The 138,976-nt window shown below is 41.5% G+C and overlaps 1 protein-coding gene across 1 annotated transcript; it reads right to left on the bottom strand.

The window, feature by feature from the left end:
* Window positions 1-40,784: 40,784 nt before the first annotated feature.
* On the bottom strand, window positions 40,785-111,590 carry LOC126235473 (dehydrogenase/reductase SDR family member 11-like). Its single transcript, XM_049944194.1, has 8 exons — window positions 111,459-111,590; window positions 104,195-104,200; window positions 98,830-98,967; window positions 77,129-77,153; window positions 76,510-76,639; window positions 66,417-66,546; window positions 55,210-55,362; window positions 40,785-40,829 (listed from the first exon to the last, which is right to left on the bottom strand). Exons 1-8 carry the CDS (start codon window positions 111,588-111,590, stop codon window positions 40,785-40,787), a joined length of 759 nt encoding a protein of 252 aa, XP_049800151.1.
* Between the last annotated feature and the right edge of the window lie 27,386 nt (window positions 111,591-138,976).

Genomic DNA, 138,976 nt, shown 5'->3' with positions numbered 1-138,976 from the left:
GTCGAATGTACTATTCCATACCTTCCTCAACACGTCTAGGTGTTTTGTTCGTTTGGCGATGGCTTTGAAAACCTGTATTTCAGTCTCTAACCTTATGTGTCTCCGATTCCCAGCCAGTGTTCAAGCCTTATTAGCCAAACCAAAAGCGTATCTGCAACAACTTAAATACATTCACACATTGCAAAAGTCACCGAAATAAACTGCATGTGAGCTCCACACAACATTCACGACTGTAACTCAAGCTCAGGAATGTACAGATCTAAACCTTTACCAGTGGATCAGATACAGCAGCTCTATGACTCTTTGTATTTGAAGCTCAGCACAGCTCGCCAGCGGCTATACGCTGTTCGCTACCTGCTTACCGTCAGCGAAGCTTCCGAAAATACAGCGCCGAAGGTCGAGACGTTACAGAAAATTCCTAGAAGCCGGAAATAGTAATATCCCAGAAACTTCGACTCGTTATAACGAGGTGTTGGTAAAATTACTTCATTTTTAAAATGAGAGATAATTAACACGGCAAAGCAGGAAATAGCCGAGACCGTATGAAATCATCTCTGTAGTCTGGTTTATCACTGCATCGGTATTAGTTGTATATGGCTTTGATCATACACTACCATTCGTGACATTAACAATTGCACAACACTGGATCGCCTAGTAAACCGTCTGTGTGTAGCGCCACGGCCGGCTAGTGTGGCCGAGCGTTTCTAGGCGCTTCAGTCTGGAACCGCGCGACCGCTACGGTCGCAGGTTAGAATCCTGCCTCGGGCATGGATGTGTGTGTTGTCCTTAGGTTAGTTAGGTTTAAGTAGTTCTAAGTTCTAGGGGACTGATGACCTCAGAAGTTAAGTCCCATAGGGCTCAGAGCCATTTGAACCATTTTTTGTAGCGCCACGTGCAGAAAAAATTGTAAACTCCATCCACACGCTCACCCTCATTCGAATTCGGGAAGTGCAGCGGCTGTTAGAGCATAGCAGTGTCCTACTGCTAATCGGTACCCGTCTGACATTAAACTTTAAACAACCCACAAACTCAGTTCATCACTCTGATATTACAGTTTAAAGAATTGAATCCCCCACACACCAGCTACCTTGAGTTACAAAATAAAGATCTCACATCTCCTAATTTAAAAATGACAGAAAAATTCACAACATCGACGTTTTGTATGGTTAAAAAGGAGACAAATTCCAAATCTTTGCCCTGTAATGTCAGAGAGATGGGAAGCCCACTGATTATTACATAGCAGCATTTGAGGGAAACCTCACTGGATACATTCATGCAGCCTGTATGGTTGTCAAACACAAGTGACCATCGTGTGTAGTGGAGGAAAAGGAACAGGGGAGGTAGTTGTTGTGTTGGCAGAAGAGCCAACGCCGTGTTACTAATGGAGGCCGGAATGCACGCGTTTTAGCTCACGCAGGCTGGCGTGAGGAGGGAAGAACTATACTGACGTGAGGTCTGGAACATTACAAGGAATTAGAATTCAGAAAGCGGACGTAATTAGTTTGATACTTAACTTTAATCCATTAATGATGATCGTTGCTCTTGACGGTACATGATTCACAACATTATCTGTTCAGAATAGTAACTGAATATGACGCCTTGCTAGGTCGTAGCAAATGACTTAGCTGAAGTCTCGGCAAATGAGAGCGTATGTAGACAGTGAACCACCGCTAGCAAAGTCGGCTGTACAACTGGGGGGAGTGCTAGGGAGTCTTTCTAGACTAGATCTGCCGCGAGGCGGCGCTCGGTCTGCAATCACTGATAGCGGCGACACGCGGGTCCGACGTATACTAACGGACCGCGGCCGATTTAAAGGCTACCACCTAGCAAGTGTGATGTCTGGCGGTGACACCACAGTATTCACTTGGGTCTTTATTCAAACACTGCAGCCCCCACGCCGTGCAGCACTGTGACCGATGATCGCGGACACAGGCCGCACCAACACAGCCACACTGGCAGTGCCGCGTCACGCCGTAGGCCTTGGATAGTTCCACCGCACACGCCGTACTCGTAACCGATCCGTTAGACGCTCCAGCGCCCATTTTGTCTCCTGTAACCAGCTGCTTTCACCTACCCAGTATGAGTCTGAAGTGGCCGGCGCCAGGTCATTTCGGAATGGAGGAAGATGTTTGCCCGTCCACTATTTTTCAATACATTCTGGATACCTCAACATGTTCTCTTCATTATTTCGCACTTAAGAACTGTATGGAGTCCTACTGTGCTTCACGACCATTAAGAGCCACAGGCTACGACTATGACTGAGGTTAGTCCTTTGTGCACCCGCCTGTTCCCATATTCAGAAACGAACAGTACATTCACATTCTATTTATCTTTTATGTGGAGGAGCATTCAGTACATTCCAATAGAGTAGACCACGAAGCAGGCACTTAAACAGAGGCTTCTGTAAGGTCATAAACACGCCTCAATTTAGAAATTTCACAGTAGCTTACGACGTCGAAGAACATCCAAAATGACGAGACAAGAGCCAAAAGAAGAATAAGCTCCTCTCCAGGTGTAGTCTTATGCTTTTTACAACGTATAATGTCATAACAATACTGTATTTCGGCTGAAGACAACGAATGTGGTACCGAAGTCAACTGAATTAATAGCCACTGTTAAAAACAATGTACTGCTTGCTAGAAACTCCTCAATCCAGTCACAAACCCGACATGATATTCCTTATGTTGCTCATGTGGTGAGATCTCGGAGCTGTGTTGAACAACAGCCAGAAGTCGGGCTGTTGTTCTTGACTCAATCATCGAAGAGTGTTTTAAGAGATATCTGCCATAGATTGGGTCTCTCCATAGCAGTCCATATTATAGCGCAGGTTCGACGCTCTTGACAGAGAACACCAACACCTAATGCACAAGGGCTCCTAATCGTTCTCCCATTGTTCCATTTGTCAGTGGAAAAGGAAAGGAAACGACTAACAGTGATGTAAGATATACTCCACAATGTGTTGTATGATGGTTTGCAGAACCTACATAAGCGTTTTTTTTAAGGTTCATAGCTTGAGAGATATGCTCCTAACACGGCGTCTACGATTGTGTTCGATATCTGTCATGCACTCTAAAGTTTATTGTACTACGTTACATTCGCAGTGCGCTGTAATGTACCTTGTTACATCTTTCAGCAGGGCATGTATCTGTAGTACAAGAGCAGGAATCATGCTGCGTTGGATTGAGGCTGTATATACAATATGTGATCAAAAGTATCCGGGCACCCCCAAAAACATAGGTTTTTCATATTAGGTGCATTGTGCTGCCTCCTACTACTAGGTAGTCCATATCGGCGTCCTCATTTATCATTAGACATCGTGAGAGAGCAGAATGGGGCGCTCCGCGGAACTCACGGACTTCTAACGTGGTCAGGTGATTGGGTGTCATTCGTGTCATACGTCTGTACGCGAGATTTCCACACTCCTAAACGTCCCTAGGTCCGCTGTTTCCTATATGATAGTGAAGTGGAAACGTGAAGGGACACGTACAGCACAAACGCGTACACGCTGACCTCGTCTGTTGACTTACAGAGACCGCCGATAGTTGAAGAGAGTCGCAATGTGTAATAGGCAGACATCTATCCAGACCATCACACAGGAATTCAGAACAGTGACCTTCTTGCTTCCCACTGTTGAAGAGCAATTCGGCAATGACGATTGCTTCTTTCAACACGATCGAGCACTTGTTCATAATGTGGAGGAGTGGTCACACGACAGTAACATCCCTGTAATGGAATGGCCTCCACAGAGTCCTGACCAGAATCCTATCGAACACCTCTGTGGTGTTTTGGAACGCCGACTTCGTGCCAGGCCTCACCAACCGACATCGGTACCTCTCCTCAGTGCAGCACTCGCCAAGAAACCTTCCAGCACCTGATTGAACGTATGCCTGCGAGAGTGGAAGCTTTCATCAAGGCTAAGGATTGGCTAACATCACATTAAATTCCAGCATTACTGATGGAGGGCGCCACGAAATTGTCAGTCATTTGTAGCCAGGTGTCCGGATACTTTTGATCACATAGTGTACTTCACTGCGATGGTAGTATAATGCGTACAGCCGTGACATTTCTATCACCTGCTACGTTAACTGTGTGATATTTGGTGAAGTTTCAGTTACATGGAGATGAACTGAATGAGATGCCGTACTGTGAAAGACCATATCAAACTTTTAACAGCGATTCTAAGTCAGTGTCAGGAACTGGTGAGACTCTGACGGCAGAATGAACACATTTCTCTAACCATGTGCTCGACAGTTATTATGAGAAAGAAATTGAGGTAAGCTAGCATCCTCTTCCGTTCGTGATGTTACTACAACATCGGTAGGATACTGTTAAGGTCAAACCACAAACGTTTTTCTCCTGTATATGTCTATATCTGTCAGGGAATTCGCTTTCATTTCAGTGGTCACTGAGATGCTTATTCAAATGGTTCAAATGGCCCTGAGCACTATTGAACTTAACATCTGAGATTATTAGTCCCTTAAAACTTAGAACTACTTAAACCTAACTAACCTAAGGACATCACAACATCCATGCCCGAGGCAGGATTCGAACCTGCGACAGTAGTGGTCGCGCGGTTCCAGACTGAAGCGCCTAGAACCGCTCGGCCACACCGGCCGGCAGATGCTTATTCACAATAGCAGTTTTTATAAGAGGAACTGGCAATGCCCTGTAACACAAGGATAAGATGATAGCGTACCACTTTCGCATTAATGTTTTGTAAAAAGGAAGTTCACACGTCTCTGAATTGTTTCGCTGCCTTCCGTTCGTCCTACTGTATCGTTAGAAACTAACGCTGTATTTATATCATAGATGATGGTGAAACTATCATACTTGACGTCACATTTTCCGAAAACTGTCATTGTACAAATATAGTGGCAAATCATTAAATTACTGTCGTCCTTTCAAATTTTTCATTGGTTATAGGTACTGAGAACGAACAGTGTGTGTGTTTTTTTTAATGTAACAAACTGTGCAGTGGTGGCAAATTATTGCAGCCACAACGTCTAGAACATTTTTAACGTCGAATGCAAGTATTCGTATATTGAATTACATTCCAAGTCTACTGTCAAGTAGCTCCGTCCACGTTGCGAGGAAAAACGTCAGATATCTGTACAGCACTCACAAATGGGTGTACAGTTAACGCCAATGCTCGTCAAATATATATATGAAACATTCAGTTTCAGAGTTGTAGCGGTTTTGAGCCTGTGATAAGAGTGTGTGTACTTAACGTGATAATTTAATGGATAGTACTACCACATGCCAGAATTACACTTACAAATTTCCACATGTTCTGCGAGTCGAAGTTATAGGAAAAATGTACTGTAAGGTATTAAGTATGAAATCCGTGAACACTGTGTATAGTGTCATTCTTGGGGCTGCCAGAGAAGGTGTACCAGCAATACGTAAATATAGCGTGCTCGAGAGATTTAGTAGCGCTAAATGTGCGAAATTATGTGAAATATATCATGAAAACCTGTAACAGAGTTGAGTTAGCCTTTGGATCATACAGTGTAGGAGAAGGGGATTTGCGACTCAGATTTCTTGTAAACATTAACAAGCTATTGTATCACTAGCACCAGTATATTCGAAAATATGTGTGGAACTCTCAGTTACCTAACTGTTGTGATTTTGAGTCTGAAGCAGAAATTTTTATCGTGATACTTCAGTGGATAGTACCGCCACAAGATAGAACTACACATCTATAACAAATTGCTTAAGAGTTAACGTCTGAGAAAGAAACTGTAATGACCTAGTGTTATGTTCTGTTCTTGTCAAGACATTGGTGCAGGCGTCTGTTTAAGTTCAGTTGTCAGACGTTGCTGTGCTGCACACGTCTATTTCTGTGAAAGCACTCGCTTTCATTGCGTTGCTTTTATACCTGGTGGAATAACAACATTTAACGATAGTTCATTTGGTTTATAGTGACTAACTTGAATCGTTGTTTGACTTCGTAAAGTATAAGACAAATGGATGGAGGACTTAGATGTGCTGGAAATGACATGTCGTGTGAAGGAGAAATGGTACATAGGAACGTAGAACAATTAGTTGTAGAATGCATGACAGATATCGAACGTAATCACAGATGCAGTGTTACGCCACGTCGTACGTAAGCGACCGACAGCACGCGACAGCTCCAGAAGACGAAATACCACTGCAGGTATGGGTACGGAAGTGTCTTGCGTGGGCGACGTCCATGGCGCTGCCTGTCCTCTGCTACTACTACCGGCGTTTGAACTCAAACCTGTTTGAATCTTGTCGCTGCAGCATGCGCAACAGTGAAAGCACGCGTCTTCTCGGCAAAGGAAGGGAGCGAGAGCGCCGGCAGTTATGACATGCTTATTGTCCGTTTTGAAGAAAACTATTCAGTGAAAAAATTAGATTCTTCCGCATCTTATAGCCTGATATTTCTGCTCGATAAAGGTCTGAATTTATTTTCGCTATTCGTCATAGTTCCTGTGCTGTACGATACTGAGGACATATCTACACGAAATTTTTAACAGATTGCTGAGGTAAAATCACATTGCCTAGACTTTCCGTATAGTTCATTTTCAACCATACATAATTGTGTATGAAACGTAACAAATGCATCTAAATCGTGTTTAAGTTGAGAACGGAATGACATATATTTTCATTCTTGAGATATTGGTTGTAATATGCGCGGACGGGTCGCTGGCGGCGGGTCCGAATCCTATCCTGCGCTTCGGCAATCAAGTGGTCGTAAAAATCGTCGTATCTGTCAAACGATTCAAGATATCGAAACGACGTTTTTTGGAAATGGTGGCACGTAAAATGGACTATCTTATCGTATAATTAACTCTTGATACGTTTTTGTCAAACGTGTGAGCAGAGCGGAAACAAGACTCCCTATAAATTACACCATGAGGTTTGTCTGAGGTTTCATAGCCAAACAATGAGAGAGAAACATGGGGCATCAAAGTGACCAGAGTGAGGTGTAGTTTGGCATGAAAATATTTTTATGCTTGAAAGTAATCAGGGTAATAAAAGAAAACTTAATTACAGAGTTAAGGAAAAATTGAAATATTTCACTAAAATCATCTGCAAAGCTATGTAAATGAAGTGTCAAAAAATTCAACTGTTCTAGACCTAGCTATTTTAAACATAAAAAGATACATTGGTGCGGTATTCAAATGTCAAAAAGGCTTCCTTAGAATCAAGTAACGAAGTTACGATTTTCGAGACTAGAAGACTTTACGAAGGAAAAAGAGGTGTCAGTGAGATCATGCTTTCTGAATAAAATTTGAAAATAAAAAATTAAAGAAATCGGTCAAATATTTTGTGAAACGGTTTGTGTAAAAGAAAGAAATAGATCAGAGAAACATTCTACGTGCCTTTGACTGATGCTCGAAATCATGAACAGAAAATGAGGTGCATCAAATGTTTCTGTAACATTTTTTATTTCATACGTTTAGACAAATCATTTCACAAAAAGATTGACGAACTTTTCAAAAATTTTTATGCAGTAATTTTACAGATTAGTTATATTAACAGGGATTAGCACTGACTGCTGATGAATTACGTTCCCAACACCAAATATCAGTAAAATTTCATGGTTGTTCATAGCATTTCATTAGAAATTTAATGTGTGTGATATACTGGGATGCGTGTGTATACATTTAAAGATCAAATACGTTGCCAAGACCTTAAAAGTATTCTTAGCGATGAAGTGTGAACAGCGTACATAAACATAGTATACAGAATTGTAGATGAGTCAGTTAAAATATAAGAAGCAGCCAGGACCGAACCCAGTCCCTTGCATTACCTCCAATTTTAAAGAGGGAGTGCTATCGTTGCACAAAACTAGTTCTCGGAGGATACGCTCATTCTTTTGTATTTAAGATAGCCATCTTCCGCACTTATCGGCTGTCAAAAGTGCTTGATCATGTAAAAAACATTCGTCTTTAATTTATTGATGACATAGTCGAATGCTCTTCTGCTCATTCATGGGTATTCGAAGAATTTGTCTGCTAGTCTTCGTAGCTGATGATCTAAATTATGAATTTCTCCATGAAGTTGCCCTTCCCCCCCTCTCCGTTTTTAAGTTTCGTGCAAAGCATTCCTTTTCGTTTCATTTTCCTGAGGAAAGCTAATTTTGTAGCTTTACTCTCCAGCTACAGCATTTTACAGTTTAGGGGCGCCGTTTTATGGAAGCAGCTGGTCGGTTCTTTTGCCATTTTGTAGCGCGACATGGTCGCTCCCACGCAGAGCACCCGAACTTTTCGCCCGATGCTGCTGCTTGCTGTTAGAGTGTCGCGTATCCAGACGTCGCTAATTGTCGGTCGCTTCCGACAAGACACGGCCTAATTAGTGTGTCTGCCAGGATACAAAACTTAAAAAAGCGATTATGCAGGCTCTGCAAGCCATCATACAACACATTGTGGAGTAAATCTTACATCACAGTCAGTTATTTCCCTTCCTATTCCACCCACATATGTAGCAACGGGAGAAAGATCAAGTGTCCTTGTGTATTAGGTGTTGATGTTCTCAGGCAAGTTACTTTAAAGCATACTAGTGCGTTGAACTAGCGCTGGAATATTGATCACTATGGATAGTGACCGGGCAAAATATCTCACGAAATAAACTTCAAACGAAAAAACTACAAAGAACGAAACTCGTCTAGCTTGAGGGGGAAACCTGATGGCGCTATGGTTGCCCTGCTAGATGGCTCGGCAATAGGTCAATCGGATATCAACCGCGGTTTTTTTAAATAGGAACCCCCATTTTTATTGCATATTCGTGTAGTACGTAAAGAAATATGAATGTTTTAGTTGGACCACTTTTTTCGCTTTGTGATATATCGCGCTGTAATAGTCACAAACGTATAAGTACGTGGTATCACGTAACATTCCGCCAGTGCGGACGGTATTTGCTTCGTGATGCACTACCCGCGTTAAAATGGACCGCTTACTAATTGCGGAAAAGGTCGATATCGTGTTGATGTATGGCTATTGTGATCAAAATGCCCAACGGGAGTGTGCTATGTACGTTGCTCGGTATCCTAGACGACATCATCCAAGTGTCCGGACCGTTCGCCGGATAGTTAAGTTATTGAAGGCAACAGGAAGTGTTCAGGCATATGTGAAACGTCAACCAGGACCTGCGTCAAAGATGCCCAAGTAGGTGTTTTAGCTGCTGTCGCGGCTAATCCGCACATCAGTAGCAGACAAATTGCGCGAGAATAGGGAATTTCAAAAACGTCGGCCTTGGGAATGTTACATCAACATCGATGCACCCGTACCATATTTCTGTGCACCAAAAGTTGCATGGCGACGACTTTGAACGTCGTGTACAATTCTGCCACTGGGCAAAAGAGAAATTACGCGACGATGACATATTCTTTGCACGCCTTCTATTTAGCGACGAAACGTCATTCACCAACAGCGGTAACGTAAACCGGCATAATATGCACTATAGGACAACGGAAAATCCACGATGGCTGCGAGAAGTGGAACATCAGCGACCTTGGCGGGTTAATGTATGGTGCGGCATTATGGGAGGAAGGATAATTGGCCCCCATTTTATCGATGGCAATCTAAATAGTGCAATGTATGCTGAATTCCTACGTAATGTTCTACCGATGTTACTACAAGATGTTTCACTGCATGAGAGAATGGCGATGTACGTCCAACAAGATGGATGCCTGGCACATAGGTCGAGTGCGGTTGAAGTGGTACTGAATAGCATATTTCATGACAGGTGGATTGGTAGTCGAACCACCATACAATGGCCCGCACGTTCACCGGATCTGACGTCCCCGGATTTCTTTCTGTGGGGAAATTTGAAGGATATTTGCTATCGTGATCCACCGACAACGCCTGACAACATGCGTCAGCGCATTGTCAATCCATGTGCGAACATTACGGAAGGCGAACTACTCGCTGTTGAGAGGAATGTCGTTACACCTATTGCCAAATGCATTGAGGTTGACGGACATCATTTTGAGCATTTATTCCATTAATGTGGTATTTACAGGTAATCACGCTGTAACAGCACGCGTTCTCAGAAATGATAGGTTTTCAAAGGTATGTGTATCATATTCGAACAACCGAAATAAAATGTTCAAACGTACCTACGTTCTGTATTTTAATTTAAAAAGCTACCTGTTACACAACTGTTCGTCTAAAATTGTCAGCCAGATGTTTGTGACTATTACAGTGCCATCTATCACAAAGCGAAAAAAGTGGTCCAACTAAAACATTCATATTTCTTTACGTACTACACGAATATATAATAAAAAATGGGGGTTCCTATTTAAAAAAACGCAGTTGATACCCGCTTGAGCTATGGCAGCGCCATCTAGCGGGCCAACCATAGCGCTGTCTGCTTTCCCCCTTCAAGCTGGGGAAGTTTCGTTCTTTTCAGTTTTCTCTCTGACGCTTATTTCGTGAGATATTTGGCCCGGTCACGATCAATGGACCACCCTGTATAATGCAGATACCCTCTAGAAACATTCTTCGATGATGACGTCAAGTGTGTGTTGGAACATAAAGTTCGTCTTCCCGGCTTCTGGTGATCCGTACAGCTCCGAGATGTAACCACAGGAGCAAAATAAGAAATATTATGTCGTATTTATGACTGGATCGAAGAATTCCTAGCAAGCAGCACTTCGTCCTTAACAGAGGGTATCAGTTCAATAGACTTCGGTATCATATATTGTTCGCTGTGAAAAGGAAAAGACTACACCTGGAAAGGTGTTTATTCTTCTGTTGGCTCCTGTCTCAGTGATCTGGAAGTTCTTCAACATACGAGGTGCATTCAAGTTCTAAGGCCGATTTTTTTTATAATTAACTACTCACCCGAAATCGATGAAACTGGCGTTACTTCTCGACGTAATCGCCCTGCAGCCGTACACATTTTTCACAACGGTGACGCCATGATTCCATGGCAGCGGCGAAGGCTTCTTTAGGAGTCTGTTTTGACCACTGGAAAATCGCTGAGGCAATAGCAGCACGGCTGGTGAATGTGCGGCCACGGAGAGTGTCTTCCATTGTTGGAAAAAATCCAAAAGTCACTAGGAGCCAGGTCAGGTGAGTAGGGAGCATGAGGAATCACTTCAAAGTTGTTATCGCGAAGAAACTGTTGCGTAACGTTAGCTCGATGTGCGGGTGCGTTGTCTTGGTGAAACAGCACACGCACAGACTTCCCGGACGTTTTTGTTGCAGTGCAGGAAGGAATTTGTTCTTCAAAACATTTTCCTAGGATGCAACTGTTACCGTAGTGCCCTTTGGAACGCAATGGTTAAGGATTACGCCCTCGCTGTCCCAGAACATGGATACCATAATTTTTTCAGCACTGGCGGTTACCCGAAATTTTTTTGGTGGCGGTGAATCTGTGTGCTTCCATTGAGCTGACTGGCGCTTTGTTTCTGGATTAGAAAATGGCATCCACGTCTCATCCATTGTCACAACCGACGAAAAGAAAGTCCCATTAATGCTGTCGTTGCGCGTCAACATTGCTTGGCAACATGCCACACGGGCAGCCATGTGGTCGTCCGTCAGCATTCGTGACACCCACCTGGATGACACTTTTCGCATTTTCAGGTCGTCATGCAGGATTGTGTGCACAGAACCCACAGAAATGCCAACTCTGGAGGCGATCTGTTCAACAGTCATTCGGCGATCCCCCAAAACAATTCTCTCCACTTTCTCGATCATGTCGTCAGACCGGCTTGTGCGAGCCCGAGGTTGTTTCGGTTTGTTGTCACATGATGTTCTGCCTTCATTAAACTGTCGCACCCACGAACGCACTTTCGACACATCCATAACTCCATCACCACATGTCTCCTTCAAGTGTCGATGAATTTCAATTGGTTTCACACCACGCTAATTCAGAAAACGAATGATTTCACGCTGTCCAAGTAAGGAAAACGTCGCCATTTTAAGTATTTAAAACAGTTCTCATTCTCGCTGCTGGCGGTAAAATTCCATCTGCCGTACGGTGCTGCCATGTGTGGGACGTATTGACAATGAACGCGGCCTCATTTTAAAACAATGCGCATGTTTCTATCTCTTTACAATCCGGATAAAAAAAATCGGAGGCCTTAGAACTTGAATGCACCTCCTACTGTGAAACTTCAAAATCGATGCATTTTTAAGACATTACGAAATCCTCTGTTTGATTGCCTCCTAAGTGACGCACTCTATTGGAGTGTACTGCAGGGCCCAACATGTAAGAAATAAATACGACGAGACGCTACTGTTACTTGTGAATACGGAAAGAGACGAGAGCACAAAGAACTAAAGGCAGTCACAATCGTAGCGTGTGGCTCTTAATGGCCGTGAAGCACAAGAGAACGTCGAACAGTTCTTAAGTAAGAAATAATGATTAAGACTGTGTTGATGTATGCAGCCCGTATCGAACAGTAGGAGTCGGGCAAATAGCGGCGCGCACTCCGAAATATTGTGGCACCGGCCAGTAGAGACTCAAACAAGGCAGGCGAAAGCAGCTGGTTGCACCAGACCAAACGGCCCGCTGGAGCGCCTAGTAGGTCAGTTGCGAGTACGGGGTGTGTAGTGTAACTGTAAAAGACTTGCGGCAAGAGGCGTGACGCGGCAATGGCAATGTGGCTGTGGCAGCAGTGTTGTTGCGGCCAGAGTCCGCGATCATGCGGCACGATGCTGCACGGTGTGGGGGCTGCCGGATTTGAATAAAGACGCAAGTTAATACCTCCTCTCTATTACACAGGACGGTGGCATGTGGCTGACAACCATACGGGCTGCATGAGTGAGTTATACATAGTTCTGACATCCAGTAGGGTTCTCCTCAAGTGCTGCTGTGTAACAATCAGTGGGCTTCCTATCTGTTTGAACTTACGGGACGAAGACTTTGAATTTCTCTCCTTTTTAACCTTAGGAGAAGAGAATTTTGTGAATTTCTCCGTCATTTTAATCTTAGGAGATCTGAGATCTTGATTTTGTAACTTACGAGAGCTGATCTGTGGGGTGTTAAATTGTTTAAACCGTAATATGAGAGTGATGAACCGGGGTTGTTGGTTGTTTACATCTACATCTACATCCATGCTCCGCAAGCCACCTGTTGGTGTGTGGCGGAGGGTACCTTGAGTACCTCTATCGGTTCTCCATTCTATTCCAGTCTCGTATTGTTCGTGGAAAGAACGATTGTCGGTATGCCTCTGTGTGGGCTCTAATTTCTCTGATTTTATCCTCATGGTCTCTTCGCCAGATATTCGTAGGAGGGAGCAATATACTGCTTGACTCTTCGGTGAAGGTATGTTCTCGAAACTTCAACAAAAGCCCGTACCGAGCTACTGAGCGTCTCTCCTGCAGAGTCTTCCACTGGAGTTTATCTATCATCTCCGTAACGCTTTCGCGATTACTAAATGAAAGTTTAGTGTCAGACGGATACTGTTTAAGCATAGGCCACTGGTATGCTCGAACAGGCTAGCATTTTCCGTAATCCAATTTGGCTGAGCGGGACGGTGGAATTTACGATTTTTTCCGTACGTGACCCTACACACAACGGTTTCCTAGGCATTCCTGGGTTGTAGAACTGTTAATGTCCAAATCAGATTTGCTTTTGTAAGCTGCGAATAGTGAATATGTAGCATGGTCAAATCCATATACAATGATTACCGATATGATGATAAACCAGGCTACAGAGATAATTTTTTAATACGGTACCGGCTATTTTCTGTACGTACCGTGTTAATGATCCCTCATTACAACAATGCAGTAATTTTACCAACACCTTGTTACAACGAGATGAAGTCTCGGGGATCTTACTATTTTCAGCTTCTAATATTTTACTATAAGGGTACGTGTTGTTTCTTAAACCTCTCGACCTTCGGCGTTGTATCTTCGGAAGCTTCGCTACATAGTGAGCTGGCGGTAAGCAGGTAGCGAACAGAGTACATCCATGGGTGAGCTGTGCTGAGCTTCAAATAATCGTAGCGCAAATGTGCCTGAACCTTATCTAGGTCTGTACATTCATGAGCTTTAGTTGCGGCTATGAATGAAGTGTAAGGGTCACATGCATTTTTGCAAATACGGTTTAGTATTTGCTACTAAGGTTTCGACAATCGCTGGGTCTTGGAAACAGATAAGACTAGAGAGAAGAAAGTAAGTGTTCACAGACATCGATAACGGAACGAAAGTTGTAGACGCGGCGAGGAAGTTTGGACTTGCACAATCAACGTTAGCTATGTCTGCTGGAAAATGAAAAGAAATTATAGATTTTAGGTGAAATATTTTAACGTGTCAAGAAAAAGATTGAAGGCGAATGCTGCTGCCGATGTGGACAGTGCTTCACGTGGTGGTTTAATGAGGTGCATGCAGAGAACATACAAATTAGTGGCCCGTTGATACGTCGAAGAGACTTAGATTTCATTAAGTTGCATGTCGATTCTAATTCTAGGGCAGGTAACGCATCGTTCCAAACATCTCAGGTGAGACATGAGACCACATTTAAAATGATGTCGTGAATAAGAATCGGCACCAGTATGTGATTCCAGAAATTTGGTAATACAAAGGCATGTGCAAACATGTGGAACAATACAGTAAAGGAAAAATGTACAATGCAGATGAGACGGGGTTGTTTTACCAGCTGATACCATAGCATGAAATGACTCTTAGAGAACCATAGTGTAAAAGAAGAATCTCATCTGAAGTACGCCTAACGGTTCTTCTCTGCAGCAACGCGTCACGGACACGTAAGTTGATACCACTGGCGATCGGACGGTCAACAGACATCTGATCTTAAAAAACGTATGAAGCGCAACAGGTATGTGTACATACATTTTAATTTCCCTTCCTTCAGTTTATAAGTTGATACAGTACCGGCAGCTGTACTGTTATGCGTGTGGATGCGGATTACAAACAATACAGTACTCTACGAGACAAATTTTATATTTTTCCGTTATTGTAAACGTGATTTATCTTATTGCAGTCAACTGCAAGGCAAATCGAGAAACATGGATGACCACTGCTTTCTTTAGTGACTGGCTACTTTCGCCTGATAACGAGATGAGAGGAAAAATAAGAAAATTGCATTTCTGGTGGATAATATAGTACGCATATCAAAATGACAGCTTTTAAGAATGTAGAAACATGCTACATTCCCTCCCCTCTCCCCCCCCCCCCTCCACCTGTAGTTCGATCCTTGAGACACCAGACATGGGGATGGTTAAGATCTTCAAAATGAAATAACGTTCATTTATAGTTCAAGGCGTGATCGCAGACATTGTAAGAAAAGTGTACACCCCTAAAAGAATTAAAAATAAATACAAAAATAAATAATGAACATAATTTTGCAATATGAAGATGTTGGTGAGATTGTTGCGGTGGATGAAAAACTGCAGGATGATGTTCTCAGAGATCTTGAGACGTATTCAGCAGTAACTGGTAAAACTACGGGTCTATCAGTAGTTGAATACGTGACATGGATGATGAGGCGTTGGTGTTTGAAGCACTCAGTGATGAATCTATCATCGAAGAGGTAAACGGTAATTGCCCTGTTGACGAGTCTGAAAATGACAGTGATGTGGTAAGTGAGAATCCTTATCCTGTGATGGGGCCAACACGTCCATGGGAAAGTATTTAGCAAGTATCATTTTCAACCCTTAGTGTTTCAGCGGGCAGATGATTGCCTTAGAGGAAATAAAGACAATATTTTAAGAGAATTTTTAAGAAAAAGAACCTCAGGGTGTAAGTTAATTCTTCAGAACACAAAAGTAAGATACTGTACCGATAAATGGAGTGAACAGATTGTATTTCATTATGTTTTTTTTTCATGTAACTCTTGAGGCTTTCCTGGCGATCTAATGACATCTTGGGTTGTCGGGTGTTCTGCCGGATATCACCGTCGTACTTGCACGATATTTCGGTCACCTAGCTCGTGACCTTCATCAGGTGCGACCTGATCAGGTTATTTCTCATCAGAATATTGTTACAGTTACTGTACATAACGACTCTTAAATTACAGTACTGTAGTAGTCTTTATTAACAATACTTCATAAAAACAAGAACCCTGTTATAACAGTATCTTTTTTATGGTCTCATTAATACTGTTCTATCGAAGTTTGACTGAATACGATTTCCTGGATTCATTAGGTTTGAAGACTGTTCAACGACGTTATGCAATAGAGGAAGTACATCAGTTTGAAAATATTATTTTAGTCTTTGCATTCGTTCTACAGTTGTCTGTTGCTGATACTGTTGAATATTTGCGCTAAAACTACGTTGATAACACGTTTCTGCGGTATATAATTGACTGAAATATACTCATTATTCGTTACAGATGCCTTACTGTTGTGTGTCGTTCTGTAAGAATGACAATGGAGAAAATAGTGCCACGGGTTACCACGGATTACTAATTGATAATGACGTAAGAAACACGTGGTTACGAGTGATTTCTCGACAAAATTTCGCACCAAATACACTATCAATTTAATCTGTCGTTTGTACCGAGGCAGACTATAAATCTGGTCCGACAAGAAATAATCTGAAAACAGGTAGCATTCCGAACTAAATTATCCTCTCCATTAAAAACCAGTAGCAGCGGTATCTAGGCGACAAACTGAAAATAATCTAGTGTGTTTTAAATACCTTCATGTATCAGTACAGACACGGACAAAACAGCAATTTCAGTACAGAAAAATTAGGATACTGAACCATCAACACTTCACAGTGATGGGGAAAACGACAAACTACTACTAAAAGAAGATATTATTGCACTTGGCCGTTATCGAAAACGCGTGGTGGTGTTACAGTACACAAGTGCAACATTGACTGAGGAAAACGCATCGCATGGTTAGTGGTATCAGGCCAGCTGTGTACACACTATCAACTCTCATAACGCGGTGACTGACAATGAGCCGACCGAAGCGTCGTGATCAAAATGTACAGTAACAATGTGGTTGGCTAATACACCTAGATGCTTATATTGTCGACATACTACATGCAACGCGCGAAATACATGTCAGAATGTTTATAGTAATTGTTGACTAAAGTTCCTACCGGTATTAAAATGATCTAATACTTCGTTGTCGCCTGTAATTAGCCGAGCGGTCTGAGGCGCTGCAGTCATGGACTGTGCGGCTGGTCCCGGCGAAGACTCGAGTCCTCCCTCGGGCATGGGTGTGTCTGTGTGTGTGTTTGTGTGTGTGTGTGTGTGTGTGTGTGTGTGTGTGTTTGTCCTTAGGGTAATTTAGGTTAAGTAGCGTGTAAGCTTATGGACTGATGACCTTAGCAGATGAGTCCCATAGGAATTCACACACACACACACACACACACACACACACACACACTTCGTCCTTATAAAGGTAAGATTTACATTTTCCCTAAATAAATCGCTTTTCAAATTGTAAATTTTTTTCCCAATACGTATTTTACTGTCAATCTTTCATCAGTGATCTACGTCGGAGGATATGTCGTAATCGAAGAACTAAAGAAAATGTTCCGTTCAACTTGCCAACTCATTATTTCAACATTTCGCATTAACATTCATTAATATATTGTCCCGTGACATCACAGGAAGTAGGGAGTGTTATCTGCCAGTGGACTTCGTGGATTTGTTAAATACAGTATCGGATTTTGTGGGAAGCGCTCTTTCGCACTTATAAGCCTATGGTGTAAGGAAGCTGTTGGAATTGTGTGTTGTGTAAGGAGTAAAAAAAGCGTCATGTTCTTGTTCGAACGGTGGGGAAAACCATCCAACACTTATTAGTGATCTTACGTGTAAATATTTCTTACCAGTTGTGCTTAAGCAGTCACCTGCCTCTGCTTCAAAAGCTTAAGAAAAACCGAGGTTTTTCATGTGCAAACTGCTGAATCGGAAGGTGCTGCGTTTTTAACATCTTAGAATCATCACTCAGTAGCATTTTGAGACAGCCGGGACTCAGCACTTTGCGGCAATAGGCTGAACTACACATCCTGAGGAGCTCCAGTAACAATTGTCAAGGCTGGTAAAGCATACTAGGGGCAGTATGGAAATCTTCCCTTAGAAAAAAGTGACCAGTCATGTTACTTCAATTTGTCCTATCTTCTGCATTCTGACGTCACAGAGATTGCTCCAATATCCCAGAGGGTTCTACACTTGGGACAAAAGACCTTCGTCCACAGTGACATCAGCGGAAAATCCAGTGGCTATCTTGTAGTCTATATTTAATACAAGTGACCTACGTCCACCAATATGACAATGTACCAGTTTGGATTTTTGTATTTCCTGCCAATTTATACTTGGACAACAGCACTGCTTCCAACGTGACGTGACAGGATTGGAGGAAAACATCCACATTTTTTTAAATTTCCTCCTAATTTTGTAGCCTTTCTATAAAAATTCATCTGTAAATGAAAATACTGAATATTCTTATTTCGAAAATTTTCTCCTGGTGTAACGTGTGAGTTAGACATCGCATTCAACTGCTGAGCAACACTGACAGTTGGTTAGCCCTGCGTTGCACGTTTAATCAATATTGTGAAGCAAAACTTTAAACTTAGTGGAATACTGAATTTGAAATAATGAAAACTAATCTAATGAAATACCAAAATTAGCTAAATGTGTATTCAGCGCAAACTATTTAACTGAAACTCAATACTGAACTGCATTATGAAAGCTACTGAAACGAGGTGAAATTTGTGACTCTAAATGTCCACAAAATGATACCCTACTCAGAAGAAAATTAACTTTTTGAAATTACTTATGCAGTGCGATGTAAATTATCGTGTTGCTTAGCTCAGCATCTGATAATTCTGACCATAAACTGTTTCCTCATAAGAACGTGAAGTGAAATCTTCCCGGAAAGAAAAGTAGCTTACCTCTTGCTCAGCAAGCTATTTTACGTATGACGTACTGTTATTCTGGAAATCAAATTGAAATCAGCAGATGGAAGAACAAAGGAACTACTCACCACAAAATTTGTTTTTGCTTGTGAGAAACAATCTATGGCGTCATGTACGGTAAGATGTAATGAACACACTACACAATATTCTAATGAATTTTATCCATAGTGGATGCTGTCGAACTCCGTGACTGTTCCTTTATAGGGTGTAGGAAAATATCCGCTACCAGTCACAATAAAAGGTTATTTATTTGTCACACGACCGGTTTCGGGCTTGCGCCCATCCTCAGGTGTTTATACATTCATTTACATGTTTACACTGTTGGAGATCACTGTATAAATACTAAAATATTATATGCTGGTGACTACACAGATACAAGTGGGACAATTGTAAGTGGTAAGGCAGCATTTGACGAAAATATATCTGTACTTACATAAAGATGAAGCACCATTATTACAGGTATGCTGTGGTGACAGTTTTGCCACTTAGTTACACGCTTATTGTCATTTTCACGTCCATATTTCAGTTTTACCAAGTATAGCTTCACGGTTCACTATTATGATGTGCTCTCGTGAAATACACTGTGTTTCAATACAAACATGTGGGCTGTGCTCAAAGAACTTAGATGTAGTAAACGTAAAGATGTTGCTCATACAGAAACTAGTAGGTTATGGTCAGAGAACTTAGCCATAGGAAGTGCAAGAGTGTGGCTTAATGCCAAAACAGTGTGAGTGACAACGTAGGTTTACCACTTTGACACGCTGTACGAATTAAAGCAGCTGTCGCTGACAACGTCCACAGTCAGTGTCTGCAAACACTGCCCACTAGCGCAATTTACAAAAAGAGTGTCACTGTTGTGTAATGTAACTTCATATCATTTAGTTTTACACAACAGATTTCCTTCAAGGCAACTTGTTAGTAGAGGGTAATTTTAATATCAAATTTACATGCAAATTTGTTAATTATATTGATCGATTAACTACCAAACGCACCTCTACCCCCAGATATCACCATCGGTTTTCCGCGGCCAGCATATGGGTCTCAACGCCCTCCCCCCTTCCCCCTCTGCCATCATCACTATTGGTGGCAATTTCGAATTTCGAATTTTGACAGGAAATTTAAAAACCCGTTGGAATTTCTTTGACCCAGGGCTGTGCTGACGTCCACCCTACCCCTCACTCGGGGAATGGCCAGAAATTCAAAATGTCGGTACCTTCTGTGGGACTCGAACCCTGGTCCTGCTGGGTGGAAAGCCCAAGTGCACCCCCCAGCACAGGGGAACTGTCTAGATGCAGGTGAGGAATGGCAGGTTGGTGTACTTTATTTACTTTATGCGGAAAACTGAAGTAAATATCGGTCCTAATTACATAATTTATCATAAAGATTGGGACTAATTACGCATCTATATATATAGTACTACACAAGGAGCGCCTAAAATCAAAATACAGATCAATAATTGATAATGTCATATAACTGGTGTTACCGTACTAGGGAAAAAATTCACAATACCACTCAAAAGTAGTGGCTGACATATTCAGATTCCACATATGATGACCCCTTTACCTACATAGTGGCAGGAAAAAGGCTGGAGTGGAAGGCACTTTCTTTATTTTTGGTGAGTAATGTGCTCAACTGAGGAGATGTTGAACAGAGAGGAGTTTAGTAAGTGTATTACCTGCACGCATACCGCTGAGGACTGTCTATCACTGTTTGACGTTGGATTTCGCTACAGACGCCTCACGCTGCATTGCTCGACAGTCACCCTTCAGCCTTGGTGCTCGAAATTCAGGAAGGCTAATATACGCTACCAAAACTGATGGAAAATGCTTCAGTGCTCTATTTGTTGTGAATAAAGCAGCACTCGTAAACATTCAGTCATATTGCAACACATGTGCTTTGAATTGAGAGGACTAGGAATGGTTTATGAAAGCAATCCGCGACACTCGGACAGACACAGAAATATAGAAAATAGACCATATGCACTGAATTTGTAGAATATGTGGTTGCATGCGACTGGGTTCATTAAAGTACAGTGCTATACTATACTGTCCGACTAATACACTGTTCTGTCTCATACATAAGAAAAATACTCGCGAAGGACTGTCTCCCTTCATTCAACAAGCATCTAGCACACAAGGTATCGGAACTGGGATGACATGTGCCATCATCGCGGACCTTTAAGAATATAAAAGAGGTGTGATAGGGACAGGTCGATGCTTTGTCGTTATTACTGGAGAATCTAGACAAATTTGTTACACAATGTTAGTAATATATCTTGCATGGAAAATGTTACACTGTTTAGTAGGACGAATTTAAATGTGCTTACCTGCCCTCAGAACCGTTTTGCGACGAGTACTCCGCTATTTGCACAGCTGTAGCATTGTCGAAAATAAAATACAGGTGACTGAAATCGAGACTTCGTGATTGGAAATATGCAAGCAGAGTCTCGAAGTGTATGTGCGTGGGGGTGTCAGCGGCGGACGGTGGCGGTTCGAATGCATAACTTGCTAACTGTTCGTCTAAAAGTAATGCTGCCGGGGAGACGAAATCTGAACATAGAGAGCAGGAAACTCCTATGGTCCAGGATGCTAAGTGTGATGGACACAATGTCAACGAACGAATAACTTATTGCTAAGTTAAAAAAACTGAAATCTACAGTTTGTAGGGGTCCTGACAGGGTTGTGGGAACGTATGAGAGCTGGAAGGTATAAATATAAACAAAAGTCGCGAAGCTCATCTGATAAGAAATTGACCAGATACTTCTGAGAAAAACATTAGGGCAACAACAAAAATCAACTCTGTACAGATGTCAAGCTCCTGTTGCAGATAGAGTGGAAGTCAACTGAACATGTAGGACCGTTTCCAGCCTTTGAGTTTCCATCAAGTGAATCCCTACATGAGCCTGCAGACAAACTGATGTGTCTCAGCAGAACGTGGAATTGTTCCAAACTTCTAGCTTCCATTGTATGAACCTCATCTAGATACGAAGCAAGCTTTTCTATACTTTCCATGATCGTCCTATCCAAAACGCATGCATGTATATCATCGGGAAGAGGAGAATTCTTCGGATTTTTTAGAATAAGACCCGCAAATATCCTCGTATTAAACCAAACAACGCATGGGTATGTCAGCAATGTGACCATATACGTATAAAAAACTATCGAAAAAAATATGAAAAACGAGATAAAATCGGTAAAAACCAAGGAAAACCTTATCTAATTATGACAAACTGATGGGATAGGGGAAATACGTAAAAATGTGCAAAACTGCAGAAACCTTACAAAATTACGTAAATTGGCTGTATACTTAACACCAGAGAAAAAATACCCTGAAATGGGGGAATTGATTTGGATTATGGGTACGCGATACATCAAGGCCGATAAAAGTTTAAAAATTGTGCTCTGTTTGCATTCAGCGTTAATCTTCCCCCTCCTGTAAACTACGTAGGTTCTCGTAACACATACTTCAAGAAAGGCAATATAAGCATTACACAGAAGCGCTATATTAAAGCAGGCGAAATATATGCGTCCCAATCTGGGACAGCAAGATGGCGTAATATTCTGGATCAGAAACAAAGTACGAATGTTTGGTTTTTCTGTGTATAAAAGCAGCCGCATACCATCCAACGAACGTGAGTACACGAATAGCTAAGTAACAGCTCAATACATACCAAATACCTGCTTTCCACAACGCTACCACAGCCCCAAGTTCGCTAAGTAAAAAGGCAGCAACAGAAAAAAGAGCACAGAAAATACGTCGCAGACAGCGCCAATAACTGCTTAAAATATGCTGTATCATACAATTAAATAAGGTAGTATGAATGTATCAATAGAAAACTATATTTCAAAAGACGAATAGCAAAAATGTAATAATGTTTTACTGTGTTCGTATAACCATGCTATTTTCTGCATGTTTTAGGTTAAAAAAAACACTGATGATGGTGATATTTGTCGCCGAAACTAGTTTGGAATAACAAAGAAATAAAAGAATAACAAGGTGTTTTGCATCAAGGCGGACTCAATTTCTGATATTACTGTTAATCTGGGACAGTATTCTCACACGTGCAGTCGAATATAGATATTATACAAATTACGGTTGACTCTCTCAAGCTATGTTATTCCATAAATATTAAGGAGATGAATCAGTATGTTTAATAGACTTAAACGATTACCTAGCGTGTTCTGCAGGAGAGTGGACTGATGCTTCATATACCTGTCTTAATAGTGTGAGGAGGATACACTCTAGAGATGTGGTATTAGGACGAAATTGATACATTGTACATGAGAAAAACTACATAACATCGGAGCATGACTTCTGTGTGGAAGAGGAAGGCTACCAAGGCCATAGTGATGTTACATCTCCTTTGGCTACTGATCGTGGTGTTACCTCCCTCGTAAGCAGTCGCTGTTTCTTGGTGTGGATCTTTGTGCAACAGGACGTGAGTAGTAACTCAATGTATCAACTATCGAAAATATTCATGTAGTTTCTCCTGGCTCTATTTCCTAGTGAGGCATGGCCGCATTCGTCAAAATCACTACCAGTACTAGTAAACACGGCTGTCATGGAAAATGTGATTGACAATATGTTTCCGGCATGAAAAGACGTATAAAATCCTTCTGTTTCCTAAGAGACACAACAGCAGTTTCCCGTCTTCGTTCTACTTCGTTTTCAAGCAGTTCGGGCGGCGGGTGTTCACCGGCAATACCTTCGTAGTGAAGAACAGCTCTGTCAGTTCCTAGGACACCAAAATAGTGTAGAAGGAAGTAGTTTTGTGATCTTCAAGTTTTCGCTTGAGTGTTTAGGGTAGAAACCTTGCAGCACGGTTGTATGTCAGATGTTGGATATGTATGTCCTGCGTTAGTGTGTTAAGAGCGTTGCATTCTACACGACGAATACTTTGGAAACCATATGGCTTTAACAATATAGCGTTTTTAGTTGCACAACCGTGTACCCTTTGGAGTGTGTATGTTTATGCTCTATGATCATTTTTCTATAGCGTTTTTAGTTGCACAACCGTGTACCCTTTGGAGTGTGTGTGTTTATGCTCTATGATCATTTTTCTATAGCGTTTTTAGTTGCACAACCGTGTACCCTTTGGAGTGTGTGTGTTTATGCTCTATGATCATTTTTCTGTTGCCGATACCTTCTTGGTACTGACTTCACACAGTGAAATAGTATTATAGAATTGATAGCACGGTTCATTTACGTAAAATGTTTCAAACTCCATGTGTTTGGAGCTCCACCATGCATAAACCAAACGTTTTTTCTTAACCGCTTGTTATATCGCCACCAAACTTTCATATTGTAATATCACAATTAAATATGACCAATTTTATTAGTGAAATAACTGTCGACACTGTCCGATGTATGCAGGAATCTAAGAGGCTACAATCTTGCACAAAGATATGAAAAATACTATCATCTCTGATTTCTATATAATATTGGTTGTTACCTAGAATGTTAATTATTCTGACTATTGTTCTTTGGACTACTGTTCTTGTTAATATTATCTTCAAACTACTACAGCTCTATAGATATATTTTTCTGTATCAGAAGACATAAAATAGCTTATCTAGGCTGATTAATAGGTGAGACAGGAAACTGATTACTCTTATACGGTTACATTCTTATAAATATTTAGAGAGTTCACGATATCTACGTTGACGTGCGTTTGGAGAGACGCTGGAAACATGGTGAACCACGCAATTCCTTGCAGATTCAATAACTCGCAGTTCAATAGCGTGAACTCTGCTTTACCAACATTTCGTAATTCAACATATTACACAAACAACTAATTAGTTAACAGTACGTCACTTGAAAGCCAACAGTACAAACCAAAATCTCGTCCAAATAATATTTCAACTCAACATAAAACAATATAAAACTCCTCAACAAATAAACTAGTATAATAGTGGTCGCCAACAGACAGGACACGACGTGATTTTTCATAGAAACACGATCATTATAACTAATTAATTTTACAAATATTGTTTATACTGCTGTTATAAGGAACTAATATTGTATAGCTTTCTCATGTATGATTGCTCTAGTGCTATTGACGGAGATTCGTACTTAACAGAAGCAAAGAATTGTAACACCGCTCCATTACGCAGCAGTCTACTAAAAACAGGTGTACATTTACATGTCTATGCCTGCTGACTTTTCTACTGGTTTTGTATTGAAGAAATAGGGGTAGGCAGGCACTTTCCATATTGAAGAGTAGACTTAGTTAATACCAAAGTTTATTTGTGTTACCTACCTGTGCGACATTATCGCTAAGTAAGCGATGTTGTATTCCTTCTGGCATGCTGTTGCCTAACAGCCAAACACGTTATTGCAGCATAGTATTGTGGACGAACCAACTGCCATTAATTTAAGCAATATAAACTGTTTCACACACTCTGTGTAAGATATTAATAATTCTATGGTCAGAACAAGGCAGCAAGCTAAAATGGCAGAACAGAACGAACAAAATGTCCTGTAGGCGAATGTGCAAGAGGTTGCTGATCCTAGCACGTTTCTGTTAGAGAGTAATGAAGAAATGTCAGCAAAATTAGAAACAGGATTGAGGACAGAATTGTAGAACAGTCAAACAGCGCTACAAATAGAAATGCAGAATAGTCAAATAGCTGCAGCGGCACCACCGTTTAGGATAGGGAAAGTTAGTTTTGTGCGATATTCTGAGCACAAGTTACAGCCATGTGCAGGCCGCATTGCAGTATGTTACGCTGACCAGCAGTTTCGAGGTTGAATGGAGGCCACAGGGCTATCGAATTGCTGAGAAGAGTACACGCAGCGGTTCGCATGGCTCAAGCTATGGGCAGAAGGGGCTCACTGGCGCAACCAGGGCGTGGTGCGTACGTGATTCGAAGTGACATGTTAGTGAAACAGAGGTGTGCAGCCGAGTATAAATATGTGTTGTTTTCTAATGAGATTGATTGAAGTGTGGCAGCTCTCCTGGATGGAGGCGTGTGTCACACTGCCGAGCTACACGCAGCAACAGATGGGGCGACAGCATCCCAGTCCGTGGTGGGTCGTTGGTTCGACCCTCTGAGGCATACGCAGGGTCTGCAGCTTGACAGCGGTGGGTCACTCTTCGGCTCGCTACCACGGGCAGTCGTCTCAGCTCCCAACATTCGCTGGAGACTCTCGAGACGAGGGCCACAGATTCGGAAGCCGGATCGCTGGCTGTCGTTGCCGCCGCGTTCCCAGCTACACTAGCTGAGGAAGAAGCAGCAGTGGGGCCAGCCTACGGCTCCCAGCAGAGCGGCGCAGAGACAACAAGGACAGTGGTCGCTGAGTCGGCTGCTGGCACAGCCATCCTGATGTAAGCGAAACTCTGCAGCTAGCGAACAAGGCCGGCACGACATGGCGCTGCATTGCACAGGCAGCTGAGGTGCTACCTCAGCAATGCGGGGCTTGTGACACAGGCTGAAGTGAACAGAGCAGTGTTGTGGAGACAAATAAATCATTTGGAAAGTTATCGTTGAGTTTTAATACGGCACCTCCTGGCACCCATCCACTACATTATTGTCAATATGCCAGATTTGGCGTCCAATACCACAACACAACGCTAAGAACTGCATTGCACAATAGTCATACAACGTTAAGATCTGAATTTCAAACGCAATTCAAAACAGTCAGGCTGAAATAAAAACCGAATTGCAGGCCACTAAAACTGCACTGCAGAATCACGTAGTATAGTCGCATACTGTATTTAACAGTACTACTCGACAGATTCCTAATGCACAAACGTGTTAAGCCAATGAATTTGGTCACTTCTGAGATCAAGATAAGCATTTGCCAGGCGCATGTAATTCTTTAAAATTGAAATTTGGAATATTAGGTAACAGGCCAAGATGAGCTGTCACAAGCAGTAGATAATGTGACTTTGAGTCAGTGTGACTTCATAAAAGCACAACTCACTCAATAAATGGAACAGTTTACAGACTTTTTCCAGCAATGGTTTGGTGATCAAGACACACAGCTGACTAATATTGTTGAACCAAAGGTAAAAGACGTCATATCAGACAGAGATTTAGCCTATCAGGTATATGTGATCCAAGGCTTTCCCGGCATATGTGTTGTCTCCAGGGCTCTTGGGTGTTCAGTTCGACGCGATCGTTAAGTATCACGATATTTCAGCGAATAACCTTACCGCCATCGTCAGGTAGCTCCATCACAAGCATCTGATGATGGAAGAAAGATTATTCGCCGAAATATCGTGGGACTTTATAACATTCCTGTATGCTACCGCTATACCATAACCTTAAAGTAGGAGTCAGTTTGCCAAACAGAATTATTTTGTTATAGCAATTATGGTATAAAGCAACAGAGCAGTGTTACCCTCTGAGAGGAATTTTGTTGTGTTGACCGTGTTATTCCTAATGGGAGTGGCTTCTCGGAAGTGAAAGTCAGAATTACGTAAATAATTAAACAGTGACAAACAAAATATTGCCTATCTGCACCGTTTAATTGATAAAGAAAACGGTCGCCAGCATAACTAGGCATGAGAATGATTAACATTCTCGTTCAAGAAAATAGTTATTAGTAACTCTAATGGGTAAACACAACCTATACTTGACCACAAGCGAGTGCAATTAACTCTGACACATACATATGTTTACGGTAAGGTGGAAACTAACAGTTGGAGTAGCACAAACTACTTGCAACATTATAACAGGTACAGAAAAACACTATCACTTTCAGGGCTTACACAAACTGAGTGGCCTTTATACTGTTAATATGCACACAAGAGATACAAACACTTGGTAATCATGAACATATAATGTTTCACAACTGCAGCTTTGTCACTTTTACTACAGCGAAACACAATACTGACTAAATTGCAAGAAACTGACTCACCTTTTAGAATTTACTACAGACAACAACGTGATCATTTGCTTTATAAGCCTCAGTCTTAATAACTTTTAATTTTGAAGTTAGCAACAACACATTAATAAGCAGTTTTACTAGGAAAATTATTTCAGCAAGCATCATTAACTTTAACTCACTTTCTTGCCACATTAACTTTAACTTTCTCTTTACTATGTTCAAAGGCATCAATTAGCAAAACTCTAGACTTTAATTTCTTTCAGTAGGGACACTCGGTAATTACTTTAGTTCAAACGGAAAGGTTCCTGAGAGGTGTTATGATAAGGAGAAAAATCAAGGTAGGTACATAAATTCAGATATGAATTACCTTATATTTCAGCACAATAACACATCCATTAAGCTGATCCTTCACTGTACATCATTATAGTATTACCTTACAGTGATTGCGCAACGTGGTGGCAACTGCATGTTGGTAGGTGGATTCGCAGACTGAATTGCTGGACTCTGTCATTTCTTGGTGGCGATGATAGATACAAATTCCAGGATAGTTCCAGCTATTTATCCATCCATCCGAGGCATTGGAAAGTAACAGGAAAAGCCTCTCTCAGAACTAGCACCATATGCACCTTTTACATGGCAGTGCACAGACTCGTAGCTCGTCTCCGACTGCTGGCTCGTCCCTGACTCGTAGCTCGCCTCCGACTCGTTGCTCGTCCCCGACTGACTCTCAGTTCCACCTTTCCTACCTAGGCCAACCACAATTTGCGCGCGCTACACAGTTCCGTTCCCGAGGGGAACCACACTACCTCTTATACACAAAATTACTAAGATTCCTAAGTGAGGATCAGCAGTTTACATAACAGTAAACAAACGCATTGAACAACACAGAAAAATTATTCACACAAAATTGCAATTATATACATTAAGTTTTGTTCCCTCCAAATGGGACAAAGCATTTAAATGACAGATATGCTACACAGCATACAATCAAATCATGACATCAAAGTTTTAACAAAGAAAGGAGTATACAGTTTTGTGTTACCCATTCAAACAAACACATTTACAGAAGCATGGCAATGTAACATTAAATGAAACAAAAGCAAAATAAATCAGCACAGCATTAGAGCTATGGTGTTACACATGCCCCATGTTTCGTTGAAGTTTCCTGTCAAGGAAACTTCAAGGAAACATCCATAACACCTAGGTGGTGTTGGCTGCAAAAAAAATTATTCCATCCAACTTCAGTTGGGAGAAAAAAAAGCACATTACAAACATACAGTATATACACTAAGAAATTGCATACATTTCTTCCAAAAGATTTTCAAAAATGAGACATTTACACTAATTTTCATTTTCACACTGGTTTAAGGAAACTAATTTTGCATCGTTACACAAGATACCTTTAAGCATGTTCATTCCATACACACACAGTTCAAATAAAAGACAAAGCAGTACACAAAATAAGCTTCATATTAGTAGAACAGGTATAGTCTTCAAATAAAATAAAAAATTTAAACACAAATAGAATAGCACAGAACATTCTAACTCAGCAAAACAGAAATGTGTCTTTCAATGTTTTTTAAAGAATGTAACTTTCAGAGACACACAAGAATACTCATGATCACAGTACATTAGGCAAGTTTCAGCAATTAATGAAATATTGAAAAATTCAGTTTGCATCCACATATGTACTAATATTTACACAAAATAGCTATGAGATCTTTTTCCAACTGACTCTTTAAATACAAAAGTAACTTTTCAAGGTTTTCTCAAAACAATTAACTTTAAAGCTGCTCTTCATTAATAGCAGTCCAAAATGTATGTTGCACATAAACACATTAACCTATTCAGACCCTATCTTTAATCATCACTGCTGTATTTTTAAAACAGACAGTCCAAAACTTTAAGTTATTCCAAAAAACCTAGCATCAAAACATCTACATCCATTTGAATGAGAATGCATATATATTTTTAATAACTTTTCACTGACTCCATTAAGAATAGTCAGTTCATAAGACACTGATCAAAAACCTAACTTACTTCACTGCTTGCCTCAGCACTAGCAGTCCATGTTACACATTCTGCCCATTATTGGTTTGGCAGTCTTTATCTATAAACATTTAGGCACAAAAACACAATTTAGATTAAAAAACACTAAAGAAAACATATTTTTAAATTGACACACTGCCCCATCCTCTAGGTTTGGCAGTTCATGACCACTTATCAGCTCCTTGCCCCACAATGGCAAGTCCTTTGGCTACTGCTCACATAATATATTTGGTAGCCCTCAATTTCAGAACCACAGCATTTTTTTCTTTTATCTTGTTTTTCTTCCCAACAACATATTTTTGAGCAATATATTGTCATCATCTCCAAGTTTTTTTTTCATCATTATGTCATATTTTTTGTACAATTTGCTTTAATGGTAAAAAACATATAACCTGCAACTTTGAAACAGCAATTAGACACTAGTACCATTAAATCTTTCTTTACATCATGACAAAATCAGACAATATACACACCAATAGCCGAGTAAATTTTAAATAACATTTTTGGTATAATGACAATATTCAGGAGTTACTTGAGGGTCCCAGATTTGTGGTTTATCTCCCCATTTTCTTACTCAGTAATATTTCTTTTAAAGTCAATATCAAGTTTAACTACACATTTAAGTCATCACATATAAGATCATGAAAATAATTTTATATCTTATTGCAAGTTATTTCTGCCTACCTTTTGTGGTACTAGACACATGCCTCCTTCTCACATCTATTTCATATACATTAGTCGGTTTCATCTCCTCAGTTTTTTACACACACAGTTTTTTCAATATCATAATTATCCCTATTTTCAGAAAAAAAAAACCATTTACATTCAGTCATATTATAGTATTCATTTCCCTTGTTTTCAGTATTCTTACCTTTTCTCATCCATATTTCTCTTTCCAATTACTTTTCCATTACCTTTTTCCTTTACAATACCCACTATGCTTCCATTATTCTTGGTCATTTTCTAGTGTACCCAATTTAATTATTCATTTACTTGTTCACAAACAATACACAGTATATTACCTTATTTTTTACACTATTCAGTTCACTTTGATAGAGAAGAAGGAAAGATGGTAGTAAAAGTTCTGAATGATGAAGAGGAAGGTTGGCAGTACGAAAATAAATGGAAGTAGTGCTGGCAACGACTCGGGTCCCTGGTGCTCGTCAGGCACCTGACAATGCAAAGAGTGCATTGTCCCCTGAGGGTTGAACAACCCTCATCTGAGGACATGAATCTTTAAATAAACCACATACTGCAAACATAAGCCCTTTCTGATTTTAAGCATATTAGAATTAAATTATTATCTTGCGGAGTTCTTTGCACTTTCATAAAGTAACCATAATCATCATTATTCACAAAGTTATCAGGTTTGCTACACTACATGCCCCTATCCTCATAATTAGGCTGGCAACAATAAGTATTCAATCGAAAATAAACAGTTCCTAAGCAAAGTCAAACAGTACACTACAATAAATAAACAACCTCCCCCAAGGTCTCAGGATCAACAAAACAGTAATTCACTTTCAGGTAACACTGAGATACAGTAATAATAAAGTCATGCATTATATTAACAGAGTATATACATACATTCTGCCCCCAGTCTCTTTATTAACAAGGCAGTCTTTTACGGTTCATAAACAGTGACTTAAATCTGGTGGCTTTTTAGGCCTCCTATTTTCTACATTTTTCACTATGCTATTCAGATCTTGCCAACGTTTTGTTTCATCTGGTGGCTTTTTAGGTCTTGGGCTTTCAAAGTCTTTAGCAAGGTACAACATCTCTTGTTCTGCTATTATTTTATCAGGAGGCTCTTTTTGCACCTGTAATTCACACTCTTTCAAAACATTTGTTAAGTCTTGCCCCAGTATAGTATCATCTGGAGGTTCCTGCAAATTATGCACCTATGTTACATTACTGAATAATTCATTCGGTTTTGGCCCAGTTCTACTTTCTGTATCTTGCTTTGGAAAAATGTCACTAATTTTCTCATACCCTCTTTCAGTAAAAGTACATTCACTTTCGTTTACACCTGAAAATTCATCTTCACTGGAATCATCACTACTCTCTTCCTCACCATCAGATTCACTTAAGTACTCGACTTTTGAACAATAGGGAAAGTTAGTATATTCATTCTTATCTGTATTCATATACCCTTCATCACCTGAACTATCATTGATCTCATTTTCGTCATCAGATTCTAGCAGGAAAGCAACTTTTAAACAGTGGAGCAGATTATCGCTAGATGTTTCAGTCACTTCGTTTTTCGACTCATTTCCTACACAATACACATCATTTGGACACGTATACACTTCAGTAGTAGCACTTTGGACAATTTCAAAGTTAGTTTCATACATAGTATACTCGTCACATACATTGATAACCTTTGTTTCACTGATTCCATTACTATCAGTTTCAGATAATCGTGCGAAATCCCTACCAGACCCTTCTGCATCAGAGCCACAAAACACCTTTCCATCAACAATAATTTCACATGCACTGTTTATAATGTCATGTTTACTGACGTCCTCCTTTACATCCCTTTCACCTATTATTAGCTGTGCACTCGTCTTTTGCGTGGCATATTTCATCATAACCTCTCCCACATCTACGTCTTTGACCTCATACACATCATCAACAGTACAAATATCCTCCTTTTAACTCGCATTTTCTGGCTCACTTTCATTATTTAATAATACCTTTTCACACGATTCTGACCTTGAAAGATCATCATTGAATGACATATCAATTTTTTCGATAATGCTATTGCATTGCATTTCGATTTGTTTACTTTGTGCTGCCAATAGTGTAGATATATCATCGTAGTGCGCTGCAAACTGTTGCCCCACTGCTGCAATTTGTGTTGTAATTTGTTCAGACAACATCCTAAACAAATCAATCACATCTAGTGTCTTTTCACTTTCGGTTTCTACTGTATTTTCGTGTTCACGTCCGATGTCCCTTGCTGTTTCCGGTGATTCGAACATATCCCTCGATTCGTTAGCATAGTCATTGTCTTTAGCAACATCGTCTGTTTCATCCTGTTTAGTGTGTGCAATGTTCGTAGCTTGGATAGGTTTGTTTACGTCTGCCTGTACTCGCACGTCGCGCGTCGTGCCATCTATTGTTGTGCTGCCTGAACTACTCTCGATTGCATTCTGCTCTCGCGTGTCTAGATTTATTTCTAGTTCCCTGTCCATTTTAGTTATTGTTAAGTACTGATACCTTTAATTTTCAATTTAAACTGAACTTTCACTATCCGTTCTGTCAACTAATGTACAGGTTCATGCCGCTGGACGTTTTATGTTCACTCTATGTTTGTAAAATGCTAACTACTTATAATTTTTTCCCGCTTGTAGGTGCAAATTGAACAAATAGTCCTGCCACGGTCGCCACGTATAACACTACAACAGCGTATTTACGTAGCTTATACTATGAAATACCAAATTTGGTTTATTACGTAGTATGCCCCAACAGAACAAGTAGTGCTGTCACGGTCGCCACGTATAACATTCCTGTCTGCTACCACTATACCATAACCTTAAAGTAGGAGTCAATTTGCCAAACAGAATTATTTTGTTATAGCAATTATGGTATAAAGCAACAGAGCAGTGTTACCCTCTGAGAGGAATTTTGTTGTGTTGACCGTGTTATTCCTAATGGGAGTGGCTTCTCGGAAGTGAAAGTCAGAATTACGTAAATAATTAAACAGTGACAAACAAAATATTGCCTATCTGCACTGTTTAATTGATAAAGAAAACGGTCGCCAGCATAACTAGGCATGAGAATGATTAACATTCTCGTTCAAGAAAATAGTTATTAGTAACTCTAATGGGTAAACACAACCTATACTTGACCACAAGCGAGTGCAATTAACTCTGACACATACATATGTTTACGGTAAGGTGGAAACTAACAGTTGGAGTAGCACAAACTACTTGCAACATTATAACAGGTACAGAAAAACACTATCACTTTCAGGGCTTACACAAACTGAGTGGCCTTTATACTGTTAATATGCACACAAGAGATACAAACACTTGGTAATCATGAACATATAATGTTTCACAACTGCAGCTTTGTCACTTTTACTACAGCGAAACACAATACTGACTAAATTGCAAGAAACTGACTCACCTTTTAGAATTTACTGCAGACAACAACGTGATCATTTGCTTTATAAGCCTCAGTCTTAATAACTTTTAATTTTGAAGTTAGCAACAACACATTAATAAGCAGTTTTACTAGGAAAATTATTTCAGCAAGCATCATTAACTTTAACTCACTTTCTTGCCACATTAACTTTAACTTTCTCTTTACTATGTTCAAAGGCATCAATTAGCAAAACTCTAGACTTTAATTTCTTTCAGTAGGGACACTCGGTAATTACTTTAGTTCGAACGGAAAGGTTCCTGAGAGGTGTTATGATAAGGAGAAAAATCAAGGTAGGTACATAAATTCAGATATGAATTACCTTATATTTCAGCACAATAACACATCCATTAAGCTGATCCTTCACTGTACATCATTATAGTATTACCTTACAGTGATTGCGCAACGTGGTGGCAACTGCATGTTGGTAGGTGGATTCGCAGACTGAATTGCTGGACTCTGTCATTTCTTGGTGGCGATGATAGATACAAATTCCAGGATAGTTCCAGCTATTTATCCATCCATCCGAGGCATTGGAAAGTAACAGGAAAAGCCTCTCTCAGAACTAGCACCATATGCATCTTTTACATGGCAGTGCACAGACTCGTAGCTCGTCTCCGACTGCTGGCTCGTCCCCGACTCGTAGCTCGCCTCCGACTCGTTGCTCGTCCCCGACTGACTCTCAGTTCCACCTTTCCTACCTAGGCCAACCACAATTTGCGCGCGCTACACAGTTCCCTTCCTGAGGGGAACCACACTACCTCTTATACACAAAATTACTAAGATTCCTAAGTGAGGATCAGCAGTTTACATAACAGCAAACAAATGCATTGAACAACACAGAACATTTGCACATATTAACATGTCTACAAAAAATTATTCACACAAAATTGCAATTATATACATTAAGTTTTGTTCCCTCCAAATGGGACAAAGCATTTAAATAACAGATATGCTACACAGCATACAATCAAATCATGACATCAAAGTTTTAACAAAGAAAGGAGTATACAGTTTTGTGTTACCCATTCAAACAAACACATTTACAGAAGCACGGCAATGTAACATTAAATGAAACAAAAGCAAAATAAATCAGCACAGCATTAGAGCTATGGAGTTACAACTTCAACTATCGCACCCGGCTGGACATCCGAGAGTCCTGGAATGACTCAGGAATTTGCTAGAAATTTTCAAGAAGTTTTCAAGCAGGCCGGAGATGTAGGCAAGCAAGTAAATGATTTATGCATCATGTTTGCCAGGATAATTATTCAACTGGCTTGAGCAATGACTCTGTGAACGAAAGATCTAGTTCACACGTACCGCAGCAAGTTCTTAGATCCAAAGAACAGTTCCATACACAAACGTTACCACTGGTTGCTGCTGATTACCACATACTGACTGACTGATACCACTTGTTGGAGAAGGAGAGTGCCTTGGCGAAACACTGGATATCATATACTTGTCGCTTTGCAACATGGGTTTAGATGTGGAGGTGATTACCTTCAGATAGGTGTTTGGAGAAGTTCCTCATTGTTGCTGATCCATCCTATTTCAATATAGTGCGCGTTCCTCCACATTTTTTAACCAGTAAGATAACAGCACTTCTGTTTTTTATTTCTACACTCCTATGCATGTTGTAAACAGCACCTTCAAGGGATGGTCAACAACAGAACAGTGATCATGTACAAGACTTCACAATGAGGAAACAATGCTCTTGGTCGCTTCAAAATGGAACACCGAGACCTCTGCTACCATGTCACAGTGGAAGATGAGATAAAATGTATAGGTCATCACCAGACAGCTATTTAGAAATCCTCCACAATTCCGCAAACTCTTCCAGTGTCCACATGTTGCGATGTCTTCCACATTTTTGTCAATAAGACTCGTCACCGCTATGTTTTAGTTCAGCCATCCTGTGTGTTATGAGAGCAGCATAGTTTTCACCATGCTATGTCCAGCTTTCTATGAGAGCCAGTGGACTCAAACGTGTTAATGTCATTTTAGCATTGGACACATGCTGTGCAGTCATGGCTGGAAAACAAAATGTATATTTGTATACAAAGCTTTAGTCACACACTACTTATATGTGCTACAGCTGAAAATCAATGTATCAAGTGCTTATGAAAAAATAACACAGGGACCCTCTCTTGTGACTGATAGTCTGTGGGATATGGTCTTTGTTCCGTACAGGCAACAAAACTATATACACATTTATGTGCAGGCGCCTTCGGTCACTGGTCACCTGCTGTTATGGACTAGTACATGTATATGTAATATGCTAGATGTCAACACACAGACAATATTTTTTTACCGATATATTGATATATTGGCAGAGCGAGATGCGGTAAAACCTTACAGGGTGATAGTAGGTGGTTCTATTACAAGGAGTGGTATGACTGGTTAGAGTTTGAATGCATATAGGTCGCATTTTTTTTACCTGCTCTGAATGTTACAAAATAAGGATGAGGAGTGCTCCTTAATGTAATAAATGAAGTATAGATGCTGATCTGTATCTGTATCTGTACTTCATACCTCTAAAATGAATGTAATACGCTTGAACTTGACAATTTGTAATTTAAACACTCGGAATGCTCACAAACTACATCGATTTCGCTCACAAAACTAACAGAAATCGACTGTGTAAATTCTTGCGTAATCATGGCTTTTTATTGTTACCTTCAACGGTTTTGTGTTTCAAAATATATGTTACTGCCGGCCTGTGTTATTTCGTACTTCATAACATCTGATTTTAAAGTACACACAACATGAATTATACCTCATTGTAGAACCCAGTAGTGATGGTGTTTTTTCGACATGTGAGTGCATTTGCTGCAATTCCGAATGTTGAATTGGTGGGTGACAGTGGCTTTACAAAGGTCGCTACAGGCTACAATGTCAGATGACAGCACGTATATGGAATCTGATTTCGATGTGTCAGTGGAATGTTGTAGGTTTCTCTAATAGGTGATAGGTGGTTCTGTTACAAGGCATGTTCTCACGATTCGTTTCCTCATTTCGTAAACGCCAGCATGAAACACCTTTGCACTGGTAAACAAGACCTGCTGTAGTAAACAAACCAGCAATATCCTCTTTAATTACATATTCTTGTTTCTGAACAAAAAATGATTGTGACATTTGAGTAGATAGCGTGAAGGACTCTATTCTGTAATGTTATTTCACATGTCTCAAATGCTTGCAATACACATGTGCATCACAGTTTACTTACTGAGACTGATTTGCAGCCCACGGATGCTCCCAAATCATGTACTGTGAAGTTCAAATTCTGGATTTTCCTTCACTCCAATGAAAATTTTCGATTTTACACAAGGTGGACATGTAGAGGAGATGTGAGGTAAGTAAAATCACATATCAGATGTATCACTATAGAGCTTCGATCTGTGCAGTTTGATCATTTGTAACTGGAGACAGTGCTATAGTCTTTTCTTCACTTCATCAGATATCACAAAATAATGGGTGGCAGGGAGAGAGATTGAATTGTATCCTGCATTAGAATGTAGGAGAATGACTATAATGATAGTTGAGTCATCATAAATGAATGTAAAGCCATCATGCATGACAGTTTATAATTTGGATGAAAGCTCTCAAACTACATCGATTTTACTCATTAAACTAAAAGAAAAGGGAAGGCACCATTTCCGTGGAAAGAATACTGTTTTTTATGGTCATCGCTATTGTGTCTTTTAATAAATGCTTCCTTATAAGAGCTAAATACAACTCTTGCAATGAAGTGTTTCCTCTCCCATAACAGCGATTGCTTGTGGTGGCAGCTGTAGTGAACTAGAATGTCAAACAGTGGTAGACACAGTCCTCAGCTGTACGTTTACAGGTAATACACTTATTAAACTCCTCTCTGTCCAATATCAACATCTCGTCAGTCGAACACATTTCACCTCCAATATAAAGATAGTGCCTTCCACCCCAGCCTTTTTCCCGCCACCTTGTACACGAAGGGATTATCCTATGCAGAGTTCTAGTACGTCTGCCGCTAGTTGCAAGTGGTATTGCGAATTTTTTCCCAAGTAGGAAACACTGACATTGTCAACTTTTGATCTGTATTGCTATTTTGGGCACTCCATGTGTAGCACTCTGGATATAGATGTGTAATTAGGCCCTATATACACGATTAATTATGTAATTAGGACCGATATTTACTTCAATATCCCACCCAAAACAAATAAAGTACACTAACCTAATCTTCATCTCCTGCAAGTGGTTAGTTTTCCTGTGCTACATGCGCATTCAGGCTCTCTGCAGTGCCACCATTACCCCACTACTCATGTTTCCAGTCAAAAACTAGCTTAGTTGTAAGGAATTATATTTAATGATTGGACTGTATCTAAAACGCCCTCATGTTGGACTAGACTAATTTTATATCCATAGCTAGTAATAACTTCATATGAAATACATTATATTTATGTATATGTTTGGTTTTTATGTACTTTCTGCAGTGCATGGAAGTCGTTCAAGAGTTATAGATAATTAGGGGAACAGCGTGGATAAGTATCCAAATCATAACTGGTTTGCACTGTAATGATCTTGGTTAGGAAATATAAAGAAAGTCTTGAGAGTTTTTCTGTATGAAGCTTACAACATGGCTGTTAAGTGGGACAGTCAATGTGTGTTACGTGATTTGTAACTAGGTTCAAGAGCTGCATTGAGGCAACTCGCTGCAGATATTGCTTTAGGAAAAGCACAGATCTGTTTGTAGAGTGGGTCATTTAAAAGCGGAGGTGTTTCCCCCGATAAGGTCGACAAGCTGAAGAACTATATTTTCGGCCATGCTACTCCTGTTTTGAGGAATAAAAACTTTAAATGAATGTTAAGAGTGTGTAAATTGTTTATTCGTCAACTGACCTCTTAAAAAGCTTCTAATACATATTTGTCAATACATTAATTATTTCTTAATGTTTTACTTATATTCGACAAAATGTTTCTGTCGAGTACACAGGACAATTTATACAACTATAGATTTGTTAGACATCACCAAATTACATTTCGTTTGAACGTGAACTACAACGTGAAAGGAGAAGTGGGAAACATTGTAAGTGCCTAATAACTCATTTTTCAGGAGGATAAAAAAAAGAATCACTTTTTTGTACATAACTTATTTCTATTCTTTCTCTCTCTTTTTGTTAGAAGGAAATAACAAAATTAAGTTCATTATAAAGTCCCTCGGTGCTGACTTCTGTTGCTTCAGTTATTGCGATCTTTCACAAGCAAACTCCCTGTGCTGTTGAGGAAGAAATGGCAACTTAGTCAGCCGCAACTGATAAACTTGGCTGGTCTTCCACGTAAAGTACGGCATGGAATGGATCTGCCATGGTCTTTCTTACTTTGAAATCAATGACATTTTTCTATTCTTCTATGTCAGAGTAAGAATTTTTAATATTGTTTCAGATTTATGAGTATGAAACACCTCGATGAGAGTGCATTTGGACATCCTACCGCCTGCACTGACAACAAAGTTTCAGCAACGTCATTATATTTAAAGAAGTCAGTTGCGTGCGTTTGAATCGAATGGAACGGCTTTTCAGCTATAGCTGACGGAACTGCTGACGTAAGCACTGCTTCGCAAAAAGAGCAGGTATATTTCAGTAATGAATGTTTCCAAGATTTTTCCATGATTTTTCACTTGGAACAAGTCTAGGGTCATGCAACAGAGTAGTAAGGAAACAACTGCATTGAAATCGCGTTTTTGAAGAACAAAGTGGACTTAGAACGTTGACCATTTCCACTCTACATACATTTTTTCTGTTAGATGCTTTCTCTGACCTTGAATAGGCAAAAACTTTTCAATCCCATTCATTTACGAGTGTTTCGTAAGTGATCTCTCACAGACGTTTCATAGCGCTGATATTTCATTCCCTTTTTACTTTTTCAGCTTGTATTGTGATACGGGAACCATATGACGATCCACTTCATGAAGGAGACTGGTGTTAATAAAGTTTTTTGATATACATCTGAGTAATTAACCCAGGACAGGGTTGTAGCCTCTCCCCGATGTTATTCAATCTGTATATTGAGCAACCAGTAAAGGAAACAAAAGAAAAATTCGGAGTAGGTATTAAAATTCACGGAGAAGAAGTAAAAACTTTGAGGTTCGCCGATGACATTGTAATTCTGTCAGAGAGGATATATGAACATCAACAAAAGCAAAACGAGGATAATGGAATGTAGTCAAATTAAATCGGGTGATGCTGAGGGGATTAGATTAGGAAATGAGGAGGTATTGAATAAGCTTGGGGAGAAGAGAAGTTTGTGGCACAACTTGACTAGAAGAACGGATCGGTTGGTAGGACATGTTTTGAGGCATCAAGGGATCACAAATTTAGCATTGGAGGGCAGCGTGGAGGGTAAAAATCGTAGAGGGAGACCAAGAGATGAATACACTAAGCAGATTCAGAAGGATGTAGGTTGCAGTAGGTACTGGGAGACGAAAAAGCTTGCACAGGATAGAGTAGCATGGAGAGCTGCATCAAACCAGTCTCAGGACTGAAGACCACAACAACAACAACAACAAATTAAGCCATTACCTTCTGAAAATTCACAGGCCTGTTTTACTCAGACAGACTGCTTCTATTTTCCGTGATGTAGTGTGTGCGAAGTTTAGTTTGCACTGTGTACTTTTTTACTGTGTTACTGATGATACCACAGATGTAGTTTCCCGCTCGGGAGCTCTCTGAGGTTTTTCCAATCTGACCATTGTTGTTGATGAAAGCTGAACGTTTAACAACAAGCTACGATCTGTAGGATTCCATTACCAAATACGACCCCGATAAACTATTTTCTTGGCTCTTTGCACAGGTCTTACGCACTTGCATTTTCTATTACGTTTTGTCTCTTATACTCGAGTATGGCGCCTGTAAGAGAACTCCTAGTTTCCTCCGTATATTTTATGAAGCACTTAAATTTTCATCAGCAAAATAAATCTCCTGTTGGACGAAGGATAATATCGTAGACCTGCAACAGAAAAAAGGTTAATTATTATTATTCGCAAATGTACAAGCAGACACACAAGAAGACACACACGCAAACCACTGAGAAATGAAAGTGCACCAAAGGAATGATATAACACGACATTTTATTAGAATAATTTTGGGGTGCAATGTTAATCAAGTGCAACAGTTTGTCATTGAGTCCAGTCCCAAATAAATACTTTCTAAACTCTAGAAGGTATTTATTGCAGTACATTTCGGATATTGTGAGTCCATCATCAGTAGCTTCCTGTTACCTCAGCTTCAGCGCTTTGTTCAATATTTCGTCAATCTACCCTGTGGCCTATCAGTAACGGTAAAAGTTAAAAACTTTGTATAAGTTTGCTTCTAATTTGGCAATGACCTGAAACTATTACAGCATGGCAGGACGTGTGGTCATGCCCGATGTCAAGAAGTTAGTATCGCTGCAGCAATATAGTATGCAATAATTCGTTCAATATAAGAGAGTAAAAAATTCGCTCCTATCTTGGTTGCTACAACTGTACAGTGAACGAAAAATCTGCAGGCAGTATCAGTAAGTTTACGGTCATTTATAAAGTTTAATTTAGTTTCAATTTGTGGAGTGTACATCATCTTATGCAGGTGAGTAACTACATAAATATAGCAAACACAGAAACTATCAAATGTGTCCGTCGTAGGCAGTAAATAGTAAAGAAACATATTTAAAATGCTTCATTAGAAGCAAATACGTATTACTGTATGAGCACAGGTACCAAGGGGAAGGTCGCTGTAACCTCGGCCGAGAAGTCGCTTTTATCCTCTCGCGACAGTTCATTTAAAACACACTGGACAAAAAAGTTATCCTCGCCCAGAAGACGCGGTGACGCCCATACCGAGTAACGCTTCCTACGGCCTTAATATCAGCCTCACCTACCCTGACATGGGTGCGTTCACAGATTCATTTAGGAAGTGTATCACAAAAACGTATCCTGCCCTGAAGCAAGCAGGCCCACAACCGTTCTAACGGGTATTCGATACCATAGGAACTCGCACTGAGACGAAGTTTACGACTGAGCTGGCCCCACACGTGTTCTATCCAGGACAGATCTAGCGATCTTGCTGGCCACAAGACTAACTCACTATCCCCTAGACACTTCAAGGACACATGCCATGTGTGGAAGTGCAGTGTCGCATTAAAAATGTCATTACGATTCTCTTGCGTCAGAGGAAACCCTTCAGGACGCGCGACGTCTCTTACGTATCGATCTGTTGTCATAGTTTCCTCGGTGTCTTGACTTCAGTTCAAATCCAATGGCCTGTCACACCAAGAGGTCAGATGTAAAACTACTATGCCTCTCTGAATCGCTGAAAAAAATGGGACCTCTCCCCAGGTGGCTGCCATATCAGCCGACGATGGTCGTCAGGGGTCGTGCAGAACTACGTTTTATCGCTCAGCACAGTGTGACGCCGTTCATCAGCAGCCCACCCTCTCTAGTCACGTTATCACTCCAGACACCCCCTTCTGTGTCGTGTTGGTGACGTCATGCTACGCAGGGGACGGTAATTCCCTAATCTACCTGCTGGTAGTCTCTGACCAGTGGCGCTGGAATGGACAGGGTGTCCAATAAATTTCTTGAATGTTAGGCGCGGAAGTTAAGAGATAGTATGCAGATAAGTTCATAGTTCAGTGATCTTCCCTCTTCGCGGTCAGAAGTAGAGGACCGCAATCTTGATAAGAAGTATGCTTGATCACACGTTCCCGCGCAGTCCAGCATAACGCCGAGTCGCATATCTGAATATTGCACAATTCGACCTAGCGGCCAAAAGGAGAAATTTCACACGGTGTCAAGTGCTGATAACGCTGTCTCAGTCGAGTACGTCGTATCTCTTTGTCCTTCATAGTGATCACTGAACATCTGAAACTGTTCTAGCCCTTTGAATAGCGTATGAGGACTGGTGAAAACACTGATCATGAACAACACTAGTGCAATCCAGTGCCCATTCTACCGCTTAAAAAATTTGCAAGTCTGGTGATTTACATACCTACAGATGAAGCGTACATGTACTAAGTTAAATTGAAATCCGACCGTATATTCTGGGTGCTTCACATATTTTGTCAGGCATTATAAATGATTATGAAACAAAGGAAGAAAATGATAATGCCTGCGCAAAAGCGATCGACAAACTTGTGTGGTTTGGTCGTGAAAGTGATTCCTGATTACGTGCCACAAACATGTCAACATTGCGGGCATGTGAAAAACAGCTTTCAGAATAGGTTTGATATTACCACAACTGCGTTACTATAATTGACATAGTAGTACCCAATCTCTCTGTGTCGATTGTTTACATTGTGGTAAACCAATTCAGCATTTCTGCAAACGACAAAGCCACGCAGGAAGGAATAGATCTTACTATTACTTCAGGTTGGCGATTTAGGCTGCGGTCGTTAAACGAACTTTTATGAGGTCTACCTAAGCGGTAGGGAACAGAATATAAAACAATGGCAGTAGCAGAGATGCTTCCTTTCATTATTCCAGCCCTGGCCGCTTGCAAAGTTTGCTTTACCTCCTCTGTATTAAAAGTGAGAAGATTTTATAGAAAGAACTGTTATCAGACAATAAACTCTGGTGTGAAATGTCTTCATTCTTGAACACTTATGACGGCTTATAACGGCATACGTGTATAACCTTCTACAAGAAAGGTTGCTAGGAGAAGCTAGTAAAACTCTCTCTTTAGACTGCTAATATCAACCTTCCAGTGCTCTTACTGTGTGCGCAGCCACACATGACAGATTGGCAGTATCGTGGATATATAGAGTATCCCGACTAGATTTCTGCAAAGAAGGGTGAGTCTGGCTTCGGTACGTCAACCAAACGAAAGGTTGTACCGAGTGGAATACATAACCAGCTTTCGCTTTGATCGGACAGACAAGTCTATATCGAGAATGAACACACCGAAGGGGACAACATATTCTGCTTTAAATAATGAGTTAGCGATTTATTGGGATATAAATATTCAACGACTTGCTTTTTAGGATTTTTGATTCGCTTACTGTAGTATTAATCAGTTTTCGAGCAATTGGAGGTTCATTATCAGATATAGGTGTTACAGAAACAGTATATCGTGGACCATGTGTATCTAGACGCTGTGGTGATGGTGCTGGCAAACATAGCGGAGATTCTGTAATCGGTAACGACACGTTGCTATGTTTGCTATGTTAGGGTACTTACAGTGCACCGCATGGTGATATCACTAGTAATTCCGTTCCCATAATGCACATAATCTTATATACACAGTACTTAATTATATACACCTGGTTTTACACTTATTCACAGGAGGAAAACACTGGATGTATTTATAAAGAATTCGAAAATGACAAATGTCAGACTTTGCTACATCATGATCTTTCTCGCAGAATGCACTGCATTACCGAATAAATTTTAGCAAGTGCGGATAAAATATTTAAGTCAATCTTCCTAGCTGCAGGTGTGTTTCTAAACTGGCAATGTACATCTACTATGTATTAAAGAGCTACGCAAGAAGTACATAATGTGAAATACTTAGTACGTAATTAAAGTGCAAATAGGTTACAGAATGCCATATTTGTTATCTGAATAGGAGAATATAATTCATGCAAGAGGGTGAACTGTTTTGGCGCCGAGATATCATAGCTAATTCTGCATTGACTGACTTTGTTGGTTAAGGATTTTTTTGAGTTGCTTTTAGCTTATGAATGCAAATCTCTCATTGTTCAAGGAGATCCACCTGTAATCCTTTGTGTGCAATGTGCAGAACACAAATTGTCATTGATATCACTAATAGAGTAATCATGGTGGGCAATAGGTGACACATTTACGTTTTCGAGTCGAAAGGCATCCATATGTTCTTTGTAGTATGTTGCAAAATGTTTCCCCATTTGTCCTATAAAGCAACAAGAACAGGTTCATGTCAGTTTATATCTGCCAGGCTTTAGATCCCACTCTCCGGTGGATTATTGTGAACAGTTTTATTATTTAGTTTACTGTCTGTTGAAGCGGTAATTTTTATTATGTGGTCTGAAAGGATTTGTATGCTTGTATGACACTTTGCCAAGGAATTGAAGACTCGCCAATTTTGTCATTTATTTCTTGGCTTTTAGTTGTGATGGTAGTTGCTTCAGTTTACTTTGGATTTCTTAACTAGAGTGTTTATGAGGGAATTATTATATATTTGGGGCTATAATTTAAGTATGGCATTTATTTACACTCATGTGCTGTGCTGATGGTAATGCATATCACCCACTTAAAAGATAACGTGAATAAAGAAACTTTATGTTGGTTTAGGTGGCATGATGTATTGTTAATTACAGTATTAGTGGTAGTGGATTTTCTATATATTTAGAAAGTAAGCTTGTTCTTGTAACTATGAATACTGCATACAGGCATATTAAGGAAATAAATTCCTTCATTTAGCTGATGTTCAACTGTGACACTGATATATATGTGCATTTCATTTATGTGATCAACTAAGTTACTTAGTTCTTCTTTTGGACCATTCAAAAGCATTATTGTGTAATTCATATATCTCTTATAATATACGATTTTGTCGTTAAATTGTGGATGAGTTAATAACTATTGTTCTACGTTATGCACAAATACATGAGCAAGCAAGTCTACGATGTTACTGTCTATTGCCAGACCAGTGTTTTCTGCATCATACTTACACTGAATAAAAAATTGTTCTGTAATAATATTAATTCAAGCAACATCTTGAGTTCACAAATTTCTGTGCTTATTGACTTTTCTGTATTTGATTAAATTCTCTCGTATTTCTGAGAGACTGTCTTTGAAAGGAATACTTTTGTAAGGGTTTATCATGTCATGGGAGGAAAATATGGCTGTCTCTAGAATTATTAGACCTTTAATGTTGCTGATTAACAAAAACGTTGTTAACAGAAAAGCAATTCGCAAAGGTGTAATGTTTCTTCATTATATTATTAAGGTTTCTGGAAATTTTATGTTCTGGGTTGTATATGACATCTACATTTGGACATATAGGATAACGACTTTTGTGAATCTTAGGTTGAGACCTTAGCCTGGAAGTCTGTGATTTCATAACAATGCAGTACTAGGCTTCATTAATGGTTAATAGAAAATTTCTATTTTAAGAAATTTTTACAGCTTATCTTAATTGAGCCATGGATGGCTCATGTTATGCATTGGATTAAACCTTGGTTGCTATTCTCTGTTTCGTTTCCCATGATTATCGCGATAAAGCTGTTCTCCTCTCTCTCCGCGAGTGGCAGCAGTGGTGTGTATCGATATTCCCACCTTGTACTATCTTTGGCCTGGCGCTGATAGTTTCCAGTTGTGTTGTGTGCGACCGGTTGGCCGGTTGGCGTGGAGCAGCGAGGAAATCTCCACAGTGCGTAGTTTGGCCAGGGCCGCTGGCGGCGTCTAGGCACGGTCACAGAGTGTGGTCCTGTTCCCATTGCTAAGAGGCCTGTGGCTAACCGATCCTCGACACGAAAGTTGACTTCTGACTTAATCTACCAACAAGTCACGACTCTTCACATTGCCTCGTCTGCATTTCGTTATCGGCTGCTGGGACATTCCTGAGGGCAACAACGTTTGTTTCAAGTTGGCAAATTTTAGCCAACCTCCAGTGGAGTTTAACTGTACTTGGTTATTTTGAATTGAAGTGCAGCAGGAGAATCTTCTGCCTTGTGGCCGTTAACGTTCCAGTTACCTGCCCTGGCTATTGACGTAAATTCAGACAGTGTATTTTCCTCATTGTAGTGTCACTGTCCATCATGATGTGTAGTTTGACAGCTCGATGTGTAATTGGTTGTGGGCGCCAATACTTTCTACATTGTTCCATTGAACTCGTTGTGTGCTGGTCAGTTGGGGTGAAAGTTACCTTGCTGGTAGGTCCGTTGACTGTCTGTCGGTTGGGTTGTCGTCAGATCGAGAATGGTTGGGTCAACTGCCTGTCTCACCTAAGTGAACATTAGTGTTTGAATTACAGGCTGACCGTCGTACACTTCTGAGCGCTGTTGGGCATACTGCCTTTTCTTATTTGTTCTTGCTGTTTGTATTTGTATGGCTTCTAGCCGATTTTTAAATTAAGGTTGTTTTGCCCTTAAGGTGTAAGAATGTTTGGGCCTTCAGCCTAATTTAATGAATTGTTTTAAGTTGGTCTTTTGCGTTTTAAAAATTTAATGTCGGTTTGAGTCTTAAAAGGTGGGCCCACAGCTGATTTTTTTAAAAATTAAAGTTGTTTTGCTCATAAGGTGAGTGATTGTTTGGGCCTTCAGCCTAATTGAAATAACTGATTTAAGATAAGGCCTTCCGCCTTTTAAATTTCTGATTTTGGTTTGAGTTTTAAGTTATTGGCTTTCAGCCGATTTTAAATAAAGTGGTCTTGCCCTTGAGGCATGAGATTGTATGGCGTGATCAGCCAGTTATTAAGTTCCAAAAATCAATGCTGTGTTTTTTTGTTAATTTTCTTGGCTCTTGTAATGTTTGGTCAAATAAATAAAGTTGTATGTTTGAGTGTAACTGACAGCAGCTTATTTCGTTCCCTTTCCACAATTTAAACTACCTGTCCTGTCCTGCAGGTTGAGCAGGGCGTCTCACTAATAATTTTGGAGTTCAGTACATACATACATTAATCATTGTTCCATAGATCATTAATACGTCATTTCATAACGATTTGGAGCATGTCACTTTAAGATAAATTTTCTTTAGACAAATTAATTAATTAATTTTTTTTACACTTACTGCTTCATATTGAAGAACTCCTCTATTGAGTAGATGGAGTTGTGATTGAGAAATTCTTTTAATATGCTTTTAATATGCTTTTAAATGTTGGTTGGCTATCTGTCAGACTTTTAATACTATTTGGCAAATGACCAAATATTTTTGAGGCAGCGTTATTCACCCCTTTCTGCGCCAAAGTGAGATTTAATCTAGAATAGTAGATATCATCCTTTCTCCTAGTGTAGTAGCTATGCACTTCACTGTTATTTTTGAATTGGGATGGATTATTAATGACAAATTTCGTAAGTGATATATGTATTGTGAAGGTACTGTGAATAACCTGAATTCCTTAAATAAATGGTTGCAAGGTGATCTTGGGTGGGCTAAAGCTATTATTCTGATTACACGCTTTTGTGCAATGAATACTTTCCCTCTTAATGACGAATTGTCCCAAAATATGATGCAATACTAAAGCAATGAATGAAAATAGGCATATTAGGCTAATTTACTAATATGTTTATCCCCAAAATTTGCAATAACCCTGATAGCATAAGAAGCTGAACCTAACTGTTGCAGCAGATCATCGATGTGGTTCTTCCAATTCAATTTCTCATCAATGCACACACCCAGAAATTTTGATTATTCTACCTTAGCAACAGACTTCAGTTCATAGTCTATAGTCTAATGGTGTTATGCCATTTACTGTACAGAATTGTATAAATGGTGTTTTCTCAAAATTTATTGAGAGTCCATTTGCAGAGAACCATTTAATGATTTTCTGAAAGTCATTATTTGCAATTTCCTCAGCTGATTCTTGCTTGTTGTGTGTGATTTCTATACTTGTACCATCAGCAAAAAGAACTAACTCTGCATCTTCATGAATATAAAGTGGCAAGCCGTTAATATATATTATGAACAATAAAGAACCCGAGACTGAACCCTGTGGGACACCATTCTTGATACCTCCCCATTTAGAGGACTCTGCTGGTTTTTGTAGACTATCTGTACTGTTAATTTCAACCTTCTGCATTCTTATAGTTAAGTATGAACTAACCAATTGGTGCACTGCCTCACTCATACCACAATACTTAAGCTTATCTGAAAGAATTTCATGGATCACACAATCAAAAGCCTTTGAGAGATCACAAAATATCCCAATGATTGATGTTCAGTTATTCATTTCATTTAATATTTGCTCAGTGAAAGCATATATAGCTTTTTCTGTTGAAAAGCCTTTCTGAAAACCAAATTGACATTTGTTAGTACTTCATTTTTACAAATATGTGATGCTACTATTGAATACAAACTGAAGAAACTGCAAAAACGTGGGAATTTAAGGAAATGGGACCTGGACAAACTAAAAGAACCAGAGATTGTACAGAGTTTCAAGGAGAGCATAAGGGAGCAATTGACAGGAATGGGGGAAAGAAATACAGTGGAAGAAGAATGGGTAGCTTTGAGGGATGAAGTAGTGAAGGCAGCAGAGCATCAAGTAGGTAAAAAGACGAGGGCTAGTAGAAATCCTTGGGTAACAGAAGAAATATTGAATTTAATTGACGAAAGGAGAAAACATAAAAATGCAGTAAATGAAGCAGGCAAAAAGGAATACAAATGTCTCAAAAATGAAATCGACAGGAAGTGCAAAATGACTAACCAGGGATGGCTAGAGGACAAATGTAAGGATGTAGAGGCTTATCTCACTAGGGGTAAGATAGATACTGCCTACAGGAAAATTAAAGAGACCTTTGGAGATAAGAGAACCACTTGTATGAACATCAAGAGCTCAGATGGAAACCCGGTTCTAAGCAAAGAAGGGAAAGCAGAAAGGTGGAAGCAGTATATAGAGGGTCTATACGAGGGCGATGTACTTGAGGACAATATTATGGAAATGGAAGAGGATATAGATGAAGATGAAATGGGAGATACGATACTGCATGAAGAGTTTGACAGAGCACTGAAAGACCTGAGTCGAACCAAGGCCCCCGGACTAGACAACATTCCATTGGAACTACTGACGGCCTTGGGAGAGCCAGTCCTGACAAAACTCTACCATCTGGTGAGAAAGATGTATGAAACAGTCGAAATACCCTCAGACTTCAAGAAGAATATAATAATTCCAATTCCAAAGAAAGCAGGTGTTGACAGATGTGAAAATTACCGAACTATTAGTTTAATAAGTCACAGCTGCAAAATACTAACGCGAATTGTTTACAGACGAATGGAAAAACTAGTAGAAGCTGACCTCGGGGAAGATCAGTTTGGATTCCGTAGAAATGTTGGAACACATGAGGCAATACTGACCCTACGACTTATCTTAGAAAATAGATTAAGGAAAGGCAAACCTACGTTTCTAGCATTTGTAGACTTAGACAAAGCTTTTGAAAATGTTGACTGGAATCCACGGAGAAGAAGTAAAAACTTTGAGGTTCACCGATGACATTGTAATTCTGTCAGAGACAGCAAAGGACTTGGAAGAGCAGTTGAACGGAATGGATAGTGTGTTGAGAGGAGGATATAAGATGACCATCAACAAAAGCAAAACGACGATAATGGCATGTAGTTGAATTAAGTCGGGTGATACTGAGGGGATTATATTAGGAAATGAGACACTTAAAGTAGTAAAGGAGTTTTGCTATTTGGGGAGCAAAATAACGAATGATGATCGAGGTAGAGAGGATATAAAATGTAGACTGGCAATGGCAAGGAAAGCGTTTCTCAAGAAGAGAAATTTGTTAACATCGAGTATAGATTTAAGTGTCAGGAAGTCATTTCTGAAAGTACTAGTATGGAGTGTAGCCATGTATGGAAGTGAAACATGGACGATAAATAGTTTGGACAAGAAGAGATTAGAAGCTTTCGAAATGAGATGCTACAGAAGAATGCTGAAGATTAGATGGGTAGATCACATAACTAATGACGAAGTATTGAATAGGATTGGGGAGAAGAGAAGTTTGTGGCACAACTTGATCAGAAGAAGGGATCGGTTGGTAGGACAAGTTCTGAGGCATCAAGGGATCACCAATTTAGTATTGGAAGGCAGCATGGAGGGTAAAAATCTTAGAGGGAGACCAAGAGATGAATACACTAAGCAGATTCAGAGGGATGTGGGTTGCAGTAGGTACTGGGAGATGAAGAAGCTTGCACAGGATAGAGTAGCATGGAGAGCTGCATCAAACCAGTCTCCTGACTGAGGACCACAACAACAACAACTCTTGAATACATTACTTTTTCAACAATTTTGGATAATGCTGTCAGAAATGATATTGGGTGGTAGCTGTTAGCAACAGATCTATCCCCTTTTTATGCAATGGTTTAATAATAGCATATTTCAGTCTATCTGGAAAAATTCCTTGTTTCAGTGAGCTACTACATATGTGGCTGAGAATCCTACTTATCTGTTGGGAATAAGCTTTTAGTACTCTGTTGGAAATGCCATCAATTCCATGTGACCTTCTACTTTTGAGTGAATTTCTTATTTTCCTGCTATCATTAGGAGAGGTGGCGTGAATTTCAAATTTATCAAATTGCATAGGTACTGCCTCTTCCATGTACTGCCTTGCATTTTCTAATGAATAGCTGGAACCTATTTTCTCTACAACACTTAAAAATGATTATTAAAAATATTTTCTACTTCTGACTTCTTGCTAACAAACTTTTCATTGTGTTTGATAGAAACACAGTCTTCCTGTGCTTTCAGTTGCCCAGTTTCCCTTTTCACAATATTCCAATTTTTTTTAATTTTGTTACCAGATCTGCTAATCTCAGAAATAATGCACATACTTCTGGGCTTTTTAATAACTTTTCTCAATACAATGCAGTAGTTTTTATAATGTTTCATTGTTTCAGGATCATTACTCCTAGCTATAAGATACATTTGCCTTTTCTATTAGAAGATATTTTGATCCCTTTAGTAAGCTATGGTTTTTTACATGGTTTCTTACAATTATATTTCACTGTTTTCTTGGGGAAACTGTTTTACCTCACTGACACTATTCAAAATATTCAAGAATTATGCTACTGTAGGGAATGGTACAAGATTCACTCAAAGAACATCCAAATTGGAAGAAGCAAAGCCAACATAAGGTTAGTTTGTCTAGGATGTGCTGATGACCTCACTCTCGTGTCCAACAGTATTCGGGAAACCAAAAAATAAGTTATCTCAATACAGAAAATAGCACAAAAAATTGATCTTGGAATATCCTTTGAACAAACAGACATCATGTTAACTGACCCACCACTCATAAACAAAATTTCCATAGGAAACCAAGAAATCAAAATTGTAGATAAATTGTAAATATCTGGGAGAAATCATAACATGTAACATCAATGAAAAGTCAACATGGCATAATAGAATAAACAAACTGACTAAAGCACAATATATCACCAAGAATACCTACAACAAAAAGAGCCTGTCAGTAGCAAGAAAACTAATACACTACAAAACAGTCACTCAACCAGAAATAACATATGCAAGTGAAACCATATTCAAAACATCTAAGACTGCACGAACAGACAAAATACTCAAAATAGAGAGAAGAATCATCAGAACGTGCATCAAGAAATCGTACCACAATGTTGGACACTGGAGAGTAGCTACAAATGAAAAAGTCTACAAAGAAATAGAACCAGTAATGCGTAAAATCAGGAAGAAACGCATTTCATTTTTTGGACATCTAATCATAACACCAGAGAATAGGATCATCAGGAGAATAATAGAAAAATTGGAGAATGGTAAGTGCAGCATTAAGTGCATTACAGAAATTGGGGAAGGTATGGATGAGTACAGATTGCATTGGAAGTGCTAAGAAACAAAACTGACAAAATCAGAAAACTCACAGACAAAGAAACCAGATTGCAAACGAGAATCAACAAACAGAAAATAGGAAGGGTGATTTCCAATGAAGAAAGAAGGATGAGATCCGAGAGAATAAAGAAGTACTGGGCTGACAGCATACTGAAAAATTCTTTCTATAAAGTTGGCTAGAGTAGTCCAATGAAGGCTATAAAATGTAAATAATAAATAAATAAATAATTGTAGTCTCTTTGATACATAATAATTTGTTGTGGTGCTGTTACCAACCTTTCTAAGAAGGACCTCATACCTGTCCTGTTTCTTATTGATGCCTTTATTATCTGTTTACTTTGGATTGATACTGAAAATTTGTTTTTCTTAAGATTTTCTTTAATGATTTCATCTGCTTTTTGAGCCACAGCGTTCTGAGGATTGTGGTTAAATTTTGCTGTGGCACAGGGTATTTTGGTGATAATAATTAAATAATTGATATTATCGAGTAAATCGTCTGGTTCTTTTCCCTAAGCTATAGCCTAGGGTGAGTCCTAGACAGATTATAATATTACTATTTGTTCAAGGACTGTAATTCAGGAAACCACGAAAAACCGTGTTGTTATGTAATTAGATTACCAGTTGTAGGGCTGGCCACTTCTGTAATTTCTGTTTATGGTGAATTGTCAAAATTCTAACCATATTTCCCTAAGATAATGTTCTCCACGAACTTATAACCGTTTCTCAATGTCATTATCTTTTACAGAGATCCAGAGGTTCAAATTAACTGTACTCATTCATGTGAAATATGCACGTAATATCTGGACTGATGGGTAACTGTAGTTTCAACTGAGTAGTGAACAAATGTCAAGGATTCTGGAGTCATTGCAATGTTTCTGAGGTCACTGGTCACTTGACACGTCTACTGGTTGTCTTGAGCTGGAAAGTATTTGATGGTGCAACCTGACAGCCTATGCACCTTACAAAAAATTATTTATCATAGAAAATTTTTTGTACTTGTAGATCGAACAACACATGATTTGGTACACGGTAAGTGTAGCGTAAAAATTTTGTGCATTTACATGTAAAGCAGTACAAAATGAACTTACTTTGGACAGGAGACGATTTTGTTTTATTCTTGCATTAAGTGTACTTAACTTTGTTTACATATGTAGAAGTATGTAAATATGTCATAGTATATATATAAACTATCAATACTTTACTGAGCTACAGAATTCGTCTTATGTAAGCAGCGCATTCCACTGTAACACGAGAAAGAATGCTACTAGCTGAAAAATGCTCCTGTCGAAAGAGAGAGAGAGAGAGAGAGAGAGAGAGAGAGAGAGAGAGAGGTAGTGGGGGGGGAGATGTGGCAGCAAAGAAGAATGAGATCGACGAAGATAATAAAAGTTCTAACCAAGTATAGAGGAGACAGTGGAAATGAAAAATAGAGATGAATGGGTATATATATATATATATATATATATATATATATATATATACCCATTCATATATATATATATATATATATATATATATATATATATATATACCCATTCATCTCTATTTTTCATTTCCACTGTCTCCTATATATATATATATATATATATATATATATATATATATATATATATATATATATATATATATATAGGCTTGGGGGTGTGGAACCTGCCCACACCCTCTCCTGATCAGTGGAAGTTAACATGGAAAAAATTTGTCCACTCCACCCACGTTTTAAAGTTTCCTGATCTGGAGACTAATGCCCCACGGAAACCAACCCCAAGGACACATGTGAAGAGGAGAAAATGGGGGTTGAAGAGAAAGGTAGCATGTCGTAAGCGAGAAAGAAAGAGACTTTGACATGGGAGAGAAAAAGGGGGGAACAAAAAATGGCAGTCGTACAGAGAGAGTCTCTGAAAGCCAGAGAAGGAAACAGTCGTTAACAAGAGCGAGAGAAAGGCATGAAGAAAATGACAGTTGGAGAGAGACACATAGGAGAAGGTCAAATGGGAGAAGAACTAGACAATGGTAAGGAGGCATACATATGCAGCCAACAGCAGTGAGAGGGGGATGATGCGTGTGATGGCATCGGCACAGAGATCGCCTGAGTAAAAGGGAATAGAATGTTCTGTATTAAAATAGTGCTAACAGTTTAAATGCAAAAATTTTTGGTGAGGCATTCGCCATTAGGACTGAGGCAGTTGCTTACCAACTTCTCACGCAAAGTCTTTTAAAGAGGAACATAATCGCCTTCTCTGTGCCCAAAACAGTGGTGTTTTCCAGCTGGTGCACACATTCTGCATTTAACAAGATGTAGAAGTGTTTCCTATATGATCATTGGTAATGTCGTCGAGTAAAGTATTGTTTTCATACGTAAACACAAGAAAATTCTAATATCTTATTGCTCATATCCTTGTTATACCCTCCTTTGTTTCTTTTCAATTACCTAAACTAAATTTGCTACTACTATTTCGTAGCAACCACTTGTTTCCAATTACATCAATAACATCTGTGTCATATAAATTCTTCGTGCCCATTACTACACTGCCAATATTCTAAAGCCTGCTATCGTACTTCAAGGTGACTATTCAGTTATTATTATTTCTATTATTATAATATAAATTTAATATTTCTGTAAAATGGGGTATGTACGTTTGTAACCACCAATGTTTTATTATTAACATTAAAATACATAATGAAACCTTTATCGCACTTCTAACACCAATTTTTTTAATGTGCAAAATCTGTGCGATGTACAGGTTACCGGTGATAGAAACCACATCAGCAATTTTCCTAGGAGAAAGAAATGTCTAATTAAATGAATATTTTATACACAGAAAAGACTATCTACATCTTTCATGATAGTTATTTGTACGTACTTGAACACGTGGAGGTTGTGATAACATATAGATAACTGCATCCGCCATGTCCTCAGATTCCATCATTGGCAATCGCATATTTTCCAGCGCTTCTGTCGAATGCTTTTGTAAGGTATTGAATATTTCTGTTTTCACAAGTCCTGGTGATATTTGCTAAAACAAAAATCATACGTTAATAAACATATTTCCGATTTTCCAACTTGTTTTATTTCCCCTTTGAAATCCATTATTTATATAAGGAACATTTATCTAATTCTCGAACTTATTATCCTAGTTCAACTATTTTACATGCACGGGGTCTATTCGGCAAGTAAGGAACAATCAGTCACCAAATGGAAACAACAGTGAAAATAAAAAATGTTCTATTTGCAAGAGATAGCTACATCTCTACATAGTCGCAGCTCCGAAATAGACATCTGTCCTAGCGTTGTGTCAGCTCTACAATACCCTCGTCATGGAAGGCAGCCTCCTGTGCTTTCCGTAATTTGCTGTGCTGGAGTGCGCTCGTTGTCTCTGCCAAAATGTTGTCTTCATAACCGGTGGTTCGTTTGGGCCGAGATGAAAAACAGAGGGAGCAAGTCGAGGCTATATGATGAGTGATCAAACACTTGCCATCGAAAACGCTACAGGATCGTCCTAACCGCCCCTGCAGTGTGCGGAAGAGAATTGTCGTGATGAAGGAAATGCGTGGCAGTTACTTTATGTGGAATTGCATTAAGTCAGGCGAAACCTCCAGACAGGCACCTACATGTTGCGAGAGAGAATATTTTCTAGGCGTTTTGCACCATCACAGCGCCCTCAGAACTGAAATGATCGACGTGACGCTATATGCCGGCATACTAGGCACACTGTGCAACACATCTGAGACAAGTTTCATCGGATTTTCACTGTGGTTTCCATTTCGCGACTGATTGCTCCTTACTTTCTGAACAGCTTTCATACAATGAGCGATAAAGGTTTTATAGCTACGTTACAGGACTTGTACAGTCTACAAAATATAACATAGATTTGTTAGTAATTTTCACTGTTCAAATAATATGAAACTCATAAATCAAGACAATTTCTATGACATAATTCATTTAGTGTTCCCTAAACTTCTTACATAGGACGCCATCGAAAATATGCAGTTAAATTCACTAACTGTCTTCATTTGGGTGATGGTGTCAGTCTTGAGAAGTTCTTGGATCAGTTTGACAAGTACAACGTGTAAATTCTTGTTTGACCTTCCTTAGAGTCGCCTATGTTTGTCATATGAACACTACAGTTCAAGGCTGGACTCACTCACTCACATTAAGAAGCCAACTATTTTTCTAACCGTACATAAGTGTTTTGAGACAGATGCTTCCCCCAAGTTGTGCAACGAATTTATAGAATGGCGTGTGGTCCTAGATAATGGAAAAACTTATATACACATTACTCAGCCGGAAGTCATCAGAAAGTCGTAGTTACTGGTTATGTAAAGTTACATGAAGCCTCATTTTGCTAACTTTAGACACTTGAACTCTCATTGCCAGTTTCCCATTACGTTCTGTTACACTGAAGAGAAGGATTTTTGTTAGCTCTCCCTCAAACATTTTGAAAATTTCTACGTGTATCCTTTGGATAGCTGATGTGGCAAGAGAGAGAAATGGAAATAAGGGGACAGACCTTTATGAACTCGTGTGTACACACACACACACACACACCCACACACACCCACACCCACACCCACACAGTGTCCCAGGAACACTCCAACCACCTTCGTGGGTGGGTGGGGGGGGGTTGGGTTGCTGAAAGTGTCTTCAAGAACAAAACTACGATAGGAACCTCTGTCCAGAAACAACAGCAGTAGCTGAATGCAGTACTTTAAAAACTAAATCAGTATTTTTTAAAATCTTAATGTGGATAGAAAATTCAGGACAAAATCATATGTTTCCATCTATTAGCAAATTAAAATTCTTCTCTTCCTGCTTTCTTTACTCTTCAAAATTATACTGCATAAGTTCAGCAAAATCTGTTTGAAATTCTGTCTGGAGACACTGAATCAAATCTGGAAGACCATCTAGTTGGACACAGTTTCTTCAGAGTCTAACACTTCTGTCAGTTCATGAATTTCTTTTATTGATCACCACTGAACCAGAGAACCACTAAGCAACACGTAAGAGCAAGATCTTCTCTCGTAAAATTGTCGCAGTTCCAATACATTAATTCTGTAATCATTTAGTACAAAATTTTGTTGTGTGATGAACAACGTACGCCCATGCTTCATTTCATGACTGCAAACCTTAGTATTTGACATTCACAGATATTGCATGATTGTATCCTTGACCACTGCATCTATCCAGCTGTATTTTCATGTGAGATAAATAATTTAGTTATTTACTTTTTAATACTCTCAGCATCTTAGCCCCTTACCTTACGGAATTGTAAAAACGATTCCTTTATTTCAAACTCATTACTATTTGAGTTACTGAAATGTGGATGCAAACATCTTACGACACTAAATTTAAATGCCGCCCAACAGCGGTCAATCTTACCGACTTTCGAATCGCGAGAGCTAGGGCACGCCGTGTCATTAAAGAGAGCAAAAAAAGGTCATGTCAGGAGTTCCTGGATTCCGTTGACCGTTCCACTTGTTCCACAAAAGTATGGGAAGCCATCCGGAGGATTACCGGTACACGTAACCGTTTACCGATTGCAGCAGTACTGAAACAGGGGTGCCTCCAAACGGCGCCCAGAGACATTGCTCAGACGCTGGCTGAGCATTTTGCGCAAACTACTGCCAATGCAAGCCAGGATTCCACGTTTTGTCACTACCGTGCAACTGTAGAGAGGGAAAAGTTGGACTTTAGGTCCAACGGTTCTGAGGACTACAACTCCCCTTTCCCTATGTGGGAGCTCGAATCGGCACCGGCTGAGACTGCTGACACTGCACCCGGTCACGACCACATCCGGTATTGCATGCTTCGTCATTTGCCAACAGCGTCCCAGGAAATCCTCCTCGACTGTTTTAATCTAATATGACAGACAGATAACTTCCCCAACTCGTGGAGGGAGGCAATTCTGGTCCCTATGCTCAAACCAGGGAAGGATCGCCCGTCTCCAAGTAGTTATCGGAGCATCGCCCAAACGAGCTGTATAGGGAAGACCCTGGAACGGATGGTTAACCGTCGTCTGGTCTGGCTTTTGGAGACCAGGCTACTTCTTAGCCGCTCTCAGTGTGGATTCTGCAAATATCGGTCCACGGTCGACAACCTGACTCTCCTAGAGGCAGCTGTTCAGCAGGCTTTCCTCCGTCAACATCACTGTATCGGCATATTCTTTGATATCAGTAAGGCATATGATATTACTTGGAGACATTGTATTCTTGCACAACGGCATGAATGGGGCTTTCGTGGGCACCTCCCCATTTTCATTCGGTCTTTCCTGTCTCAGCGGCTTTTTCCGACCAGAGTTGGTAACACACTGTCTGATAGATTTGAGCAGGAGAATGGTGTCCCCTAGGGCAGTGTTTTAAGTGTTACCCTCTTTGCCATAGCCATCAACAGTAACGTCTACAGTGAGGAGTTCAGCACAGTGCTCCTTATTTGTGGACGATTTTGCTGTTTTCTGTTCCTCCTACAGTGTTGCAACAGTGAGCCATCAGTTGCAACTAACAGTGCGGCGGTTAGAGGAGTGTGCTGCAAAGACGGGTTTTCAGTTTTCATGCCGATAAGTGTGTTTGTGTTCATTTTAATCGTTCTCGTCGACCTTTTATGTTGCCTGCCTTGCATGTAGGGGATACTGTCCTACATTTTAGAGACACAGTGCGGTATCTGGGCCTAACTTTTGGCTCCAGGTTGTCATGGCTGCCACATCTACGAGACTTGAAAGCCAAAATCCTGAAGGCACTGAACATCCTCAAGTGCCTCAGCCACAGGTCTTGGGGAGCGGACAGGGCGCGTCTCTTCCAATTTTATCGGGCTTTTGTGCGTTCACGGCTGGACTACGGGTGCACAGTGTATGGGTGAGCGAGGCAGTCTTCTTTTCGGATCCTTGACGCTGTCCACCATCCAGGGATTCGACTGGCCACGGGTGCCTATAGGACCAGTCCCATACCCAGCCTCTGTGCTGAGGCCGGGGAACCGCCACACACCATCCGGCGGCAGCTCCTACTGGTGCGCCAGGCTTGTAAGTTTCTTGCAACTCCAACCTCGCCTGCTCATGATATTGTTGCTCATCCGCCTCTGGACCGCCTGTTTTCCCGCCGCCCCAGGCTACGTTGCCGTTTGGGATCCGTGTGCAACGTCTGCTAGTGTCCCTTTGTGTGCAGGGTTTTAACCGCCTGCCACCCTGGTTACTGGAGAGGTCCCAATTTGATTTTAGATTTGGTGCGGTACAGAAAAGATAGCACTCCTGCTTCCGTGTTTAATCGGCTCTTTTGTGCCGTTTTATATGAGCACGACGACCATGCAGCTGTTTTTATGGATGGGACTAAGCAGGGTGACTCGGTTGCTTTGTCGTTTTCCCGGATCGTGTCCTCAAGGTCATACTGCCTCCTGATTTACCATCTTTGATGCAGAATTATATGCCGTCTTGCGGGCACTGGAGCAGATGAGACTTTCTCCCAGTGTTAGATTTCTCGTCTGTTCAGATTCTTTGAGCGCCCTTTACTCTCTCCAGCGTTTGTATCCAGCAGATAAAGGAACCCACATTATCCACGACGCCCTCCTCCAACTAGAGGGACTGGGAAGCAGGTGTCTTTGTGCTGGGTACCAGGGCACGCCTCGGACGGAGTGGCGCTTCAGTCTGGAACCGCGCGACCGCTACGGTCGCAGGTTCGAACCCTGCCTCGGGCATGGATGTGTGTGATGTCCTTAGGTTAGTTAGGTTGAAGTAGGTCTAAGTTCTAGGGGACTGATGACCTCAGATGTTAAGTGCCGTAGTGCTCAGGGCCATTTGCACCATTTGAACCAGGGCACGCGGGAATTCTGGGGAATGAAAGTGCTGATGAAGCAGCCAAGGAGGCGTGTCGTGACCGTCAGGTCTTTCAGTGTGCTATCCCACCGCATGCCCTCACCTCGCTGTTGAGGTATAAAGTCCTAGAAGTGACCGACAACAAGCTCCGTGTTATCAAGCCCAAAACTCGGCCGTGGCGTACTTCCTTACTCGTCTTCGCATCGGCCATAGCCCTATGACGCATGGATTTTTACTCCGGCGAGAGGACCCCCCGATGTGTGGTGCTTGTGGCGTGCAGTTCACGGTGCACTACCTTTTATTGGACTGCATTTTATTTGCTGACCAGCGGACTGCAGCGGATTTGCCGGTGGATCTGCAGTCTATTTTATGCAATGCTCAAATGAATGTGGTTCGGGTTTTAAAGTTCTGTGAATTGTCCCACATTTTAACAAGATATTGCGGAGGTATTTTTAATTTGTCAACGGGGTGGCTGGCTCACCCAAATTTTTTCGTTAATGGTCAACCAGTCTCATTTCCCTGTGCTGTTCTTTTAGATCTTTTGTGGTTTGTTTTCCCTGTTTTACTTTCTTAATTAGCTATCTTGCCTCCTCATTGGTTTTATTACATGTGAAAGTGCCTGTGCGATAATCATTGTGTGGTCGTTTCGTGTGCATGCGTATACGTCAGTTTTCGTTCTTATCCACCTTTGTTTGTTTTACTCGATGTCAGGGCGCTGATAACCTCGGCGTTGGGCACTCATACGTTCCCAAACCACAGACACACACACACACACACACACACACACACACACACACACACACGACACTAAATTGGTCCTTTCTAGAAGTAGTAGCGCAAGGACAGAACGAGACAACCTTGAACCCAACCTAGAAATCATTATGGAAAATCACATGCAATTGTTCATGTCATATTTTACTGATGCCATCATCAGGATTTCCTAATCTTCGGTCATCTGAGGACTCACGACATCCTGCCATGTGCCAAGGTCGAGGATGGGAGAGCCTCCTCATCCCCACTGCAATTATGCAGATTTTGCATTAAGGCCCCACACCCTGAGCACCCCCTGAATTCGTGGGTGCGAATTTCACATGCTTGCCATATTTCGTTGATATCAGCACAGCTACGCACCCCCAAGTAGTTCTACAGATTTTGCATGTAGCACCCCCACCCTGCGCCCCAACACTACCGCGAACCTTGTGCTTCCACTCTGCAGATATTTTTGCAATACTAACTCCAAATGTTCGTTTAAGGACTTACTAATTAGTCCTCACATTGGTAACTTTGATTTGAAGCTATATATCATGCGACATCAATACTGGAACGAGTAAATTGCATATTTCTCAATATACAATTAAAAACCAACATTTGCTATAAAATATAAGTGACGGAGTAGGAATTCTTATTCACTAAAAATTAGTTTTGTACCATAAACACCTTCTCACAAGCTCTGAAAACGTAAATAGACGCAAGTCCACTTTCTCTTCCTTGCTCCTGTCACTATCAGATGGCTGCACTGGAAAATCAACATTTCTGTATAAATAGTTAAAAACCAACATTTGCTTTACTTTAAATGCCATCCCACAAACCCAGAAAACGCGAAATAATAGCAAATCACGGTTTCTCCAGTCACCAGCAGATTACTGCACAGTTGATCTCTGTACCTCACCTGTAGATGTCTCCAGTACCAATCAAAATCCACTGCAGATCGTAACTCAATTATTTTATGAATCTAAAATGTGGCAGATATTCTACAATGTCTGTAAAATACGGTAGCAACAGCATCAGCAGCACAAAAAAGGCGAAGTTTCATTGCTATTTGAGGTTAACACATGGAAATCGCTGTCTGATGTCACAAAATCGCAAGAAAAGTCGGAACTGTAAAAATTAGCGTCGGTTAACTTACACATGTACACATAGTCGTCAAAGTAGTTGCCAAATGCTGAAATATGTACCCCAATGCTAGAATTCAACAATTCAGATTTTAGATATTAGGCCATAAAATTCGTTGTCATATGACTACCCTGAGCAGGCTTATTACTGCAGAAAAATGTGTTAGCTAAGCATTCAAAGAGAGAGACGGAATCTAACTACTCACAATGTACCCTCAAAGTACATATTTTAACATTTTTGATTAGCTATAAGTCATCGATCTTGGAGAGAGAGCGAGAATGCATCGGGTTATATACCAGAAAAATATAAACGAAGTCACTACTAAATTCTATGTAAATAACCGGAGTTTGCAATCAGAGGGCTTTCTGAAAGCTTTATAGACCGTATTTGCTCGATATTATTGCCCGCAACTTCTAAAACCTACGCCTACAGCACTTTTCACGTTGTTAAATACTTACCGTGAGTATTCGATCTGAGCAGTTGCATTTCCGCAACATATGCTTTGCGAATATAGAAATCATTAATTCTCCACCACAAACACGAGCATAACATAACTGCCTTATTAGAAAAGGAAGAAAGAATAAGTTGTTTTTCATTGCCAAAACTCTTACTTAGACAATAGAAGAATATATAAAAACGCAGCCGAAGGGTGTGTGCGCGTGTAAATTCCTAAGGGACAAAACTGCTGAGGTCGTCGTTCCCCAGACTCACACACTAGTTAAACTATTTTCAACTAACTTATGCTAAGAACAACACACATACCCGTGCCAGAGGGAGGGCTCAAACCTCCGGCGGGAGGGGCCACGCAATCCGTAACATGGCACCTCAAATCTCGCGGTCACTCCACGCGGCAACCAAAGAAGGTAGCACTGGGATATGAGACAGTTCCAAAGACAACGTCAGAGTTGATACCTCCGAAAAAAACTGTACACCATAATATACCGCGAGATGCCTCACACTTTGCAAGCACAAATTAAATATTGCCGCATCTTAATTGACTGTTTAGTTCATTAAAGTACATGATTATCGTAATACAAACAAAATCACCAGGAAAATTTGATTTACTACTCGTTACAGAGATAAAGAGGTATCATAATACACCTAATGCAAGGCTTTGTGTGTCTATTCTCCATTGCTGTAAGGCCTTAACAAATGCCACACGTCTTGATGTGATACTATTCTCTTTAACATACAGATATATAGATGTGGAAGCCGTCGTGTTCTATAAAAAATTGCGGATCACAACCGGAAATGATGTTAGAGAGTCTACGAGACCATGAAACTGCCTCAGCTAGAATATACGCTTAATATCGTGCCCTCAACCACTTATCCATATCAGGACTTCCCATACGCCAATTTTAAACAAAATAGCTGCAAATATTACGAGGTATGTCCCTCAACATTGGAGTATGGCAGCATGGCAGTGCCAGCGTGCAGAGACGAAGATATCAATGCCGTGGTACACGAAAAATAATGTGATTACAGTGTTCAAAAGTAGAATAGAATAGACGATTCGAAATCAGAAAATGTAATATGAATTTTAAAACGTTTTTGTCAGAGATTTTGTGATATACACACACACACATACAGTTTACCAATTACGAAGCGGAAGCATAAAACGACTAAGAATAGAGATTTGGCAGGCAGGAGCAGAGGAGGAAAAGGCCATTAGAACACAGCAAAGTGGGATGTAAATTACGTGAATCTATGCTGTTTACAGTTAGATACGATTTGATGTCGAGTACAAAAAACGCATTTAGCCAGACTTCATTAACTAAAAGTTGTTTGATCATTATCGTTCGACAAAGTATTTAGCTTTGAAGATGACTTGACAACTACTGTCAACAATATGTATCCTTTTTATTCTATATAAGATATTCTGTATGTGACTGCAGAGAAGTACATTTGAACATCCCGGAAGTAACGTTCAAATGGTTCAAATGGCTCTAAGCACTACGGGACTTAACAATCGAGGATATCAGTACCCTAGACTTAGAAAAAATGGTTCAAATGGCTCTGAGCACTATGGGACTCAACTGCTGAGGTCATTAGTCCCCTAGAACTTAGAACTAGTTAAACCTAACTAACCTAAGGACATGACAAACATCCATGCCCGAGGCAGGATTCTAACCTGCGACCGTAGCGGTCTTGCGGTTCCAGACTGCAGCGCCTTTAACCGCACGGCCACTTCGGCCAGCCTTAGACTTAGAACTACGTAAACGTAACTAACCTAAGGACATCACACAGATCCATGCCCGAGGGAGGACTCGATTCAAACCCGCGACCGTAGCAGCCGCGTGGTTCCGGAGTGAAGGGCCTAGAACCGCTCAGTCACAGCGGTCGGCCTGAAATAACATCTTTCTATGTGTACTAAAAGGTATACAACGCTCTGAACAGTAGGGTTCCAGTTAAGCCACACTTTGTTATCCTCAGACCTCCCCGGCAGTCACTGAAAACTGGTAATGGAGCTCTGCTTCACACTGAAAGGAGTGTCCTGTTAAAAGGCTGACTGACAGTTAGTTAATGGACGCCATCGAGTTTCGAAGTACCTGAGAAACTTGAGGGGGAAGCTTAGTGGCCTTTCCAGTACAAACGTACGGACGTTCTGTTGAGCAGTTGCCCCCTAGGCGACTCTGCAATGCAAAATACATATATCTGGAGGCATTCAGGAAAATCTGTCCTGTGAGCGTATAGGGAACTTGGTGCTGACAGTGACTGGTGCCTCGAGTTATGTCAGGCTGCCATGAGAACACCGTTAGAGGTCTTATCTCCATACTGCTCGCCGTGCAGGGATTCTTCAGAGTGGAATGGAAGTGTCTGGCAGGTTGTAACCAAGACTGTCATGGTGGAACTGCCAGTTTTGACCAATCGTTCTGGTATAGTAGAAACTGAGTCTATCAATGACAGGATGCTACTATGAGAAATTCTGTGCCATGAAGAAGAGTATTGGGGGGAAGGAGAAGAAAACTGAGTACAGGTCTTCGAGGGTTTGCATTTGGTTCATTTGAGGACATTGTAAGTGATGAGGTGATACTCTTTCAGAGTGGGGATTCTGATTTGGCACTCATGGGTCATTTCAGTCTGTCTTCTGTTCAGTGTTCAGACTGAATGAGAATTGTATTCAACTCAAGGTCATTTTGTGACTTCATCAGCTTCCTTGTCGCATGATTTTTCGTTCAGAACAATGTTATGATTGTGTTCTTGCTATCTTACCTACAACTGCAAAAATGTAACTTGAAAGCAACCTTAGCAGTGAAATTATTGCAAATAAAAGAAATGACACGAGCACTGAGAGATAGCAAACGGCCGATGTGAATGGGAAAACAGCTCTTTGGCACCTATCGCGTGACGGTTTTTACCTGCAGAACGATTAAGAGGGAAACAGCGGACAGGAAGTAGGTTAACTGTTCTGGGTGTCGCCTATAAAGCAGCGGGTACACAGAAATGCGAAGATAAAAGCCACCATCTGTCTGTCGACAGCCACACGGCACCATGCTAACTGCAGACTGGCGAGTCATGTCAGGACACTTTTGACTTCCTGTATCACTGATTTCATCATGGGAGATTAAATGATTAATTACCCGCTTCAAGTCTAATTGCTGAACAGAGTCTACATCATACCAGTCCCGGGAAATTCGTATTATTTGTGGAATACAAGCAAGGAATAAACAATTACTGTCACACGTTTTTATTGTCTGATCATTTTTACTACATATTAGCGCCCAACATGGGTCGTTTCATTTCATTTCTTGACAGTATTCATTCTTTCAGGTAGGTCAGTCAAGCAAGGTACCCCTAGGGAGCTTCTGTCAAGGTTGGATAGCAGGAGGGGATTGAAGGGTGAAGCGAAGGCGTGAGGTAGTGGGATTGTGGAACAAAGGAGACGGGTTCTGTATGCGTAACTCGGCCAGTAAGAGCTTTGCTGCAGAGGTCAATTTTCTGGCTGAGATCCTGACATCGAAACTCTGAGCAATTTATCAGAGAGACAGTAAGTTTTAGACGATCACGCAGTCTGCTGCATGGTGGATGATTCGTCTGTGGAATTGTGTTAGCGGTGGTTTCTTTAATTAACCTCCTATTTCTATCACGAAGCCTGAATTCCTATGACGTGTTCTTTAACGTTGTCTTATCTGTAGAACCATATGCCGTCTTGACATAAATCAAATTTATAATTACATTTTTCGTGTGTAATAACTATTAGTTTTTTAAACCACTCAGTTTCCTTTTCTGAAATTTCCATGCCCTTGCTTGAACAGTGTATTTACCTGCTTAGAAAATTCTGTATGATTGAAAAGTATATTTGCTTAACCACAACATCTACACCATCATTTCTGCTCAGAGTCTTTGAAATGTAGTAACGTAATGCATATGAAACTTACCCCACATCGTATCTTGCTATTCCTGGCAACCAAGTCTTTCCGCAGCCCTTCAAGCAGAGTCTTGACAGCATGCTTGCTGGCAAAGTACATCGAAATCAAAGGATCGAATGGCATAATGTGGCTAGATATACTGGAAACAAGAAAAAGGAAAGAACTTTTAGATGCAGATTATATACTGCGCAAGTCGGCAAGATTTAGACATCAAACATGAGCAATTATGACAATTCATGTTTCATTTCCTTCAATGGCTCTGAGCACTATGGGACTCAACTGCTGAGGTCATTAGTCCCCTAGAACTTAGAACTAGTTAAACCTAACTAACCTAAGCACATCACAAACATCGATGCCCGAGGCAGGATTGGAACCTGCGACCGTAGCGGTCTTGCGGTTCCAGACTGCAGCGCCTTTAACCGCACGGCCACTTCGGCCGGCTTCATTTCCTTAGTAGGGTGTGACAGCAGGACGAATGTAGGACTTCATGGTCCCCGTGATCAACATAGAACAAATGCTCCAGTGAGGGCAATTTTACGGCTCTGAAAAGAGAACACCGGACGTTTACCGCTTAAGCCGCTGGAAAGACTTCTCGAAACGGACCTGTGGTTGCTTAGGAGCCGGGGACGAGATAATGCTGGAAGCGTGTGTTCATAGTGATAGCATCTTACAAAGCCACGTACACACTTTTTTAACACGAGAAATGCAAATGGAATGCCTGCCGCCAATGCGGGCTAGCGGTCGCAAGAAGTTCCCATGCGAAGTGCAAAGCCGTGTTCCTACCAAAAGACAAAAGATACGGAAACGAATTTGGTTGGCTGCATTGTAGGTGGAGGTGGGGTCACAATTTGTTCTAGAAATTTCTACTGGACTGAATATGAGCTGCAGGTGGTATTCCAGTTTTAAAGGGGACTGTGATTGGCTGTAACGAGAGTTCACGCTTATGAGACGAGGTTTGCTCTAAAGTGGACTCTTCGCGGCGAGGGGACATTGGTGTCGGGAGGACACATTTGGCAAAACAGATATTTTGAGAGCTCTCTGGCGGCTGTCAGTAGGATCCACGTCGCTAGATAGCGTTCTTAGACATTGCTAGCAAGGTGTCGGTAAGTCACACTTTGCTGGACAGCGTTTTGAGACATTGCTGGATGATGTGAGATAACAGTCTCAGAATTAGATTCGAAAGTGCGGATGTCGCCATTAGAAATGGCATCATTCGTGTCCCTATGAACAGAGAGGCAACCTGTGCTTCTTTGTGGTGCTTCTTTACTACGGCACACTTAAGACAAGTCTCTGCTCCTGGCTTATGAGCATGCTGAATTTTTAATTCGTGTCCAGTATTGTACGGAAGTAGCTTCTATCCCAGCAGTTTTGGCGCCCTTTCTGTAGTCAGAACATTCAGCTACGCAACGCACTTCGTCTGCACGACCAATGGAAGCAGTGCCCAGAACACCGCTGTAGAATTGCTCTTCACTGCACTGAATTTGGCGGTATACGCGCCACGGGTCGGCAGATAGGTACTCTTTTAGAGTACATATGTTACGCTCCATTTGCTTAACCGCGGAAGTCTTTACTCTGAGCGCCCGTAAGTGCAGAAGCTTTCTTGAATTCGATCTTAGTCAGTACTAACCACTTAAATGTTTCCGTTGTATAATGGGGTACGCGATTTAGAGTCACGTCAAACGTTTTGCAAATCTCAAATTTATACTAATGACTGGGATTTAACGTTCTATGTCAATTATGAAATTATAATGAAATCCAGATCATGAGCTGCTTACAGGCGTTGATAAATATCAACGGCGACAGTTGAAAACTGTGTGGCCCGACCAAGAGTCGAATCCGGGACCTCCAGCTTACAGGGCAGACGCTCTAACCGATTTTTTATCTAATTTTGTTCTAAGTTGTTCGTTGAATTTGTTCGGGGCGGACGGCCGATGACACCCGTTCAGGTTCTTCATTGATCCGTTCACTTAGTTTTTTATTACACAGGGTAGCTAACCCTCTGGCCGAACACGCCGAGCTACCGTGCCGGTAACTGAGCCACCGAGGACACAGAAAGTGTTGCGAGTGCAGGGACTTATCTCCGGCACGCCCCCCGTGAGTGGTCACTTTGTTTTTTATAATAAAAGTATTATCAGTACCCAGTTGTTCTACCTTTCCTAGAATTACAGTCTAAGTATTGATCTTGATCAAGTTAGAGGGGAGTATTGTCACGGGGTACTAACACAAGCGTTACTTCTGGCTGCAGATTGTCAATGTAGGGCTAATGTAAGTCACATTTTAGGCCCGAACAGGTAGTTGCGATCACGACATTGACAGCCATCACATATAAACACGCGCACTCAGAAGGGCAGTGTTGGAAACGAAATGACAGCACCTTTATCAGCACAGGTATGTATCAATAATTAATTCCTATTCTTAAAATACATAAAGTTCAGTGTGATATTGAACGAGTTGCAGAATTCTTCCCTATTAACCATGGGAACGAAACGGAGTATTAAGTGTGATAGTGCTTTTGATAGATTCTACACGCAGGAACTGTTACACCAGTTCTGCCGTAGATTCAGTTCTTCCTTGGAAGTTTTAGTTGCCTAATCTTACGAAAGTTAGTTTCAACTCTGCAGCATGCTGTTAGTCACAACAGTGAGCTACTCATAGTTTTTCGTACTACTGGACAATGGTTTTCGCAATCGTCACGTCAGTACACAGATATAACAAAATGCATGGTGTTGTTCAGAGATAAGGTAATGGAGTTCTGAAGGTTGAAATAATAACTCGCCTCCGTTTCTATAGTTCGACGAATACGAAAGATTGTGTTCCGTGATTTGTTATGCTTAATGGGCCAATATAGGACAGCGAAGGTGCCCTGTATTAATCTCTTCTCTATGTATTGGACTTGATACCTTCTGTCATGACCGAGCGATGTGGCGCAGTAGTTAGCACACTGCACTCGCGTTCGGGAGAACGACGGTCCAAACCCGCTTATGGTCATCCTGATTTAGGTTTTCCGCGATTTTCCTAAATAGCTACAGGCAAATGCCGGGATGGTTCCTTTGAGAGGGCACAGTCGGCTTCCTTTCCCATCCTTCCCTTACCCGATGGAACCGATCACGTCGCTGTTTTATCTCTTGCCCCTAATCAAGCAACTATCAAGTTCCGTCATGCACTTCGCCGGATGACAACTTTCGAAGTGAAAGAACTTTTAAAGCCTCGTCAATATCAGGGGTACTAGGGACCGAACACTTGATCAATTTAACATGGATTATATTTGGAAACCTGCGGTGACCTTGAAGGAATCATTGTGAGCTGAGCATTAAAATAAAGCAATAAACCACAGGAAATTTTCATGGGGATCGCTGAACGGGGGTCTAAAATCCACAACTCTGGCATCTTTATCCACAACGCCGTCTCGCTCAATACCAATTTTTCCGTTCCCGCAGATGTATGAGAATTCGACATGGTAGCAGGATGCTATATTACTTTCACAGACGCTGTCTTCTAAAAGGGAGTGGAAGTGGAACGTTTTAACTATTCCCTCATTCGGGAAAACCACATACATTGCACCAAATGTTTTTCTGGCAATGAAACGTCTTATCTAGACTGTCGAGCAGAGCGTCGGTTTTCATGTTCGTTAATAAAACTAACCGTAAACTAGAGGATGTACATGTGATTCGAACTTTTCGTTAAAAAAGGAAAACTGTTTTCAGCAATACACGCACAAATTCATGAACTCTTAGCCATTCTCGAAACATGAAACGTTGATTGGAAATTGAGAACGAAAACGCCCAGCAACAACAAAATATACTCTTAACGGATCTTTTCTAAATTGCGCAGTTGTTTAACTTTCCATCAAGTGCAAAAAGAGCAAAAGTTTAGACACGGTTGACTACCATAGACAGCATATCACACATCGTGTCACACACACACTTATATACAAACGCGCACACACACACACACACACACACACACACACACACACACACACACACACATACACCGCCGACGGCGACGTCGCCACCGCCGCTGCCACCACCTCCACCATCACCACTATCATTGATCACCACAACCAACAGCAACAACAATAACACCAGCAGATTAACAGTAATGATTAACACGGATGTCGATCCTTAAGTGAAAATGAAGGCTATAAACATTAAAAATAAAACATCTGTTGCAAACTTTGAAGTAAAATCTTAACACAGTAAATATCATGTTGCTTATGTAAAGTGAGGTAAAATGTGTTCTTTTGGCAGCTGTAAACACGTACCAATACCTCGAGAAATAGGTATTCAAAAATCGGAAGTTAATTTACGCACATCAAAACAAGTTTTGCATCACCTCGGTTTCGATAGTTCCAGAACCTGTACAGAAAACTGGAATAGAAAAAATGGTTCAAATGGTTCTGAGCACCATCAGGTCATCAGTCCCCTAGAACTTAGAACTACTTAAACCTAACTACCCTAAGGACATCACACACATCCAGGCCCGAGGCAGGATTCGAACCTGCGACCGTGGTGATCACGCGGTTCCAGACTATAGCGCCTAGGACCGCTCGGGCACTCCGGCCGGCACTGGAATAGAGATCAACATAAACATCATATCCGAGCTTTTTATTGCTCACGAAAATCAGACATTGCATGTTGTACTACCATACAGCGAGACCTTCAGAGGTTGCGGTCGAGAATGCTGTACACACTAATACCTCTTGCACTGATGCATGCCTGTATTCGTCGTGGAATACTATCCACAAGTTCATCAAGGCACTGTTGGTCCAGATTGTCCCACTCCTCAGAGCGGTTGGTGCGTCACGTCGTGCATAAACAGCCCTTTTCTATCTATCCTAGGCATGTTCGAAAGGGTTAATGTCTGGAGAACATGCTGGCCACTTAAGTTGAGCGATGGCGTTATCCTGAAGGAAGTCATTCACAAGATGTGCACGATGGGGGCGCGAATTGTCGTCCATGAAGACGAATGCTTCGCCAATATGCTATCGATGTGGTTGCACTATCGGTCGGAGAATGGCATTCACGTCTCGTACAGCCGTTATGGCGCCTTCCATGACCACCAGTGGCGTACGTCTGCCCCACATAATGCCACCCCAAAACATCAGGGAACCTTCACCTTGCTGCACTCGCTTGACAATGTGTCTAAGACGTTCAGCCTGACAGGGTTGCCTCAAAACACGTCTCAGACGATTGTCTGGTTGGAGGCATAAACAACAAACATCGGTGAAGAGAACGTGTTGTAAATCCTGAGCGGTCCATTCGGCATGTTGTTGGACCCATCTGTACCGCGCTGCACAGTGTCGTGGTTGCAAAGATGGACCTCCCCATAGACTTCGGAAGTGAGGTTGCGCATCACGCAGCCTAAAGCACACAGTTTGAGTCGTAACTTGGCTGCACGAAAAGCACTATTAAATATGGTAGCGTTGCTGTCAGGGTTCCTCTGAGCCATAATCCGTAGGTAGCGGTCATCCACTGCAGTAGTAGCCCTTGGGCGGCCTGAGAGAGACATGTCATCGACAGTTCCTATCTCCTCCATGTGCGAACAGCATCGCTTTAGTTCACTCCGAGACGCCTGGACAATTCTCTTGTTGTTCTTCCCGGCACAAAGAAACAATGCGGACGCGATCGAACCGCGGTACTGACCGTATAGGCACGACTGAACTGTAGTTCAGTCGTGCCTAACTCGAGTCATGTACCTCCTTCCTGGTAGAATGACTGGAACTGATCGACTGTGGGACCCCCTGTGTCTAATAGGTGCTGCTCATGCATGATTGTTTAGATATTTAGGCGCGCTTAGTGAACACTTCTTAACAGTCAAAGGGACTGTGTCTGTGATACAATATCCACAGTCAATGTCTATGTTTAAGAGTTCTGGGAACTTGGGTGATGCAAAACTTTTTCTGATGTGTGTATTACCCTTCAATGGCAATACACAGTCATTTGATCACCTGTAATTGTATTATCCGAACAGTGAGGAAAGTAGCTAGTTTTCTGGCAATGACAACTGAATGCGGTGTAATGTCAAGCCTAACAGTAAAAGAATCGCGCATGTTTATAGCCCTGTAAGTAAATATGTAAGATTGTATTTACGAGATCACGTTCCTCTGTTTTTTCAAACCAAGATTCAAATTTTATATGACGATAAAAGCATTTCTAGGTCTGTAACTACCTAGATAATCGAAGTATCCTGAAAATAAATAGTTTTAAATATTTCCTACTTTTCTGCTCTGAGAATTTGATGAACGTGCCGTCGGAAATAGTTATGACGCTCATCGCAAAACAAGAGTGAAAAACAACGTACTAGACTCCATGATTGCAACCTAACAACTAAAGCCAAATTAGGCGTAGTGGAAACAATAGATTTTAAACTGTTTGGAAATAGTAAGGTGGTTTAATATGTCTCGTAAGAAAGTAAGGAAAAAACTTTACTAGGTAAACAGCTCACCTTACTTCTCGACATTGTCTCCTTTGAGGGATACAAGCTTGGTCCAGTGACCTTCCAGCTTTTTCATCTCATCCGAGGAAGAGCCTCTGTCAACCTCTGCGAAATATTCGTTGACTGAATATAATGTTTTCATTTAATGAAAATTTCTTCCCAGCAAGGTAAAGTTTCAAGTTAGGGAACAGGAAGCAGTAACCTGGGGGTGACGCCACTAGGAACTGATGGATAAAGTAGGTGATGAACCAGTTCAGAGCTCAGTTCAGTCTATTGTTATCGCTCATGTGTGGGATGGTACATTATACTGGTGAGAGAGCACTTTTTGTGCGCCACAAGTTTCAAACGATCAAATAATAAAGCATAATAGCGTCCAGGTATGGTTCTACCATTTTCCAAGTAATCTATGAGGATTATTACTTGAGAATCCCAAAAAACGGTAGCTGACACCTTATAAGCAGAAAAATAATATCTTTATGTGGTTAAAGGGAGTATAAAAAAGTATCAACAAAATAAAATGTTGGTTCACTACCAGAACATCATTGTCTTAAGCTCGGATTTTAACATTTCTGGAGATTTATTTCACAACGATGGCCCTACGCATGTTTTGCAGCAGCTCCGGCATGTAGTGTGTATACACAGAATGCATTCGTGTACATACGATAGTAAAAATATATATTTCAGAAATAAAGGAATCAATCAGTAGTCAGAGATAGAAATATAGCCAGTTGCGAAAATTAGCAAATACGAGGGGCGTTCAGAAAGTAAGCTCCGATCGGTCGTGAAATGGAAACGACTATGAAAATCCGATAAAGCTTTGCACAGATGTGTTGGGTAGTGTCTCTAGTATAACCCCAGTTAGCATCACGTCGCTCTTCTCATTTCTGAGCTCGCAGTGAGTGCGTAAAGATGTCTAGAAAATAGTGTCTGCCGCCAAGTACGAGGGCCTGGTGAGAAATTTCGCCTGAAGCTATGCAGCTAACATTACATAACTGTCGTGCTGTTTCGTCTTCAAGACAATTCTCAGCCGCATTCTGCAGGGGCAATGAAGATGCTCCTGCATCGTTTGCAAATGGAAATGTTAGATTACCCACAATACAGTCCGCAATTGTCTCCCCCTGAGTTTCATCTCTGGTCACATGAACCGCTGTCTTTGACGACAACATTTTGACACAGACAACGAGGTGTAGGCCAGCGTGGAGAATTGGCGGAAAGCACTGGCGGCTGCCTTCTATGATGAGGCTATTGAAAAGTTGGTACAACGCTATGACAAAAGTCTAAGTCAGAACGGCGACTACGTAGAGAAGTAGCTGAAAGGTGTAGCTAATTGTTACAAGTAAAACATTTCTGATGTTCACTGTGGTTTCAATTTGGCAATCAATCGGAGCTTACTTTCTGAACAGGCCTCGTAATAGTTGATAGCCAGCCGCTGTGGCCGAACGGTTCCAGGCGCTTTAGTCCGGAACCGCGATGCTGCTACGGTCGCAGGTTCGAATCCTGCCTCGGGCATGGATGTGTGTGACATCCTTAGGTTAGTTAGGTCTAAGTAGTTCTAAGTCTAGGGGAATGATGACCTCAGGTGTTAAGTCCCATAGTGCTTAGAGCCATTTGAACCATTTGAATAGTTCATATTCCTGTTTATGACGAGAAAAGATGTCATTCTGTTAAATGGATGAGAAAATTAGATAACAGACATTATCAAGAAGCAGAAAGAAAAGCAATACTGTCTCAACTTACTGTTATTTGTAACATCGTTGTTGGGATGAACTGATCTAAATGTAGCAGGCACCCGTATGGAGCAGTCTATTTATTTTTATTGCGTGTTAAAATCCTAACAGTGCTTGTCTAAAAACATTCTGAGTCGTGTCTAATATCTACTTCATGACCCTAAACAATGAAGCAGCACTCAAGAATAATTAGTCGGACTAGCTTTCCACCATCACCAGCCAGTCATCCACAATCACCACTTTTCGCCTTCGCCCCTCTGTATATACAGCGATGAACCAAAACGTTATGACCACCTGCTTAATAGCTAGTTTGTCCGTCTTTGGAGCGAAATACATCACTGAATCCGTGCATGAGAGACCCGATAGTTTGTTGGTAGGTTTGTGGACGTATGTGGCATTCGTAGATTTGCGTAGGTGGTGATGGCACCCGATAGCGACCCAGATGATTTCAATAGGATGTACATCAGGCGCATTTGGTCGCCGATACATAAACTATAATGCTGCTCAAACCACTGCAGCAAAGTTCTGGCTCGGAGACACGGACAATTATACTGCTGAAAGATAACATTGCCGTCTGGAAAGACAAGCATGAAGGGATCCAGGTTGCTCGCAGCTGTCAGAATCTCTTCGATTACTAGCACATATACCATGAAACCTAAGGAGACTGTCTCCAATAGCATAATACCATTCCCGGCAGCTTGCGTCCGTAGCGCGCTACACGTCTAGAGCCGCCGTAACCTTGATGACGATGTTTGTGGAAACGATCAGCGAAATAATGTAGCAAAAATACGATTCAGCCGAGAATCCTATACGTTTTCTTTGATGGAATCCAGACTGTCTCGTGCCCACAACGATAGTAATTGACGTTGAGACAACGTGTCAACACGTAGGAGAGGTTTACTGCGGAGCTCCATGTTCAATAATGTACGATGTGCGGTGGGCTCCGAAACACTTGCACATGCTTCAGCATTGTGCTCTTCCGGCAGAATGGAACAGATCACCATCTTCCCTACTTTACAGAGCAGACAAGCCACCAAACCCCGCGTGCTGTGAAGAGTCATTGAGGTCCAAAAATTTGGAGCCGAGTGGTAATTTCACCGTCATTCTACCTCACTCCGTAGGTGCCCACGACAATAGCACATTTCCGGGATACTCGTTCATGGCTCTGCGTAATAATAGTCTGCCTTTTGTCAAAATCACTTACCTCAATGTATTTCCACATTTGCAGCCCATATCTTCAATGGGGTGATTCCCCATACCTGCCTGCTCCGCGTAAAGTCTTTTGTTTCCGCGTCACGTGCCCGCAACGCCACCGGTCGGTATCCAATGTCGCGATGGGAAGTGGTCATAGTGTTTTGTCTGATCAGTCTCTGATTGTGCTTCCAAAGCTATCTGTGGTGAAAAGTATCACAAGCAGCTAGCGGTAAAAAAGACTAATTCCAGCATGTAATTCACTAGAGGAATCCGAAGGCAAAGGCCCAACCACTGAAAAACGTAACTTACGAAGACGTCCACCGGTTCTTGGGTATTGCCTGTCTGTCCAATGCGACTCTTACCAGTTTCGTTAAATGAAAAGCAAAGAAAAAACTAAAAAGAGTGTCTCCTCTAGACATCAGTGAATTCAGTCAGCACGGCAAAAGAGAATTCTGATCCAGACTCACTGTTGTACATAGCCACATATATTTAGCACATGATGAAGAGAAGCACTGTAATCCGGGAAGAGTCAAGAAACTTACTACTTCCTGCCTAAGCTATCTCACGAAATGATCTACACGTCAGATCTATTGCAGGTTTGAGTGCAGAATTCAGGCTTAGGTCGGTTCAGAGACACAAGAGATCTTCATTTTCAGATGCTACATGGCCGTATTTTGAAGAATACATATATACAGTATCATAAGACGAAAAAAAGGTATCGCTATAAACGCTTCGAAGCGTACCTGCATATGTGGATGATGAAGCCGTCGTCGACTCCCCTGTCCAGCATGCTCTGGACGGCCTCCCTGGTGCAGATGGACAGCCCCAGCACGTTGACGTCCAGTATGCGCTTCCACTCGGCTGTCTGTCCAGCTGGTGTAACATCCACGAGATAAATTTTTGGCTACAGTGCGACGAGAGGAAATTATGCCTCTAACAGTTACAAACATTATGTATTCGACGTATGAAAAAACAGTGAAAACTTATAAATATTAATTATTTATATAATATTCTATGATGTAATTAGACATATCTATGTGTATCATACAAAGACAATGATAATTGTAAATTCCTTTTATGATCTGCGTTTGTCTTCCTTTGTTTTTACCTTTTATTGGTTGGCTTATGTAAGTTGCGGACGCATATCAAACTGAGGTCTGTTAAGAAATTGTAATTATTTGTTAATTATTACTCGAAAATAGAGTTCATTATTATTATAAATAAGAATGAATAATTATTTGTCACTTTAATTCCTCTCTCAGTAAGCATTATCTGTGTTAATTATTTCATTCCGCTGCAACGAGCGCAGCCATTGATGATAGCGATTTGTATCGCGCTTTTGTCTGTGTTTTCCTTAGAAACAAATCAAATGTTTGCTTGATGAAGTCTAAATAGTGCACAATACGAAAGTAGAGTTTCTGTAAAGTTTAATAAGCATTTAAAATACTCATTTGCTCTAACAATAGAAAGTCTCATCAATTGTATGCCGCCATCTTAACAATTGTCTCAGCGGCAAATTCAAATTACGCAACTCTGCAGACATAAATGCCGAACGTAATACAAATGTGTAAAAATAAATGTACACCGGTTGCCCCGAACTCATTTGAATGAAAATAATTCGAGTGAGATTGGTTCTTTAAAAATAGCGCTCATAGCACGATCGTTATGACAAACTTTTCTAGCTGATGTATGAAGCCGAAATTAATAACGCACGAGTTGCGAAGAATATTGTTTCAGGTAACATACGTCAGTGTTGTGCGCGGCTGATTTTCGGTGGTTTTAATGATCATTTTGCTGAAGATAACTGCTTCGATCTTAATAAATAGTTGTAAGGAATCTGTTGTATGAACTGTGACTTAGTGACACTTACACAACTTACAGACAACACTTTAACACGACGTTAGCTTGGAGTTCTTTAGCAACTTGATCAAATCTTTAGCCGGCAGAAAAATTATTTAGTAATTACTCAGTGTAATAAAATAAGATTATCATTTCCACTTCCAAATTAGTTAAATACCAAACCACCGAATAACCCAGCGAACGCCGCAGTGGCGCCCAACGTGGGGCCACCAACGCACATTTATTCATTTTAATAATTGAAATTGTGATCTATTACAGGTACGGGGTACCAAAACAAACTATTAATCATTGTTTATTCATTTGTTTCATGAGCATTGACAGTTTCCTACCGAACTGCTGTACGAATCTGTATCAGCACTGCTGCCAGACTTACGAGTAACTTTACATAAGTAGTGCAGTCCACAACTGTCAACCAATACAGGTAGGAACAGATGTGCATTGTTTATTCATTTGTTTCATGAGCATTGACATTTTCCTACCGAACTGCTGTACGAATCTGTATCAGCACTGCTGCCAGACTTACGAGTAACTTTACATAAGCAGTGCTTGTTATTTGTGTATATGTGTTAGTTATAAGATCATTTTGTGCCAACTGGTGCTTGTCAGTGATTTATGTATTTGTTGTGCTATATTGGTGATAGAATGGTTAAACAAAAGAAAAATAAACCGAATAAGCATACTGATGCAGAGATGACATCAGAGTCTCAGGGAGAACAATCTACCCATATTTCTGTCGAATTATTAGAAAATTTAATTATTAATGATAATTTAGTAACTGATGTCCCGAGTGATAGTAAAACTGAGGAGTTGCCAAAACCAACTGACACCCCTGCATTCAACCAGTTAGGAATTAATGACAATATTTGTTCTGAGCAAGGGGCAGAAGTTAGGAATGCTCAAGCTATGTCGATACAGGATATGCTAAGAGCATTTTTTGAAAAGTTTACTATTAAAGAGCAGGAGCGTGAAAGACAACGTCAGCAGGAAAAGGACAGGAAAAGTTTATAGAAAAACAGCAACAGAAGCTCAGGGACCAAGAAAAGGAAAAGAAATTTATGGAAAATATAAACAATATTTTTCTGGAAAGAGATAAAGAAATTGTTCGTAGGATAAATCAAGTGTTGGTCGATCGTGATAATGCTATTACTACCCATTTTAAGCAGGAGATCGATGCAGTAAAAATCACTGTTGAACATTCCAGTTCAGGTCAATAGTCTTCAAACTGAAGTAGATAGACTAGAGAACCAATTCCAAGCCTTGGCTACCGCTGTGGAAACAATGCAGGAGGACATTCTCTCGGAAATCCGAAAGCAAGTCCGAACAGAAGTAGCCAGGCTGCTGAGCTCTGAAATTTTGAAAATCTGACAGTATGCAGTAATGTCAACACTGGTACTGACAAGGAAAAGATCGCAGATAATCTAACGGCGAATTTTAATGCACCAGAAAGAAGACCAAATTTTGGTAATCAACCGATATTACCAGAGCAATAAGTGACACCAAGGAACAATAATAGTGGAATAGAATGTACTTGTAATAAAGTAACCACACCACCTGCGAATGGTAGCAATTCCATGCACTTAACTACTTTGATGCATGAAGAAAGCCCAATTAAGCATAAACAGTTTCAAATATGTAACGAAGAAAGCAAGAAAAACATACATCCAGTAGTTTTCATTCGAAACTTCAAAAATGTTCTTCCAAAATCATGGTCGGAAGAACAGAAAATACAGTTTGTGGTTTCACGTATCTCTGGTGATGCGTCGTTCTGGGCATTACATGCAGCAGCAACTTGCAAGACTTTCCACAACTTTGAGAAGGCGTTCCTTGATCAATTCTGGTCAGCGTCTACTCAAGAGCGACTCCGTAAAATTGTTTAGAATGCAGAAATGTACAATCCGAAGTCAGGTTCCTTAAGAAAGTACTTTGAAAAATATATTAACATGACCCGGTACTGGGATGAGCCAGTAACCACCAGAGACTTATTGCGAGTGTTAAAAGCTGCACTACTGGCCATTAAAATTGCTACACCAGAAAGAAATCCAGATGATAAACGGGTATTCATTGGACAAATATATTATACTAGAACTAACATGTGATTGCATCTTCACTCAATTTGGGTGCATAGGTCCTGAGAAATCAGTACCCAGAACAACCACCTCTTGCCGTAATAACGGCCCTGATACGCCTGGGCATTGGGTCAACCGGAGCTTGGATGGTGTGTACAGGTACAGCTGCCCATTCAGCTTCAACACGATACCACAGTTAATCAAGAGTAGTGACTGGCGTATTGCGACGAGTCAGTTGCTCGGCCACCATTGACCAGACGTTCTCAATTGGTGAGAGACCTGGAGAATGTGCTGGCCAGGGCAGCAGTCGAACATTTTCTCTATCCAGAAAGGATCGTACAGGACCTGAAACATGCGGTCGTGCATTATCCTGCTGGAATGTAGGGTTTCGCAGGGATCGAATGAAGGGTAGAGCCTCGGGTCGTAACACATCTGAAATGTAACGTCCACTGTTGAAAGTGTCGTCAATGAGAACAAGAGGTGACCGAGACGTGTAACCAATGGCACCCCATACCATCACGCCGGGTGATACGCCAGTATGGCGATGACGAATACACGCTTCCAATGTGCGTTCACCGCGATGTCGCCAAACACAGATGCGACCATTATGGTGCTGTAAACAGAACCTGGATTCATCCGAAAAAATGACGTTTCGCCATTCGTGCACCCAGGTTCGTCGTTGAGTACACCATCGCAGGCGCTCCTATCTGTGATGCAGCGTCAAGGGTAACCGCAGCCACGGTCTCCGAGCAGATAGTCCATGCTGCTGCAAACGTCGTCGAACAGATGGTTGTTGTCTAGCAAACATCCCCATCTGTGGCCTCAGGGATCGAGACATGGCTGCACGATCCGTTATAGCCATGCGGATAAGATGCCTGTCATCTCGACTGCTAGTGATACGAGGCTTTTGGGATCCAGCACGGCGTTCCGTATTACCCTCCTGAACCCACCGGTTCCATATTCTGCTAAATCATTGGATCTCGACCAACGCGAGCAGCAATGTCGCGATACGGTAAACCGCAATCGCGATAGGCTACAATCCGACCTTTATCAAAGTCGGAAACGTGGTGGTACACATTTCTCCTCCCTATATGAGGCACGAGGCATCACAACAACGTTTCACCATGCAACGCCGGTCCACTGCTGTTTGTGTATGAGAAATCGGTTGGAAACTTTCCTCATGTCAGCACGTTATAAGTGTCGCCACTGGCGCCGGCCTTGTGTGAATGCTGTGAAAAGCTAATAATTTGCATAGCACAGCATCTTCTTCCTGTCGATTAAATTTCGCGTCTGTAGCACGTCATCTTCGTGGTGTAGTAATTTTAATGGCCAGTAGTGTAGATTACCCATACATATTAGAGAAAAATTATTTAATGTTACAGACACCGATCTGAAAGAATTTCTGTCTGTAATTGATTCTCTGGATCTAGTGCAAGAAGACGCCAGAAAAAATTCTCACGTGATCAGCAATAATAATAGTCCTAATAGAAAAAAATCATGGAATGGAAGTATTGGAAACAGGGGCGAAGGTAATCCAAAGAAAAATAAAAGTAAAGCTTATAGTAACGGAAAATACAATAATAATAATAGTAGTAGGAATTCATACAACCAAAATTTTGGTTATCCTAATAATAAGAACAGTAATTATCAAAAGGCCGAAGAACACCAAGAACCGAATGGCAATCAGCGGCCGTACCACAATGAAAACCCAAACAGTAACAATAGCAACCGAAAGAGACGAAATGACAACAGGTCAGACAGTCCATATAAAGACAAGGCTAAAAATATGCGGGGTGACACTGAATATTGGCGACAGCCAGGGCCAAGTCATTGGCAGCCGCAGCAAAATTCTATCAATTCAGGTCAGCCAATAAATTATGTACAGGTTATACCTATACCAAGCAATCAATATCTACCGTGGTGGGATCCAAGCAGGCCTCCTCGGACTGTAAACTCACAAAATGTTAGAATAGTGGAGGTACCTTTGGAAACAAAACAAAACACTCAGAAGCCAACAAACTAATTTCGGTCCCTGTAGGCCTTCGCCAGGTGACCGAGACCAACAATGAAGGCAATAGGTCGACAGAACAAAAAATAACCATGATACGGTATCAGGATGGCAACAGGATCGAAGATGAGCTATATCAGGAACCTGCTGTCTCTGATAAGCCACAAAGGGAAAATATCCAAGCAAGTGTCACCGGAGCTGTAAATGGTGTAACAACTACTATTCTGCTTGACACAGGTGCTAATGTATCAGTTATGAACACGCAGTTTTTCAAGAAGGTATCGGAGATAAGGAGATGGCCGATTTTGCCGGTTGCAAATTGTAAGGTTATAGGGGCATTGGGAAAAAAGGCACAGAGCATAAAATACCAGACACAGGTGGAAGTTTCCTTGGGAAATGATCGCTTATTATGCACGTTCCTACTAATGGATAACTTGTCAGTACCGGTGCTTCTGGTTCTTGACTTCCTTCGGTAAAGGGAAGCTGTAATTGATCTCGCCCGTGGGACATGTGCACTTAAGTACCAACAGCGACCCATAACATTAATGCTGAATCGGGAGTTCGGTGCGAACCTTCCGCTGATGAGAAAAATGAATCCTTCTGTCAGCAAACAGAAGTTGTTAGTGTTGGATCATAAGCACCCACAGATGTGTCACACAAATCGAAATAACGATCCACCCAGCAACGTGAGTGACATCGTCAAAACAATAGAATAGAAACTGCATTAATGCTTCAGAGACTAGAAAATTAACAGAATTATTATCCGGATACCTCGAAGTATTCACTGAACGCCCTGGAATCATTAAAGATTATCAGTATAATATGAGAGTATATCCGCACAAGACCTATTGCAGAGCATCTTACTCGGTCCCCTGGACCAAGAGAAACGAAGTGATACAAAAGACCAATCAGAAGTGCAAGTGCACTACCCCGTAACTGTAAATATGTTTATGGTAAAATAATTAGCAGTAATAATTTGATAATACTATGTATGTATTAGTTTATAAGCTTTTATGTCAAGTATTACACTGTAATGTTGTTGAATTATTTGAACAAGGAGTAGAGAATCCCCATAATAAATGTATTTTTGCTCTAAAAGGGAAAAATAACTTGATAAACCCTTGAGTGTTATTGCATTAAATGTGAGGAATTTTACCTTTCTATACGTAGCATAGAAATGATTAAAATGCTTAAATAATATATTTGTTCGTGTGTAAGAATGGATATAACAAAAATATTTTCATAAGATCGAGTCATGTAGTCCCACACATGTCGTGAGTGTTGGTGGTGTGTGAGCTATGTGACTGAAAAAATAAATAAATAAATAATAAAATAAACTGCTTTCACCACTAGTGAAGCGAAATCTGAATGTGTACTGATTTACGTACACGGTTTCATTACGAAGTCATTTAAAATGCTCTTATGAGCAACATTCCGGTTAGATAAACCGAACATGAACATCTGTCCCAAAAACATGGTAAATAACAATCCCAATAAAAAAATAAAAAAATATGAGTATATGTATCTGTAATAAAAATGGAAATGTACTATTATCTGGACAGTTCAGTAATGATCTCATGGTCAAGATAATGTAGCAGATTTTGAAAGTTTTATATTGTCTCATGTTCATGTGACTGTGTAAAATTTTAAGTTTTGTTATTCAGTCATGGTAATATGAACTTATTTGCAAGTGTACCAGACCTCATTACTTGAAAAATGTCATTTGCATATAGATTGTCTGTTAAGTACTGTGGAAAACTACTGACAGGAATCAGAACAGTGAAACGTGTTTCGCAGGAACTAGTGGACGCGTGAAGAACTGTGATTTACATTGTGAATAATGATGAACAGTGGTAAAAACTGTGATCACGTAACCTTATGAACGCTCTTGGAGTGTCAAAGTTGGCAGCAACGCTATGAACGTTGAGTACTGTTGAGTGTATTAATAATTAACTGGAACTGATGACCTTCAGTAGTTTGATATGAAGCGTCTCCGCGCGCCAAATTTAATGTGACAGACTGTACAGCCAGCCGCGCGGCAAAACAATAATGCAACGTTGGCTACGCAGCGCGTCGCGAAAATATTTACATTCCGCTAAGTAAATGAAGCACACTACGGACACTTGTATGATTAACGGTGCAGTGTTCAAAATGTGCATATTGTGATAAACTTACATGTGAATCACTACATTGTGTTAAACAGTGTCGAAACACAGAACATACTCCGAAAACAGTCTAATTCCATCCGTGTGAATGCAAGTGAAATGGACGCTAATAAACTTTTCCACAGGATGAGAATAGTAATTATCTTGTCACTGATGCTTATATTTTGATATTTCATGTACCCGTCTTAAACTGAGGGACGTGGGAAAGGAGAAACAAGACCTGCTGCAGCGCGACTTCCAGCCAGCAGCAGATCCAAATCACGATGCAGCCGACGGCAGCCGACGCCCCACCGACTCGGCCGGGGGCGGTCCAGCAGCAGCCACTTACCTGTCTGCGGTACAACGGCTCGACACGGTGGCGATCTTACGACGTCAGCAGCAAATTCTTATGACGTTCGATAAATGAGTGACTTTGGAAATTATGATATACCACCATGAAAAAACATTCATTATCTCAGATGCTTACAACAGAGTCATAAATTTGCATTTTCCAGCATATTTTATTACAATCATGTCAAGCCTGACTGTTAAAAGTACATGTCTGTATTTTCTTGAAGCCCCTTGGAAGGTTTTATTCCCGGTTTTCCGAGTCCAGTGAACCCAAAAGGGGGGGGGGGGATAAGTTAATCCGGGAAGTATCCGCAGCAATTTCCGAGATAATACAGTCACTGAAGTCATTTAAAGTACTCGATTTAACTATAATTTTATCATGTCTAAAACAACATTGAAACTAAACATTTGCATATTGACAGTAGCAAATCTACGTGGATTACGTGGACTGATAAAAAAATATACAATAGATAAACTAATTTTTTTCTCAGCCCAATGGGCATTGTAACATCCACGAGATACATTTTTGGCTACAGTGCGACGAGAGGAAATTATGCCTCTGACAGTTATAAACATTATGTATTCGACGTATGAAAACTTATAAAAATTAATTATTTATATAATATTCTATGATGTAATTAGACATATCGATGTGTATCATACAAAGACAATGATAATTGTAAATTCCTTTTATGATCTGCGTTTGTCTTCCATTGTTTTTACCTGTTGTTGGTTGGCTTATGTAAGTTGCGGACGCATATCAAACTGAGGTCTGTTAAGAAATTGTAATTATTTGTTAATTATTACTCGAAAATAGAGTTCATTATTATTATAAATATGAATGAATAATTATTTGTAACTTTAATTCCTCTCTCAGTAAGTATTATCTGTGTTAATTATTTCTTTCCACTGCAACGAGCGCAGCCATTGATGATAGCGATTTGTATCGTGTTTTTGTCTGTGTTTTCCTTAGAAACAAATCAAATGTTTGCTTGATGAAATCTAAATAGTGCACAATACGAAAGTAGAGTTTCTGTAAAGTTTAATAAGCATTTAAAATACTTGTTTGCTCTAACAATAGAAAGTCTCATCAATTGTCTGCCGCCATCTTAACAATTACCTCAGCGGCAAATTGAAATTACGCAACTCTGCAGACATAAATGCCGAACGTAATACAAATGTGTAAAAATAAATGTGCACCGGTTGTCCCGAACTCATTTGAATGAAAATAATTCGAGTCAGATTGGTTCTTTAAAAATAGCGCTCATAGCACGATCGTTATGACAAACTTTTCTAGCTCATGTATGGAGCCGAAATTAATAACGCACGAGTTGCGAAGAATATTGTTTCAGGTAACATACGTCAGTGTTGTGCGCGGCTGATATTCGGTGGTTTTAATGATCATTTTGCTGAAGATAACTGCTTCGATCTTAATAAGTAGTTGTAAGGAATCTGTTGTATGAACTGTGATTTAGTGACACTTACACAACTTACAGACAACACTTTAACACGTCGTTAACTTGGAGTTCTTTAGCAACTTGATCAAATCTTTAGCCGGCAGAAAAATTATTTAGTAATTACTCAATGTAATGAAATAAGATTATCATTTCCATTTACAAATTAGTTAAATACCAAACCACCGAATAACCAAGCGAACGCCACACTTGGAACAGAGTATGCCACCACGATCAGTCAGCAACAAAGCGAAGGATGATTACTGTACTGAAACCCTGTTCACTGACACGCCATTCGAAGTGCTTGTGTCATTAAAGTTGCTGTGCCTGAATGCAATGTTGCTATGCACCACAGCCAACATTTTAAATGTAGTGACTGATTACCACCGTTGAAGCTTATTCCGTGATTCTCGTTTAAAGAACTCTACTTCTTCACAGCCACTTCACCGCGCCAACATTATCAAATCGCGGACGTTGAAGACTGTCTGCCATAGGATATAACATGTTGAAGTTGGAGGGTTGACATTTGGACTGTGCGATGGATAACTGACGTTGATCCAGTCCAAGAAGGTGCCAGTTTCGTTGCCAACGATACTTACGGTTGACCATTATCAATATAAATTTTGATCACTATCGTGTTCGTGTGTAATCTCTTCCTTCTAATGACGTCTTTTATGCTTATGTAAGGTGAATGTATTTGTCGCTATTTATGAACAGCTGCGATTAAGAAAATCCAGAACCGTGTTCTTCTCATTTCAAAAACAGTCACAATGTGTTTTTCTTTCGCTGGCTGATTCTTAAACTTGTTTAGCATTCGGAAGGAAATACGTCGCTGGCACCTGCACTTTGATCATATATGTGGTGCTTAGAAACAGTCCGAAAAACTTGCAGGGTAGGCTGAGGTGAGAAATAACTGATAAGAAAAGGACTCGACACGTTGCGCCGTTTTCGAAATAATAAGCATTGAAGTTAGCCAATCAGACCGCGAGCGCGCATAGTCTAGCAGCCCGCCACATACAGTTTGTGTCAGCTGTTGTAGCATATATGACAGCTTACGAGACTGTTCAGCCTTTGGCTCGGGTTCGGATTCGAACCTTACCACCGTCCCATGTCCAGATATTGTGCCGCTCTCTTTTTTTGGTATTAGGGAACCACACGAAGAACACGTTTGGCGACAGCGTCTCTGGAGGGTCTCTTGAATTTGCGCGCTGGAGTCGCAACGGCCTGACTGGGTAACTTCCATTCTACATAACTCACACACGGCGCAACGTATAGGATTATTTCTCAGCACAACGTACCCTGCAGCATTACCAACTATTAAAACTGTTTCTGACCATTCTGTACATCCACCGGTCGCTGGAAGGGATGCAACGATGTCTTTATTGGTTTCCAATTTCTCCAAACTTCTCTTGACCAGTTTCACACCAATATGTTTACACTTTCCAATACTACATATTTTCTTCCATTCCATGTACTGCTTTTGAAATGCATACTACGCTTTTAGGAAGCTCTCAGGTTTTTGAACAATTGTCTGCGTAAATAGTCTCTTCCTCTCGCTGAGGGTTTGTGTCAATGATTGTATTTTAAGATCTCCCACTCTTTGCGCTATAACACAGTATGTAACATTATAATTCTTTTACTATCAAAAAATTTAATTTTATCATTTTTCATTAATGTGATTTTCTATATTTCCCAGTTTCGATGTTACATAAACGTTATAATGGAATCATGATAAATCAGTTTGTAACTAGTGTATTATCAGAAACACGCCTAATAAATAAACGAACATGCAACAAATTTGTGAATTTAAACTACAAAGCACACAGGTAAAACAAAAAAAATCACTTCTAGTTAGAAGCTCGAAAAATAATTCACAGATGAACGACGTAGACTTCTGTCGTATTGCAGGGATGGAAGGTACTACCTAACAGCCGGCCGGAGTGGCCATGCGGGTCTAGGCGCTACAATTTGGAACCGCGTGACCGCTACGATCGCAGGCTCGAATCCTGCCTCGGGCATGGCTGTGTGTGATGTCCTTAGGTTAGTTAGGTTTAAGTACTTGTAAGTTCTAGGGGACTGTTGACCACAGCAGTTAAGTCCAATAGTGCTCAGAGCCATTTGAACCATTTTGCTACCTAACAGAAACGACTCACCTTTAAAAAAAAAAAAATTGAAACAGGCTCTGTAAGTGGAAAATATCTGTACAACACCAAAGGTATGCATAATTGCTACGTTACAGAATGGTAAATAGAAACAACATTAATGAAAGAAGTTAACCAATGCCGTATCATAGCGGTGCACTGCTAGCGTTCAACCTGAACATTCAAAAGTTTTACCCGCATTTGTCGACTGTCTGGTAGGTGAAATTTCGTTCGCCTTACTGTTTACAAACAGCGCTTGAGAATCAGGGAGGTTGTACCAGACTTTTTCTACTGAATGCGACAGGGAATGATTTCATCGTGTAACATTGGTAAAAAAGAATAAAAGTTGGAGGGTAGATGGACAAGCCTTAGATCGCACTCTGGAATCAATCCAACAGGTAAAACGGTATTAACTTGGTCTCTAGTCTCTCTCTCTCTGTCTCTCTCTCTCTCTCTCTCTCTCTCTCTCTCTCTCTCTCTCTCTCTCTACCCCCATCCCCCCCCCCTCTCTCTCTCCATTTGCTTAGTTGTTTCCGACTCTCCGTAAACCATGAACTAAGGCACGCCTATTTCTTTTGTCCTGCATCTTTTCTCCTGCAGACTTTCCAGGTTGGAATCTATCACTGATGAGATGCCATCTATCTATGTATTAATGGGATTTATTATAAAATGAAATTTAAAGATACTTAGATTACACAGATATGTCGCAAACAAAGGGCGACACGCAAAATAAGCAATGTTCTTCAGTATAGACGATCCTAAGTGTTGAAAGGTGGCTACACTGAGTCACAGCGCCAGAGATTGCGCCAAAGAATATTATTCCGCCGCCTCCACTGGCGCAGTTGTTGTTCAGAGAATGTCGAGGGCAGCTGTAGTTCAGAGGTTGCCGTGGGAAGTGCTTGTTGAGAGGTTATCGAGAGCAGTACTAGTTGAGAGCATCTCGTGTGCAGTTATTGTTCTGTTGGGCGAGAGAGTAGATCCTGTTCGATTGGTTCAAATGGTTCAAATGGCTCTGAGTTCTATGCGACTTAACTTCTGAGGTCATCAGTCGCCTAGAACTTAGAACTAATTAAACCTAACTAACCTAAGGACATCACACACATCCATGCCCGAGGCAGGATTCGAACCTGCGACCGTAGCGGCCACGCGGTTCCAGACTGTAGCGCCTTTAACCGCTTGGCCACACTGGCCGGCTGTTCGATTGGTGTAATGTATATATGGAAGATGTTGCAATGATCATAGTGTATTTTTCGTCAATATATATGGAGGTAACAAAATTTTTTAATTTCAAATCTCCTTAATAATAATGCATCTTGGTCACAGGTTCAGTCAACAAAGCATCTGGCTCGTGTTCATGTATTAGACTTGTAATTCTGGTTTCTATGTGGAATTATTGTATTTGTGGTTTTTTAATTACTTCATTGTAAATGGTGTTTAAAATATCTTGTCGTATTGAGGAAGAACAGTGCCAGATACGTGTATGTTGAATCACACTTCCACACACAGAACAGCTACACTTGTGCTTTGTTGTTTCGTAGCTTTTACAGTTGCTGGGGACTTAATTAATCAATTGTGTTAACGGAAATTTACCTTCATTCTTTATTGTTATTTTATGCAGTCAGATTGCGTACTAATACTACTCAGGGCCAACCGGTTACGAGACTTCATAACCGAACATATAGCTACTAAAATTACTTTTATTGCATTTATTTAATTAAGCCCCCATGCAGTGTCTGCGTCCTCTTCACCTCTTCACCTAGGGGCCGCTTCTGTCGCGTTGTCGTCCTCGAGGGAGGTCCGCTCAGCGTGCGATTGGCTGACTTCTTCTTACAGTCTTCTATGTTCTGTCCTTCCCGACTGACGTGCTGGCGCTTGGCTTTACTCCGTGACAATATCTCCTATGGAACAGTCTGGTTTTATTTCCTGTATTCGTTCTCTTTGCAGTCCATGGAACTGTAAGAAGTTTCCTGCAATAGCACAAATCAGACGAGTCTATTCTACGCCGTTCAGTCTTTCTTACGGTCCAGGTCTTACATCCGTACATCACCACTGGTATGACCATAGCCCTTACAATACGGATTTTTGTTTTTAAAGTTGCGTCTCAACTCCTTAAAACACTGTTGGGCTTGTACTTCACCTTTCCGCTAAGTGACATCGGTCTCTCGACTTCTTGGCAGCATTCATCATCACAGAAACTACCTACTTTCCTTCTCCTCCTGTACGCCATGAAGTTACATGTATTTGCATAATTTTCGTTTTCTTTACGTTCACCCTCGACTAGAATTTCTACTTTCTTCTTTACCCCCAGTAAAAGGATGTTCAACTCTTTTTCACCTTCTGCAATCAGTACGGTATCATCTGCATACGTAATGTTATAGATATTTATCTCAGTTATTTTAAATCCAGTTTTTTTTTCATCTAGCCCTGCATTCCTCATATGTCCACTGTTGAGCCAACTGACTTTGATCCTTGCCCACTGCGAGACTGAATTCCGCCTGGTCGTATTGCTGACACGTGACACTGTATGAAGTGTGTAGAAGTGGAGCAGAGACCAATGAAGAGTCATTCCAGTGAGGGTGGCAACGCTAATGGGGTAATTGGCTGATAATTATGCCCGACGCCTGGGAACGAGATAAATCCTGGCCTTTAATATGTTAACAGTAAGGGCCGGCAGCTGGAATAAGCGCCATCTACTCCGCACGTAAGCGGCTACCACAATGACTAAAATCTTACTTATCACATTAATTATCCTTTAACTAACTAATTCTCTACTATGTCAATTTTTTTATTAAGAAATTCCACTAAAAATAACTGCTTATTTTCAAAATTACGCTCAGACAACGCATCGTATTTTGAGTATTTTGTAGTGTAGCGGTTCCTTTTATTATGCTAATGACTGAATTTCAAATAAAGTGCATCCCTTACGTATAGCAGAAATTAGAAGTTTCTCTCGGATGAGCTGCCACTTTTGAGGGCCAAACATAAACACCCACTGCCTTATGAATTAACCAGCACAAAAATCATTACTGGGTGCCTACATCATTGCACGATTGTATGTGAAATATACGTATGAAGCACTCGAATACGTAAAATAAGTGTATATGCGTGACTGTAATTTACTTCGTTACATGAAATTTCTTCTTTTCTCCGTTATGAAATAACCTGAACTGTCAAACCGGAGAATCTTATTGTCTCGTGGAAGTATCCGGAAGTCCTACATAAATTTTTTGACAAATGAAACTAGCTGTCTCCAATTCTTTCTTCCGCGTATTTCCACCTTTTTCTTGTCTGATATGGTGCTGTAAACAGGTAATCGGCATTCAGGGAGGGAGGGGGTGGGGAAGTGATCCGGTGATCTATGGTGCTGTCCAGCCGGCTGATTTTTGAGAGCGGCAAAATCGTAAGTTTTAATATCGCTCTACAAGGATGACTTGAACCAGACAATGAAAGTTTTACACATATGAATAAATGAGAGGGTAACATGGTAATATAAATCATTCACAAAACCTAGTGTCTCAGTGTAAATTATCTACGGAAAGAAATAACAAATGAAGCGCTGAGCTGATCACCTTGGGTGCGCATTTTAAAATAGCAAATATTGCTAGTGCCAATGTTGCGTGCTTTGGTTCTCCCATGCCACTACAAAACATCTGAAATGTACCTACGTCACCTTGAAAGCCACTACAGAACAAAAAAATTTATAAGAAAAAAAATAAAGATAAATGCCATTATATGATGACCAAACCGTTGCTACATAACACCCATAGCACATAACACCCATAGGAACTTCGCTGAGGAAAACACTGTGTAGTAAATAAATAAGTAATAAGTTACAAATGCTGTTCCCGTCACATACTATAGTCATTTGAAGAAAGGCATCCGGATTAAGTGGTGTTTACACGGGAATGATGCGTGACATCCTTCCCCTATCTCTCCATCTTCTTTAGATTGCCATGTATACCATTTACATCAATCTTCCTCTTACCACGGTGCTCAAAAGAAGTTTGAAAACAAAGCAGGAAAAATTTTCCCTCATTCCCTTTTCCTTTTCGGTGTTGAAGCCGGAAGCTACAGATAATGTTAACATGATACAGAAGAAACGTATCAAGCGTTGTTCTGGAGCTAAACTGCGTTGCACAAATTGTTTATCTAGTTTCGTTGTGTTTCATACTGTTCGCGTTCAGACAACTTCATCTAAGATTTAACTCATATTTTCATTACAGTAAATGAAAGTGCTTTCGAAACTTCTTGTTATGAGCCATAAATCGAGGACGAGTATGTCGCAAAGCACTCCTTCGCGATATCCGACTATAGCCGTTTTTCCTTTATGTGCTGCTAAATGGGCACTGATAATTTATACACCTTGCTTCAACAAGTAAATCATTTATATACAAGCCGCTGTCCTATGACCTCCCATTTTGCATAGCTGAAGCAACAATGCAGTACTCAGCTCTTCTGATTGCCACCTGTCTCGCGATGCAGTTGTCTACGGTACTACCTCTGCTTCCCCACGGCAGTTTGCAACGGTGCAGTCGCTCTGAGAAAATGATTAGTTTATTCAAAAACTGCAGATTATGCTTCTGTTTCTGTTACTAACACTTTCCGAGCATTAAAAATGTTATTCACTACAGGTACCTACAATAACTGGCGGCAGATTTCTCAGATATTAGTCAGCTGCTGTAGGTCCTAAGTGCACTCAGAATCGCACAATAAGTGGATGGAGCTCTCTAGAAAATTGAAATCTGCCAAAAATATAGTTGCAGGAGTCCTGCAGATATTAAATGAGAGAATCCCAGATGGGAAGACCGTAATAAAAAGCTACTGTCCACATTCTTTTCTTTTTTCTTTTTTTGGATAGAAAGAGTCTTCCTTTAAGAGGAAAATCGAACTGTTTACTCAGAGCTATGGGAGTTTCTTAAAGTTGGTCGAATTATTTGGATAACTTGATTCAGTTCTGGACAAACATATAAGGAAAACAAAACCTGGTGAGGATAAGTCTTGTCATTATCTCAGGAAAGTCACATAAAGCGACACAATTCGCACTTTCCCTTAAAAAACTAAAAACAGAATTTTGTATTGCTAAATATTACAGTATTGGTTTGGGCTGTGCGCCGGATATTTCTAGTCCTGACCAAAGGACAATTATAGTGTGTGTCTGCTGTTGACATTTGTGATATGAATATTGTGAACGTTTTCTTGGCACAGTACCGGTATGGGATGCATCATTTTAGAGCTTACAGAGGTACTCTTAAGACAGAAAAAAATGAAAATATCTTTGTCGGACGCAAAGCGGAAAGGCAATGATACCGGTTGTAACACGAAAGGCAAGAACATGCAAATGCAAACGCGAATTTTAGACAAATTCACAAGCATTTCATGTTCCGAGCAGTAGTCATTCAGTAATTCTAATAGTGACTGATGCTGCAAACGCATCGGAATATGCAGTTTCATTCTTTTGTTTGGTGAAAAAAATTTTTGGTTTCTTTTCTTCGTCCAAGCGACGCTGAGCAGTCAGTTTTCTGAAATCAGGTCACTTTTACTCAGGATTCCAATAAACCTTATTATTCCCCACTCTATTGGATACAAACGCCTATCTTTAAACATTATCTCCGTTCAATGCGACTGTGTCAAACCTTCTTACGGGGAAAGCCTGTATGCTGCCATGGTGCCACTCTCTGGACAACGTCGGTACCGACGTCTTGCTGCTTCAATAACTCCCCCATCATCAGCTTATTACATCCCTCGAAATGCATTATTTAATGTGCCAAAAAGAAGTCGGAAAGGACGAGGTCCGGGCTGCAGAGTGGATGTGGATGAAGAGTCCAATGAGGTTTTGTGAGTTCTCTAGGGTGTGCATACTTATGTAAGGCTCTGGGCTGTCTTGGAGGAGCACCTCGTTTGAATTTTTGTGGCGACTAACACACTGAAGTCGTTTCTTCAATTTCCTGAGGGTAGCACAATGCAGTACAGAGTTGATCGTAGCTCAGTGAGGGAGGACCTCAAACAGAATAACCCCATCAGACTACCAGTCATGACTTCACCGATTGAGGATGCGTCTTTGAACGTTTTCTTCGGAAGACAGGTAGTGTGACGTCACTCCATGTATTGACGGCCTGTTTCCGTTACGAAGTGATGCACCCATGCTTCATCGCCTGTCAGGACGTTCAAGAAATAATTCTCACGATCAACCTTATAACGCGCAAGCAATTCAGCACAAATGATTCTCCGTTGCTCAATTTTGGTCTTCTGTTAGTTGTCAAGAAACCCAACGGGCACACATCTTTCAGTATCCAAATTGGACGACGAGTGTGTCAGCACTACCTACAGAAAGGTCTAGTTGAGCAGCGAGGTGTTTCATTGTGATCCGGCGATCACGTCGAATGAGAGTGGCCACAAGTTACAACATATGAAGAGTGATAAGTGCGGCCGGCCGGAAAGCGGGAGGTAGGAAGATTTGCTTGGCCTTGTTACGTTGATGACAGACAGCTCAACCAACGACTCATCAAACTTTTGTTCACTGCCAGGTCTCCATACACATTCTGAAAGCGGCTACGAATACCTGTGATACTCTGGTTTCCCGCCAAAAGAAACCCAACAACAACTCCGCGCTTGGAACGCACCCCTCGTTACAGACGCCATTTTGAATGCTACGTATAGCGTCGCCACCTACTGAAACTTCTTGAAACAACAAGGGCTGAAGCAGTAATATTCCTCCATGTCCCACATCAAATTCCGCATCTTCTTAATCGCAATTGGCTGAGCTAAAATGGTGTTGCATTACGTATTGAATGCCTCTCGCATCTGTCTTAACGTTGAAGCCACTGAGTATAGCAAGATGGGGAAGGGGATATGACGCAGACGTCCATCTTCAGCATAAGATGTGAGAGGCCTACCAAAGGGACTGATGACCTTAGCAGTTAAGTCCCATTAGATTTCACACAGAGGCCTACGAAGCACTGATTGAAACAAGCGAATACGAAAATACGAACATAATGTCTGCATGTGAGGCTGACAGTTTGGTAGACTTTAGCTGTGCATTCCTTTATTGTAGGGTAGGCCCACGTTTGTTTCGTCTAACAGCGACGCAAACCAATATTATTGGGGAGTTATTTCGCATACTATAGTCTGTCTGTCTTGTTCCTTGAGAGCCGTAGTTCTGCTCGGAATTTTTTAAACTAATTCTAAACGTTACGTGCCTTTTGCAATTTCTACCAAAGTGTACGATCTATCAGAGTTCAGCGCTGCAGTAACAGTCGTTCAGTGGGCAACTAACAGGTGTGCATTCGTTTCTTTGTCTTTGTGGTGTCCTACGAATATGTACCACATGTGAAGATAAACGTCTACGTAAATAGTGCTTTCACAAAAATTTTCTATTGCCGGCCAGAGTGGCCGAGCGGTTCTAGGCGCTACAGTCTGGAACCGCGCGACTGCTACGGTCGCAGGTTCGAATCCTGCCTCGGGCATGGATGTGTGTGATGTCCTTAGGTTAGTTAGGTTTAAGTAGTTTTAAGTTCTACGGGACTGATGACCACAGCAGTTAAGTCCCATAGTGCTCAGAGCCATTTTTTTCTATTCCTCGCATCGTGTGCATCACAGCAAAGAATCGGTAGAAAGTTCCGACCGTGCGCTTTGTAGGTAATACGAGAACTCTTCTCGCCTCTGCTCTCCGCAAATTAACACCCCCCCCCCTTTCCCCTGCGGCAGTCGAGGTGCTGCTCCCTCCACACTGCACGCTCCCTTTGCTCAGGCAACGAGAAAAAGTGAACAGGTTGTAGTTATACGCATTGCAAGTGATATAACTTAATTCTGGTTGATATAATTAATTTTGGAGTTATAACTCAAAATGTATTACACTGTAAACATTTCAGTTCTGTTTCACGGACTGGTGCTCCATAGTTGAATCTGGTCTGAAATACATATGCTCATCAGGAAGACCTATGACTGAGTGTGGCATGTTGAACGAAAACGTCAAGGATGAATGACATCGTGAAAAATGTTGTCTACGCCTGGAAATAGAGGATGGGGTGCCCTGTCTCTTACTCCTTGGCCACTGTTCCGCGTGCGCCTCGACTACATATACAGGGTTATCACCAAGTCCCATTACCCCATAAGTATTACAGATACGTTAATCAACTGTTATCTAATTGTTGTTACTAAATTATGACAGATGAGTCCACTTACGCCGTGAAGGAACGGATCGCAATGGGAACGTGAGTTCACGAACGATAACATACAGAAAAATCAATCAGAACTGTTCGGCTTGATTTCATTGAAATGCTTCATAAATCTTCCCCACTAAAACCAAAAATTTCACGGTAGGAGAAAAAGCTCTATTCAGCTGACTGCATAAGAGGTAAACCCCGCTGAGGACGACCATCAACATGACTGGAAACCTGCGTGCAGGATGCAGCATCTGCCGAAGGATCGCCAAAAGGAGTCGATGCGTTCGGATGTGGTCACTAGAATTGTATCTTCTGAACTCGACGTCACAAAAAAAAATATAAAGTATAATTTCAAGCTAAAGGCATGTAAACCTTCGTTTGCGAACGAACTGATTGACAACGACATGCAAAAGTCATCAAGCTTGAGTGGGCGAATGATTGATTTCTTTATAACTATTTCTTCAAGGGAAAAAATGTTTTTTTCTTCGGAAAAATGGGCAATATATCGCAGTGCTAAGCCAGAAACTTTTCTGGAGTAAAGAAAATTCACATTTTTATGCCGAACGTGAACACAACCTACCACGAACTTAGCTGCAGTGTCAGGAAACCCACTTGGTAGCTCCATATTTCTTCATGGGTGCTGTGAATTACATAGCAATCTCACTATGTCAGGTGACTGGTTTATTCCAGATCTGCCAGATCGGGAACTGGTCGGATATATATGATTTCAGCAGGATGGGGCTCTAGACCATTCTGATATCGCCATTAAAGAATGCCTCAATGAGGTATTTCTTCATAAATGGGCAGGACGTTGTTCTGTACATTTGCTTGCAACTTTTGGAGAAGCCACTCCGAAGTCCTGATCTGTCATCTTGCGACAATGCATTTTGGGGTGTTCATCAAATGGAAGGTTGTTGCCACACGTTGCAAGACAGATGTACGTAAGGATTCTGCTGGAGATGCATTTACTGCCATCATGCCAGCAGTGTTGAGGAGAATTTCACATCGTACAAGCTGGAGAACAATACTGTTTTGTGAAAACGATCGCGTATGCAGACACTCTGGAATAAACAATTAAGAAGAGTCACACATCTTCATCTTCATAGTTGTCGTCTGTCATGTTCCCATGTTAATGCAACCATATACGAAGATGTGGACACGGCATGGAGGGTAATGGGACTTTGTGATCACTCACTGGTCATCCAGATACTCCATACCCCAGAATTCTTGGCTGAAGGATGGCTAGGAAGTTCTTTGTGGATGAGAACAAGAAACATTTTTTTTCCATAAATCATTAATAAAAATAATTTTCCTTCACTTGCGAACTTCTACAATCACGAAGCAAAAATTTGGAATTAATATTTTTCTTCACGTATGCTTGAAAATAATATTTGAGCGGGGAAAACCTCTGGAAATTTATCATTGGCTTGTACAATCCATTGCAGGCAGAATCGCTTCTGTATTGCCCTATGAATGTAGACCAACACACTTTTAAGTAATCGATCATTATGTTTTGCCTCATCAGTGTAAATAAAATACGTGATATTTATTTAATGATTTTACCAACTGTTGGGGAGGAATCGAGGAAAGCAATATCTATATGAGATCATTAGTCTCTCAGTCAAACCCCAGTGAGATCATCCCAATGTCGCGCCGCTACTGCTGCTGTTAATCAACGGTCGTCAGTCTTCAGTGTCAGGAAATGTATTCACAATTTCGAGTATGGACAACCATCATCTGTCTAATGGAATGACTGTAAACTGTCGTTGTTACGGAACTATTACAGATCAAAACAAAACAAACTAGCAGATCGGCATTATCTGAAGCTAAATCCGCAGTTTCGCTTACTGTAATACGCTGGTATATCCCTTATACTGCACTACTATAGTTAACTGTAAATGTCAGGCTGTGTTCCAAATTGATGTAGTTGCGGCTTATGCTTATGTAGGACGAAATAAACCTCTCCCAGTGTGTGTGTGTGTGTGTTAGCTGAGAAATTCCTCCTCTTTATTTTTCGTTCAAATTCCTCGAGCTATGAACAACAGTTACGTGTCCTATAGATAGCCTCAACAGCTGGCTTATATCGCATTGTGTTTACCGTTTCAACATGGCACTGCCTCATCTTCCCGCCTGTTGGTTTGCTTTAGCTACGTGATCTATAGCTGGTCTTATGATCTGGCTTATCATCACGCACTCTCTGTGCTATTTCATCATGGAACTGCCTCATCGGCCAGCCATAGACTACTGGTTTCCTTTCGCTATTTTCACAAGGCGGCGTATTATTACTTTAATTGTTGTATCATCTGCCTCTTTTGTTCTTTCGAGCTTGACTGAGCATTTCATACTTAGTGAACTGAACGACGCTTTATCGAAAATTGTGTTAATATTTATTAAAAACTTTGCTTCTTATGCTACACGCAGTTCTTACAACATACTACACTAGGCCCGCATCTCGTGGCCGTGCGGTAGCGTTCTCGCTTCCCACGCACGGGTTCCCGGGTTCGATTCCCGGCGGGGTGAGGGATTTTCTCTGCCTCGTGATGGCGGGGTGTTGTGTGCTGTCCTTAGGTTAGTTAGGTTTAAGTAGTTCTAAGTTCTCGGGGACTGATGACCATAGATGTTAAGTCCCATAGTGCTCAGAACCATTTTGAACCATTTACTACACTAGACAAACAAGACATCCAACAGTGGCAAGAGAAGAACAGTAAGCGTACAAGAAGTCATTTCATCACAGGCTATGTCCGTAATTTACCATCTGTCTATATAAACGTTAAATCTCTTTCCCTGTTCTTTGCCGCATCATGAGTTGTCATGTTTATTACTTGAATGGAGGTGAACTGTGGTTCACTTACTTGTTGGAAGACTTTCTCCGCAAACTCCAGCGCTGTTGATAAGAACATCGACTCCTCCTAAATTCTCCTTTATCCACTTGAAGGCGCACAGAATACTCTCCTCGCTGCTAACGTCACCTTGCAATGGATACAGCTTTCCCGGAGCGTCCTTCAGTTCTTGAGCCTGCAAGAAATAAACGACGGACAAAAATCCTTCTCATTACGAGAAAGATCAAGTTTCCCATTTAACTAATTTCCATTCTGCACCTCGGAGTGTCGTAACTACTTGAACAAAGAAGCTGTTGCCACGAAAGGTAATAATATTCTTGTTTCTTTCCCGAGAACCGTGAAATTTATGACCACAGGTTGCCAGTCTTAACTTGATCGTGTATATAAAGAAACTTAACGTAGTCATCCAATGTCAAATTTTTAACACAAACTATTCGAATTAAAGCACCAAGCATGTACCAACCAAAAGCTTATATTTTCGGAATTCTTCAAAGACCGTAAATCAAATGAAAATGAGAAACCAAGAATTTTGAGAACTTCTACAGCTACATCTACATCCATACTCCGCAAGCCACCTGACGGTGTGTGGCGGAGGGTAACTTGAGCACCTCTATCGGTTCTCCCTTCTATTCCAGTCTCGTATTGTTTGTGGAAAGAAAGATTCAAAAATGTTCAAACGTGTGCTCATGGGACTGAACTGCTAAGGTCATCAGTCCCTAAGCTTACATACTACATAACCTAAATTATCCTAAGGACAAACACACAAACCCATGTCCTAGGGAGGACTCGAACCTCCGCCTGGACCAGCCGCACAGTCCATGACTGCAGCACCTTAGACCGCACGGAATGAAAGATTGTCGGTATGCCTCTGTGTGGGCTCTAATCTCTCTGATTTTATCTTCATGATCTCTTCGCGAGATGTACATAGGAGGGATGAATATACTGCTTGACTCCTCGAAAAATGGTTGAAATGGCTCTGAGCACTATCGGACTTAACATCTGAGGTCATCAGTCCCCTACAACTTAGAACTACTTAAACCTAACTAACCTAAGGACATCACACACATCCATGCCGAGGCAGGATTCGAACCTGCGACCGTAGCGGTCGCGCGGTTCCAGACTGAAGCGCCTAGAACCGCTCGACCACACGGGCCGGCCTTGACTCCTCGGTGTTCTCGAAACTTCAACAAAAGCCCGTACCGAGCTACTGTGCGTCTCTCTTGCAGAGTCTTCCACTGCAGTTTATCCATCAGCTCCGTAAAGCTTTCGCGATTACTAAATGATCCTGTAATGAAGCGCACTGCTCTCCGTTGGATCTTCTCCATCTCTTCTATCAACCTTGTCTGGTACGGATCCCACACCGGTAAGCAGTATTCAAGCAATGGGCGAACAAGTGTACTTTAACCTACTGCCTTTGTTTTCGGACTGCATTTCCTTCTTCCAATGAATCTCGGTCTGTCATCTGCTTTACTGAAGATTAATTTTATATGGTCATTCCATTTTAAATCACTCGTAATGCCTACTCCCAGATAATTTATTGAATTAAGTGCTTCCAGTTGCTGACCTGCTATATTGTAGCTAAATGATAAAGGATCTTTCTTTCTATGTATTCGCAGCACACTACACTTGTCTACGTTGAGAATCAATTGCCATTCCCTGCACCATGCGTCAATTCGTTGCAGATTCTCCTGCATTTCAGTACAATTTTCCGTTGTTACAACCTCTCGATATACTACAGCATCATCCGCAAAAAGCCTCAGTGAACTTCCGATGTTATCCACAAGATCATTTATATATATTGTGAATAGCAACGGTCCTACGACACTCCCCTGCGGCACACCCGAAATCATTTTGCTTTCTGCTCCCTGTTGTATCTTACGTAGTGCACAAGAACTATGCGACCACCTCTTCATCTGAACAGTCGTCAGAATTAAGATAGGGTTTTCATTATGTCAGGAAACAAATACCATCTGTGTGTTGACTTTCACCATATGTGGTGACCCCATTAAATATACGTGTATCGGTACTGTGCAGAAAGCGATCAGTGATCGAAGTCGCTTCTACGGACCTGCGTAAAGGTTTTTCACCTGCAGTGACAATCAGTCACAAGGAGAGGGTTCCTGTGTAGTTGTTTCATAAGCAGTTTGATATATTGTTATTGCTGTAACATCAAAGCAGTGTATGACTACAGCTGCATACATAGCCGTACATTTTGTTTTTCCACATGACTTCGAGGTCTGTGTCAGGTGCTAATACGACATGAAAACGTTTCGATCCATTGGTTCTCACAGAAAGCTGGACATCGCATGGTGTTAACTATGCTACTCCAACAACACACAGGATGGTAGAAATAAACGACAGAAGCGGTGTTTCTTACTGAAAAAAAGGGAAAGACTTCGCGACGTATGGAAACTGGAACAATTTGCGGCATTGAGGAACATGCGAAGGTGATGGCCTCTACATTTATTCTCATCTTGCACTGTCGATGTCTCGGTGTTCTGTTTGAAAGAGATCAAGACCATATATTCTTCATATTGCAGCCATGTACACAATCGGTACTGGGCGTCCTCAGAAGGTGTTGCTCCCACCAAGACTCTTTCGACATCAAAAAAGTCGTAATGAACAGCACAGCAGTGGACGGTTAGGGTGGAAAAGAGATCGTCGATGTGTGATGATGCACTGTAATAAGCACCAAAGTTGATGGTGCGACCAATTTTACCAGTTTCCCAGTAATTTCAAAGCCAACCAATAACATTGCAGCATGCTTCCCAATTTTTTAATCATCGATAAACCACCACTCCACTACTTTGACAGTACCATATACTATTTTGAGAATCTAGCGACTGTAGTACGTCTATTCATGATTAGTTCTCGGACTTACATACTAAAGTATACGAGACAGCGTCTTATGCCAATGCAGTTAGATTATATACATATTTCTAACACTTGCATCATAGTTCAGAATTTACGGTTGTGAGTGTCCATCTTTCCGTACGTGGGTTGGAGTCACAGGGTATTCTCACATTCATAAGGTAAATTTGGAGAGTGACATACCCTCACACTGTCTTCAACCGACCTTTCCTGCAACACTATCTCCAATTTAATTTTCAACTGACCAAGAGGGTACTACACCCACGACATTCCGCATTCCGTGAAGGAAGAGAGCGAGCTGAGTCTGTAACTGCTGTCCAGCGAAGACTGTTGCACACCAGTCTTACTCGTGGCACCTACCCAAGTGCATAAGATCTCTCCACGTGCGTGCATGTTGAGAAGGTTGGCACCCCTTATCGACGTATGGTAGATATGAGAGTGTTAGGGTGATATAACACACAGCCAAGAAGAAAATTATGGTTTATGCGTATTAGAGCTCCAGACAGACGAAGTTTGAAGCATTTTACGTAAATCACTTGTGCTACAACTCTGAGGTATTTTTCTAGTATCGGGAGTCAGTAAAAAATGGTTCAAATTGCTCTGAGCACTATGGGACTTAACTTCTGAGGTCATCAGTCCCCAAGAACTTAGAACTACCTAAACCTAACTAACCTAAGAACATCACACACATCCATGCCCGAGGCAGGATTCGAACCTGCGACCGTAGCGGTCGCGCGGTTCCAGTCTGTAGCTCCTAGAACCGCTCGGCCACCACGGCCGGCCTGGAGTCAGTAGCAAGAAGGTATTGGCAAGAGAGAAATCATCATAGAACATAAGCACATGCACACCTAAGGCTACACAGTTCTGCACTTAAACACGCTATAATGTTACAACTATGTGATCCCATACACCGCTATCAATATCCCTTCAAATCAACTGAGCCTTCTTCCCTCCAGTTTCCAGGTGGGTGAGGGGTGTGGAGGGGAGTGAGGGAGGGGAAGGAGGGCTGGAATATTTCACAGAGGGGGAGGGTAATTAATTGACCAATTTAATTAATTAGTCAATTAATTTTATATCAATGGTGTGCTTGTATTTGGGAGGGAATTCCGAGAGGGGTTGAGGAGGAGGGGAGGAGGAGGAGGAGGAAGAGAAGGAGCAGGAGGAGGTGGAGGAGGAAAAGGTGGAGGAGGGAGGGGTGGGAATTTCTCAGATGAACGGATTGTCCTCAGTGCGTCATAGATCAGCCCCCAGGGTGTCATCAATCAGTTAACAGAACAACAAGTTAAGGGGATGTGGAAGGGGAGGAGATACATGAAAAACCACTCATCAGATCATTAGGTTAAAGTCATAAATCAATCAGATTTTATAATTTCATTAATTTATACATCAATTTGATATGAAAAGTGCACCATAATGAAGGCTGCCAAACTACCGCTGTAACCTGTAACATCACCTGTTCACCCACTATTTACTGCTTCTGGTGTCTCACGTGGGAGCAATCTCTTCTAACATGATTCTATATTTTACACAGCATGTTGATGCAATTGTTTCTTCACTAATTAGAGGTCCACTCCAATGTGCAGCACATGGTTTTGATAGGGCGTCATTAACCTGTGGTCTAGGGGTAGCATCTTTGATTAGTAAACAAAACGTCCGCAGTCCCAGGTTCAAATACCACCACTGCTTAAATTCAATTAATCAGCATTCAAGGCCCATAACTTTTGGCATAAGAAGTCACCCTCATTCGGCCAAAGGCTTTGTCAAGTGGGCAGAGGAGGGGACAGAGGTTCAGGGCAGTCTCCTGTCCTTGGAGTGGGAAACTGCCCTGAAGGCGGAAGAATCAGCAACGATCAATCTTATGACGACGCAGAAGGTAATGGAAACCACTGCGCTAAAGACACGTAATGTGTATCCACAGGAAATGTTCCCTGTAATTGAAGAAAATGTCATGATGATCTCTCCATTGGCTAAAGATTCCGGAATAGTCCCTCAATTGGATCTCCAGGAAGGGACTCAAGTGGAAGACGGCCATGACAAAAAGACTGAATAATCAACGAAAGGATAAGTTGCCTGAGTCAGTGCATGCAATGTCACAAGCTTGTATGTGGTAGGGAAACTAGAAAATCTGCAGAGGGAAATGCAAAGGCTCAATCTAGATATAGTAGGGATGTAAGAGGTCCGAGCAGATGTAATTTCGATGCATTGCTCACGCGCTGCCTGCAGTATGCAAGGTATAAGAGAATCTCAGACCAGAGAGCAGTGTTGACTGCAGTAGGAAGTGTGTAGCAGTAGCAGTAAGTTGTTGCTAGCGAGCAGTCTTGTCTGGTCTCGTGTATCGTGTTGGCTGGGCCGGTCGTGGTGCAGCGATGCCGGAGCCTGAGCATTATTGTATAAAGTAAAAAAGCAGCCTCGCGCATAAGTACTATTGTTATCTCAAGTCCCATGTAAATGTTTTAAAAATGTCCTAATAATAATCTTTCTCATAAAAAAATAACTTTTAACAACCATTCATTTCAATTTAAAGAATTTACTAATTTCTCCAATCCATGATCATCCCGATTATTGCAAAAGAAAAATCAGTTGTTTCCTTTCATAAATGACAAATCTATCGGCCAGCATTGCACACGGCTGTGCCAGAAAAATTTATTGTAAGAGCAGATATATATGCGTTATCCGGCGACTTCATTGAGGTAAGAATTTTTCTTTTTTTTATTCAGAATGATCTTTCAGGGCCATGACGCAGCACTGGTGACGTCCAAAATTTACCAGGTTAAATTCACAGTCAATTACTGAAAAGTTGTAAGTGAGCGACAATTTAATTGAGAGGTTTGTTACATTGTATTATTACCAGGTTACTGAATTTATTTTTTGTTGGGATGTTACACTGAATGTGAACGACATAATTATATTTTTTACTGTTGAGAGGTTTAAGCAATTTTTCTGTTTTGAGGTTACACTAAATGTGAATGAATTTTTGTGGGGAGGTTACAGGGGCCACTAACGTGAAATGGAATAAAGACGAAGATTTCTGGTCAGATGAGTATAGGGTAATATCAACAGCAGCATAAAATAAGATAATGGGAGTAGGATTCGTTATAAACAGGAAGATAGGGCAGAGGTAATGTTACTGTGAACAGGTCAGTGATAGTATAGTTCTTATCAGAATCGACAGGAAACCAACAGCAACAATGATAATTCAGGTATACATGCCAACTTTGCAAGCTGAAGATGAAGAAATAGAGAAAGTATATGAGAATATTGGAAGGGTAACTTAGGATGTAAAGGGATATGAAAATCTAATAGTCATAGGGGACTGGAAAGCAACTGTAGGGAAAGGAATAGAAGAAAAGTTACTGGAGAATGTGTTCTTGGGACAAGGAATGAGAGAGGAGAAAGACTAATTGAGTTCTGTAATAAACTTCAACTAATACTACCGAATACTGTGTTCAAGAATCACAAGAGGGGAAGGTATATTTGGGAAAGGCCAGGTGATACGGGAAGATTTCAGTTAGATTACATCATGGTCAGACAGAGACACACAAATCAGATACTGGATTATAAGATTTACCCAGGAGAATATATAGACTCAGATCACAATATAGAAGAGAGGAAGAGTAGGCTGAAGTTTAAGGCACTTGAAGTTCTCTAAGGCTATAGATACAGCATTAAGGAATAGCTCAGTAGGCAGTACTGTTGAAGAAGAACGTACATCTCTAAAAAGGGCAATCATAGAAGTTGGAAACGGAAACATAGGTACAAAGAAGGTAACTGTGAAGAGACTAAGTGTAACAGAAGAAGCGCTTGAGTTGATCGATGAAAGGAGAAAGCACAAAAATGTTCTGGATAACTCAGGAATACAGATATATAAATCGCTCAGAAATGAAATAAATAGGAAGTGCAGGAGAGCTAAGACGAAATGCAAAGAAATGAAAAACGAAATGACTGTTGGAAGGACAGACTCAGCATACAGGAAAGCCAAAACGACAATCGGTGACATCAAAAGCAAGGATGATATCATTAAGAGCGCAATGGGAATTCCACTGTTAAAGGCAGAGGAGAAAGTGGATAGGTGGAAAGAATACATTTAAAGCCTCTAAAAAGGGGAAGATTTGTCTAATGTGATAGAAGAGGAAACAAGGGTCGATTTGGTAGATATAGGTGATCGAGTATTATTACCCGCCAGGATAGCCAAGAGCACTAATGAGCTGCTTCCTGGACTCAGGTAGGCGCCCCGGCCCCAGATCGAATTCGCCTGGCGGATTACCAACTAAGGCTTGTGTGCCAGCCAGCCTGGATGTGGATTTTAGGCGGTTTTCCACATACCACTAGGTGAATACTGGAGTGCTCCCCACATCCCGCCTCTGTTACAAGACTCGCTGACATCTGAAAACGTTCGCAGTATACGATGGATTACACTAGACACCGACAGCTGGGGTACACTAATATGTACACAATATGAGTAAAGGTTGTGTTGCAGCAACAGCGACATATGGACGATTACGCCTGCCTGTGAGTCGTGCACGGAAAGGAAAGCGGTTAATGTGAGTACACACGTAAGGCAGGAAGTTCGAGTGGCGCGCTGGCACAAATTTTCACTGTCATTCTTCTCTTATTCAGCTGATGGTCGTTCGTATTCACAACTTTGAATACGTTCCATGTATATGATAACGGTTGTAGTCGCCACAGTGCCTGACATGCATGCATGTCCGAAGCAACATTGTTCTTGTTAACAACAGGGCACTGCTGTATTATAAAACTGGAAAAGATGTCAATCATGTAGACTGAGGTACAAATTTCTTGTTACAGTCAGTAGCTACAAACCTGTGCTCGTCGTCGGAAACAAGAATAAAAAATTCTACTCTTCTGTGCTCCCTCTGCTGGTCTTTGCGTTGACTGCAAGAATGGTGTACAATACCTAGGAGAGGTATCGAAAAATGTAGCGGAAACATTGACATCTCTCCACTCTCGAATTTTCTACCATGTGAAGAACATTAAAGCCCAATGTACAGCAAAGGTAATACCCAGGTATTGACAAAAATGGGGTATAGAAAAATACTTGTTCTGATAGTGACAAGTTTTATATTAGCCAATCAGGCAGAGATGTAGCAACTTGACTGGTAGAACATAAAATCAGCTGGTGATGGTAGAATGATGACGTCTCATTACCTGAGCATGTACTGTTAAGACGACAGCTACCACTCATAGTACCATGTCACTTAGAATACTAAGGCCACAAACTCGGTCTGTAGGAAGCCCTGGAAATCAACAAATATCTGGCCCACAATTCTGACTTAATATTCAGTGACAAAACACAGTTCAATACTTCTCCTCCTCTAAACATCTCTTAATTCTCTCAGTTTTCCGTTCCATCTCAACCTGTCTGGTCTTTTCTACTTGTCCAGTTTCCTGTATTTATTTCTATTTTATTGTGATTATTTATGTACTTTATAAATTCTGTTGATACAGTTGCCCAATTTATCTTTCACTCTGTTTCTGTCTCACTTTCCATATGTAATACCTCTTAAATCTATTTTTATTAGCCTTGTCAAGTACCAACGTTATTAGGATTGTTAATTTAATGTTAATTGTATATATGCAGACTGAGGTGATGTATGGAAATTTGTACCAAGGCCGGAATTCGAACCTGGGTTTCTATCCTGTTCGAGTTAAGAGCATATACCAAGTGGGCCGGGGAACGAATGGCAGTTTGGTAGAGGAGGGAGGCTTCCTAGGGTTACTCTTTGCAGCTGTGCAAAACCGCTATGCCAGGGTGGCGTAATGGTAAGCACATCTACCTAGTGAGCAGGAGAACTGCGTTTGAATCCCCGCCATGGTAGAAATTATCGTCCGTTACGTCTGTCTGCATATATACATCACAGATGTATGAGACTTGAAAAAAATTTCTTTGACACCATAAAGTTTCATTTCATTAATGTAAATTGTTATATAGGCAGTGCTCTCGAGTTCAGTGTTAACGTTTTTCCTCGTTTTCTCCCTTTACATCCATTTACTGTTCAAATCTTTACCGTTTTAACTGTGTTACCACCGCACTGTAAGAAATTACATGTACTATGTGTTTTTGTCCCAGTCTGGATGAGTAACAGATTATCAAATATTGTTTACAAATATTATAACACCTTCATCGACGACAGTGGCTTAACGTATCATGATGGCCTTGTACACCGGATGACTATGTAAATTAATCCTGTAAAACATACAAAATATTGTGTTTTTCACGTGTTATATTATACTTCAAGGCAACAACAAGGATCAGTTAATGTAACAGGCTGCTGATTAGGGCGAATGTTCCATTTCTCGGTCATTGTTTTTCTAAATGTTTTTCGTATGAGTGACGACGTTCGTGGGTTATTTCTTGGGACTGCAAATATCGCAGTTTCAACAACATCGTCGTTGTAGCAACACGATCTAAGGCACATCCGCTATAACGGAAGGAGACTTTGTTAAAAAAAACTCACGAACGACATCTACAATTGAGACCTACAAATAAAAATATTGAAGACGTCAATTACGCAACACGTAGCATCACACTTAAAAGCTTTTTACTGTTGGTTCCCGCTGTTCGCTACAACGCAAACCTCTCTCCTTATAATCTTAACCAAGACATCGCGGCGCGCTATAGGTCTGTCACCACAGCAAACCTAGCCACCTACTGAGTGGATTAGGGACAGACAAGAGCCACTCTGGTTTAATAACAAAATTCGGAAAATGCTGAGGAAGCGGCGAATTCTGCACTTGGTTCAAAAAGGGAAACGGAACAGACGCCAGGCAAAGCAGAAACCCATGTGTCTATAAGTAGACACAAGAAGCACACAACTTCTACCTCCATACAATAGCAGATCTTGACCAGACATGGAGAAAACTTTGGCCGTACATAAAATCAGTAACTGAGTAGAAGGCTTCTATTCAGTCGGTCATGGACCAGTCCAGTCTGGTGAGACAATAGAAGGCAGTAATATGAACAATAGTTTTAATTTCGCGTTTAAAAAGTAATTCACGCAGGAAGATAGTAAGACATCATCGTCCGACCGTCGCACAGTCTCTCGTATAAAAGACAATGTAATAGCCATCTTTGTTATACAGAAGCAACTGAAAAAGCTGAAAACATATATGACGTCAGGTGGGTATGGAATCCCTGTTCGGTGTTACGGAGAGTACTCTTTGGCACTGGTCCGTTACGTAGTTTGCATAGCCTCTCGCATCCGTAATGCTACAGACCAATATCATTGAAGTAGCTTCGCTGGGGAATTGATGAACGTATTCTGAGTTCAAAAGAATGAATTACTTTTGCACAGAAAAGTTTCTGTCCGCAAATCAGCAGAGACATAGAAAACACCGCTCGTGCAAAATTCAGCTTGTCCTTTTCGCGAACGATAACCTGCGAATCACGGACGAAAGGCAACAGGCAAATTTTATTTTCCTAGGTTTAAAGAAGGTTCGAGAACATGGAATAGGTTCCCAGATATTGAGTGACTCGATGAGTTTTAAGTAATACTACCTAGTAGGTTTCCCCAGACGACAAATGAGACCAGATTGTCGTCGAGAGCACACCAGGGACGAGTAACGGGACCGGTCTTATTCTCTATATGTTGATAAACGATGTAACGCATAGGGCGACTATTTGCTGACGAGACTGCAGTGTAAGCAATAGTTCTTTCGTTGAGTTTCTTAGAGGCTACAGGATAATTTGGAGATAATTTCAATTTGGTGTTATGAATGGCACCTTGCACAAAGAATGTCAGTTAATGCGGATGAGTATGAAAAACAACCCTGTAATATTCGGACACCGTATTGGTGTTGTGCTGCTTGACACAGGCACGCTATTATACAGGTTGTAACACGTTTAGGTGCGGATATTTTTATACAAGACACCTTAATATGTTCATACAACATTTGGCTGTATGGACACACCGCACTACCGAGCGAGGTGGCGCAGTGGTTAGCACACTGGACTCGCATTCGGGAGGACGACGGTTCAATCCCGTCTCCGGCCATCCTGATTTAGGTTTTCCGTGATTTCCCTAAATCATTTCAGGCAAATGCCGGGATGGTTCCTTTGAAAGGTCACGGCCGATTTCCTTCCCAATCCTTCCCTAACCCGAGCTTGCGCTCCGTCTCTAATGACCTCGTTGTCGACGGGACGTTAAACACTAACCACCACCACCACCACACCGCACTACTAAGTGGACTACGCCTGTCAATATACACTAACCGTTTTGCATCCTGATTTTGATACTTCACACCAGACCTGCTGTCCAGGAGAAATGCAGGCATTCACGATTTGCTCTTGAATCATGTGTCTGAAAGTGCTATCCAGCCTTATAACGTATGATTTGTATTGTCTATAATTTTTAGTCTGCAGTGACAAAATACTGATGTAATGTTCAGTGCACCGTCCTCAGACACCAATAGAAATATCTTCACATACACCCGTTGTGCTCACTGTATCTACGTGTAACGTTGCAAAACAATATAAAATGAAACGAGCATATGTGGAAGGCGTATTGTCGATAAAAATTTTTTGGGAGACCACGATCACAATTCTTGTGAGAGGAATTCTTGAATAGTGTTGCAGTATTTGGGACCCCTAGCATGTCACGTTAAAGAAAGATGTAGAAGCAACTCCGAGGTGGTCTACTTGATTTGTCAGCATAGATTCGAGCAACACGCGAGTATCACGGAGGTGCTTCGTGAAAGTACATGGGAATCCATCGACGGAAGACTATGTTCATTTCGGTAAACACTACTGAGAAAACTTCAAGACCGACCATTTGTGACTGACTTCCAAACGTTTCCGCTGCTGCCAACGTACGTTTAACGATGGGCCACGAAGGTAGCGCAAATTACGAACCGTATGGAGGCACGTAGACAGTCGTTTTCCCCTCTCTCCGTTTTCGAGTGGAACATAAAACGGAAATGCCGGTGATGGTACAAGGTACCATCCGTCATGCACCGTACGGTGGCTTGCGGGTAATGTATGTAGATGCAGAATTACACATTAAAGCACAAAAAAAAGAGAGAGAGGGAGAAAGCTTCGACTCGAGACGGATTTGTTGCTTTCCCAGTCTCACAAACAAACTATCATCTACAAACTGTCGTCTATCAATCAAACCTAGACCTTGAGCTACTCTGCAGATTGTTATCACAACCTAATATTATTTAATCTCTAACTAGGGAAGGGATTCACAAATGTAAATATATAAGCCACACGCAACGTTAAGGACAGTTTTAGTTTCTTTGTTTGCCGACATGAGATAGCGCGTTTTGAATCTCTGTGAATATATCGGCAAGTTCCAACACACTTTTTACAGTGTTACAGTCTTACAGTCGGGGTTTTTAGCAGCAAGAGTTGTTAATACATTTTGGAAAAAACGACAGCCGTTTGTGTGAACGGTGATGAGCACTTGTTCATCAAATGCCGCCGGCAGGTGTGAACTATATGCATTGTTGTAGCACATTACTAAGCTCCCAAGTAAATCCAGTGAACGTAATTCCATCTTTTTCAGGTCTTATTTTAAGGTTTTCTATTCTCTATTGTAGCATTTGAGGATGAAGACCGAAAACCAGTTACGACTGCACCATAGAAAAGTAATTGACTCAAAAGTAGAAAGAAACAATACCTTATCCGTCCACATCAACTGATTTTTCTTTAGCACTGAAAACGTTAGTACATCTATTAAAGCTAGCTAAACAATGCTAGAAACATAAGCATTGGCGCAGTTTTTGAAACTGTACGGTTTTCAGTTGGTGCGCCGAGGGTGCTGGTTAATCAGTTACCTCGATCATGTCGATCCTCTTGTCGAGGCCGACGACCTTGAGCCCCTTCTCGAGCAGCGCCCGTGCGGTGGCGGCACCGATGCCAGAGTTGGCGCCCGTCACCAGGGCGACGCGACCTGCGTACCGCTCCATCCCGACAGCAAGTGGGGCGGCGCGGCCACTAGCGCGGCGGGTGTTTGCCTTCAGAGGGCAGGCTGCCCACGTTAAGTCCGGCAGGGCAGCTCGTTATCGCCCAATCGCAGTCCATATTCCTCTCCGCCGGGGCGCAAACAGATCTGTTTGTCCGATGGACGTCTTCAGTGAAACGCTGCGGACCGACGCATTACTGTCCCGCAGGGTTAATCCTTAACGAGTAGCTTCTAGAACCTGGAACAAGTACAAGTGCAGTTATTGTTTTATTCACAACGACGTTCGACCTGACCGCAACTATAAGTAAATAAATAAATACATATCAGCATTTGTTCTAAACATAACGCGGGCGGAGCAAACTCCACATTCGAAATGAAGGCATCATTCTACGAGGGACGTTCAATAAGCAATGTAATTTTTTTCCTTTGTCAATTTCGCTTCAAAACATCAAGAATTTGTTGAGAGTCATTGTGGAATATTCCCGCTTCACCTACTATAGTTCCACGAAGTTCCTATATGTGACGGCGTTATACGTAGGCTTCAAGGTGTCATCTCCAACGGAGGTGCATTCCAAGGCGAGCGCTGTCATTCTGTTTCTTTCGGAGGAAAACCAGAGCTTCGAAGATATTCATAAGGGCTTGCAGACCGTCTACAGAAGCCTGGCAATGAACAAAAGTACAAACCTGACCGATGTCCCACCTGCTGGTTCGGTGCCAGTGGATGTGACTCATGCAGTGTTGAAACGTGCCGACATTCTCATTCGACGAATCACAGTCAAACACCTCGCTCCACAACTGAACATATCTGTTGTTAATGTGGACACTTTGTTGCCCTCCCACGTGGTGCAACGATCAACTCTGAAGTTTATTGCCGCCAGGGTGGCTGAGCGGTTCTAGGCGCTACAGTTGGGAACCGCGCGACCGCTACGGGCCTCGGGCATGGATGTGTGTGATGTCCTTAGGTTAGATAGGTTTAAGTAGTTCTAAGTTCTAGGGGACTGATGACCTCAGAAGTCAAGTCCCATACTGCTCAGAGCCATTTGAACCATTTTTTTAACTTTGTTGTGCTGCCCTTAGGAAATTGAAGGAACGACTTCAACGTTTTATTGCCACAAAAGTGCAAACGACTTTCTCCTTGTCCATGACAACACAAAACGTCATACACATCTGCGCACACAAGAGCAGCTCACAAAACTTCACTAAACTCTTCTTCCTCATCCACCCTAAAGCATGGATCTCGCACTTTCCGAGTACCATCTGTTTGGTCGAATGAAGAATGCTCTCTGCAGGATGCTGTAAGTGGATGAGGGAGAGATTAATGATGCTGCAAAACGTTGACTCCGACGTTGATCAGTAGGTGATACCATGCGGGCATACAGACCCTCCCAGTAGGGTGGTGTAAATCTCTTGCATTGGATGGAGATTATAGTCCGAAATGGGATTTTATATCCAAAAGAAACAGGGTGATGTGCTGGAATGCTAAAGAAAACTAAGCTGCCTTCAGATATATGTGTTGCATTACATACTGAACGTTTCTCGTATTATTATCTCCTTTGAAACAGATTCGGCCACTGGTCCATACAGCCAAGTAATAAATGTGTAAACACGAAACAAATTTATGTACAGGGTGTGCCAGGAGGAATGGTCACTTTTCAGGGATGTGACAGGAACGACCATTTGCAGGCAAAAACTTTATATGGACAAACGCCCTATTCCGAATGGTTTCCGAGATAGAAGAGTTTAATGTACAGTACTATTCTGCTTATGTGTTAGTCAACAAAATGTTGGGTTTACACGTGGACACGCATACAGCAGTTTGTGAACTTTACAACATGATCTTTACGGAGTATCAACTGATACGGAGCATGAATTACGTATTTTTAACAGACTGGCGTTAAGCGTTATCGTACTCGTCACAATAAAAGTGTTGTACAGTTAACAATAAATTATAGGATATCTCAACGTCGGTTTGGTTCAAATGGCTCTGAGCACTATGGGACTTAACTTCTGAGGTCATCAGTCCCCTAGAACTTAGAACTACTTAAACCAGAACTACTTAAACCTAACTAACCTAAGGACACCACACATCGCCATGCCCGACGCAGGATTCGAACCTGCGACCGTAGCAGTCGCGCAGTTCCGGACTGAAGCGCCTAGAACCGCTCGGCCACCGCGGCCGGCTAACACCGAATTCAATGCTTGTTTTCTTATTGCTACTGATTCTTAGTCGTTGCGTTTTTAACTTTCAAATCATATCCACACCAGTTTTATGTTCACGTTTGCAAAAAACTTAGCAACGTTTTCTTTGCTAGCCCACAAATGTGTGTCTCCTCAACGCCCGTTCAGCGAATGTTGCTTCGCATGCACCTCCGCAACAGGCGCCTGGATCATGCAACTATGCTGACAGCTGTTGATCGGAGACGGGTGCTGGAATTTGCACGCCAAAACCGCAACTGAACGTCAGCAGAATGGCGACAGGTGGTGTTTTCATGTGAATCATGTTTTATGCTTCTTCGTACAAGTAGTGGTTGGCCCTGCAACAATCGTCGGAAGTGTACAGGACGAAGCGTCATAGTCTGGTGAATGTTTTCGTGGCATTCCTTGGGTAACATTATTTTCACACGCAAAATTGACTAACACAAGAATGCATCTATCCTCGGGGCTACGTCCACTCCTGCTTGCAGTTTGATTCTTCCTCGGTGCAACTGCGTCTACAGCAGGTAAATGCTGTACCGCCATGGTCACCAAACTCCCCGTATTTAAGCCGATCAAAATCTGTGGGACTGCTTCAATCGGGCCGTTCGCGCCATTCATCTTCAACCGAAGAACATAGAGCAGCTGGCCACGGCACAGAAGTCGGCATGGCTTCACATCCTTTGTCGATACCTTCCACAGAACCACTGACTCTCTACCTGCACGTTTGCGCCTCAAAAGGTGGTTATTCAGCTTTCTGAAAGGTGGTCACATAAATGTGAATGGATCTTCTATAGTCGTAAATATAAGGCGTATGCAAACTGTGTCATTCAGATTAGAATGTATCATAAAATAATAAAATTAAAGGACAAGGTAACAAGTGTAAACATTAATTATTGAGAAAGATACCTTTTACAATAACTAATTTACAGATCTGACAGTTCAAAGAAATTAGAGCTTCATGGAGTGAGAAGTAATAAATTTTTCCTTCGTGTAGTATTTTCGCCCCTTCTTTCTCTTTTCCCGAGCGAGGTAGCGCAGTGGTTAGCACACTGGACTCGCATTTTGGAGGATGCCGACTCAAACCCGTGTCCGGCCATCCAGTTTTAGGTTTCCGTGATTCTCCAAAATCTTTCCAGGCACATGTCGGGATGGTTCCTTTGAAAGGGCACGGGCGATTTCCTTCACCATTCTTAAGAGAATCCCAGCTTGTACCCTGTCTCTAATGACGTCGACGGGAAGTTAAACACAATCTTCCCAACTTCCTTTCGTTTTTCTTTTACCGTGTTTCACTCACTTAAGTAAAAAATGCAGATGACATCTTCAACTGTACTTTGCATTTGCCTTAACTGCAAGCCTTTGATGCTAATCTCAATACGGAAGGGATATTAGAGTGAGTGTTGTTGTACAGGAGTTGGACGAAAATAAAGAAACATCGCGAAAAATGCATGCTCGAACATAAATTCAGATCCTAGCTTAGGCTGAAAGTTGTGCCGCTCTATTTGACAACGGATGGGAACCTGTGCAATGTCCGCAGTACGTGCTGCACGTCGCAAATGTCAGTCAGCGGTCAGAACAGTGTTCTGTGTAGTTGTGAGGGCATTATGTCCTAGTGAAGTGTATTCTGTAGCGGTTGCGCGTAATAGTGTATCTAAACAGACCGTGTGTGTCAGTTGTCCACGTTCTTTTTTTGGTTGTATTCGTCGGATACTCGATCGTGATCGTAGCAGTTACGCGGACCGATTAATTCCACAATGTTGTATCCAGTCGGTCCAGATACCTTTCAAGATAATCTACATTACTTATGTCTTCGATGTATAGTTCGAAGAAATCAACTTACGTAATAGCGTGCAAGCCTTCATCCTTAAGCACAACAACTGTCTTTCCTCGAGAAAGTTTATTGCCGGTCCTATATACAAAGCGAGCAAAGGAAACAGACCCTTATAATACCATTAATGGGAGTATTCTTTTAGTACCTCATGTGAATTTTATGTAATATAACTTCATTGTTATCTGTTGCTAGGCTCTCCATAGACCCTTCACTAAATGTCGAAATCGGTATAGTTCGCCACTTCTATTGTAAACTCCCTGATTTATTCATAACCTTAGAATATTTTTAAACACATTTCATCTAATCCAGGAGAGTATTTGCAACTAATATTTTCGCTATGTCGTTTAAGGATTCTGTATCAAATATCTTGATACGACAAAATGGAATCAACTAAATCGAAGCTAATACATAACAATAATCAAAATCACATGAACGGGGATTTCAAGTGGATAAAGACTGATAGGTGTGAAAATGAAAGCAAAGCATGTATTTCATACGATGACTAATACGATTTGAGAAAGGAACAGCAAAAATTAGATTTCAACCACATAACGGGATAAAAAGACTGATCAAAGTCATTGCGATAAAGATTTTTTTTTTAAAAAAATAGGTAGCACTCATCAAACTTCGAAGCCACATCCTTTTACATGTGAATTCAGTACCTTAACCATTATACCTATTTGTCCGTAAAGTGTTAGCATTTTTTGCTCGTCCATTACTCGCAAACGGGGGCCCACCAGTGTGAATGGCTGCACGGTATGATTCGTTGGACCTTAATCTACATCATTGTATACATTGTTTCAAAAAGTCGGTCCCGACGCTGGGGACCTCTCCTTGTTAGCATTATATCTTTTCCACAAATTCGCGCATTTTACCCAATTACAGAGTTTTTTGTCTACATTGCATCTGTTGTGTTGGCAGGAGAGCCAACACCGGGTTACTAGTGGAGGCCGAAATGCACGCGTTTTAGCTCAAGCAGGCTAGCGTGAGGAGGGAAGAACTATACTGACGTGAGGTCTGGAACATGACAAGGAATGAGAATTCAGAAAGCGGACGTAATTAGTTTGATACCTAACTTTAATCCTTTAATGATGAACATCGCTCTTAACGGTACATGATTCAGAATATTATCTGTTCAGAAAACATTCATAGTAAATGAATATGGCGCCTTACTAGGTCGTAGCAAATGACGTAGCTGAAGGCTATGCTAAACTGTCGTCTCTGAAAATGAGAGCTTTTGTAGGCAGTGAACCATCGCTAGCAAAGTCGGCTGTACAACTAGGGCGAGTGCTAGGGAGTCTCTCTAGACTAGACCTACCGTGTGACGGCGCTCAATCTGCAATTACTGATAGTGGCAACACGCGGGTCCGACGTATACTAACGGACCGCGGCCGATTTAAAGGCTACCACCTAGCAAGTGTGGTGTCTGGCGGTGACACCACAGCATCGCATCACGTCACGTCACGACGCCAAGTCGATGCCATGATGCCCTCAGCGTGGCCCCGATCTGTGTATCATTCCTAAGCCGCAGGTCTATTGCGTCGCTCACGTCGTAGAGAATTCTATAATCACTACCGATTTCTAACCTACGATATTGTATAAGAAATACCACACTACATGCCTACCTTAACTGCCGTCACAGTAAATTTCTGACGCCTCCAACTATACTTATAGCCAGTATCAGCGACGGCCCCAGCGAAAATCATGTCATCTGCTTTAGGGTAGATCACTTTTCAAGCTTCGCCGTCTGGCTGTGTAGTGCTAACACCGATGATCGAGGATACAGTGCCCAGAAAATGCCGAAAAAGTTCCGGTTAGTGTCTAACATGGCTGCTCTACACTGATGAACCACCTTATTTGTCCGTCTTTGACACAAATACCTCACTGATTCTTCATATCAGGGAACAGACAGGTAGTTGTTAGGTTTGTGGATATACATGGCATTACATTCTACGTACAGCTCATAGAATTCGCGTAAATAACGGGCAGCTGATTTCCGTACACGGTGATGGCGCCCGATAGCGAACCACATGGGTTCTATGGATTTACTTCTGGCAAATTTGGTCGCCGAGACATCAGCGTGAGTTCACTACAATGGCCGGCCGAAGTGGCCGTGCGGTTAAAGGCGCTGCAGTCTGGAACCGCAAGACCGCTACGGTCGCAGGTTCGAATCCTGCCTCGGGCATGGATGTCTGTGATGTCCTTAGGTTAGTTAGGTTTAACTAGTTCTAAGTTCTAGGGGACTAATGACCTCAGCAGTTGAGTCCCATAGTGCTCAGAGCCATTTGAACCATTTTTCACTACAATGCTCCTCAAACTAGTGTAGCACGGTTGTGGCCCCGAGACACGGACAAATATACTGCTGGAAGATGACATCACCGTTCAGGAAGGCCGGCCGGGGTGGCCGAGCGGTTCTAGGCGCTACAGTCTGGAACCGCGCTACTGCTACGGTTGCAGGTTCGAATCCTGCCTCGGGAATGGATGTGTGTGATGTCCTTAGGTTAGTTAGGTTCAAGTAGTTCTAAGTTCTAGGGGACTGATGACCTCAGAAGTTAAGTCCCATAGTGCTCAGAGCCAGAGCCCGTTGAGGAAGACATCAAGTATTAAGGAATGCAGATAGTTCGCTGTTGTCAGTGTGTCTTCGATTACAATCGTATGTCACACGGAAGCGCAGGTGAATGTCTCCTATAGCATAATATTGCTCCCATAGCCTGCGGCCGTGGCGCTCTGCACGTTTCGAGCCGCCGTTTACCTCGATGTCGTGTTTGTTGAGACGACCAGCGACCTAGTGTAGCAAAAATGTGATTCACTCGAAGACAGGATACGTTTTCATTGATCGGTGGTCGAATACCGATGGTCTCGTGCCCACTGCAATTGTAATTGACGATGTCATTGGGTCAGCATATGAACACGTAGGGGTGGTCTCCTGCGGAGCTCCTTGTTCAACAATGTACGATGAACGGTGTGCTCCGAAATATTTGTGCGTGCACCAGCATTGTGCTCTATCAGCAGCGATTCCACAAATTACCATCTATTGTACCTTACAGAGCAGACAAGGCTCCGAAGCTCACGTTCTGTGAAGTCCGGACATCCAACCATTTAGTGCCTAGTGGTAGTTTCACTCCCCTTCTACCTCTTTTCGTAGATCCTCTCGAGAGTAGCTCGTCAACATCCGACCAGCTTCGCCGATTTCGTGACACCTGTTCAAGGGCTCTGCGTAATAACAATCCGTCCTTTGTCAAAATTGCCTACCTGAGTAGATTTCCCGACTTGCAGCCTACATCTGTCTGTGTCTGCTCCGCTTACATACTTCTGTTACCGCATCACGTGCCCTCAACGCCACGATGAGGCGCAACGTCGCGGTGGGCATAGTCGTAATGTTTTGACTTACCAACGTATCACATCTGGCCGAGAGATCTACCGCTCGCGGTAATAACAGCAAACAGAACCCAAGACGTAGTTGGAAATATGAAAGACTGGTACATAACTAGATTATGAGATTCTCCTCCCCTGAATTCGCCGGATAACCCCGATACGGTATGGCACTTCTCGTACAATCGTAGTCACAATGTCGTGAACTGGAGATATCCACGCATCTATCTAACACCAGGCCATCTCCCCAAGCGTGACAGAGAAATGTGTACAACGTATGTTTAATCACCTCCGACCCAGTGGTTGTCAGAAATGGCGCTCAATCGTCCAAGGAGAGAGGGTCTCGCACAGAAAAACCTGCCGTAACTCGTCGACGCTTTTGTAGATAAACGTCGCTAACAGTTTAAGCTCCCCCCCCCCCCCCCCCGCCCCCTCCACACTTCTTTCTCTCTTTGGAACACCACATAGGCAAACCAGACTCGGAGACACCTGCATGAGCACTAGAGGAGATCTGTAAAACCCTTTGCGGATAAACGTTTCTAACAGTTTAAGCACTAAGCACATCCCTCCCCACCACCGTTTCTTTTTCGACCAGTCAGAAACGTATTTCCCTCCTCCTCCTTCCAACTGTCACACTTCTGAAACTAGTGTGGCTGACTCCATTTTCAGGTAGGCGGCCTGCCACGTGGAGTGAAGACCAGTAACAAAATAAACCCTGCAAATATAAGCGACATTACTATAAGCCTTGACTACTAACCGCGGGAAAATCCATGTGTGGTATGTAATTTCAACAGATCCATAAAATTCCAGAGACACATGGTGCACAGCCAATACAGTGATGTATATGCTACGAAAACTTTTATGTGCATTAGTAATGTGTACCCTCAAACGCGAGTGGGACTGGTGCAACAGACATATCCCTGCACTAAGCGTGACAAATGCCTGGTACATCGGGGAAAAATTTAGAGAAAAATTACAGTCTTAGGACGAAGTCGACGCTAGAGTAGATCTGTCAGACATGTAACTCTAGCAACATTACAGCGTGACATCCCTATAAGACTCCCAAACAGATGCGGAAATAATCACATACGACGTTGTCACACGCGTTCGAGACTGATAAATGGTTAGACTGCACCAAAAAGGAGAAAAAAAAAAAGAATCTATTCTTACGTACAAAGTAGTGGAGTCGCACAGGTCACGGTATTATAAAATGTGACTTTAGAGTTTGAGCACCGTATACCAAAGACTAATTACCCACATGACGAAGAAACGTGTGAACAACACCAGCAGAATGACCGCTGGTATAGCAAGTTGCACATATCTGATAGCAGTGCAATTTGCATCATATTTGCCGGACGGTGTGGCCGTGCGGTTCTAGGCGCTTCAGTCTGGAACCGCGTGACCGCTACGGTCGCAGGTTCGAATCCTGCCTCGGGTATGGATGTGTGTCATGTCCTTAGGTTAGTTAGTTTAAGTAGTTCTAAGTTCTAGGGGACTGATGACCACAGATGTTAAGTCCCATAGTGCTCAGAGCCATTTGAACCATTTGATAAATTCTAGTCCAGGATAGCCGGCGCACTGCTGCTAATCCACGGAGGACTGTTTGATAAAGCTACCAGCGTTTTGCCTATAGACATTGAAACAGACAGCAAAGACTGTGAGCATCAAAACTTTGTAAAATTAATTAATGTTGGATTTTTGTGAGCCGCTGCCTATAATCTTACTAACAAAAATGCGTTATTTAGTAGCAAAAACAATCCGTACTTGTGCTAGTCACAATAATATCTGCAGATATTGAACATATAGATCTTACCACAAATCCGTCTCTCTCATGTCGTTAGAGCTCCGACAACCCAATGTCGTCCATGACGAAGTCTAAATCGGGTAATATCGGGGCCTAATACTCCTGAGAGGAACTTAAATCCAATAGGGCACGTGCAGTGTTGGGCTGGGGATACATACTGCAGCACGTCCACATGCGCCAACGACCATCCATCAGTTGTCAACAGCGCTGGTGATGGAATGGGAATTCGTTACCACAGGAATTTCTTACCGAACTTGTGGCCAGCATGGGAGCATCTTGCAGAGCACGCACTGCCCTCATAGTCTGCTTTAGTATTCGTTGAAGTGTGGGACAAACACTGGATTGCGTCACAGCATGGCAATATAATCACAAACAGCAAATGCTTCTTACTAACGATGTAGCAGCAAAAAACTATTAGGTATATCATGATGGTGACGCTCCCAGTCACATAGTTCTTCCTATGAATCTCACTCTGACAGTTGTTTTTCCTGCTATATGATTTATCTTGTCATTTCACATAAAGTCGCTCTGGATAGTTACTCCTAAATTTTTATGTGTTTCCGGCATTTTGTCATCAATCATGTCGTTGTAGACTAGTGGGTTTCTTTTCCTACTGTCACGCAACATGTTACATTTATTTACGTTCAGGGTCAACTGCTATATCTTAAACCATTTATCAGTTGTCTGCAGGTCATTCTGGAAATCGATAATGCCATCTGGCGTTGCTACTTCCTTTTAGACAACAGCATCATCTGCGAACAGTCTTAAAGAGCTACCTATGCTTTCTACTAGCTCATTGATATAGATTATAAACAGTAACGGTTCTATGACACTTCCTTTTGGTACTACATAAAATCATCTTTGCATCTGTCGATTTTGTTCCGTTAAGAGCGACGTGTTCAGATCTATTTCCAAGTAAGTATTGAATCAAGTCGAAAATCTGGTCCGATATTCGATAAGCTCATAGTTTCTGCACTATGCGGCAGTGCAGTACTGTGTCGAATGCTTTCCTGAAGCCAAGGAACGCGGCGTCAACCTTAGCGCCGTTGTCTGTAGCGCTATGTATCTCATGAAGGGACAGCACGAGCTGAGTTGTGCAAGACCTTTGTTTGCGAAATTCAGGCTGATTTTTATAGAGGAGCTATTCTTTCTACATAATTGTCATAATTCTTGAGCATTAAACATGTTCCGTAATTCTACAACAGATTGACGCTAACTATATGGATCTATAATCGTCTGCATCTGACGTGCGTCCCTTTGTGAAAACGATATCGACCTGTGCTTTCTTCCAGTTGCTAGGTGCCCTTAGTAGCTCCAATGGTCTACGATAATTTGCTGCTATATAGCGAGAAAGTTCTTTCGCTTAATGTCTATAGAATATTACAGGTACATTATCTGGTCCGATTGTAGTTGCTTTTCTCTTCGACCATTGGTTATCTCAGTATTTGCCATTTCGACGTTCGTCCACCAGTGTGTAATATAACTACAATTTTCCCTGATAAACTTACGACCTAGGTCTAATTTTATAAAACAAGTAGTATCCACAAAATAAGACTATCAAAATGGTTCAAGTGGCTCTGAGCACTATGGGACTTAACTTCTGATGTCATCAGTCCCCTAGAACTTATAACTACTTAAACCTAACGAACCTAAGGGCATCACACACATCCATGCCCGAGGCAGGATTCGAACCTGTGACCTTAGCGGTCGCGCGGTTCCAGACTGTTGCGCCTAGAACCCCCGGCCACCCCGGCCGGCACAAGACTACCAAACATTCACGAATTAGCAATATATTATGCTCTTTAGATCACAATATGATCTGTGGTAAAGTTAAGTCATGTGTATTACACAAGAAGCATTTAGGGACTACCACGAAAATATGTAATTCTGGCACAGAAAGTAGATCGAGAGAAAAACACAGTTAAGCAATTATTCTTTGTTTACATAAGAAAAAAAGCAAACAAGACTCATGCTTAAGGACTTCAGCCCGTTCCAACTCAACGATCGCTGCCTACAAGGCATTACGAGGAGCAATCTCTGATGGTGGGACATTTGACTAGCATGTCGCTAATCCCTGCAGCCTTTGTTGCCAGTAGACGAATCCTGATGCCGCTGCCCCTCTTAATTCAAGCAGCTCCTCACTTGGCCTCACAAGGGCTGCATGGACCTCATACCAGTCCCCACTACCACAGAAAAAGTTTCAGGAGTCAACAGAATGTGAGCCCCAGTCCTTGTGCTTGACAAGAAGTAACGCGAACTATTCGCCTATGGAAGCCGCCCAGCATAAACCACTCAAGTTGTGCAGAAAACTAAAAATTATGTCGGTTAAGGAAGAAAGATATAAGTCTTTAGAAGGGCATAATGTCGCAATTTCTTAAATTTTTCACCTTTAGATTTGTGTTGTTGTTGTTGTGGTCTAGAGTCCTGAGACTGGTTTGATGCAGCTCTCCATGCTACTCTATGCTGTGCAATCTTCTTCATCTCCCAGTACCTACTGCAACCTACATCCTTCTGAATTTGCTTAGCGTATTCATCTCTTGGTCTCCGTCTACGATTTTTACCCTGCAGGCTGCCCTCCAGCACTAAATTGGTGATCCTTGATGCCTCAGAACATGTTCTATCAACCGATCCCTTCTTCTAGTTAAGTTGTGCCACAAACTCCTCTTATCCCCAATTCTATTCAATACTTCCTCATTAATAGGTGATCTACCCATCTAATCTTCAGCATTCTTCTGTAGGACCATATTTCGTAAGCTTCTATTCTCTTCTTGCCTAAACTATTTATCGTCCACGTTTCACTTACATACATGGCTACACTCCATACAAATACTTTCAGAACCGACTTCATGACACTTAAATCTATACTCGACGTTAACAAATTTCTCTTGTTCAGAAACGCTTTCCTTGCCATTGCCAGTCTACGTTTTATATCCTCTCTACTTCGACCATCATCAGTTATTTTGCTCCCCAAATAGCAAAACTCCTTTACTACTTTAAGTATCTCATTTCCTAATCTAATCCCCTCAGCATCACCCGAATTAATTCAACTACATTCCATTATCGTCGTTTTGCTTTTGTTGATGTTCATCTTATATCCTCCTTTCAAGACATTGTCCATTCCGCTCAACTGCTCTTCCAAGTCCTTTGCTGTCTGTTCAAATGGTTCAAATGGCTCTGAGCACTATGGGACTTAACATCTGTGGTCATCAGTCCCCTAGAACTTAGAACTACTTAAACCTAACCAACCTAAGCACATCACACACATCCATTCCCGAGACAGGATGCGAACCTGCGACCGTAGCAGTCGCGCGGTTCCGGATTGAGCGCCTAGAACCGCTAGACCACCGCGGCTGGCTTTTGCTGTCTGTGAAAGAATTACAATGTCATCGGCGAACCTCAAAGTTTTTATTTCTTCTCCATGGATTATAATACCTACTCCAAACTTTTCTTTTGTTTCCTTTACTGCTTGCTCAATATACAGATTGAATGGCATCGGGGAGAGGCTACAACCCTGTCTCACTCCCTTCCCAACCACTGCTTCCCTTTCATGTCCCTCGACTCTTATAACTGCTATCTGGTTTCTGTACAAATTGCAAATAGCTTTTCGCTCCCTGAATTTTACCCCTGCCACCTTCATAATTTGAAAAAGAGTATTCCAGTCAACATTGTCAAAAGCTTTCTCTAAGTCTACAAATGCTAGAAACGTAGGTTTGCCTTTCATTAATCTTTCTTCTAAGATCAGTCGTAGGGTCAGTATTGCCTCACGTGTTCCAACATTTCTACGGAATCCAAACTGATCTTCCCCGAGGTCGGCTTCTACCAGTTTTTCCATTCGTCTGTAAAGAATTCGCGTTACTATTTTGCAGCTGTGACTTATTAAACTGATAGTTCGGTAATTTTCACATCTGTCAACACCTGCTATCTTTGGGATTGGAATTATTATATTCTTCTTGAAGTCTGAGGGAATTTCAGCTTTCTCATACATCTTGCTCACCAGATGGTAGAGTTTTGTCAGGACTGGCTCTCCCAAGGCAGTCAGTAGTTCTAATGGAATGTTGTCTACTCCCGGGGCCTTGTTTCGACTTAGGCCTTTTAGTGCCCTGTCAAACTCTTCACGCAGTATCATATCTCCCATCTTCATCTACATCCTCTTCCATTTCCATGATATTGTCCTCAAGAACATCGCCCCTGTATAGACCCTCTATATACTCCTTCCACCTTTCTGCTTACCCTACTTTGCTTGGAACTGGGTTTCCATCTGAGCTCTTGATATTCATGCAAGTGGTTCTTTTTTCTCCAAATGTCTCTTTAATTTTCCTGTAGGCAGTATCTATCTTACCCCTGGTGAGATAAGCCTGTACATCCTTACATTTGTCCTCTAGCCATCGTTGCTTGGCCATTTTGCACTTCCTGTCGATCTCATTTTAGATCTAGGGGGGACTAAATCAAGGGCACAAGAAGTAATAAGATGGATAACTTAAGATATCTCTATCGATTACAGACCTGGTAGCCTGTAGCTCGGTGACATGAGAGGTAAAACTATAACAGCGAGACTGGAACAAAGAGCTGCTGGATATTTCGCTTCACAAAGTGGCACAGAACCATTTAACTAGGAGCCAATACTGCACGTAGTAAGCACTAACTCCTACAGCGACTGATAATGCAGATTATTTGGAACATAAATTGTGAGATTAGTTATAGATTCTGTTTGCGACCACCTTCTTCGAAACAAATCATGAATTTAATTACCCAGTGTGACGCCTTTAGAGAGGTTCATCCAGATAATTTACTACGGCAATAAATTATCGAATGAACTCAGCAGCCTAATACTGTAACATTCCAGGAGGTAAATCTACTGCCACGTACATAGTTGTCTAAACGTATTCTAGTGTTGCCAAGTCTCCACTTAACAAGCGACGTGGGCACACATTTGCATAACCGAGGCCGACCAGTGTGGCCGAGCGGTTGTAGGCGCTTCAGTCTGGAACCGCGCCACCGCTACGGTCGCACATTCGAAACCTGACTCGGGCATGGATGTGCGTGATGTCCTTAGGTTAGTTAGGTTTACGTAGTTCTAAGTTCTAGGGTACTGATGACCTCAGCTGTTCCATAGTGCTGAGAGCCATTTTTTTGCATATCCCACGTGATTCTTGAGCTAGTTAGTACTTGATAAGTTTCACTGTGAGCCAATATACGTGAAGTATGAGCCAATGAGTTCTATATGCATTCCTGTAACTATTATTTGCGAATAACTTTTAGTCACAATTAATATCCAGATGCACCGAATGCATCTAGAACATAATAGATTAAGAACAGCGAGAATCATTTAGTTAGAGAGCCATCCCGCTGGAATCAATACCTCACCGTATGGTCTTTGTGTCCGTAGCCGCTCCGTCAGTGAGCTAGTACTGACAGCAGGTGTGCAGGCTCTAGGCGAGGTCAGCCGCCGGCCATACGGTGCAGGAGACCACTTGCTAATAGCGCTGAATGAGGAAAGCGACTGCCTACGCGTGTGAAACGTCGCCCTGCTGCTCAGAGGCCCGGGGTTCGCCGTCGATGGAGGGAAAGCAGCCTGGTTAGTTATGATGAGACGACGTGACCGGTCCGGGTGACATGGGGCCGACCGAAGAGATTAAACCGCCTTCACGGGCAGCTAATACGTGTAGTCATCGTCTCGTCTGCATACAGCCTGAACTTGCTCCACGGTGTGGTCAGCACATTTGAGTCAGGGGGGCACCCATTCATTCATCTGCCTCTCTCCTATCAGGTATTTACCGGAGCTAGTGTGGGCAGAAGACCGCGGAGGAAGAGGCCGTCCGCCACCGGACGATAACTCAACAGTCACTCAAGTCAACTACCACCGACACATCCCTGACGGCAAGGGTGATATTAAATTGACCAAATTGAGACTGTGGGTGCTAGTGTACAATCCATTGAGCCTCGGTTATCGTCTGGTGACCTGCTCTGGGGCTCGACGAAATACCAGTACCAAAGACTCGAATGTTGCACAGGTTACACCAACGTTCGAGAAGGGCAGTAGGAGTAATCCACTAAATTACAAGTTCACATCACCGCTATGCAACAGGATTTTCGAACATATGTTGTGTTCGAACATTACGAAATACCTGGAAGACAACAGGCTACGAACACTCAACACTGATTTAGAAAACACGGTTCTGCTTAAACACAACTAGTTTTTTACTCATGAAGTGTTGAGTGCTATCGACAAGGGGTTTCAAATTGATTCTGTGTTTCTAGGTTTCCATAAGGCCTTTGATATCGTACCTCACAAGCGCTTTGTAAACAAACTGCTTGCTTACGGAGTATCGTCTCAATTATGTGAATGGGTTCGTGATGTCCTGCCAGAGAGGCCACAGTTCGTGATAACTGATGGAAAGTCATCGAATAAAACAGAAGTGATTTCTGGCGTTTCCAAAGGTTGTGTTCTGGGCCCACTGCTGTTCCTTATTTTTATAAACGCTTAGGAAACAATCTGAGACTCCGTCTCAGGTTGTTTACAGATGTTGCTGTCGTTTATCGTCCAATAAACTCATCATAAGATCAAAACTATTTGCAAAATGAGTTAGATATCTGCATGGTGCTAAAATTGGCAGCTAGCCCGTAATCAGGAATTGTGAGGTAACCCACATGAAAGCTAAAAGCAATCAGTTACACTACGTTTGCGCGAGTCAATCAGATCGAAGGGCCTTGAATTCAGTTAAATACCTATGAATTACATTTACGAACAACTTCAATTGGAAAGAGCACACACGTTATGTTGTTATTGGCAGAACACGTACACAATGCAACAGATCTACTAAAGAGACTGCCTACACTACGCTTGTGCTTCTTCTTTTGGGGTACTGCTGCGCGGTGTGCGATGCTTACCAGATAGGAGTAAACGAAGTACGTCGAGAAAATTAAAAGAAGGGCAGAACGCTTTGTATTATCGAGGACGTGATACAGGATCTGGAATGGAAATCATTAAAATATTTTTCGTTGAGGCAGGTTCTTATCAGGAAATTTCAGTCACCAACTTTCACCTCCTAATTCGAAAATATTTTATAGATGACGATCTACATAGGGAGAAACGACAATCAAAATAAAATAAGGGAAATCAAAGCTCACAAGGAAAGATGTAGGTGTTCTTTTCTTTACCGCTCTGTTCAAGAGTGGAATAATAGAGAATTAGTGTGAAAATAGTTCGATGAACCATTTGCCAGGCACTTACACTGAAGCGTAAAAGAAACTGGTATAGGCATGCGTATTCAAACATAGAGGTACGTAAACTGGCAGAATACGGCGCTGCGGTCGCCAACGCTTATATAGGACGACAACTGTTAGATTGGTTAACTCTGCTATAACGGCAGGTTATCAAGATTAAAGTGAGTTTGAACGTGGTGTTATAGTCGGCGCACAAGGTATGGGACACAGCATCTCCGAAGTAGTGATGAAGTGGGTATTTTCCCGTACGCCCGTTTCACGAATGTGCTGTAAATATCAGGAATCCGGTAAAACATAAAATCTCCGACATTGCTGGGGCTGGAAAAAGATCCTTCAAGAATGGGACCAGCGACGACTGAAGAGAATCGTTCAACGTAACAGAAGTGCAACTCCTCAGCAAATTGGTGCAGATTTCAACGTTGGACCATCAACAACTGTCACCGTGCGAACTAACAAATTGCTCTGAGCACTATGGGACTTAACACCTATGGTCATCAGTCCCCTAGAACTTAGAACTACTTAAACCTAACTAACCTAAGGACATCACACAACACCCAGTCATCACCAGGCAGAGAAAATCCCTGACCCCGCCGGGAATCGAACCCGGGGCGCACTAACACCGAAACATCATTGACATAGGCTTTCGGAGCAGAAGGCTCCCTCTTGTACCCTTCACGACTACACGGGACAAAGCTTTACGCCGCGCCTGGGCACGTCAACACCTACATTGGACAGTAGACAACTGGGAACATGTTGCCTGGTTGGACAAGTCTCGTTTCAAATTGTGCGGATGAACGTGTGCGGGTATGGAGACAACCTCATGAATCCACGGAGCCTGCATGTCAGCAAGGGACTGTTCAAGCTGGTGGAGGATCTGTAATGGTCTGGGGCGAGTACTATTGGAGTAATGTGAGACCCCTGATACGACTGGATACGACTCTGACAGGTGACAAATACGTAAGCTTTCTGTCTGATAACCTCCATCCATTCATGTCCATTGTGCATTCTGACGGACTTGGGAAATTCCAGAAGGACAGTGCGACACCCCACAAGTCCAGAATTGCTACAGAGTGGCTCCAGGAACACTCTTCTGACTTTAAACACTTCCTGTGGCTCCCACACTCCTCAGATATGAACATTATTGTTTATATCTGGGATGCCTTGCAACGCGCAGTTCAGAAGGGATCTCTACTCCCTCGCACTCCTACGGATTTATGGATAGCCCTGCACGGTTCATGTTGTCAGTTCTCTCCAGGACTACTTCAGACAGTCGAGTTCATGCCATAGCGTGTTGCGGCACATCCGCGTGCTCGCAGGGGCTCTACACGATATTAGGCAGGTGTACCACTTTCTCTGGCTCTTCAGTGTATGTGTGATTTGCAGAGTTGTTATGCAGAAGTAAAGGTTATTGGCGTTCTGGATAAGGCTTTGTTCCCCACCTTCGGGTTTATGTTCTGTTCTGCAGACCAGACGCTGAATTTTTTCCTTCCGCTTTAATTAAGTGTTTTGGATATTATTTATCCCTTTCATTGACTGCAAATCGGCCAGTGGACAGATTGTTCTTCTAGGTGTGACTGGTTTTGTTAATGAGCAAAAATTCCTATATGAAGTATGTAGCAGTTGTGACTTTTATGGTGATCGGCTGCGGCCACGCATAAATTCTGCAGGAATTGTTGTCTCTTATTTCCGACTGTGGTACGTTATTATAAAGAGGAGAGTTTAAAGAAATCAGCGTTTCCCAAGGAACATTACGTGGAGTTTAGATTGTTCTAATCTTTCTTCTTGTAACTTAGCTTGTGCGTAAGGTGTTTAAATTTCTTTTTTTGAAGTAAGTGACTTGTGATTTAACTGCCTTAATCTCATTAGTCCTACTGAAAATTTCCTTGTACGTAGACTTGTTGGATCTTTCATTTTTAAAGGATTTTAGCTTGTGCCTGAGCTGACTATTAACTGGCCGAATCGACTAATATTTGTTTCTTTTTAAAATTTTATTTGTGGAAATGTGTTTCCTAAAAACCCTGTGTATATGTCCTATAAGGATCCAGTGTTGGCGTTGTCTCATCAGCGCATATGTATTGTCGCCTCCTGACTACTACCGAGCGAGGTGAAGCAGTGGTTAGCACACTGGACTCGCATTCGGGAGGACGACGGTTCAATCCCGCGTCCGGCCATCCTGATTTAGGCTTTCCGTGATTTCCATAAATCGCTCCAGGCAAATGCCGGGATGGTTTCTTTGAAAGGGCACGGCCGGCTTCCTTCCCCTTCCTTCCATAATCCGATGAGACCGATGACCTCGCAGTTTGGTCTCTTCACCCAAACAACCCAACCCAATCCTGACTGCTGGGCGTCGCTCGGGTTTGAGTCCTGTCCCAAGAGCTGCCACTAATCATCAGTCGCACGGGTGTGGGATTGATCATTTTGTACGTACTCTTATATTACATAACCTTTCGTTTTGTTGTTAATGGCACATCGGAGAACAACAAATTGTTTGCTCTTGGTGAATGACAGTAAATTTCCCTGGTCCCGTCGTTCCCTCCCCAAGTAACCACCCAAGGCTGGCTCCATATGAGGGGGCTCTCTTGTTCCGTAGCTGCCGCAACAGTTTTCGTTTTTCTTTCTTAGGCATACAGCAAACTTAAAACCTCATCCACTTGAAGCGATTCTCTTGTCTAGCATCATTGGACACTTTTAACGTTATGAGTAAATACCATTTTTATATTATACACTGAAAAACAGTTTTCCTTAAGAATGCTTTCATTAGCGGTAACTCTAACACATAGCAAAAATGAGAAGACTGCATAGTACTGATTACTGATGTGTTCAAATGTGTGTGAAATCTTGTGGGACTTAACTGCTAAGGTCATCAGTCCCTAAGCTTACACACTACTTAACCTAAATTATCCTAAGGACAAAAACACACACCCATGCCCGAGGGAGGACTCGAACCTTCGCCGGGACCAGCCTCACAGTCCATGACTGCAGCGCCCCTGACCGCTCGGATAATCCCGCGCGGCAGTACTGATTACTAAACGAGAGCATTCGCGAATAAAATTTCGTAAGCTGCGGGGAAACATTGAGTTTCAAATCAGAAAATCAAAGTGTGTAAGGAAATCTTCCACAGTGATCGAGTAATAGGATTGAAATAGCTGTAAATAGAAATAAACAAGCGAATGAGTGCTGTGCAGTTTTGGTTTCAGCGTCTGATAATATGAAGGGTTGGGCAGCTGTGATGAGAATGCGGGACAAGGAAAGCTAAACGCAATCAGTAATGTCTGGAATATGTAATCCTTAAAGAAAACAATAAATAAAAATCAAAGAAACGAAGTGAATCATCTGGTAATAACGATTGCAAAGTAGCTGCTCGTGATGCCATGCCAACAAAAGCGAAAAGCGCCAGATGATCGTGCATTTGAATTTTAGGTCAGTTTAAGACAGCGAGAAACCAACGTAACTGGCAAAAATTCATTTATATGTACAAAGAATAAAACCAGTATGCAACTACTCTCAGGTGGTTCATTTTTGTCATAGTTTATTCCCTGGCTGTTCCACATTCGGGGCGCCCCTACCCTACCAGAACATTCGTGTGAGAATTATGGAAGCGTCTTGAAAGATAAGCCCTGTACATATCAACTCGTCTCATAACTACTGCTTAAAGGGTCTTGTTTAACTAAAAATAGGGATAAAAAAATGGTTCAAATTGCTCTGAGCACTATGGGACTTAACTTCTGTGGTCATCAGTCCCATAGAACTTAGAACTACTTAAACCTAACTAAGCTAAAGACATCACACACATCCATGCCCGAGGCAGGATTCGAACCTGCGACCGTAGCGGTCACGCGGTTCCAGACTGAAGCGCCTAGAACCGCACGGCCACACTGGCCGGCAATAGGGATAACACAAGCAGTATAAAGGAACAACGCCAAATACACATGTGGACTAGATACCTTGAAATCACTGTGGAATAATCTGGAAAAGTAGAAAATTTTAGTGGCCTCTTATCTAGATAATATAAATTGATGAAATAAGTTAAACTTTCCGAAACCAACAATAGTTGCTTCTTCTATAAGCGTTCACGTTTGTAAATCACTCCTGCACAACAAAAAAGCGCCATATAGGAATCATTTAAAATTACTTTTTAGTCTGTTACCTTGGTAACTCGAGGTCGTGGTGTGGAGTTTCCACCGTATCTACAGTAGTCACTGCAGTCCCTGTGCGATGTTGCGCACTATGGTTGCACGTCCATTGCTTAAGACCGTCTACTCGCGACTGCCTGAACGGATGCACATCTACCACTTACTGTTGTTATTGGAAGCTGCCACTGTAGACACTGCACTGACGTCACACTATGAATACAATCTGTCACGGAACTTTATGGATGGATTGTGTACAGTACATGACGGCTCACCAAGAAGCTCGCTAATTACTTTGTTAAAAGTGAATCTTAATTAATGCTTGGAGAGCCATATTCCTAGTATATGATGGAAGAATAAAGATTCCAAAATGTTGACCGGTAGTTCCGCCAAAAGCATTTCTCCAGGAACTACATCTGAATTGTAAATCACTTCTCTCTTTATGACACTGCATGAGTTATTAATATTTTTGTGGTCATAAAGGAAATACCTATAGCTTTAGTAGATATAACACGTTTAAGGAATATCCGTCGCCTTCCAACAGCACGTAAAATATCGGTTTAGGCAAAAACGACACTTGTATTGAGGAGGTGCTGTTTGTACTCTGCCGGCCGCGGTGGTCTCGCGGTTCTAGGCGCGCAGTCCGGAACCGTGGGACTGCTACGGTCGCAGGTTCGAATCCTGCCTCGGGCATGGATGTGTGTGATGTCCTTAGGTTAGTTAGGTTTAAGTAGTTCTAAGTTCTAGGGGACTGATAACCACAGCAGTTGAGTCCCATAGTGCTCAGAGCCATTTTGTACTCTAAACGTGTGCTTGAAATACCAGGAAAGGAAGCTTTTAACTGCAGGCAGCTCACCAATAACATGTTTAATATTCACAACAGGAGGGGCAATAATGCGAAATTTTATCTATATCATGAGTGGGAGGCTAAGAAATGTTCGGATGAAGTTTGCTTTTTTATCTTAGACTACGTTCATTGTGGGTTATCAACTTCTGCTACATTCTAAATTTTTTCTGATGGATGTCCAGTTTTCAGATTTTTCCAAATTCTCATTGCTATTAAAAGATTATTAAATGTACACCGTTATTTTCTCGTGTGTGAACATTCTTTCATGTCATGTGACCGTGATTTTGTTGTTATTTAGAGAAAGTTTCGTACATCACACAGTATCTATCCACTACTTGGATATGTAGATTTAATAGCAACTTCAGGCAATAACAACCGTCTTACTGTTAAAATGGTACAGACAGTAAATAGTTCCGATTTTCATAACTGTAGACCACATAATTCAAGAAATCTCTACTTTAAGAGGAGCATTCCATGTAAGTGAATTTTTTGATTTTCGGTATGCAATGGATCTTATTGGAAAACATTTCACTGAAGGACTGGTTCTTCATAATTTTCAACTCTTGTTTTCTCCAATCAACCGTCGATTGTTATCATGTGCTCCTGTTTATCCATAGGGCTACATGGAACTAAATGGGAAGAAATTAGCTGACATAAAATAAATTCGAGCCATATATACCAACAGAATATCGTTAGTGTTTACCATACTATGGGCTACATCCTTCACAAGACTCGTGACAATTTAAGTTGATAAACCCCCATACATAGATATATGTTACTTTTTATGTTGTCATTATTGACTGAATTTCTAACAGTGCAGCTTTATGATAAAACAGAAATATCGAATAATTATTTTTTTTTACTTTAAACAACATGTTCCTTGAAACTTCCTGGCAGATTAAAACTGTGTGCCCGACCGAGACTCGAACTCGGGACATTTGCCTTTCGCGGGCAAGTGCTCTACCAACTGAGCTACCGAAGCACGACTCACGCCCGGTCTCACAGCTTTACTTCTGCCAGTATCTCGTCTCCTACCTTTCAAACTTTACAGAAGCTCTCCCGCGAACCTTGCAGAACAGCACTCCTGAAAGAAAGGATATTGCGGAGACATGGCTTAGCCACAGCCTGGGGGATATTTCCAGAATGAGATTTTCACTCTGCAGCGGAGTGTGCGCTGATATGAACTTCCTGGCAGATTAAAACTGTGTGCCCGACCGAGACTCGAACTCGGGACCTTTGCCTTTCGCGGGCAAGTGCTCATTCTGGAAACATCCCCCAGGCTGTGGCTAAGCCATGTCACCGCAATATCCTTTCTTTCAGGAGTGCTAGTTCTGCAAGGTTCGCGGGAGAGCTCCTGTAAAGTTTGGAAGGTAGGAGACGAGATACTGGCAGAAGTGAAGCTGTGAGACCGGGCGTGAGTCGTGCTTCGGTAGCTCAGTTGGTAGAGCACTTGCCCGCGAAAGGCAAAGGTCCCGAGTTCGAGTCTCGGTCGGGCACACAGTTTTAATCTGACAGGAAGTTTCATATCAGCGCACACTCCGCTGCAGAGTGAAAATCTCATTCTGGAAACATCCCCCAGGCTGTGGCTAAGCCATGTCTCCGCACTATCCTTTCTCTCAGGAGTGCTAGTTCTGCAAGGTTCGCGGGAGAGCTTCTGTAAAGTTTGGAAGGTAGGAGACGAGATACTGGCAGAAGTAAAGCTGTGAGACCGGGCGTGTGTCGCGCTTCGGTAGCTCAGTTGGTAGAGCACTTGCCCGCGAAAGACAAAGGTCCCGAGTTCGAGTCTCGGTCGGGCACACAGTTTTAATCTGCCAGGAAGTTTCATATCAGCGCACTCCGCTGCAGAGTGAAAATCTCATTCTGGAAACATCCCCCAGGCTGTGGCTAAGCCATGTCTCCGCAATATCCTTTCTCTCAGGAGTGCTAGTTCTGCAAGGTTCGCGGGAGAGCTTCTGTAAAGTTTGGAAGGTAGGAGACGAGATACTGGCAGAAGTAAAGCTGTGAGACCGGGCGTGAGTCGCGCTTCGGTAGCTCAGTTGGTAGAGCACTTGCCCGCGAAAGGCAAATGGTTCGAGTCTCGGTCGGGCACACAGTTTTAATCTGCCAGGAAGTTTCATATCAGCGCACACTCCGCTGCAGAGTGAAAATCTCATTCTGGAAACATGTTCCTTGTCGAAAGTCGTCAGTCATAAATAACATCAAACTGTTTTACTTACGACGAACCCTCGGCACTACGTAGGAAGAAAGGGTCCTGTAATCACTTATCAGATAAAACTCTAGACTATTAAAACTGATCTAATGTTTTTTGTTTGCTAAGTTATTACCATTTATTTCAGAAACAGCGCTTCTCCATTACTTTTAAAAAATTCTGAAGGCCTTTGTTTTGGTCTCATGCTATCGAACGAACTGAAAATTATATTTGCACTAAGTAGCACATAAACAAAAAAATCCATAACTCTTCCCACTAGATTATCTTTTACAGAATTTTTTTCTGTGTGGAAAATTGACCCTTCACAAATAACGATTCATTTCTCTTCCTCACCCACTTCCAGCAGAGGAAACGTTGGAGCTGTACTGGGTGAATGCATACAGTACACAGTGTTGCAAGACACATCGGTGACTGTAGGTACATAGTAAATGCATTTACAGAAGACTGATATTGAAGGAGTCTTAGTTTATATTTTGAAGCATAATATGCATAGTAGACTTTATTTCCTTTGGATTCCAATAGTTTAGCTAATATATCGATTGAAGCAATCGTTATGCACTTCTACCAATACATACCAGTAGTTATTGTAGGTCTGTAGTGAATTACGTGATCGCTATATAGTTTACCACCAAAATATTCACTCTACTTCCTTCACTTATTCAAAAGTTGCTTATTATAGCTAAAATGTTCTATCCTTATAGTTGTGTGTCATCCTTTAAGTGCGAATATGTGATGTAACCATTGACCATTCAATATAGTATTGCATATTGATAAATTCAGTTGAGCTTAATATAGCTTATTTCAATCAAATTTAAATTGTAAATTATACACAATTATAAAGATGAACATTATCATGGAAATGTTATTCCAACGTTAAGGTAGCTAAGACTTCGGGAATACCGGCAATTATCGATAGGAGTGGGATAGTGACATCACACACCACAAAAAACAAAAAAAACAAAAAATCACATTTGCACGTACCGACGAATGAGATTTGTTGTAGATGGTAATTTTTTCAGTTCAGAGCATCTATCATTAGGGCACCATAAAATATAATGACGTTCTATCAAATCTTTGAGCTGCTTGGTAACGACGTAAACTGCCTGAAACACGCCAAAATGGAAATATTGCTTCTTGGTTGTTTCTACTACTACATCACAGACAAACTCTTAAATCAAATTGACAGAATCTTCCGTCGGATCTTGGTAGAACAACGTTATAATAAATTAAAAGCACCAGTTTGCTTTTGTTCTACAATATTACTTTTAATTTTAACCGGTTTTCGGCTTACAATGTTATGGTATTTTTTGGATGGAATACTATCACGGGTAAATGCTATTACAGAAGTAGTATGTTTTTTTATCATTACATATATAATCTGTCACGGATGGTACACTGAGTGAGCATTGGTAGTTTGTTAACTGAACTGTTATACTTGTTGTACTTGTAAGAGGATCTCATTATCCCGACCCATGTAACGTGTTATGGGAAGGTTAAGATGAATTAACTATTTTTCGTAATTTGTGGAAGTCCTAAGGTCAGTATTTATATATTTATTTAACATGCTGATATTAGAACCATCAAGCCATGTCTTACATCTAATGCTTTCTACATATTTAGCATTCCATACATTATGATAACAGTTTTGTAAGTTTAATTTAATATACAACATTAAACAATGCTTAGGAATTACTGTGTTCCAGAGAAAAAAGGAAAAGATTGTTTATATCACTATATGAGAAATACAAGAGACAAACTACAGGAAGATTGAATTAAACTATGAGAGAAGAGTGGAAGAGGGAATACAAGAGTGCTTTAATAAAATTCAGTTAACACACACAGGGGAAAGAAAGTGACATAGTTGACTGAGAAATGAAAGGAGAAAGAAGAGTATTTGGAAGAAGATGAGAGCATCTGTATCACTGACTGACACAGTAATATTGGCCACATACGTTGATTTTTGAATAAACGCTGTGAGGATAACAGAATGAAGAAAATTACATCATAAGCTGTATGTGGGACACCAATTACACGTATATCGATTTAATTACATAAGTCCATGTACAGATAACTGATTACCACTGGTATCCTGTCCGACTACTTCGCTATATCGATAAAAATCACTTAAAGGAATGTGTTTGGCAATATGATAAAGCAAACTAACTAAAGTGTGTGAACCATGGCCAAGAGTAATTTAATACTAAAGCCATTAAAAACTATAGTGAGGCAGTTCAGGGCTGTCCAATACTACATTCAACTCAGGACACAGCTCGGTACTGTGCGGCTAAAGATCCCTCCTCACTTCTGCCCCAGGACGAATAGGTAGGTAAAGACCATAGCGAGTGTAAACACCAACAGGCGACTATCCACAGTGAACAGTCCGTCGGCGGTGAAGCGCAGTTGCAGTCCTCGCAGGGTGAGCTGCACGAAGGCGTCCAGCTCTGGATCACAACAGTCGTATATAGCGAACGCTCTGAGCAGCAGTGACCCAGTGTCGGCTGTCGCTTCCGTAGCTGCAGAGCACGGCAGCGACAGCGTCACCAGCCAGAAAGAGTGGTTGGCCAGCCACAGCGCAGACATACGCGCCCACTGGTAGTTCGACAGCCGCTTTCCCGCGGGGCTGAACATCCCATAGACGTAGAACGTGGCGCCACCCACGCAGCAGGCGATGTTCAGGGCCAATGGGAGGCCGAAGTGCCACTGCAGGGCCTCTGCTCCGTGGATCAGCACCACGTACGCCTCCCTCAGCTGGCGCAGCCTCCCAGAGGCGGCCCTTGGTGACACGCCCCACAATTCGTCCCCAAACACTGCGCGAAGTTCGGGCGTGCTGAGAGGTGGCAGCAACTCACGTAGACTCGTGTTAACATTCTGGAACCTCTCTCGCAGCTCCAGAGTCAGAAAGACGAACCGCAGTGTTACCATTGACTTGAAGAAAACTACGACAACGAGAATCAACCCTGAATAAATTTCGCGATACCGTTTTTGTGCTAACAGACTTACGTTGCTCGTCATTACACAGTAGATTACGACGATAATATTCCCAAACGTTTTCTTCCAATATCGTCCATCGTTTTCACTTAGATAGTGGTCTGCGAATATCAGGGCCCTGATGAAAGATCGGAGATGTCCTAGTCCAGTTGTGGTGCATATCCCACATGTAAGCAACAGACCTCCTCTTCCCATCCACTTCTGAAAAGTATGAGCCACCAATGCAAAATCCCGTCCAAAAAAAGTTCCAACTATCGTGAATGTAGCTCAACACTGCTATCAAAAGTGCAGTAATTGAAAAACCATATGATCGAACGTAATACACACTTTCTTTCCTGTCACGACCGACTTTCCTCCCAGGAGGTTTCGTGTCTTCTTTCTCTTTCCATTGGCGCCAATCCAGTAACAATCCAGCTGAGTGTAAAATTGGAGAAATGATGTGAAAACTTAAAGTCTCACTTGCATAGCACATCCCCATGCTGACTATGACCAAAATGTTCGTCTCGCTCCCTTCAAATTAACTCTCTTGTGACTAACCTCGCTTACTTGACAGCGGAAGCAGTTTGTGCATTGCTTTATAACTCTACTCCATTAATTTGTAAGATATATTTCAGTCCTTATCTTAATCTTCGATTTTATATAAAGAAGATTGCGTCTTGAATATGAAATTAACCTTTCCAGTTATGAGGTCAATAGTCTGCATATAGTTCTAAAGACTGAGGACCATAGTATGAATGACAGCGATAAGCTAGTTAGGTCTTCTTGGTTTCACGTTTTCAGTAAGTATTACCA

This window comes from Schistocerca nitens, chromosome 2 (assembly GCF_023898315.1).
Source record: "Schistocerca nitens isolate TAMUIC-IGC-003100 chromosome 2, iqSchNite1.1, whole genome shotgun sequence".
NCBI lineage: Eukaryota > Metazoa > Arthropoda > Insecta > Orthoptera > Acrididae > Schistocerca > Schistocerca nitens.
The sequence above is the reverse complement of the archived record's forward strand: the minus strand, read 5'-3'. Positions and strand labels throughout refer to the sequence as shown.

Coding starts and splice junctions, on each gene's coding strand:
- LOC126235473 (XM_049944194.1), bottom strand. CDS start 111,590: ATGGAGCGGTACGCAGGTCGCGTCGCCCTGGTGACGGGCGCCAACTCT. Junction 66,547..76,509: donor TTCATCATCCACATATGCAG/GTACGCTTCGAA, acceptor TCTTGTTTCCAG/TATATCTAGCCACATTATGC. Junction 55,363..66,416: donor ATAGCAAGATACGATGTGGG/GTAAGTTTCATA, acceptor TTTTTGTTTTAG/CAAATATCACCAGGACTTGT.